The 144179-nt window shown below is 40.7% G+C and overlaps 2 protein-coding genes and 1 long non-coding RNA gene across 4 annotated transcripts; 2 read left to right on the top strand and 1 right to left on the bottom strand.

The window, feature by feature from the left end:
- Positions 1 to 1824: 1824 nt before the first annotated feature.
- Positions 1825 to 21039, bottom strand: LOC310964559. The gene is made up of 4 exons (XR_014593753.1): positions 20743 to 21039; positions 18540 to 18593; positions 13241 to 13373; positions 1825 to 2126 (listed from the first exon to the last, which is right to left on the bottom strand). It is a non-coding gene; the product is annotated as an uncharacterized lncRNA (long non-coding RNA).
- A 10292-nt stretch (positions 21040 to 31331) lies between these two features.
- arhgap1 (Rho GTPase activating protein 1) lies at positions 31332 to 92549 on the top strand. 2 transcript variants are annotated; one of them, XM_083937623.1, is made up of 13 exons: positions 31332 to 31424; positions 52850 to 53036; positions 54939 to 55031; positions 55177 to 55264; positions 61351 to 61482; positions 62942 to 63028; positions 66014 to 66112; positions 66225 to 66332; positions 68892 to 68968; positions 69062 to 69139; positions 78968 to 79096; positions 82844 to 82947; positions 83065 to 92549. In XM_083937623.1, the coding sequence occupies exons 2-13, from the start codon at positions 52913 to 52915 to the stop codon at positions 83230 to 83232; spliced, it is 1287 nt and encodes a 428-aa protein (XP_083793749.1). In that variant the 5' UTR covers positions 31332 to 31424; positions 52850 to 52912; the 3' UTR covers positions 83233 to 92549. The 2 variants fall into 2 exon arrangements, with proteins under 2 accessions (XP_083793749.1, XP_083793748.1); XM_083937622.1 differs by having other exon boundaries at positions 54933 to 55031.
- Positions 92550 to 108388: 15839 nt separating this feature from the next.
- Positions 108389 to 115788, top strand: LOC310964860 (uncharacterized protein). The gene is made up of 2 exons (XM_083938154.1): positions 108389 to 108462; positions 113462 to 115788. Exons 1-2 carry the CDS (start codon positions 108402 to 108404, stop codon positions 114997 to 114999), a joined length of 1599 nt encoding a protein of 532 aa, XP_083794280.1. The 5' UTR covers positions 108389 to 108401; the 3' UTR covers positions 115000 to 115788.
- Positions 115789 to 144179: the final 28391 nt, after the last annotated feature.

Raw genomic sequence — 144179 nt, 5'->3', positions numbered from 1 at the left:
GAATTTTATTCACCACTTCAAAGGACAAAACGTTTTTAGGAGATTTGTAGTCCTGCCGTTGGCTATTGGGCTGAGATCTGAAGAGAAACTTGAGGAGGAGTTTAATTTCCCAAGTCCAGTTAAAGCTCAGAAAAATCTCATCATTCATCTTGAGAATCCAGTTATCAGTTTTATTTACAGTGCCAAATCATAACCAAAGTGATCTCAAGACACTTTACATAAAGAGTAGGTGAAGACCACACGCAGCAACAAGTCGCACTAGCTTTAATAACAATAGTAATATTTATCAGTTATTATATACAGTCTTAATTAAGCAATCTTGTGCACACAATCTTACCAAGTTCTCTTTAGTTTTTTAGAAACTGGAACGCTAATTAAAGTGTAATTACGGCGCAAAATCAACCCATGGTTTTTTCTGCAATTACTTACATCAAATAATACATCAAGACAGTTTTTTCGTGTATAAACTATTAACGGAGAAATCCGGGAGAGTCGCTAACAGCTGTTCGTGGCTAACAGTGATTAGCTTGAGGCAGTACGGTGAAGGCATTCAAATGTCTTTTTTAACCACTAATACTGCTCAAAATAACAGCAAACCTCTGCAGTAGCATGAGAAGAGTCCCTACACAGAAAACAAAGCACCAACAACGTAGTTAGTGAACCCAGAGTTTTTTAAAAGAGTGTTTTAAAGACTTATCTACTGGCCCCTGTACCAGCTCCTCTCATAGTAAAGTCCATTCAAGTGGATAACCAAAGTCAATCCCAAAGGAAGGAGCTCATTGGTGCTTTGTTTTCTGTGTAGTCTGTTTTCACAAACTGAAAACATGGATTGAAGTGTCAGAGTCTGTGTTGCAAATTACTTCTTTACAATAATCTGGGTTTATTGTTGAGCGAAACTGTTTTGACCAGTCCACTATGCTGTATTTGCGTCATAACCTCACTACTTTATAAATCATGTGATCAATGCAAATTACACTACATACTGAATACATGTAAAATCTAATTTTGTTAGGATTGTTGTGTTTCACTAGCCTCGAGAGACCATCCTGATCTCGCAAGCTCCATTAAAGAATTTGTAAGTTTGCTTTGCACAAATTGCAAACATCCTTCCCCGCCTCTTTGCTCCATTGGTAAGTCATACGCTCGGGTGATGTGTGTGTGTGTGTGTGTGTCACAGGGCATTCTAAGTTCAAGTGGAAAAAACGACTCCAGATAACGTAATGCTTACATATACACAAAAGACATGCAACAAGTTCAAGATGAGAAGTTTAAAATACCAGATAAGTAAAGGATTGTGAGGAGTGTGAGTAGACCCTCAGACTTGTACCCACATAAGTGGTGTTTATTTTATTATGTCTTGCAATGGCATTCTGTGGGACGCAGGATTAAAGCAATACAGTGAGAAGCATCTTACTGTGAGGATGATTTGTATCCGACTGAATTCTCTTACAATGAATTATAAGCAAATGCTAACATTTTCATTGTTTATACATTTTCCACAATGACTGCAAGTTTTTGTAAAGTATTTTGCAAGTTGTTTTGAAAAGTGACCTTAAAGAAACATGACTTTCTTGCTATTGTAAGTTCAGTCTCAGTGGTGTGAGTGTATTCATCATTTTTTGGACTTTCATAGGCCTGCAGATAAACAGCTGAATAAAAACCAGAATAAGGAAGGAAGATAGCGACTGTTTTGCTTAATTTTTACAGCTAAATATTCATTAAATACAAAGATGATAAAGAAGATAGGAGAAGATATATAATAAATACAGACATTTCCAACTGTTCCGATGTCAAAATCTCTTTATTTCAACATAAAATGTTGCGTTTTAATGACAGAGATCTCCCAACACTGAATGTAGCTTATACACATTAGCCCAGTCTACCCAGTATTCAGCGTCACATGCTTGTGGGAGGACCATCAGTATGTGAGGCGAACATTTTTGTGATCCCGAACTCCCGTGCTTTATTTTTTATGTTGTTGATTTAGCATTTAAACGTAAACTTGAGCACTTCTACTGAGGTTGTGTTTGCATCAGGTGAGGCTCCAGATGACAGTGAGCAAGGCCATGATGCCGTTAAGGATAGCAACACCATAACCCATGTGGAAGCCATGGTCAGATACATCTCTAGGAGAAAACACACACACACACACACACACACACACACACACACACACACACACACACACACACACACACACACACACACACACACACACACACACACACACACACACACACACACACACACACACACACACACACACACACACACACACACACACACACACACACACACGCCGGTTTTTAACATGTTGAAGTCATAATCTGCCATCTGCTAGTGAGGTCAAAGGCTGTGCCATATTTACTATAAGGTAGACACTAGTCTGATATATTCATTGATCTATCCTGAGATGGGAAACTCTTGAGTTTTCAGTTCCAGAACAGCGGATCATAGCTAGTTCATTCAACTCTGAGTAGCATGAGCCTGACATAAAAAGTCATCATCAATGAAGCTCTGATACTATGATTCACCATAGCAACAGGTAATTGAAGGACAGAGCCTCCATTTTAAAGTTCAACTCCGGGGAACCTCTTTTTCAGCATGAATAAACATCAAATAAGCCGTTGAGACGAGTTTTTTGGGTGACCCACTAATAACGGAGAAATCCAGGACGGTCTGAGTAGCTTGGGTGAGAGCGCTAAATCATCCAAAACAGCTTTTTTTAAATCACTAATACTTCTCAAAATTACACCAAACATCTGCAGTAGCCAGTAAGAACGTTACTGTGAACGCGTCCATTCTGGTGTCTGGGAACAACACGCTCTCTCAGTTTACTCTCACTTTGTTCAGTAGGGCCCCAGATTTGTATAGAGCCTTCCAGGCGAAAACAAGGCTAAAGACACAACAACAGGCCTTAATACACCAATCTGGCAACACCAGCCACAAGTGTCAGGACGCCAATGTGTAGGGGACAAAACACACAAGGACGTGTCATACTCTATGTTAAGTTAGTTTTCTGACAAGGTCGTGAGGATGGGGTAAATCTTATTTTTCTTTGCAAACTTTGCTGGCTTTCAAAAAAAAAATCCACACTTCAGTCACATGCACAGCAAACCTGAAACTGCACGTTGAACTTAAGTACTCAGCATTTCAAGGTCTGTGCAAGCAAATAAAAAATCAAGAGACAGTCAAGACAGTTCCTCGACCCAGATCCCATTAACTGAGTACAGTAGCAGCTCTGCTGTTATCTCTCAGCCACAGCACGACGACCTGGTGGTGCAGTTTACTGACGGAGACCTGCAGCCTTTGAGTAAAGTGGAAAACCCAGCTTTCATAAACTTTATTTCAAGTTCAACCTTAATTTTCTACCTCAGCCTGGTTCCTGGTTCTACTTTTCATGTTACTTGTTTGTTGAACCAGGATTCCAGTTTTCCTTTTTAGTATGTACTGAAATGGAAAATTATTAAAATTAAAAAACATTTGCACTTTATCGATTACTGTTTCTTTTTATAATTACTCATTTCTATTGAGTCTTAACAACAGTTGTTGGAGTCACAGGAGGCCATTTGTGAACAGTTGTTCTCTGAGGTTAGATTATTGAATCTCCTGGGAAGGGATGAAAGGGAAGCCTTGTAAATTGGAGACACTGTCCAGGATAGACCGGAGCCTGGACAGCATTCTCCTCTCTGCCACGGTCTTCAGGGTGTCGAGCCTCTCCCCCACCACATCACTGGCCCTCCTGATCACTTTGTTCAGTCTGTTGGTGTCTGCGACCTTCAGCCCACTGCCCCAGCGTGTGACAGCGAAGAAGATCGCACTGGCCACAACAGACTCATAAAACTCCTCAGCATCGTCTGGCAGATGTTAAAGGACCTCAGCCTCCTCAGGAAGAGGAGTCGGCTTTGGCCTACTCTGTAGTCCTGAGGGCCACTGGGACGCAGCGTCTTTGGCAAAGGCACAAGGCAGGACATCTTCCACAGCACAGGGACTCTCTGGAGGTGCAGGCTCAGGCTGAAGACTTCACTCAGTACTCCACACAGCTGGGGGGCACAGGCTTTAAGCACCCTGGGAAATACACCATCGGGCCCTGCAGCTTTGCCAGAGTGGAGTCTTGTCAGCTGTCTACTCACCAGGTCATGCGTGAAGGACACTGTAGACGTGTCCGTTTGGGGAGGGCTGAGGTCATCAGGTTGTGGAGGACATGATGTAGAGCAGGAGGGAGGGGTGAAATAGATAGGTGTGAAGTGAGGTGTGAGGGGCAGACAAAGGGTCTGTAAGGAGGAGGAGTAGGGGAAGGTAAAGTGGAATTAGTTGAGGGGCCGCGACAGCAGAGTCATGTGGGGGATGGACCGCAGTATCAAACCTATTGAAATATAGGTTCAGTTCATTGGCCTGGTCCACATGGTCCTCCAGCCCTGTGCTACCAATCTTCTGAAACCCTTGATGGTTCTCATGCCACTCCACACATCACTCATGTTGTTCAGCTAGAGTTTGTTCTCCAGCTTTCTCCTTTAATTGTCTTTAGCTTCCCTGATTTGAAATTCTGAGAACCCCCTGCACTCTCCTCACCTCTTCATGGTTGCCATCTCTGAATCCTCTCTTCTTTTCTTTTTTTTTTAAATTGTATGTTTATTTGGAATGGACAGTAAAATACATCCACATGGTAACTACAGTAAAGCAGAAATAAATGCCACTCCAGTTTTTGTTTTATATACAGAACAATATAAAACCCATGGGGGGGGGGACCCCAGCCGTCAGTGTCATATAAATAATCTTCAGAAACAAGTCATAAATTAAACGAGCGAATAGTAGAGCAATGTTACCAATGAAATCAAATAAAGTCTGCTCTCATGGGGGCAATGAACGAAATCCAGTTGTTCCAGGTTTGGTCAAATTTGTCCTTTTGAAGTCTTATTTGGTATGTCAATTTTTCCATTCTATATATCTCCAGAATAATTCCAATCCAGTCATCTTGAGTAGGCGGGATCGGGCTCAACCATCTTCTTGTAACTGATTTCTTACTTGCCACCAAGAGAATTTGCAGCAGCTTTATCTCTCTCCTGCCTTGGAGAACAAGACCATGACCCAGGTACAGGACATCAAAGCTCAGGGGAATATGAGTGTTAAAGACTGCGCTTAAAGAAACCTGTATATCCCTCCAGAAGGCTTTTAACTTGGGGCAGTCCCAGAAGATATGGTAGTGGTTGGCAACAACCGAGCCACACTGCCTCCAGCACGGCATTGTTACACCTTTATACCTCTCCTGATACGGTGTTTTGAAAAATCTAATAATATTCTTCCAGCAGTGTTCTCTCCAGTCCATAGAGCTGGATGTTGTCCATTGAAAGGACCAGATATTATCCCAAGCCTCCTCAGAAATCTCAATCCCTGATTCTGCTTCCCATTTATTTTTAATGTATTGAGTGTTGTTATTGTTAGCATTGGAAAGCGTTGTGTATAGCTTTGAAATAGAATTGGAAGGGGTCTTGGTCATAGCATTTTTCAGAATGTGGAAAAATTCTAATTCAACTTTTGAGAAATTAGTTAATTTACATTCATGGTCAATGTAGGAGCGCAATTGAAGGTATCTATGAAATTCGATCCGTGCTAAGCCATGTTTGTCCCGCAAGGTATCAAAGCTGCACACAATGTTTTTTTGAGTAAGTGAAATAAATGTTGTAAGCCCATATATTGTCCATGATTTAAAGCTGGAATCGTGTCTGTTGGGAGTAAAATCCGAATCAAAAGCAAACCATCTGAATATTCTCAACATTCTCTGTATCCCACAGATACTAGTCACCTTCTGCCAGACTCGGAGGGTGTGGCTCAACCAGGGGTTCCCTAGCTTTTCCAAATGACATATTAAACCTTGGTCCGCAATTACAGCTTGGATGGGGAACTGGCTTGATAGGTTGGACTCCAGCTCCTTCCATTTAGCTTTGTATGTTTCAATGCACCAATATAGGAGGGGAGCTATCTGTGCGGCATTGTAATAATTCCTTAGGCAGGGGAGACCCAACCCTCCTCTTCCCTTAGCGAGTTGGAGAGTGGCATATTTAATCCTTGGCTTCCGGCCCTGCCAGATAAATCTGGAGATCCACTTGTCCCACTCCCTAAATTGATTTTCACCCACCTCTATAGGCAAATTCCTAAACAGGTAAAGTAAACGTGGTAACACATTCATTTTAATTGCACTAATCCTCGCACTAAGACTCAGGAAGGGGACCAGGTTCCATCTATGTAGGTCTGCTTTTATACTTGCAGATATTGGCTCATAGTCTGCTCTGAAAAGCCCGGCGAGGTCTTTAGTCAGATGTATTCCTAGGTATTTAATATTTTCATTTTCCCAATTTAGCTTGAATTTCTTACGTAGAGTCACAGGAGCTAAAAAATTAAGAGTCATCACCTGGGTTTTTGAAATGTTGACTTTGTAGCCAGATAGCTTGCCAAAATCATTCAAAGTAGCCATCAATTCACTAAATGACCTCTCTGGTTCCCCCAGGCAGACCAGCACGTCATCAGCGAACATTGCTACCTTATGTTCAACACCTGATAATATAATACCCTTAATATTTTGATTTTGTCTAATTAATTGGCCTAATATTTCTATAAATAGGTTGAAAAGGAGGGGCGAGATTGCACAGCCCTGCCTACACCCTCGTTTTAGAGTAAAGGCCTCTGATAGATTACCGTTGACCTTGATGCGGGCTGAAGGTCTGTCATACAGCGCCTGGATTACTTTGATAAACCTATCCTGGAATCCAAATTTCCCCAGTACCTTGTATAGAAATGCCCATCTGACGGAATCAAAAGCTTTCTCAGCGTCTAAACTCCCTATAATTACTTGAGATTTGTCATTTTGTATCTGTCCAAGGATGTGTAGTACTCTTCTTATGTTATCAGTTGTTTGTCTGTGGTGTATAAAACCGGTCTGGTCTAAGTTAATGAGTTCAGGTAGCAGGTGTTCCAATCTGCGGGCAAGAATAGAAGTAAATAGTTTATAATCTAAGTTGAGGACACTAATTGGTCGATAATTCCCACATTCTCGTTTATCTTTCCCCTCTTTTGGGATAACTGAGATAGAGGCCTCCCTCCAGGAAGGGGGGATTTCTCCCTTCTGCAGGACGTAGTTAAACGTCTTTGCCAATAGTGGAACTAGTTCTGACCTAAGGATGCGATACCACTGAGAGTTGTACCCGTCCGGCCCCACTGCCTTGCCTGGTTTTAGTCTGGTGATAGCAGCATTAATTTCCTCTGTCGAAATCGGTTTTAATAAATTGTCATTTTCAGAGTCTGAAAGTGAAGGTAAGTTCAAGTGGCTGAGAAAGCCTTCAAAACAATCTTCCCCAGGGGCGTCAGGTTGAGTGTAAAGATCTCTATAAAAGGACTCAAAACATTCCTGAATCCTTTCCAATTTGGTTTCTAGTATATGAGTTTTAGGGTTCTTAATTTTATAAATAGTGCTTTCCTCCTGTTGCTTCCGTAGTTTGTATGCTAAGTATTTTGCTGATTTCCCTCCTATCTCATAATACTTCTGTTTCAGGAAAATTAAATTCCTCTGGACCTCCTGTGTATAAACATCGTTGATTTCTGCCTGTAGTTTCCTAATTTCCTGCTTTACAGTAAGGTTTGGGTTGTTAGAGTCTTCCTGTTGTTTCCGTTTTAGCCTTGTCTGAAGATCTACTAGTTTCTGCCCTTTGGTTCTTTTTAGGTGAGAGGTAATAGAAATTAATTTGCCTCTCAGTACCGCTTTAAGTGTGTCCCAAATAATAATTGTTGATACCTCGCCTGTGTCATTGATTTCTAAAAATCCTTTTATTTCTTCCTTTATTTCGGAAACTATGGCAGGGTCATTGAATATATTTGAGTTGAGTTTCCATAAGGAGTTTCGTTTTTTCCTAGCCACTTGCAAAGACATACAGATAGGACTGTGATCCGATAAATCCCTTGTTAATATATCACAATCTTTAATCTTAAAACTATCCACCTTGAACATAAAGAAGTAATCCAGCCTAGCGTATACTTTAAATGAGCCAGAATAATGAGTATAATCTCTGGTGGACGGGCACAGCTCTCGCCACACGTCTATAATCCCCATTTCTACCAGATAGGAGTTGATTTTCCTTATGAGTGGGTTAGTTTGGCTCGTCGGGTTGGATGAGTCTAGTTTAGGATTAAGTCTAAAATTAAAGTCCCCCCCGCAGACAACCGTGCCCTGAGAGTCCACCATTAAATCAAAAATATTCCTATAGAATACCCAATCACTCCCAGGTGGAGCGTATACATTTAGTATTGTAATTTCAGATCCCTCTATCCTACCTGTTACCCTGACAAATCTGCCTTCCTCATCACCGATTTCTGAGACATGTTCATAGTTAAGTCCACCAGAGATAAGTATTGCCACTCCCCTCTTATGTTTGGATTTGACAGCTGATGAAAATACATATTTAAAACCCTTTCTCTTTAACCTCAAATGATCTGTTTGGTTCATGTGTGTCTCCTGGAGTAATGCAATCTGGGCTCTTTCTTTCTTTAATTTAGATAGAATCTTGTTCATCTTGATCGTATTCAAAACCCCATTTACGTTAAATGAAATAATTTTCACTGGTTCAGATTGCATGTTTTTGTATTAACTGACAGCAAAATATTCCCCAACTGCGGCTGGCACCCCCCCCCCCCCCAAAAAAAACAAAAGAAAGAAATACAAACAAAAAACACAACAACAACGAGCGAACAAACGTAGAACGAACAGAAGTGGTGTGTAACTGAAGCAAAAAAGCTCCTAACCGAACTTCCAGCAGTGACGCTCTTCCACTGCTGCCCTTGGTTTTTGAAGGAATACCCCTACTTACTCCCTGAGATAGGGGGCCTTCCATTGTGATGACGTCCTCAAAAAAGAGAGTCCCCACCCACATTGGCTCGACATTAATTAAGTTCTTACCATGACGTCCAAATCACAATCATGTCTTAACATTAACTCTCATCTCGCCTAAATACTTGCAGTCTCTCCTTGTATTCTGCAGCTCCTCGGTTCTGCCGCGGGCGCCGGTCCCCCGCCCCCCGCCACGAAGCCCATCTCTGTAGTTTCTCTCTGGGGGTCGTCGGTGGCTTAATCACTCTCACCGGAAGCCCCCGGCTCGCCAGGTCCGCCGTCGCCTCCTCCACCGAGTTGTAGATTTTCACTCCTTCCTCGAAGAACACTTTAAGGCGGGCTGGGTAGAGGGTCCGGAACCGCAGGTTCTTCTCCTTCAGGATCCTCCGCGTCTCCGTGTATTCCTTCCTCATGGCCATGATCTCCGGGGGGTAGTCGTGATCGAGGTTTATCTTGTTGTTGTTCCATGTGAAGCCTTTCTTCTCCCAGGCCAGCCTGAGCACTTCTTCTTTAACAGTGAAGCACAGAAACTTTACCAGGATCGATCTGGGCTGGGAGCCGCTTGGTGGGAGGGGAGCTAACGCTCTGTGCGCCCTCTGGATCTGTAGTGCTGTTAGCGGGGGGATGTTTAAATTCTCTCGGAGTAGCTTCTCCACGAACTGGCTCATAGATTGTGACCCCGACTCCGCTCCCTCCGGGACTCCGTACAGTCTGAGTGTCTCCCTTCTCGAGTAGGCCTCCATCGCTGTCAGCTTCATCTGAAGTTTTTCCTGTGATGTTATCATCTCAGCCAGTATCTCGTCTGTGTTTTGGAGCTTATCTTCATGCCCGGCGACCCTATCTTCCACCTCGTTTAGCCTCGCGTTTGTTTTGTCCAGCTCACCTCTGATGTCTTGTAGTTGTATTTTTGTGTCCTTTTGAAATTCTTTCACCTCATTCCCAACGCCTCTTAGCACTTTCAGGATCGTCACCAGGTTAACCGGTTCCTCCTCTTCCTCCGTATCAGCGCCATCATAGCTGGGAGCAGGTGAAGCCCCGCGGCTAGCCCCGGGGGAGCTAACGTTAGCGTCCTCTGTTAGCTGCTCCTCGTGGTCTGCAAGTTGTTCGATAGGTGTTTTTTTCCCCTTCTTGTACTTTTTAGACGTCATCTGTGCCCCTTTACCCTTCTTTTCGTGCAGTTCACTAAATAAATTAATCACTTTGGGGCAGTTTTATTATCTCTAGTCGAGAGCTCTCTAACTAAGCGGCCATCCCCTCTGAACCGGAACCGGAAGCCTCCTCTCTTCTTTTCATTCAGGATGGCCTTAATGTCCTTGGTGATCCAGGGTTTGTTATTTACGTAGCAGGTTACAGTCCGAGCGGGACATTGCAGTTCACGCAAAAAGTAATGTAATCTGTGATGCACTCAGTGAGCCCCTCGATGTCCTCCCCGTGCAGCTCACGTACTGTTCGGCAGAACTCTATCCAAGGTGACGTGGTTAAAGTCTCCCGACATGATGATGAGGGCACTGGGGTGTTGAGTCTGGAGTCTGGAGATGGTGGTGTGTTTGATGCTGCAGGCAGATGTCAGGTTTGCAGGGGGAGGAATGAACAGAACAACAGTGATGATATGCGGGATCTCTCTAAGCAGACGGTATGGATGGAGTCCAACAGCCAGCACCGAATGGTGTGGAAGCCATCCACTGAAACGTTCTGGTTCTCCGTAATGTCCCTGTGCATTCATTTCTCCGGAGCAGCTGTACTTCGGAGTAATCAAAGGCAGCGTGTCACTGTGGAAGTAGCATTGATAAAAACATAAGAAAAATAAACCATAAAACAATTGAAAGTTACCTCATTGTAGAGGGCAGAACTTCACAGAAGTTAATTTTAGAAAGTTTGAAAAAGCGAACTCAAAGACCGGAGCAGTAACAGGCAGCGTGCAACTTTCGTGCATGCGCACTATGTATAGATTATAAATACATACCGTACGTGCGGGGACTCTTATCATGCTACTGCAGAGGTTTGATGCTATTTTAAGAAACATTAGTGGTTAAAAAAAAAGTAGTTTTGGATGGTTCAGCACTCTGCCTCAAGCTACTCAGTGTTAGCCACGTCTGACTGCTATAGACTGTCGGGATTTCTCTGTTAATAAGCGATGACCCAAAAAACTTGTCTCGATGGCTGATTTGATGTATATTCATGCTGAAAAAGACCACAGGGTCCATTTTCGCCGGAGTTACACTTTAATCCTGTGGATGTAGAGATATTAATGCATGCATGCAGACTGTACATCTTTAAAGAAAAGAGCCCAAGTCAGAGTAGGGAAAAGTGTAAATAAGTTAACACAAAAAAGGATTATTCTCTGGTCTCTATTAAATCCTCATTTAAAAATAAAGTTAGAGATTGAAAAAATATATATAAAGATCAAGATATAGAGCTATGATTGTAAGATCACAATCTGATCAAGTAATAACAATGGTTGTGTTTTTTGAGGTTAAAATACAATATCTTTGAATTTATTTGAATTCATTTTAATCTTGGCTTAACATTTTATCCCAGTAAGTTTTTTTTCAGCTTCTTCAACAATGTACTTAATTAAAACACAGTCAGTGAAATGCAGCTAAAACTGTCATGATCTGGTTCTGTCAGTACCCTCCTCTCTTCCTGTATGTGTGAGTTTGTCTCCCCCTGTCTGTGTTTCCCTGCATGTTCTCTCCCTCGTCTCTGTGTAGGTCCGGTAGGCGTTCCCCCAAGCTGCAGCCTGTTTTGCTGATTACCTCAACACCTAAATACCTGAAGCTGACAGGCATGCAGCGCCGGACCGTCGTCGACCCAGTATTGGTAAAACTATTCCCCCCGGGCTGGCATCCCCGTTCTCGTTGTGGTTTTCACGCTTCCCATAGTAAGTTTATTAATCGTGTTTGTTTTCTGTTTTCTCCGTAGTTTCCTGTGTTCCCGTTTCCGGCCCGTCTCCGTCTTTGTGTTTGTATATCTGTAGTGTTTTGCGTTTGTCCGTTTATTATATTAAACGTTTATTTTGTAACTTTCGTGTCTGCATTGGGTCCACCTTTTTGTGTTATACCTGAACCGTTCATGACAAAAACAGTTCAGACTGTATGAAGACTATTTAGAATACTCAATTTAAAACTACATTCTGCAGCTGCACCACGATCTTTCTCACTCAGAAATAAGAACATGTAGCTACTCTCTAATATCCTAGAAATTAAGTTTCATCGTTGCGACTGATCACATCCCGAGTGATAGAGACCATTAACCATTGATCCTAGTATCTAAACAAACAACAAACTGAGTAATTTGAATTCAATTCAATTCAAATAAGTCATGGAGTTTGGTCTATACCTACTCTGTAAAGTGACATAACTTTTGTTACGATTTGGCACTGTGAATAAAACTGAATTGAATGGAATTAAAGCTTCAGACCAATTTTTACAACTTAAAGTTGCAGTCTGCAATATTTCTTTGATTATATTCACGGAAACTGACAATATGCTCCAATAGAACAACATAAATCATCTGTTTTTTGAAAAAAAAAACGCGCCTCTATGTGCACCTAGAGCCTGTTGTTTGTTTTGCAAAACTCGTCTGCGCCGTATCATCCTGTCCACTCAGCGCAAGGCTATCTATGAGTAAGTTAGCCAACCTACCTCCATGTAGTGTGTACTCCATACTGTTTATTGATGAGAGAAGACACGGGCGCGTTCACAGGTATCTGGGGAACGTGCACTGACGAGCACTCGAAGGGAGGGAGCTGAGGAGCTCGGTGGTAGAGGGGGAGGAGTGTGAGAGTTGTAAACATTCGAAATTTGAGTCAACTCGATCCGCAAGACTTTCCAGATTATTACACAATGAGCCATAATTATTTAAGAGGAACTGCTCGACCAAACCGACAACTTTCCATACAAAGTCACGGTGTTAATATTAAAAAAACAAAAACCGACATAGATGAAGGTTTTACAAAAAACTCAGAGTTTCTCTTTGTCTCATTCTCCTAAAAAGAGCCAGACACGCTCTTTAATGTCCCCATTCATACAGTCCGGATCAAAGAGCTTACAAAGCGGAGATTACTGAATGTTAGAAATCAAATCCTGGTCGGATTAGTTTGTTGCTAAGGAGGAAAGTTATCACTTTTATACGCTGTCAGTCATTTCTTTGAACAGCATTTTTTGTACTCACATTCAATTATTCACTATAACTGAATATAGACAATATAACCTCGAGCCATGTCCTTTTTTAGAACACTGTAACTCAGCTGTTCTGGAACCGACAAATTCCCGTTTCACAACTCAGGATAAGTCAACTCAGAGTTCAGGATTAAGCTTAGGGTTTGTTGAGTCTGCTTTCTGAAACAGGGCCCTGGTGTGTTACCTGAAGCGGGCCAGTGTCAGTGGTATCCCCAACAACATGCCAGGCTGGTAGGAGTCAAGGTAGGTGAGGGTCCATGAGAAGACAAAGCAGATACATCCTACTAATCCTGACAGCACCAGGATACTCCAGAAACCTACACACACACACACACACACACACACACACACACACACACACACACACACACACACACACACACACACACACACACACACACACACACACACACACACACACACACACACACACACACACACACACACACACACACACACACACACACACACACACACACACACACACACACACATTCACCAACTTTTGACCTAAAGCTTAGTGTCGTTCCGGTGTATTTGCATTCCATGGTCTATTTCAGCATGAATGAATGAATACACATTAAATAAGTCTTTGAGATAGTCTTTTTCGTTGATCACCTGTTAACATAGAAATCCTGGACAGTCGCTAAAAGCCCCAAAGGGCTAAAACTGAGTAGCTCGGGGTCGGAGAGCTAACCCATCCAAAATGGCTTTTTTAAACCACTAATACTTCTCAAAATGGCACCAAACCTCTGCAGTAGCATGAGAAGAGTCCCTACACATAAATTAAGCACCAACAACGTAGTTACTAAACCTGAAGTTTATTAAAAAAAGATATTTTACAATGCTACAAGCTTTAGCAGCCGGCTGAGAGGCATTTAGAGTCGATTACCGAATACACTGTAGTTCAGTTCAAAACTTTCCTCCTTGAACTGAACTCCAGTGCATTGGGTATGGACGACCTGTTAATATGGCCCTACTGGTAAAATACTTTTTTCCCCAATATTTTAAAAGAGAATCATGCAGACAAGTACACAAGAAGGAGTAGAACAGCTGTTCAGTGTGTCTGCTTTAAGGTGAAAAAAAAAGACTAAATCAGAAAATCCCAACATGAATCCCACTATCCCTCCCAACAACCCACGTCAGACACGGTCACAATAACCAACCAAGTAACCGAATTACATGTAACATAAGTGGATAGGTAAAGTCAATAAATGAAAAAAAACTAATAGCAAAAATAAATAAAGTAATTCATGATCCCAGGTTTGGTGGAATGCTGTCAGAGATCCCCTCTGTGAAAACCTTAACCTCTCTAACCTTAGACATTGTAAAATTTCACGTATCCAACTAATGAGTCAGTGGAGAAACATGTTTCCATTTAAGAAGAATATTACGTCTGGTGAGTAGGGTGGTAAAGGACATGACACGTTGAGTAGTAAGGGGCAGGTTTTTAGACGGAGGGAGCCCAAAAAGAGCAGTCAGGGGATTGGGTTCCAAATTTGTGTTGAGCCTGTTTGAGGGTTTGGAATATATTGGACCAAACTTCAGAATCCATAACATGTGTGTATGGTCGGCTGGGGACTGCTTACAGCGGTTACAAGCTTCACTGTGACTAGGGTATATCTTAGCCAGGTTAGCATTGGTGAATGGGCTCTATGAAGCACCTCTACTGTAACAGGCCGTGTCTGGCACAAATCAAGGATGAGTGGACCAGTTTAAGAATGTCCCTCCACTGGACCTCAGTAATGTCTACCCCTAAATCCTATTCCCATGCATTTTTAGGTGAGGCGGTGGGGACTGGGCTCAGAAGAGCAATCTTATTTTAAATGACAGATATCAGTCGTTTGTGTTGTATATCGAGAGCAGTGGCGGCTGCTGGTCTTTCAAGAAGGGGAAGCTAATTTTTCCGGCCTACATCATAAATGTGTTTGTTTATTTATATGTAAATTGTACCCTTTGTTCCTTTTCAAGAAAATGATCTGTGACCTTGTCGTACCAACAAGGAGCTGCTGCGCCAGGCTACTGTGAAGTGTGACCGCCTGTGAGTATGAGGGATCGTGACAGGGGGAGGAGCTCCGCAGCTGCTGCTGCTCGTTGGGGGAAGAAACCGCAGATTGACAAAACAAAGTCGCCAAACACAACGCTGGTCGTTTTTAACAAAGACAAAGTCACTGGGGATCGGTAAAGTCTCCGGATCAGAAGCTGAGTGTCCGACTGTGTAAAGCGCTGTGGAGCTGTGGGGATGAATGAGAAGGAAGCTGCAACGGTTACCTGTGATAAGAAGCGAACAAAAGATGAAGGCTTCCTAGTGCGTATTAAGTCAATGAAATGTACACACAGCAGTACATGTCTCACCACTTTTTTTTTTTGGTGACATTTTAGGGGAAGCTTAGCTTGCAGTCTCAGAGAAATCGCCACCGGTTGCGACACAGGAATCGGTCTGTCTCAGCTTCAGGGGGGCGGTTCGGAAAATGTGGGAATTGCTTTTGGATAAAATGTCTCATTTGAAGGTACCGAAAGTAGGTGGCTACTAGGCCGGCTGTATTTGTCCGACATTAATGCAAAATACGCAAAAACCCCTTTGTCATACAGGTCATTAAGCGTTTTGAGGCCCTTATCTGACCATATGCGGAATGAAGCGTGCAGGAAAGGAAAAACACAAAGTTATTCAAAACTGGGGCAAGGATCGAAGCCCTTAGCGAGCCGTACTGCTTCCTGAACTGGATCTAAATTTGAATTGCATTAATGACAACCGGATTGGGTGAGACCTTGTAGGCTGTTATGGGGAGCTGTTAGCAAACCGTAGAGTGTAAAGAGCAGGAAGAAGATGTTATCTCAGTATGAGCCCAGGGCGGGCAGGCGTCTGCAACTTCACTGCAGAGCCAATATAAAAGTTTATTTATGTTGCAGGCACAAAAGTAGTGGCAGAAATTAGTGAGCTCTAGTCCACCTTCAGGTGTAGGGACTTAAAGAATATTTTTTTTTCTGCCAAACAAGGGGCATTAAGTTGTTGATCTAGATTAGTAAAAATCGATTTTGTTCAGACACATTGGAAGATGTTGAAAAACATAAAGAAACTTTGTATAGCCGTCTTAATAAGACTAACCCGGCCTGCAAGGGACAGGGGGAGTCTGACTTGCATTTATCCAACAGCGGCTGGAAGTTCTGAACCCATGGACTTGTAAAACAGTCTCACTCTGGGCTCAATAATGTTGTTGGTGCTTTGTTCTCTGTGTAGGGACTCTTCTCGTGCTGCTGCTGAGGTTTGCTGTTATTTTGAACAGTATTAGTGGTTAAGAAAGATGTTTTGGGTGGTTCAGCGCACTGCCCCGTGCTAATCAGTGTTAGCCATGTCTGGCTGCAAGTGACTGTCCGGGATTTCTCTGTTAATAGGTGATCAACGGAAAAAACTCCCCCGATGACTTAGTTGATGTATATTCATGCCAAATAAGACCATGGAATACAAGAACGCCTGAATTACACTTGGAAACCCAGTTATATTCGGATTCAGATTGAAGCAGATGCAACTTATACTAGTGTTCTCTGAAATAAACCACGCAAAAGCAAAAGCGCTGTAGTTTTGTTGGCAAAAAAAGCACAATTATTAACAATCATTAACAATTCCAGAATCTATCAACATGCAAATGTCCCATTCTCAATGTCCTGTATGTGCACTGACGACTTCAAGTTTCTGCATCCCATTTACATACAGTTGAAACCAGAAGTTTACATACACTATGCAAAACTCCACACAACACATTTTTTCTCACCATCTGAAGTTAAATCAGACTAAACCTTTCCCTGTTTCAGTTCATTTAGAATTACCAAAACTATTTCCTTTTGGTAAATGCCGCAATAATGAGTGTGAGATTTTCCAAGAGATTTGTATGTTACTTTCTTTGGGGTCAAAAGTTTACATACACAAAAAGTACTGTCTTTAAACAACATGGGGAAGCCCAGATGATGATGTCATGGCTTTGGAAGCTTCTGATAGGTTAACTGACAACATGTGAGTTATTTGAAGGCACACCTGGGGATGTATTTTAAGGCCACACCTCAAACACTCTGATTTCATGGGCAAATCAACAGAAATCAGGGAGAGAATTGTGGAACTCCACAAGTCTGGTTCATCCTTGGGTGCAATTTCCAGATGCTTGAAGGTGCCACGTTCATCTGTTCAAACAGTTATGCACAAGTATAAACATGTCCAGCCATCACACCGCTCAGGAAGGAGATGGACTTTGTGTCCCAGAGATGAACGTGTTTTGGAATCAACCCCAGAACAAAAGCTAAAGAGCTTGTGAAGATGCTGGCTGAAGCTGGTAAGAAAGTGTCATTATCCACAGTGAAACAAGTCCTGTACTGACATGGGCTGAAAGGCTACTCAGCAAGAAAGAAGCCGTTACTCCTGAAGAAACCTAAAAAACCTAGATTACAGTTTGCAAAAAGACACCAAGGCAAAGATCTCAACTTCTTGAGACATGTCCTATGGTCTGATGAAACTAAAGTGGAGATGTTTGGCCATAATGACCACCATTACATTTGGAGGACAAAGGGGGAAGCTTGTCGGCCTGAGAACACCATACCAACTGTGAAGCATGGAGGTGGTAGCATCATGTTGTGGGGCTGTTTTGCTGCAGCAGGAACTGGAGCTCTTCATAAAATAGATGGCATCATGAAGAGAGAACATTATGTGGAAATATTAAGGCAACATCCCAAAACATCAGCCAGGAAGTTAAAACTTGGGCGCAATGGGTCTTCCAAATGGACAATGACACTAAGCACACTGCCAAAATAGTTCAAAAGTGGCTTGAGGACAACAAAATCAATGTCTTGGAGTGGCCATCACAAAGCCCTGATCTGAATCCCATCGAAAAAATTGTGGGCAGATTTGAAGAGGCGAGTGCGAGCAAGGAAACCGACAAACCTGGTTCAGTTAGACCAGTTCTGTCAGGAGGAATGGGCCAGAACTCCAGCAGATTACTGTCAGAAGCTTGTGGAAGGTTTGACAAGGTCTGACCTAAAACGTTTGACCCAAGTTATGCAGTTTAAGGGCAATGCTACTAAATACTAAGGAAATGTATGTCAACTTTTGACCTTGAAGAAAGTAATAAAAATTATCTGAAATATACTCTCTCTCATTATTGTGGCATTTAGCAAAATTAAATAATTTTGTATATCCTAACTGACCTGAAACAGGAGAGGTTTAGTCTGGCTTAACTTCAGACAGTGAGGAAAAAAAGCGTTAAGTGTCTTTTTGCACAGTGTATGTAAACTTCTGGTTTCAACTGTAAATTGACAATTGCACCTGGATTGACATAAAAAATATTTGTCTCATCTCATCTCATCTCCAACAGCTTATCCAGGGTCAGGTATTTGCGATGTAACAAAAAACCTGCTCTTAGGTCAGATTTCTAACAAGCACATAGAGAAACTTTGTGCATTCGGCAGATCGTTGTGAAAGTAGCCCTCTTGATACTCACCAAGCATCCTTTCTTCACTCCCATCCTCTCCTCTCACTCTCTCTGCACGCAGCTCTGAAACAGTCACTATGAATCAGTATAACTACTGACACAGAATAAAGGCATCATTTCAGCATTTGTCAAACCATCAGTTAAGGTGGATTTTACTATCATATCTGTTTGTTGGTGGTGTTATTGAGATTGTATTGTTTTATTTTTCCCCAACGGTATAAAGAACATAATCCTAACTCAGTGTACACTTATCTATTTATTAATCTCATCTCAAGTTCTTCAAAAACATGTCAAAAAACATGTTAAATTTAATACCGATATTGACTTTGAAATGTATTATCAGATATCGGCTTATACGACATTATAATAAACCAATAAATAAACAGCCTGCTGCTTCCTTGATTACATCGGATGAAATTCCCGACAGCAGTTACATAAAACACAAGTTTAAGTGCTTTTCATATAATGAACAAGGAATGATTTCTTTTGTATTATGTCTGCATTTGCCAGTGGGCCAACATAAGAGTTTGCATAATAATATGTTAATTCAACTAAAGAAAAGACTTGATGATCCCTGCAATAAGGCGTGGGAAAAAAAGAGCATATATCGGTTTTGGTTATCCATCCAATGAAATGTAAAATATCGGCAAAAAATCTAATATCGCGCATCCCTAGTTCAACTGGTGCAGTATATGGAGCTTGAATGGATTTTTTGTAAAACTAGTCTTTCCGAGGTCAAAATGAAGGTTCATTCTTGTGTTACAGTTCAGATCCAAGAAATGAACCCTTGGAATTGTGAATTTCCTGTCTGTTTCGTTTGTTATTACAGCGCTATAGCCGTCACAAAAATGTGTCAAAGTTAGGCTCAATTCTCAGACAAGCAGGTGGGCTGAAGTGATCCTATCTGCATAATGATGACATATATGATTAAAACAACCAAATTGTCACAAGAAGATAATAGCTTTTTACTGATTGATTTTGCCATCTTGTATGCTGAGTGAAGACTTTCTGAGTGTATAATCCGTGCTGCACTGATTAAAGACTCCCCGAAATGTCAACATGCATGCGTCATTTTTAGATATCAGCCAAGTTTAAGATAACAAGTAACTGGTGGTGGTAAAAGTCAAATGAGTAATACAGCACTGTAGAAATATCCTACTCTGTTACAAGTAAAAATCCTGCTTTCAAATGTGTAGAATGAACAGCGCCATCTAGTGTCTGAAGATAAAAAAATGAATAATATAATATTCTGCATAACAAATAACGGAGTCTGCTTGAGCCTGTTTGAACCCATCCCCTCCAGTTAAATCACACCATAAAAACAAGGATTAGAGGAGTTTGACTAACAGTTACAGTTTGCCTTTAGCGTGAGCTGTTAGTGTTAGCCGTTCCAGCTAAGTAAAGATGAAAGTGATGTTAGCATCAAGGAGAAGCAGAGCCATTTGGGCGTGCGTTTTAATGGCGTTTCTCTCCTTTCTCTCAGTCCATGGAGTGAATGCTTGGCCTATATTGACTCTGGTTTGGAAAACTCCAATTCACCCAGTGCCAGCCTACAGTAGCTGCACCCAACAACAGACAACCCTGGCAACCAGCAACGCCCAACGCTATTTGCTGCTACCATGGAAACAGAACGGGACAGAAAGTCATTGTCAAACCCGTCAAAAAAAATGTAACATATTAATTCAGACTTAAGATATACGTTTATGGAAAAGCAATACTTTCTTTCTGTACCCCTCAAAACGCCCCGTGGCTGTATTTGTTTTTTTAAATAAATAACTTTAAATGAAGATTCTACGTATACAACCTTAAAGTAAAAGTACACAAGTATTAGCATCAAAATGTACTCGTTATGCAGAATATTATATTATTCATAGATTCATGAAAATATCCCTTTAATGTTGCAGCTGATAAAGGGCATTTTCATTTACTTTATATACTGCTGTTTACATCCTAAACAGCAAAAGTTGTTTCATTTGTTGATTATATTTTGTATTAATAATCCAAAACTTTGAAAGTAACTAGTAGCTGAATATACCAAATAAATGCAGGGGAGTAAAAAGCACATTATCTCCTAGTAGCATCAAATTGAATCACTCGTGTAAAGTACAGTGCTTGAGTACAGTAAATGCTACTTAGTTACTTCCCACCGATGCAAATAACGAAGCCCCCCTGAACACAGCATCGGGAGCGCGAGACACGGCGACACGCTTACCTTTGAGTATCGGGTAAATGAACGCGCAGACGCAGCCAACCGCGGCCACAACAACGGCTGAGCCAAGTACTGCCAGCGCGACGACCGGCCACGGTTTGGTGCCGTTCCCGGTGGTGAGCTGCCGCCCCCCGCTTCCACCGGGTCTCACAGAATGGGACGTACGTTCCATATCCTCCGACGACTCAGAGCGACCGAAACGTTCTGTCGAAAGGTTTCGCACTCCTCGGAAAGTTTTAACAACAACAGACGTCTTTTAAAGAGTGAGAAACGCGGAATACTGCACCAGGAACTGCTGGAGCCTTCTCGTTTTAGCTGTTTCGAGTCGCACTTCCGCACACAAATTTGTCCCTCGGGCGCTTCCGTCAGTGTAGTTTTAAGGGACAGGGAAAGGTGACAGTACACTACACCAATGCTTCGATTTAGAAACCACAAAATACATGTAAATGACAAACATAAAGCGCCATTTTCTGAACAGTACACACACAACCAGGCTAGTGCTTTGTTAAAATTCCTTGTTAAGATGTGAAAGATGGGGGGAGGAAGAGAACACTCTGGAGCCCAGACAGTTATACTATAATGCATAAATGTATGATGCTTGTTGCACATGTTAATGCATATTCGTGACCCCTGTAACATTAAACATGTTCAGAGGTTAATGTGGAACACAGTAATCCACGAAGTATCATGTGCTGAGCAGTCATTTACTAATGAGTTTTTCATTTGGAACATGTGAAAGGAATAGCAACAGAAGCAGAAATCAGAATTACATTTTTTTTTTTTCCAATAATAAAACAACACAAAATAACCGACACATTATTTAAACAGTTTAAAATGTCTTGAGAGGAGTAGTAAGAAGAAAAAACTTCTCCACTTTCAAACTTTATCCACTTTAAATCTGTTTCATAATGTAAAGTTTAGACATCTTGCCTTTTTTGTTAGTACATCTTTATTGTTTGTTTTTGTTGAGCGTACACGGTGGTGTAGTGGTTAGCACTGTCGCCTCACAGAAGGTTACAGGTTCGCATCCCGGCCTGGGCCTTTCAGTGTGGACTTTGCATGTTCTCCCCGTGCCTGCGTGGGTCCTCCGGTTTCCTCCCACAGTCCAAAGACATGCAGGTGTTAGGTTAATTGATGACTCTAAAAATTGCCCGTAGGTGTGAATGGTTGTCCGTCTCTGTTCGTCTCTATGTGCCCTGTGATAGACTGGCGTCCTGTCCAGGGTGTACCCCGCCTCACGCCCGATGTCAGCTGGGATCGGCTCCAGCACCCCTGCGACCCCGGGATAAGCGGTTGAAGATGAATGAATGAATGTATTAAAAAAACATACAAAAACAAAACAAACAGGATACACAGGACATGAGAAAACCTTCAGTTCTTGGTACTAAGTGGAGAAGGGGCAGGATTTGTAATCTAATGATTCCTCCTACTCCTTTTCAAACATACAAAGGGGTTTTAAGTGTAATATATTTTTCACATCTTTGAAATAAATCATTCATTCATGATCTGTGATTATGGCTTTCTTCTTCCTCTTTGCACTTTATGGTAATTCCTTCTTTATACCTCTTTTTGAATGAGTTGTTGATGATAAGTTCAATATTTACTTAAGGTTTAGGTGACTCACAGTCACAACATACTTGTAATATGTTAACACAGCACTTATTAATAATTTACAAACATGTATAATTTTTTTTATTAGGTCATTATTATCTAAACACTTATCAAAGCACTTAATAATCAGCAGAGGTTTGGTGTTATTTTGAGCAGTATTAGTGGTTAAATGCCTTCAGCGTACTGCCCTGAGCTAATCCCTGTTAGCGACTCTCACGGATTCCTCCGTTAGTAATTGTTACACGAAAAAAATAGTCTTGATGGCTTATGTGATGTGCTGAAAAAGACCATTATTGATTATTTTGCGGAATTACACTTTAACATCAACATAAACCGGCAGAGTAGCTGAAATTAGCCACATAGCTTTGTCTCCCAACTTCCTTTTGTGACCTGACGCCATTGTGTAGTGGAGCCGTTTTCCCCATTGTATTCCGTCATGTTCAGTGGTGGCTTTGAAGAAGAAGAAGAAGAAGCATTCCTTTATTTGTCCCGCGAATGGGGAAATTCAATTTTCACTCTATTATTTTTCGTTTTACACACACACACACACAGGCCCGTAATATATACACATGCACAGACAGGACCTATATACATGCAACCAATGGAGAGATGTTAGAGTGAGGGGGCTGCCAGTGACCAGCGCCCCGAGCAGTTGGGGGTTCGTTGCCTTGCTCATCAGCACCTCGGTAGTGCCCAGGAGATGAACTGACACCTCTCCAGCCACCAGTCCACACTCCACTCGAACCAGCAACCTTCCGGTTTCCAGCCCAGTCACCTATGGACTGAGCTACTACCTTCTACTACTTCTCCTGGGGTCCGTTTCACAAAGCAGGTTCAAAAAACTCTGAGTCTTACCCTGAACTCTGAGTTGATCTACTCTGAGATAAGAAACTCTGAGTTTTCGGTTCCAGAACAGCAGATTTGCGTTAGGTTGATCAACTCAGAGTAGTTTGACCTGGGGCCTGTTTCACAAAGCAGGTTTAGTGAAAACTCTGAGTATGTTAACCCTGAAATGAGGGAAACTCTGAGTTTTCCGTTTCACAAAGGGAGGTAACTCAAACCAGAGACAGAGGGGTAACTCTAGCCTGTTTCACAAAGGGAGGTAACTTAAACTCTCGGTCAGTTACCATGGTAACATGCTCTCTGAAACTAACCTGGTCGGGACCAGGTTTTTCTCAGAAAACCTTGAGTTTCTCTCTGTCTCCGCCCTCTTTCAGCCACACACGGTGTTTCATTTCCTCATTCATTCAGTCAGCGGGCGAGTTTTGGCGAAGTATAGTTCTGCTATAGTTCCGTCTGTTTTTTCAGAAAATCACTGAAAACATCAGTCATTAGAAGTTATATTAGGTGGCGACTATTTCACTACCATGGCGTGTCCTTTTGATAACAATCCCGTGGATGAAGCTGCAGCATTACTGCACAGATAATTATATATTCGTCGGGAGATGATTATCAAACTATTGATTATAGATGTTCTTGCATTTCCAGGCAATTCTCTGTTTGAGCGGTACCGTTTCATATCACAGCAGATATTCTGTGTTGCGCTGCGTTTTTTTGCAAACGGGAGTTTTTGTATACAACGTATAAAAGTCATTCAGTAGGCCTACATTAGAAGTTATATTAGGTGGTGAATATTTACACTACCATGGCATGTCCTTTTGATAACGATCCCGTGGATGAAGCTGACGCATTACTGCGCAGAGAATTAAATATTCGTCGGGAGATGATTATCAGACCGCGCATAGACTTCCTTAATATACTGCAGCCATAATTACAAAATGAATGAAATGGATCTTTTGAGCAAGTTGAATGTATTTGACTTAGCGTTTCCTAAATATAATCCCAGCTTTTCTTGCAATTCATAGGTTCAAACGTGTGTGCTTTTAGTTGGGTTACCGGTATATAAACTACTCCTATATAGCCTTCTGATCCAGAATATCAACTATAATGCGAGGGGGCTGAATACGCACAACACCCTTTCATGTCACAGTCCATCTCATCCCTCCTTACATTTCCAACATTAACAACCAGTAATGCTCTTATATCACAGCAGATATTGTGTGTTGCGCTGCGTTTTTTTGCTTACGGTAATATTTACTTTACCATGTAAAGCATGCTCAAAATGAGGCGTCACCATGAGATTGTGCCGATGTTTTACCTGTTTGAATACCTGTATGTTTTTATGTTTCATCTTAAGTTGCTGCAAAGTGCGCTTCTCCCCCGCGGGGTTGCACTTAAATTAAATAAATTAATAGGCTCCCACTCAAGCAGTTTCCCTGTGATGTTACTGTGATTGCAACAGGACTACATTTAAACTTACGCACTGACCCGAGCAGCAATGTTCTCCCGCACGTCTCCCTCTCTTTTGCTGCCGCAGCGGTGTAAACCTGCTCAAACTCACCGTATGAGCGCATTAATATTTCCATTTCCATTTCCAGTTGTAGCGTAGCCCTTCGCTTCCCCGTTGCCATGGTGACTCGTCGAATCAGGGCTCCATTGATGCTGTCTTTTTTTACTTGTAGTGCACGCGCTTAACTCCAGGTCAAACTACTCTGAGTTGATCAACCTAACGCAAATCTGCTGTACTGGAACTGAAAACTCAGAGTTTCCAATCTCAGAGTAGATCAACTCAGAGTTCAGGGTTAGACTCAGAGTTTTTTGAACCTGCTTTGTGAAACGGACCCCTGGAGTTAAGCGCGTGCACCACAAGTAAAAAAAGACAGCATCAATGGAGCCCTGATTCGACGAGTCACCATGGCAACGGGGAAGCGAAGGGCTACACTACCACTGGAATTGGAAATATTAATGCGCTCATACGGAGAGTTTGAGCAGGTTTACACCGCTGCTGCAGCAAAAGAGAGGGAGACGGTGCTGGAGAACATTGCTGCTCGGGTCAGTGCATAAGTTTAAATGTAGTCCTTTGCAATCACAGTAATATCACAGGGGAAACTGCTTGAGTGGGAGCCTATTCATTTATTTAATTTAAGTGCAACCCCGCGGGGGAGAAGCGCACTTAGCAGCAGCTTAAGATGAAACATAAAAACATTGTTCAAACAGGTAAAACATCGGCACAATCTCATGGTGACGCCTCATTTTGAGCATGTTTTACATGGTAAAGTAAATATTACCCTAAGTGGCTGTTTTTTATTCAACATATAAATGTTATATAAAAAACTCCCATTTGCAAGAAAACGCAGCGCAACACACAACATCTGCTGCGATATGAGAGCATGACTGGTTGTTAATGTTGGAAATGTAAGGAGGGATGAGATGGACTGTGACATGAAACGGTGTTGTGCCGTATTCAGCCCCCTCACATTATAGGTGATATTCTGGATCAGAAGGCTATATAGGAGTAGTTTATATACCGGTAACCCGATTAAAAGCACAAACTTTTGAACCTATGAATTGCAAGAAAAGCTGGGATTTTATTTAGGAAACGCTGAGTCAAATACATTCAACTTGCTTAAAAGATCCATTTCATTCATTTTGTAATTATGGCTGCATTATATTAAGGGCGTCTATGCGCGGTCTGATAATCATCTCCCGACGAATATTTAATTCTCTGCGCAGTAATGCGTCACTTTCATCCACGGGATCATTATCAAAAAGACACGCCATGGTAGTGTAAATATTCACCAACTAATATAACTTCTAATGTAGGCCTACTGAATGATTTTTATACGTTGTATACAAAAACTCCCGTTTGCAAAAAAACGCAGCGCAACACAGAATATCTGCTGTGATATGAAACGGTACCGCTCAAAAAGAGAATTGCCTGGAAATGCAAGAACATCTATAATCAATAGTTTGATAATCATCTCCCGACGAATATTTAATTCTCTGTGCACTAATTCTGCACCTTCATCCACAGGATCGTTATCAAAAGGACATGCCATGGTAGTGAAATAGTCGCCACCTAATATAACTCATAATATCTGATTTTTGCAATGATTTTCTGAAAAACTGACGGAACTATGCTACGCCAAAACTCGCCCGCTGACTGAATGAATGAGGAAATCAAACACTGTGTGTGGCTGAAAGAGGGCGGAGACAGAGAGAAACTCAAGGTTTTCTGAGAAAAAACCAGGTCCCGACCAGGTTAGTTTCAGAGAGCATGTTACCATGGTAACTGACCAAGAGGTTAAGTTACCTCTCTTTGTGAAACAGGCTAGGGTTACCCCTCTGTCTCTGGTTTGAGTTACCTCCCTTTGTGAAACGGAAAACTCAGAGTTTCCCTCATTTCAGGGTTAACAGACTCAGAGTTTTCACTAAACCTGCTTTGTGAAACAGGCCCCTGGAAGCTTGTGATTACAGACAAAACCGAGACCTTATTCTATTCTCTGATTGGCACATTATAGAGTACTGCATCGAGGCTACATTACATTAATTTTATTTTTCTTGTGATAACTGGATCGTTTTGATCCGTTTTCTTGTGATAACCAGATAGTTTTGATCCGTTTTCTTGTGATAACCAGATCGTTTTCATCCGTTTTCTTGTGATAACCAGATCGTTTTCATCCGTTTTCTTGTGATAACCAGGGGCCTGTTTCACAAAGCAGGTTAAAAAAACTCTGAGTCTAACCCGGAACTCTGAGTTGATCTACTCTGAGATAGGAAACTCTGAGGTTTCGGTTCCAGAACAGCTGATTTGCGTTAGGTTGATCAACTCAGAGTAGTTTGACCTGGAGTTAAGCGCGTGCACCACAAGTAAAAAAAGACAGCATCAATGGAGCCCTGATTCGAAGAGTCACCATAGCAACGGGGAAGCGAAGCGCTACGCTACAACTGGAAATGGAAATATTAATGCGCTCATACGGTGAGTTTGAGCAGGTTTACACCGAGACGGTGCTGGAGGACATTGCTGCTCGGGTCAGTGCATAAGTTTAAATGTAGTCCTGTTGCAATCACAGTAATATCACAGGGGAAACTGCTTGAGTGGGAGCCTATTAATTTATTTCATTTAGGTGCAACCCCGCGGGGGAGAAGCGCACTAGGCAGCAGCTTAAGATGAAACATAAAAACATTTTTCAAACAGGTAAAACCTCAGCACAGTCTCATGGTGACGCCTCATTTTGAGCATGTTTTACATGGTAAAGTAAATATTACCGTAAGTGGCTGTTTTTTATTCAACATATAAATGTTGTATAAAAAACTCCCATTTGCAAAAAAAAAGCAGCGCAACACACAATATCTGCTGTGATATGAGAGCATGACTGGTTGTTAATGTTGGAAATGTAAGGAGGGATGAGATGGACTATGACATGAAACGGTGTTGTGCCGTATTCAGCCCCCTCACATTATAGGTGATATTCTGGATCAGAAGGCTATATAGGAGTAGGTTATATACCGGTAACCCGATTAAAAGCACACACTTTTGAACCTATGAATTGCAAGAAAAGCTGGGATTATATTTAGAAACACTAAGTCACATACATTCAACTTGCTCAAAAGATCCATTTCACTAAACCTGCTTTGTGAAACAGGCCCCAGATCGTTTTCATCCGTTTTCTTGTGATAACCAGATCGTTTTGATCCGTTTTCTTGTAATAACCAGATCGTTTTGATCCGTTTTCTTGTGAAAACCAGGGGCCTGTTTCACAAAGCAGGTTTAGTGAAAACTCTGAGTCTGTTAACCCTGAAATGAGGGAAACTCCGAGTTTTCCATTTCACAAAGGGAGGTAACTCAAACCAGAGACAGAGGGGTAACTCTAGCCTGTTTCACAAAGGGAGGTAACTTAACCTCTTGGTCAGTTACCATGGTAACATGCTCTCTGAAACTAACCTGGGGCCTGTTTCACAAAGCAGGTTTAGTGAAAACTCTGAGTATGTTAACCCTGAAATGAGGGAAACTCAGAGTTTTCCGTTTCACAAAGGGAGGTAACTCAAACCAGAGACAGAGGGGTAACTCTAGCCTGTTTCACAAAGAGAGGTAACTTAACCTCTCGGTCAGTTACCATGGTAACATGCTCTCTGAAACTAACCTGGTCGGGACCAGGTTTTTCTCAGAAAACCTTGAGTTTCTCTCTGTCTCCGCCCTCTTTCAGCCACACACGGTGTTTGATTTCCTCATTCATTCAGTCAGCAGGCGAGTTTTGGCGTAGTATAGTTCCGTCAGATTTTCAGAAAATCACTGCAAAAATCAGACATTAGAAGTTATATTAGGTGGCGACTATTTCACTACCATGGCGTGTCCTTTTGATAACGATCCCGTGGATGAAGGTGCAGCATTACTGCGCAGAGAATTAAATATTCGTCGGGAGATGATTATCAGACCGCGCATAGACTTCCTTAATATACTGCAGCCTTAATTACAAAATGAATGAAATGGATCTTTTGAGCAAGTTGAATGTATTTGACTTAGCGTTTCCTAAATATAATCCCAGCTTTTCTTGCAATTCATAGGTTCAAAAGTGTGTGCTTTTAATTGGGTTACCGGTATATAAACTACTCCTATACAGCCTTCTGATCCAGAATATCATCTGTAATGCGAGGGGGTGCATTTCACGGCAGGGAAACGCCGTTTCACGTCACAGTCCATCTCATCCCTCCTTACATTTCCAACATTAACAACCAGTCATGCTCTCATATCACAGCAGATATTGTGTGTTGCGCTGCGTTTTTTTTGCAAATGGGAGTTTTTTTTTGCAACATATAAAACAGCCACTTACGGTAATATTTACTTTACCATGTAAAACATCCTGAAAATGAGGCGTCACCATGAGATTGTGCCGATGTTTTACCTGTTTGAACAAAGTTTTTATTTTTCATCTTAAGCTGCTGCCAAGTGCGATTCTCCCCCGTGGGAATGCACTTAAATGAAATAAACTAATAGGCTCCAAGCAGTTTCCCCTGTGATATTACTGTGATTGCAACAGGACTACATTTAAACTTGTGCACTGACCCGAGCAGCGATGTTCTCCCGCACCGTCTCCCTCTCTTTTGCTGCAGCAGCGGTGTAAACCTGCTCAAACTCTCCGTATGAGCGCATTAATATTTCCAATTCCAGTTGTAGCATAGCCCTTCGCTTCCCCGTTGCCATGGTGACTCGTCGAATCAGGGCTCCATTGATGCTGTCTTTTTTTACTTGTGGTGCACGCGCTTAACTCCAGGTCAAACTACTCTGAGTTGATCAACCTAACGCAAATCTGCTGTTCTGGAACCGAAAACTCAGAGTTTCCTATCTCAGAGTAGATCAACTCAGAGTTCAGGGTAAGACTCAGAGTTTTTTGAACCTGCTTTGTGAAACGGACCCCAGATCGTTTTCATCTGTTTTCTTGTGATAACTAGATCGTTTTCATCCGTTTTCTTGTGATAACCAGATCGTTTCCCTCTGTTTTCTTGTGATAACCAGATCATTTTCATCCGTTCTCTTGTGATAACCAGATCGTTTTCATCTGTTTTCTTGTGATCACAAGATCGTTTTGATCCGTTTTCTTATGATAACCAGATCGTTTCCATCTGTTTTCTTGTTAAAACCAGATCGTTTTGATCCGTTTCTTGTGATAACCAGATCGTTTTCATCCGTTTTCTTGTGATAACCGGATCGTTTTCATCCGTTTTCTTGTGATAACCAGATCGTTTTCATCCATTTTCTTGTGATAACCATATCGTTTTGTCCGTTTTCTTGTGATAACCAGATCGTTTTGTCCGTTTTCTTGTGATAACCAGATCGTTTTGTCTGTTTTCTTGTGATAACCAGATCATTTTGATTCCTTTTCTTGTGATAACCAGATGGTTTTGATCGTTTTCTTGTGATAACCAGATCGTTTTCATCCGTTTTCTTGTGATAACCAGATAACCACACCTTCTCATACCTTGAAAAACTACAGACAACACTGATAGACGGTTTCAGTTGGTCGTTTACTGTTATGAAATTAAACTGTAATCTGTATACTTACGTGCACATTGTAAAACTCCTCCCTGTGCTTGTGTTTATGTTGTAGTAAAATAATGTTGACAATAAATTTGTTTAAAGAGATACATATGATGCTGATCCATATTCTCCAGCTCCTGACACTGCTACGCTGACTCTACAGATCTCAAATGAATCATCTCGTTATCACGGGAAATAAAAAATGTAATGTATGACTGTTTAGGGCGATGCAGACATATATTTATTGCTGACTGTGGACTGTGGCAAATCATTTCTATGATTTTTTCCCCTCATATTTATTGAAAATACTCAACATATATTACTTTTCTTATATGTTCCAGAGTTTTACGCAATGTCAAAAGTGTATCTCTAAATGTAGCAATAATAATAACATGAATCATTGTTCTCGTTCTATGATAGTGCGTAAGAGCCTCTCTGCAATTGTAGAACAGCCTTTTAGTGCCCATAATAGCCGTAAACGTACACTGGTCTTTGTTTCCCCAGCCATCTTCTACTAGTAGCCTGCTATGTGCTACGTTTTACTGTCTTTGTACATTTTAATTGATGTCGTTATCATTTTTACATTAGAAATACTACTTTTTTTAATGCAATGATTTGTGCCTTTTTTCGCATCTTCAGCCATTCATCATCAATTATTTTCCTTATAATTATTAATAATATTAATTATGCACATATTAAAACAACCCACGTTTATTTTTTTATTGATATATATATATATATATATATATATATATATACAGTATATATATATTTTTTTTTTTTTAAAGGAATCATGTATACAGTAACTCGAAAACAAATCTGAGAATGAGACCGTGACCAAAAAAATAAATAAAAAATTAAAATACATACAAACATAATCCCCCTGAAATCTACGTTTATGAACCTTAAATCCATCACTGCAACAGGTTCACATAATCCCGACCTGCGAGAGGCAGCAATGGCCGCAAGGCATCTCTGCCGGAAATCACGAGCAACAGCAGCAGAAGAAGAAGAAGAAGAAGAAGAAGAAGAAGAACAACAACAACAACGACAACAACAATTCATACATTTATTTTGAAAATAATAAACCGGAAGAGGCGTTGCCGCAGATTGTTGCTGTCAACAGACCGAGTCTACTACAGCGACTTGAGACGCCACGAAGCCCACCGAGTGATTCTAAAGCGACGTCATAAATACGGTAACGTCAAATACATATTCCTTTGGTTCTGTTTCATCAAACTCGGCGCAATAAACGCGTGAGGCATTCGCGGTCGCGGTTTGAGAGTCGCACGGTGGTGTTGCGTTAAGCTATCGCGGGTCTAGCGCTCATTTGTCGGCGGTAACATTGATTTGTTATGCTGCGGTGGAGCGTTTTTAGCTGAATGTGCTCAACGCGTAGATGGGGTTAGCACGGCTGTCTGTGTGTCCTTTTCAGACTGCTGCGGAATGAACCGTGACTTTAACGTTAGCCGTTTGCTAAGGGAGTTTGCTGTTTGTAGCCCTTTTTTTGTATTTGCTAGCTAAGGTTGCTGGCTGTTAGCCTGTTTAGCTTTACTAATGAAACAGTCGAGGTTAACGTCACTTAACTGTTCTTTTATTTGGCTGACAATGTGGGTAACAGTAAAGGAGCTCAGTTAACGTTAGCTGGCTGCTTTCTTGTTGGTTTGATCGGCAGACACAATAGCTAACGTCGCATCGTTAGCTCCGACGATTCGTCCCTAGATTACGCATACTGTTGCCGTTTAGAGAGGAGCTGTTTATGCTCATTTGCAGGTTAATGCTTCTATGTTGGGTGTCTACGAGGACATGTTTACGTGCATTAAATTCATGCATTATTTTTCACTTCATCTTCTGTCTTAGCGTAGCTGTAAACCTGTATCCACCATATCAGGACACGGATGGGGGCGGTACTGTAGAAATCAGTATGGGTAAAGTAGCAGTTTTCCTCAGGATTTTGGGCAGGACTGTGGTTGTTGGACCATATATGTAGAATGGATGATGCGTCTCCACCTTCTCCCCCTCTACAAAAGTAAAGCCAAAATCAAGGCCTTTGAAAGGAGGCCGAGTCAACAAAAGAAAAACAAAACAATAAACTCTGGAGATGCAGGGTATGACACATAAGAAAAGGATTGCCGCTCCGCAGTCTGGCATTTCCACAATCTTTAATTCATCAAAAAGAACGAATGATGCTAAGCTACCAAAAATAAGTTTGTCGCTGAAATTCCAGTCCCTCACCTTTGGTCATGAAATGGGGCCGAAATGGGTTTTCTCAGGAGGGTGGCCGGAGTCTCCCTTAGGGTGAGAAGTTCAGCATCCGTGAGGAACTCGGAGTAGAGCCGCTGCTCCTTAGCGTTGAAAGTAGCCAGTTGAGGTGGTTCAGGATCATCTAGTAAGGATGCCTTCTGGGCGCCTCCCTAGGGAGGTATTCCAGGCACGTCCAGCTGGGAGGAGGCCTCGGGGAAGACCCAGGACCAGGTGGAGAGATTAGATCTCCACACTGGCCTGGGAACACCTCGGGATCCCCTAGTTAGAGCTGGTTAATGTGGCCCGGGAAAGGGAAGTTTGGGGTCCCCTGCTAGAGCTGCTGCCCCCACGACCCGACTCCGGATAAGAGGTTGAAGATGAGTTGAGATATCTATACGTACAGTTTTGTGCATAACTAGTTACTTCAGAAAGTAATAATATTTTGCCCGCAGGTGGTGGCACTGTTTAACACGTGACCGTGCTACACCAATTAAATAGCTGCTTTTTGTCAACAGAATGGAAAGACAGTGGCTCCCGTGGTTAGATTCCACGTTAGCGATAAGGAAGAAAACACTAGAAAATTCTCACTTTTTATGTGCAGTCATCTGGATCAACAAAAGACTGTAATTGTACCTATACTACTGACTGTTCGTTTGTTCGTTCATTGATTCATTCACAAACGAAAACAACATTGATCAACCATAACAACTATCTTTATTAAAAGAACGAAATGTAAAACTGTAAAGAAATATAATCAGGGATAACAGAACAGCCCGAAGCTGAATATGAAATAAAAAAACTGCACAAATATGGAATTAGGGAAATGACACCAGAATCCTTTTGGTGTCAGTGTCAGCTCTCATGGATCTATTAGAGAACAAAGGTGACTGCTTGGTTGACAAAGTTCCAGTGGATGGGGCCATTCTTTTTGATGTTATGTTATGTCATACAAGCCCTGCGATCCAGACCAGGTACATTTGGAGACCACGATGCAGAAAATACTCTGTTTTGCAGCACAAGTGCACACACTGACTTTGTCACTGACCATTATTCACTCATCAGTATCGAAAAAACCTAGAACAGTCACGTGGAGCTGATGCAGGGTCACTGCGCATGCAAATCTTTGGCCCGGATCAGAGGACCCCACTACAATGGAAGGAGTTGAACTTCTGGAATTCCTGTATGTTGCATGCAAAATGCAGAACTTCCAGTACAACAGAGGGTGTTTTTACATGCATAACATGCTGCCACGAGTGTAAAGCTGTCATTATCAAGAGCTCTGACACTGACGTGGCAGTCATTGCTGGAAGTCTGCAGACAGATTTACCTTGCAGCTTACATGTTTTCACAGGGACTGGCAACAGGACACGAATCACTGACATCACCGAGCAGTCATCAGCTGTCAGAACCAGCGTGTATTCAGCCTTGATTGGAGTTCACACATTCTCTGGGTGTGACTCCACAAGGGCCTTTTATGGCAAAGGAAAAAGAAAGACATTTTCTGTTGCATGCAGGAAAGATGAGTACCTTAAGGCTTTCAAAAGTTTAGGGACCAACCTTAACTTGGAGCAGTGAACACTTGCACTTCTTTGGCTGTATGTATGCCACCTATATGATCAACCAGGTGCCAGAAATGTAAATGAGGCTAGGTACCAGGCTTTCTGTATGGCATCATCGGCCTTGCCAGAATTATGCATTCCCCCTACTACTAATGCACTGCTAAAAGGGCAAACTACCAGGCTGCAATAATGAGGTCATGTCTCCATCATCTGCTGGATATGGTCGGCAAATAGAGGATGGGGACATACATGTGACCCGGATGACACGAAAACCGAGAAGGCTCCAGCTGCAGGCACGGGCCGTTCTGTCATGACAAAGGAACGCCCACTAGGCCTTCCTGGTAGCCTTTGATCAACCATTCATAAAGAGTTTGGCCAGGTATAGTGGGTATGCTTCCCTTGAACGCTGTTAGCTGACGATAGCCAACAGCAACAGCTAACTGTCACATCACAACATTCTAGTCGTGGCATCAGGGATTAAATAAAATAGTATTGGTGGTAATTGCACAGGCAGGCTGTAATACTTACCAGTAATGTAATGTAATGCCAGATACGACTGATAACTTCACATCTGGCTTTACATTTTATAACTCTTCACTGCGTTTATGTGCTGTAATTAACAGGAGCAGAGCGAGCACGGACTGAAAGAGAAATCATTTATTACTCTACTTACTTCTTTCAGTTTTCACATTTTCTGGACCAAGTTGATCTAAAGTTAACGCTGATGCTGAGTGTACAGGAGCTTTTCAAAGCCACAATCATCTGTCTTTTCTTTGAACGGTTGACTACTTGACCTATTTCAACTAGCAAATACTACAGCTAAATAGATAATCAAAAAATTGCATCATATATATGTATATATATATATATTACATCATCACTACCTGCATCTACTTTGAAATGTTTCTATCATTATTAACTGTAGATATTGAGTAACCAGGCACTATCATGACACAGCTAAGATGCAGGTCGTCTGCTCGGCCTGCAGCAGCCACATTACAAAGCCCTACACCTCACGTGTGTCCATCATCAGGAGGAATTTAGATTATCAATGGTCTCATTACTTACTGTATAAAAACAGTTTATGCACTCAAGATCAGATACTGAAGTCACAAAACTACCAACATTCCAAAATATACAAACTATTCATGTATTCTTTTATTCAGGAACTGCCGTTAAAACAATAAGAAACATTCTGCAACACAAATGTAAACCAAGAGTTAACTCAAAACTTGAGACTGGATCTTTTTAAAATGTGAATGTACCAAATGGTCAAAAGTTAAAAAGATGGATCCATTTAGAACTAGAAAGCATTCACTAAAACTAAATTAGCCATTTTATTATTGGAAACAGGTTTTAATTGACTTGCAGTTTTAGATCAAAATGCACACATAGGCAGTCATGAGATAGGTGCAACAATTTCCCTCAACTTAGGAAAATATGCAAACGTTAAGAGTGAAAAAGGCAAAAACCAAACAATTAGCAATGTTAAGAAAACATTTAAAATGCTAAGTAACTAGAAAGTAAAGTGAGATGATGCGATGTTGTCCTCTCTCAGCTGCCATCGGGGTGGAAATGCATGAGTGCCGAGAGAAGCCTGGAGAAAAGAGGAACCTGTTCACATCATCCAAAGTCCTAATCGTATTGTCTTCCCTGACAGCCTTTTGATCACTGAAAATCTGTGCTCTAACATTTGTTCTTCACTATCTGTGCATCTGTGGTTGGTGGTGATAGTTATTCAAAGCAACATGCTGTCAGCCAGCATAACATCAGTGTGTGTGTGTGTGTGTGTGTGTGTGTGTGTGTGTGTGTGTGTGTGTGTGTGTGTGTGTGTGTGTGTGTGTGTGTGTGTGTGTGTGTGTGTGTGTGTGTGTGTGTGTGTGTGTGTGTGTGTGTGTGTGTGTGTGTGTGTGTGTGTGTGTGTGTGTGTGTGTGTGTGTGTGTGTGTGTGTGTGTGTGTGTGTGTGTGTGTGTGTGTGTGTGTGTGTGTGTGTGTGTGTGTGTGTGTGTGTGTGTGTGTGTGTGTGTGTGTGTGTGTGTGCGCGCATACGCTGGAACCGGAGGCAGTGTTCCAGTCGGCAAGTTCACCAAAGACTGCATAATAAATAGACGTAGCCTCTCCTGCGAGGTGCGTTCTATCTTGATCCAATCGTCCTCGCCTACGGGAGTCGCCATCTTGACTTTCACTCCGCCTCATTTACTCTTCCCTAAAAAGGGCATGTATGAGTGTATGTGTGACGTTGGGGGGAGGGACATACGTCCATCTGGCTGATGTATACCTCCAAACAGAAGTTAGGGCCAGAGGCTAGCAGCGTCCCTAATTATTCATAAACTTTAACCTCCAATAAAATAAAAACTACCCTGGTCCAAAAAAATTCATCCCCCTCAGTGTTGTCATGGAGATATGACCTAAACAAACAGACTAGAATGTTTTTTAGTCCCAGGTCTTAAATAGATTTAATGATGCTTTGAAAACGGCCTGTTTAACATAGGGGTCAATGAGAAACTGCTCTACTATCAAACCTGCCCCTAGTGGACACTCAGCGAACTGCACCTTTTGGCACTTTCTGATTGGATCAACCAGGAAGTCGCTGTGGTCGGGGCTTGGTGTTTCTATGCACATTAGTAACCCAAAAATGGTCTTTCCCTTGTTAAGGGAATAATCAGATTATGGACATTTACACAACATCCCATCAGGCATGTTCATGAGTTCATTTTAACTTTTTAGATTATACTTTAATATTTCTAGTTACTGTCATAGTCTAAAGACACTCACTTTTCATATTCAGACCTATTTATTGCTGCATATAGAGGCCCAGATCCATTGACTCATCGTATTTGACATGCATCAATTAATGCTCCTACTGCTGAAAGAAAGCTAAATTTTATTATTTTCAAAATTTCATCAGAAAACTAAAAGGATTCCATGTCTTTTTGTTTAGTGCTCTTTTAAACATTACACTACAGCTACCTGTGATTTGTGCAATATCGCGTTAGTTAATATCTGCTGATACAAAAGGTACAGCCAAGGCCATTATAATTTAAAAAAATGCATTAAATAACTGGACAACTTCAGCTTTTGTGGAAGCATGAGCTAGCTAAACAGCCGGCCACTAAATGAGTACAATGTATCCACTAAGTGTTTCATCCACAGCACATGAAAGCACATCACTATGTATGAGTGACAACTTTGTTAGGCACATTTTCTGTAAAGTTAACCAGTGTGAAATGAAAGCAGTGTAGATTTATCAAGGCAGCTAACTGCTAGTTGCTGGAAAATGAGCTAAACAGTGGGCTGGAGATCAGCGGGGAGGCTAAGGGCGCACTCACACTGTCCGTCCGTCCCGTGCCCCGTGCTTTAGGGTCCTTGTCCCCACCTCCAGGCTCGTTTGTACTCACACTACCTGGGCCTCGGTGAATGCTTCTTGCTGCCTGTACGTCATCACGCCGTAACACGCATTGAAGGTCATCACAATACGCCGCTTTGTTTACAAATCTTTCCATAGACCTCAGAGTTTTTGTGCGTCTTGTCGACTGTTTTTGAATATTTTCATCGACCAAATCTGCAGTAAACACTCCACCAACGCGAACCTTTCGCCGCCATTGTTTGAAATGTCCGGGCATGGTCCGTCCTTCTTTTTTCCATGTCCCAACAGGCGCACATAAAATGACGTCAGAACCGCCATAGGCCTCGTGCTCGTACACGTGCGCACGCTCGTGCTTGTACACGTGCAAACGTGCTTTACAAAAGCCCACCTCCGCCAAACGGGCCGTGGGCGGCAACTCACACTGGTCAAACGAACTAAGCTTTAGCTGTGAAATGTGCTTGGGCACGATAAGGATGGACAGTGTTAGTACGCCCTAGGTCTACGGTAGGGGTGGGAATCTTTGGATGTCTCATGATTCGATTCCGATTCTTGGTGTCCGAATTCGATCGGAATCTTCCTTCGATTGAAACCGATTCCCGATTCAAAACTATCCTCTTTTTAAAATCTGTTTTTGAATTAGTACATGATTCAGGATCTGCTGCAGTCCTCTGTGAGCTAATAAAGGCAGTGTCTGATCCTCCTGTTGAATGAATGAAGCGTATACCTGTCCATGTGAGTGAAGGCACCAGGCTCGAACTGAACATTTAGCCTTGTTAAAAAAAGGTAACAAATGAACACAGATATAAATGTACTTCATATTATTAATTAACAAATAAAGTGTACATCAGCAGCAACAAGAAAGAAATAACACTTCCATGTAAAGTGCACTGCATGTAATATAAAAGCCTAACCGCCGTTGCAAACAGAATTGAAGTGACTAGATCGCTGTAACTGTATTACTGTGTATAATATTAATAAAAAAGAAACTACTGGATCAGAATGCTGAAGCTAATTAGTCAATATCAGAGCGGATCGCTGCATCTCTGTCTATGACCAAATGTCATTTAGTCATACCTAAGTTCAACATTTTTTTTTAAAGAATATCTCAGTTCACAGTGACCTCAAAAATAAGTCTTAGTATCATAGCTACAATTATACAAGCAGGCTACTAGCTGCCTTCATTTTCATAATCCTGGCCATTTCCAAATTAACATTGTACAAAAGTAATACTGTATAACTGGTATTTTGATGTAATATTTTAGTATATAATCCAGTCATTTTAAGTATTTTTACCCTGACCCCTATTTTCAAAATGGGGGTCAGGGTTGAACAAATTGCAACAGAAGCGAACTCAACTGATTTTGAATCCTCAATATGTCCTGAGTGAAGGAAAAAAGAACCTTTAAGTTTAAGCTTTAAGTTTGATACTGAAGTTATCAAGTCAGTCTGCTTTAGCTTGATTCTGAAGTTATCAAGTCACTCTGCTTGAGCTTGATTTTGAAGTTATCAAGTCACTCTGCTTTAAGTTTGACTTGAAGTTACACCAGTCAGTCTGCTTTAAGTTTAATTCTGAAGTTATCAAGTCAGTCTGCTTTGAATTTGATTCTGAAGTTATCAAGTCAGTCTGCTTTAAATTTGATTCTGAAGTTATCAAGTCAGTCTGCTTTAAGTTTTATTCTGAAGTTATCAGGTCAGTCTTCTTTAAGTTTGATTCTGAAGTAATCAAGTCAGTCTTCTTTGATTTTGATTCTGAAGTAATCAAGTCAGTCTGCTTTAAGTTTGATTCTGAAGTTATCAAGTCAGTCTATTTTAAGTTTGATTCTGAAGTTATCAAGTCAGTCTGCTTTAAGTTTGACTTGAAGTTACACAAGTCAGTCTGCTTTAAGTTTGATTCTGAAGTTATCAAGTCAGTCTGCTTTAAGTTTGATTTGAAGCTATCATGTCAGTCTGCTTTAGCTTGATTCTGAAGTTATCAAGTCAGTCTGCTTTAAGTTTGATTTTGAAGTTATCAAGTCAGTCTGCTTTAAGTTTGATTTGAAGTTATCAAGTCAGTCTGCTTTAGCTTGATTCTGAAGTTATCAAGTCAGTCTGCTTTAAGTTTGATTCTGAAGTTATCAAGTCAGTCTGCTTTAAGTTTGATTCTGAAGTTATCAAGTCAGTCTGCTTTAGCTTGATTCTGAAGTTATCAAGTCAGTCTGCTTTAAGTTTGATTCTGAAGTTATCAAGTCAGTCTGCTTTAAGTTTGATTTGAAGTTATCATGTCAGTCTGCTTTAGCTTGATTCTGAAGTTATCAAGTCAGTCTGCTTTAAGTTTTATTCTGAAGTTATCAAGTCAGTCTGCTTTGAATTTGATTCTGAAGTTATCAAGTCAGTCTGCTTTAAATTTGATTCTGAAGTTATCAAGTCAGTCTGCTTTAAGTTTTATTCTGAAGTTATCAGGTCAGTCTTCTTTAAGTTTGATTCTGAAGTAATCAAGTCAGTCTTCTTTGATTTTGATTCTGAAGTAATCAAGTCAGTCTGCTTTAAGTTTGATTCTGAAGTTATCAAGTCAGTCTATTTTAAGTTTGATTCTGAAGTTATCAAGTCAGTCTGCTTTAAGTTTGACTTGAAGTTACACAAGTCAGTCTGCTTTAAGTTTGATTCTGAAGTTATCAAGTCAGTCTGCTTTAAGTTTGATTTGAAGCTATCATGTCAGTCTGCTTTAGCTTGATTCTGAAGTTATCAAGTCAGTCTGCTTTAAGTTTGATTTTGAAGTTATCAAGTCAGTCTGCTTTAAGTTTGATTTGAAGTTATCAAGTCAGTCTGCTTTAGCTTGATTCTGAAGTTATCAAGTCAGTCTGCTTTAAGTTTGATTCTGAAGTTATCAAGTCAGTCTGCTTTAAGTTTGATTCTGAAGTTATCAAGTCAGTCTGCTTTAGCTTGATTCTGAAGTTATCAAGTCAGTCTGCTTTAAGTTTGATTCTGAAGTTATCAAGTCAGTCTGCTTTAAGTTTGATTTGAAGTTATCATGTCAGTCTGCTTTAGCTTGATTCTGAAGTTATCAAGTCAGTCTGCTTTAAGTTTTATTCTGAAGTTATCAAGTCGGTCTGCTTTAAGTTTGAATCTGAAGTTATCAAGTCATTCTGATTTAAGTTTGATTCTGAAGTTATCAAGTCAGTCTGCTTTAGCTTGATTCTGAAGTTATCAAGTCAGTCTGCTTTAAGTTATATTCTGAAGTTATCAAGTCAGTCTGCTTTAAGTTTGATTCTGAAGTTATCAAGTCAGTCTGCTTTAAGTTTGATTCTAAAGTTATCAAGTAAGTCTGCTTTAGCTTGAATCTGAAGTTATCAAGTCACTCTGCTTTAGCTTGATTTTGAAGTTATCAAGTCACTCTGCTTTAAGTTTGACTTGAAGTTACACAAGTCAGTCTGCTTTGAGTTTGATTCTGAAGTTATTAAGTCAGTCTGCTTTGAATTTGATTCAGAAGTTATTAAGTCAGTCTTCTTTGAATTTGATTCTGAATTTATCAAGTCAGTCTGCTTTAAGTTTTATTCTGAGGTTATCAAGTCAGTCTGCTTTAAGTTTGATTCTGAAGTTATCAAGTCAGTCTGCTTTAAGTTTGATTTGAAGTTATCAAGTCAGTCTGCTTTAAGTTTGATTTGAAGTTATCAAGTCAGTCTGCTTTAAGTTTGATTTGAAGTTATCAAGTCAGTCTGCTTTAAGTTTGATTTAAAGTAACACAAGTCAGTCTGCTTTTAGTTTGATTCTGAAGTTATCAAGTCAGTCTGCTTTAAGTTTGATTCTGAAGTTATCAAGTCAGTCTGCTTTAAGTTTGATTCTGAAGTTTTTTAAGTCAGTCCGCTTTAAGTTTGATTCTTAACTTATCAAGTCAGTCTGCTATAAGTTTGATTTGAAGTTATCAAGTCAGTCTGCTTTAGCTTGATTCTGAAGTTATCAAGTCAGTCTGCTTTAAGTTTTATTCTGAAGTTATCAAGTCGGTCTGCTTTAAGTTTGAATCTGAAGTTATCAAGTCATTCTGATTTAAGTTTGATTCTGAAGTTATCAAGTCAGTCTGCTTTAGCTTGATTCTGAAGTTATCAAGTCAGTCTGCTTTAAGTTATATTCTGAAGTTATCAAGTCAGTCTGCTTTAAGTTTGATTCTGAAGTTATCAAGTCAGTCTGCTTTAAGTTTGATTCTAAAGTTATCAAGTAAGTCTGCTTTAGCTTGAATCTGAAGTTATCAAGTCACTCTGCTTTAGCTTGATTTTGAAGTTATCAAGTCACTCTGCTTTAAGTTTGACTTGAAGTTACACAAGTCAGTCTGCTTTGAGTTTGATTCTGAAGTTATTAAGTCAGTCTGCTTTGAATTTGATTCAGAAGTTATTAAGTCAGTCTTCTTTGAATTTGATTCTGAATTTATCAAGTCAGTCTGCTTTAAGTTTTATTCTGAGGTTATCAAGTCAGTCTGCTTTAAGTTTGATTTGAAGTTATCAAGTCAGTCTGCTTTAAGTTTGATTTGAAGTTATCAAGTCAGTCTACTTTGAATTTGATTCTGAATTTATCAAGTCAGTCTGCTTTAAGTTTGATTCTGAAGTTTTTTAAGTCAGTCCGCTTTAAGTTTGATTCTTAACTTATCAAGTCAGTCTGCTATAAGTTTGATTTGAAGTTATCAAGTCAGTCTGCTTTAGCTTGATTCTGAAGTTATCAAGTCAGTCTGCTTTAAGTTTGATTCTGAAGTTATCTAGTCAGTCTGCTTTAAGTTTGATTTGAAGTTATCAAGTCAGTCTGCTTTAGCTTGATTCTGAAGTTATCAAGTCAGTCTGCTTTAAGTTTGATTTGAAGTTATCAAGTCTATCTGCTTTAAGTTTGATTTGAAGTCATCAAGTCAGTCTGCTTTAAGTTTGATTTGAAGTTATCAAGTCAGTCTGCTTAAGTTTGATTTGAAGTAACACAAGTCAGTCTGCCTTAAGTTTGATTCTGAAGTTATCAAGTCAGTCTGCTTTAAGTTTGATTCTGAAGTTATCAAGTCAGTCTGCTTTAAGTTTGATTCTGAAGTTTTTTAAGTCAGTCCGCTTTAAATTTGATTCTTAAGTTATCAAGTCAGTCTGCTTTAAGTTTGATTTGAAGTTATCAAGTCAGTCTGCTTTAGCTTGATTCTGAAGTTATCAAGTAAGTCTGCTTTAAGTTTGATTCTAAAGTTATCAAGTAAGTCTGCTTTAGCTTGATTCTGAAGTTATCAAGTCAGTCTGCTTTAAGTTTGATTTTGAAGTTATCAAGTCAGTCTGCTTTAAGTTTGATTTGAAGTTATCAAGTCAGTCTGCTTTAGCTTGATTCTGAAGTTATCAAGTCAGTCTGCTTTAAGTTTGATTCTGAAGTTATCAAGTCAGTCTGCTTTGAATTTGATTCAGAAGTTATCAAGTCAGTCTGCTTTGAATTTGATTCTGAAGTTATCAAGTCAGTCTGCTTTAAGTTTGATTCCGAAGTTATCAGGTCAGTCTTCTTTAAGTTTGATTCTGAAGTTATCAAGTCAGTCTGATTTGATTTTGATTCTGAAGTAATCAAGTCAGTCTGCTTTAAGTTTTATTCTGAAGTTATCAAGTCAGTCTGCTTTAAGTTTGATTCTGAAGTTATCAAGTCAGTCTGCTTTAAGTTTGACTTGAAGTTACACAAGTCAGTCTGCTTTAAGTTTGATTCTGAAGTTATCAAGTCAGTCTGCTTTAAGTTTGATTTGAAGTTATCATGTCAGTCTGCTTTAGCTTGATTCTGAAGTTATCAAGTCAGTCTGCTTTAAGTTTTATTCTGAAGTTATCAAGTCGGTCTGCTTTAAGTTTGAATCTGAAGTTATCAAGTCAGTCTGATTTAAGTTTGATTCTAAAGTTATCAAGTCAGTCTGCTTTAGCTTGATTCTGAAGTTATCAAGTCAGTCTGCTCTAAGTTATATTCTGAAGTTATCAAGTCAGTCTGCTTTAAGTTTGATTCTGAAGTTATCAAGTCAGTCTGCTTTAAGTTTGATTCTAAAGTTATCAAGTAAGTCTGCTTTAGCTTGATTCTGAAGTTATCAAGTCACTCTGCTTTAGCTTGATTTTGAAGTTATCAAGTCACTCTGCTTTAAGTTTGACTTGAAGTTACACAAGTCAGTCTGCTTTGAGTTTAATTCTAAAGTTATCAAGTCAGTCTGCTTTGAATTTGATTCAGAAGTTATCAAGTCAGTCTTCTTTGAATTTGATTCTGAAGTTATCAAGTCAGTCTGCTTTGAATTTTATTCCGAGGTTATCAAGTCAGTCTGCTTTAAGTTTGATTCTGCAGTTATCAAGTCAGTCTGCTTTAAGTTTGATTTGAAGTTATCAAGTCAGTCTGCTTTAAGTTTGATTTGAAGTTATCAAGTCAGTCTGCTTTAAGTTTGATTCGAAGTAACACAAGTCAGTCTGCTTTTAGTTTGATTCTGAAGTTATCAAGTCAGTCTGCTTTAAGTTTGATTCTGAAGTTATCAAGTCAGTCTGCTTTAAGTTTGATTCTGACGTTTTTTAAGTCAGTCCACTTTAAATTTGATTCTTAACTTATCAAGTCAGTCTGCTCTAAGTTTGATTTGAAGTTATCAAGTCAGTCTGCTTTAGCTTGATTCTGAAGTTATCAAGTCAGTCTGCTTTAAGTTTGATTCTGAAGTTATCAAGTCAGTCTGCTTTAAGTTTGATTTGAAGTTATCAAGTCAGTCTGCTTTAGCTTGATTCTGAAGTTATCAAGTCAGTCTGCTTTAAGTTTGATTTGAAGTTATCAAGTCTATCTGCTTTAAGTTTGATTTGAAGTCATCAAGTCAGTCTGCTTTAAGTTTGATTTGAAGTTATCAAGTCAGTCTGCTTTAAGTTTGATTTGAAGTAACACAAGTCAGTCTGCCTTAAGTTTGATTCTGAAGTTATCAAGTCAGTCTGCTTTAAGTTTGATTCTGAAGTTATCAAGTCAGTCTGCTTTAAGTTTGATTCTGAAGTTTTTTAAGTCAGTCCGCTTTAAATTTGATTCTTAAGTTATCAAGTCAGTCTGCTTTAAGTTTGATTTGAAGTTATCAAGTCAGTCTGCTTTAGCTTGATTCTGAAGTTATCAAGTAAGTCTGCTTTAAGTTTGATTCTAAAGTTATCAAGTAAGTCTGCTTTAGCTTGATTCTGAAGTTATCAAGTCAGTCTGCTTTAAGTTTGATTTTGAAGTTATCAAGTCAGTCTGCTTTAAGTTTGATTTGAAGTTATCAAGTCAGTCTGCTTTAGCTTGATTCTGAAGTTATCAAGTCAGTCTGCTTTAAGTTTGATTCTGAAGTTATCAAGTCAGTCTGCTTTGAATTTGATTCAGAAGTTATCAAGTCAGTCTGCTTTGAATTTGATTCTGAAGTTATCAAGTCAGTCTGCTTTAAGTTTGATTCCGAAGTTATCAGGTCAGTCTTCTTTAAGTTTGATTCTGAAGTTATCAAGTCAGTCTGATTTGATTTTGATTCTGAAGTTATCAAGTCAGTCTGCTTTAAGTTTTATTCTGAAGTTATCAAGTCAGTCTGCTTTAAGTTTGATTCTGAAGTTATCAAGTCAGTCTGCCCTAAGTTTGACTTGAAGTTACACAAGTCAGTCTGCTTTAAGTTTGATTCTGAAGTTATCAAGTCAGTCTGCTTTAAGTTTGATTTGAAGTTATCATGTCAGTCTGCTTTAGCTTGATTCTGAAGTTATCAAGTCAGTCTGCTTTAAGTTTTATTCTGAAGTTATCAAGTCGGTCTGCTTTAAGTTTGAATCTGAAGTTATCAAGTCAGTCTGATTTAAGTTTGATTCTAAAGTTATCAAGTCAGTCTGCTTTAGCTTGATTCTGAAGTTATCAAGTCAGTCTGCTCTAAGTTATATTCTGAAGTTATCAAGTCAGTCTGCTTTAAGTTTGATTCTGAAGTTATCAAGTCAGTCTGCTTTAAGTTTGATTCTAAAGTTATCAAGTAAGTCTGCTTTAGCTTGATTCTGAAGTTATCAAGTCACTCTGCTTTAGCTTGATTTTGAAGTTATCAAGTCACTCTGCTTTAAGTTTGACTTGAAGTTACACAAGTCAGTCTGCTTTGAGTTTAATTCTAAAGTTATCAAGTCAGTCTGCTTTGAATTTGATTCAGAAGTTATCAAGTCAGTCTTCTTTGAATTTGATTCTGAAGTTATCAAGTCAGTCTGCTTTGAATTTTATTCCGAGGTTATCAAGTCAGTCTGCTTTAAGTTTGATTCTGCAGTTATCAAGTCAGTCTGCTTTAAGTTTGATTTGAAGTTATCAAGTCAGTCTGCTTTAAGTTTGATTTGAAGTTATCAAGTCAGTCTGCTTTAAGTTTGATTCGAAGTAACACAAGTCAGTCTGCTTTTAGTTTGATTCTGAAGTTATCAAGTCAGTCTGCTTTAAGTTTGATTCTGAAGTTATCAAGTCAGTCTGCTTTAAGTTTGATTCTGACGTTTTTTAAGTCAGTCCACTTTAAATTTGATTCTTAACTTATCAAAACAGTCTGCTCTAAGTTTGATTTGAAGTTATCAAGTCAGTCTGCTTTAGCTTGATTCTGAAGTTATCAAGTCAGTCTGCTTTAAGTTTGATTCTGAAGTTATCAAGTCAGTCTGCTTTAAGTTTGATTTGAAGTTATCAAGTCAGTCTGCTTTAGCTTGATTCTGAAGTTATCAAGTCAGTCTGCTTTAAGTTTGATTCTGAACTAATCAAGTCAGTCTGCTTTAAGTTTGATTTGAAGTTATCAAGTCAGTCTGCTTTAGCTTGATTCTGAAGTTATCAAGTTAGTCTTCTTTAAGTTTGATTCTGAAGTTATCAAGTCAGTCTGCTTTAGCTTGATTCTGAAGTTGTCAAGTCAGTCTGCTTTAAGTTATATTCTGAAGTTATCAAGTCAGTCTGCTTTAAGTTTGATTCTGAAGTTATCAAGTCAGTCTGCTTTAAGTTTGATTCTGAAGTTATCAAGTCAGTCTGCTTTAGCTTGATTCTGAAGTTATCAAGTCAGTCTGCTTTAGCTTGATTCTGAAGTTATCAAGTCAGTCTGCTTTAAGTTTGATTCTGAAGTTATCAAGTCAGTCTGCTTTAGCTTGATTCTGAAGTTATCAAGTCAGTCTGCTTTAAGTTTGATTCTGAAGTTATCAAGTAAGTCTGTTTTAGCTTGATTCTGAAGTAATCAAGTCACTCTGCTTTAGCTTGATTCTGAAGTTATCAAGTCACTCTGCTTTAAGTTTGAGTTGAAGTTACACAAGTCACTCTGCTTTAAGTTTAATTCTGAAGTTATCAAGTCAGTCTGCTTTGAATTTGATTCAGAAGTTATCAAGTCAGTCTGCTTTGAATTTGATTCTGAAATTATCAAGTCAGTCTGCTTTAAGTTTGATTCTGAAGTTATCAAGTCAGTCTGCTTTAAGTTTGATTCTGAAGTTATCAAGTCAGTCTGCTTTAAGTTTGATTTGAAGTTATCAAGTCAGTCTGCTTTAAGTTCGATTTGAAGTTATCAAGTCAGTCTGCTTTAAGTTTGATTCTGAAGTTTTTTAAGTCAGTCCGCTTTAAGTTTGATTCTTAAGTTATCAAGTCAGTCTGCTTTAAGTTTGATTTGAAGTTATCAAGTCAGTCTACTTTAGCTTGATTCTGAAGTTATCAAGTCAGTCTGCTCTAAGTTTGAGTCTGAAGTTATCAAGTCAGTCTGCTTTAAGTTTGATTTGAAGTTATCAAGTCAGTCTGCTTTAGCTTGATTCTGAAGTTATCAAGTCAGTCTGCTTTAAGTTTGATTCTGACGTTATCAAGTCAGTTTGTTTTAAGTTTTATTCTGAAGTTATCAAGTCGGTCTGCTTTAAGTTTGAATCTGAAGTTATCAAGTCAGTCTGCTTTAAGTTTGATTCTGAAGTTATCAAGTCAGTCTGCTTTAGCTTGATTCTGAAGTTATCAAGTCAGTCTGCTTTAAGTTATATTCTGAAGTTATCAAGTCAATCTGCTTTAAGTTTAATTCTGAAGTTATCAAGTCAGTCTGCTTTAAGTTTGATTCTGAAGTTATCAAGTCGTTCTGCTTTAAATTTGATTCTTAAGTTATCAAGTCAGTCTGCTTTAGCTTGATTCTGAAGTTATCAAGTCAGTCTGCTTTAAGTTATCTACTCAGTCTGTTTTGACTTTGATTCTGAAGTTATCAAGTCAGTCTGCTTTAAGTTTGATTGTGACGTTATCAAGTCAGTCTGCTTTAAGTTTGATTCTGAAGTTATCAAGTCAGTCTGCTTTAAGTTTGATTTAAAGTTATCAAGTCAGTCTGCTTTAAGTTTGATTTGAAGTTATCAAGTCAGTCTGCTTTAAGTTTGATTTGAAGTAACAATGGTCAGTCTGCTTTAAGTTTGATTCTGACATTATCAAGTCAGTCTGCTTTAAGTTTGATTTGAAGTTATCAAGTCAGTTTGCTTTAAGTTTGATTTGAAGTTATCAAGTCAGTCTGTTTTAAGTTTGATTCTGAAGTTATCAAGTCAGTCTGCTTTAAGTTTGACTTGAAGTTACACTAGTCAGTCTGCTTTAAGTTTAATTCTGAAGTTATCAAGTCAGTCTGCTTTGAATTTGATTCAGAAGTTATCAAGTCAGTCTGCTTTGAATTTGATTCTGAAGTTATCAAGTCAGTCTGCTTTAAGTTTTATTCTGAAGTTATCAGGTCAGTCTTCTTTAAGTTTGATTCTGAAGTAATCAAGTCAGTCTTCTTTGATTTTGATTCTGAAGTAATCAAGTCAGTCTGCTTTAAGTTTGATTCTGAAGTTATCAAGTCAGTCTGCTTTAAGTTTGATTCTGAAGTTATCAAGTCAGTCTGCTTTAAGTTTGACTTGAAGTTACACAAGTCAGTCTGCTTTAAGTTTGATTCTGAAGTTATCAAGTCAGTCTGCTTTAAGTTTGATTTGAAGTTATCATGTCAGTCTGCTTTAGCTTGATTCTGAAGTTATCAAGTCAGTCTGCTTTAAGTTTGATTTTGAAGTTATCAAGTCAGTCTGCTTTAAGTTTGATTTGAAGTTATCAAGTCAGTCTGCTTTAGCTTGATTCTGAAGTTATCAAGTCAGTCTGCTTTAAGTTTGATTCTGAAGTTATCAAGTCAGTCTGCTTTGATTTTGATTCTGAAGTTATCAAGTCAGTCTGCTTTAAGTTTGATTCTAAAGTTATCAAGTAAGTCTTTTTTAGCTTGATTCTGAAGTTATCAAGTCAGTCTGCTTTAAGTTTGATTCTAAAGTTATCAACTAAGTCTTCTTTAGCTTGATTCTGAAGTTATCAAGTCAGTCTGCTTTAAGTTTGATTCTGAAGTTATCAAGTCAGTCTGCTTTAAGTTTGATTCTGAAGTTATCAAGTCAGTCTGCTTTAGCTTGATTCTGAAGTTATCAAGTCAGTCTGCTTTAAGTTTGATTCTGAAGTTATCAAGTCAGTCTGCTTTAGCTTGATTCTGAAGTTATCAAGTCAGTCTGCTTTAAGTTTGATTCTGAAGTTATCAAGTAAGTCTGTTTTAGCTTGATTCTGAAGTAATCAAGTCACTCTGCTTTAGCTTGATTCTGAAGTTATCAAGTCACTCTGCTTTAAGTTTGAGTTGAAGTTACACAAGTCACTCTGCTTTAAGTTTAATTCTGAAGTTATCAAGTCAGTCTGCTTTGAATTTGATTCAGAAGTTATCAAGTCAGTCTGCTTTGAATTTGATTCTGAAATTATCAAGTCAGTCTGCTTTAAGTTTGATTCTGAAGTTATCAAGTCAGTCTGCTTTAAGTTTGATTCTGAAGTTATCAAGTCAGTCTGCTTTAAGTTTGATTTGAAGTTATCAAGTCAGTCTGCTTTAAGTTCGATTTGAAGTTATCAAGTCAGTCTGCTTTAAGTTTGATTCTGAAGTTTTTTAAGTCAGTCCGCTTTAAGTTTGATTCTTAAGTTATCAAGTCAGTCTGCTTTAAGCTTGATTTGAAGTTATCAAGTCAGTCTACTTTAGCTTGATTCTGAAGTTATCAAGTCAGTCTGCTCTAAGTTTGAGTCTGAAGTTATCAAGTCAGTCTGCTTTAAGTTTGATTTGAAGTTATCAAGTCAGTCTGCTTTAGCTTGATTCTGAAGTTATCAAGTCAGTCTGCTTTAAGTTTGATTCTGACGTTATCAAGTCAGTTTGTTTTAAGTTTTATTCTGAAGTTATCAAGTCGGTCTGCTTTAAGTTTGAATCTGAAGTTATCAAGTCAGTCTGCTTTAAGTTTGATTCTGAAGTTATCAAGTCAGTCTGCTTTAGCTTGATTCTGAAGTTATCAAGTCAGTCTGCTTTAAGTTATATTCTGAAGTTATCAAGTCAATCTGCTTTAAGTTTAATTCTGAAGTTATCAAGTCAGTCTGCTTTAAGTTTGATTCTGAAGTTATCAAGTCGTTCTGCTTTAAATTTGATTCTTAAGTTATCAAGTCAGTCTGCTTTAGCTTGATTCTGAAGTTATCAAGTCAGTCTGCTTTAAGTTATCTACTCAGTCTGTTTTGACTTTGATTCTGAAGTTATCAAGTCAGTCTGCTTTAAGTTTGATTGTGACGTTATCAAGTCAGTCTGCTTTAAGTTTGATTCTGAAGTTATCAAGTCAGTCTGCTTTAAGTTTGATTTAAAGTTATCAAGTCAGTCTGCTTTAAGTTTGATTTGAAGTTATCAAGTCAGTCTGCTTTAAGTTTGATTTGAAGTAACACAAGTCAGTCTGCTTTAAGTTTGATTCTGAAGTTATCAAGTCAGTCTGCTTTAAGTTTGATTTGAAGTTATCAAGTCAGTCTGCTTTGAATTTGATTCTGAAGTTATCAAGTCAGTCTGCTTTAAGTTTTATTCTGAAGTTATCAGGTCAGTCTTCTTTAAGTTTGATTCTGAAGTAATCAAGTCAGTCTTCTTTGATTTTGATTCTGAAGTAATCAAGTCAGTCTGCTTTAAGTTTGATTCTGAAGTTATCAAGTCAGTCTGCTTTAAGTTTGATTCTGAAGTTATCAAGTCAGTCTGCTTTAAGTTTGACTTGAAGTTACACAAGTCAGTCTGCTTTAAGTTTGATTCTGAAGTTATCAAGTCAGTCTGCTTTAAGTTTGATTTGAAGTTATCATGTCAGTCTGCTTTAGCTTGATTCTGAAGTTATCAAGTCAGTCTGCTTTAAGTTTGATTTTGAAGTTATCAAGTCAGTCTGCTTTAAGTTTGATTTGAAGTTATCAAGTCAGTCTGCTTTAGCTTGATTCTGAAGTTATCAAGTCAGTCTGCTTTAAGTTTGATTCTGAAGTTATCAAGTCAGTCTGCTTTGATTTTGATTCTGAAGTTATCAAGTCAGTCTGCTTTAAGTTTGATTCTAAAGTTATCAAGTAAGTCTTTTTTAGCTTGATTCTGAAGTTATCAAGTCAGTCTGCTTTAAGTTTGATTCTAAAGTTATCAACTAAGTCTTCTTCAGCTTGATTCTGAAGTTATCAAGTCAGTCTGCTTTAAGTTTGATTCTGAAGTTATCAAGTCAGTATGCTTTAAGTTTGATTCTGAAGTTATCAAGTCAGTCTGCTTTAGCTTGATTCTGAAGTTATCAAGTCAGTCTGCTTTAAGTTTGATTCTGAAGTTATCAAGTCAGTCTGCTTTACGTTTGATTCTGAAGTTATCAAGTCAGTCTGCTTTAAGTTTGAATCTGAAGTTATCAAGTCAGTCTGATTTAAGTTTGATTCTGAAGTTATCAAGTCAGTCTGCTTTAGCTTGATTCTGAAGTTATCAAGTCAGTTGCTTTAAGTTATATTCTGAAGTTATCAAGTCAGTCTGCTTTAAGTTTGATTCTAAAGTTATCTAGTAAGTCTGCTTTAGCTTGATTCTGAAGTTATCAAGTCACTCTGCTTTAGCTTGATTTTGAAGTTATCAAGTCACTCTGCTTTAAGTTTGACTTGAAGTTACACAAGTCAGTCTGCTTTAAGTTTAATTCTGAAGTTATCAAGTCAGTCTGCTTTAAGTTTGATTCTGAAGTAATCAAGTCAGTCTGCTTTAAGTTTGATTCTGAAGTTTTTTTAGTCAGTTTGCTTTAAGTTTGATTCTGAAGTTATCAAGTCAGTGTGCTTTAAGTTTGATATGGAGTTACTCAATTCAGTCTGCTTTAAGTTTGATTCCGAAGTTATCAGGTCAGTCTTCTTTAGGTTTGATTCTGAAGCTATCAAGTCAGTCTGCTTTGTTTTTGATTCTGAATTAATCAAGATAGTCTGCTTTAAGTTTGATTCTGAAGTTATCAAGTCAGTCTGCTTTAAGTTTGATTCTAAAGTTATCAAGTAAGTCTGCTTTAGCATGATTCTGAAGTTATCAAGTCAGTCTGCTTTAAGTTTGATTCTAAAGTTATCAACTTAGTCTGCTTTAGCTTGATTCTGAAGTTATCAAGTCAGTCTGCTTTAAGTTTGATTCTGAAGTTATCAAGTCAGTCTGCTTTAGCTTGATTCTGAAGTTATCAAGTCAGTCTGATTTAAGTTTGATTCTGAAGTTATCAAGTCAGTCTGCTTTAGCTTGATTCTGAAGTTATCAAGTCAGTCTGCTTTAAGTTATATTCTGAAGTTATCAAGTCAGTCTGCTTTAAGTTTGATTCTGAAGTTATCAAGTCAGTCTGATATAAGTTTGATTCTGAAGTTATCAAGTCAGTCTGCTTTAAGTTTAATTCTGAAGTTATCAAGTCAGTCTGCTTTGAATTTGATTCTGAAGTAATCAAGTCAGTCTGCTTTAAGTTTGATTCTGAAGTTTTTTTAGTCAGTCTGCTTCAAGTTTGATCTGAAGTTATCAAGTCAGTCTGCTTTAAGTTTGATATGGAGTTACTCAATTCAGTCTGCTTTACATTGATTCTGAAGTTATCAAGTCAGTCTGCTTTAAGTTTATTCTGAAGTTATCAAATCAGTCTGCTTTAAGTTTGATTCTGAAGTTTTCAACTCAGTCCCCTCTAAGTTTGATTCTAAAGTTATCAAGTCAGCCTGCTTTAAGTTTGATTCTTTTATTTAAAAAATCTTAATGTAGAAATAAAGGAAAGTGTTTTTCAGTCACTCAGTTGGTGTCAAAAAGAGAAAGGCAGTGTGTGTTATTTCAGTGACATAAACATAACATCCTCCACAGCTTTGTCGTACTTTACATGTGGTACTTTTTCTGGTGCTGTGGCCCAGCTTCAGCTAAATGAAAAGAAAACCTACTTGCACATTCACCCCAGTGGTATTTTACAGTACAGACAGTAGTGTTTGGAAGGAACCGTCCCTTTAAATAATACAATTTGTTACAAAAAACAGATCAACGTTAAATAATTATACAGTTATTCATGAGAATCCAAACCACAATGATCAGCTTACTATAGAATAACATATTATTGCAGTATATAGGTAAATGTCAGGTTTGGGTGAAAGTGGCACAAAATGCTTTTGACCACATGATCAACATTATGACAATTCTCTCTGTTTATAAAATATTGCTTTTTTAATCCCTTTAAGACACAAACCCAGCTGATCTGAGGTGTCTCGGTCTCTTGCAGGACTCTGGCTGCTGCTCCGTGGACGTTGAAGCTTATAGTGTGTCGTCAAGACATCGTTGAGTGATGTCTTCAGAGCTACTGATAGATTTGGGTGAAGACCCTGCAACTGCACAGTTGGGACAGCTGAAGTTGACCACGATAGATGACCAGCAATGGCCCGCTGATGAGTCTACTCTCAGCAAGTCAGGTGAGAGGCATATATAAGCACACACTTGCACAGAGGAGAGTGGTAAGACGCCCCCCACCCCTTACTCTTATCTTATCTTATTGACAAAAAAACATTCCTTACGGCTAGGGTTACAAAATTCCAGGAATCTTCAAATTGGGAAACTTTCCATGGGAATTATAAAGGAATTTATGGGTATACATGGGAATAAATCTGAATTGACAAAATTAAAGGTTGGCCCCTTAAAGTGTAATTGTGGTCCCCAAACCACCCTAGGCATTCTTCATTTTTTTTTAAAAGGGAGACTTGGTGTCAGGGTTAAGGCTAGACATGAAGTTGCAACAGTTACAGTTAGCCATAAGCAGGGTTGCAAAGGGGGCGGATGATTTCCAGAAACATTTCATGGGTAGCAAAGGTCGGGAATCTTCATCTTTAGGAATTCCAAATTAACATTAACATTAGTACCATGAAATCTGGTCGTTAAAGTCAAGGTTATGCTTTAATATATTTTCCCCATTTCAATTTAAAATATCTGTTAAAGTTTTATTTTGGCACAAAATCATCCCATGGTCTTTTTCGGCATTTACACTGCAAGTTTTTTTTGAGAGTTTTTTTGTTTAACAACTATTAACAGAGAAATCCGTGAGAGTCGCTAACAGCCGTACGTGGCTAACACTGATAAACTCGGGGCAGTACGGTGAAGGCATTAAAACATCTTTTTTAACCACTAATACTGCTCAAAATAACAGCAAACCTCTGCAATATGAGAAGTAACCCTGCACATAAAAAGAAGCAAAACAATGTTGTTAGTGAACCCAGAGTTAATTAGAAGAGTGTTTTAAAGACTCACCTACTGGCCCCTTTACCACCCAACTCTAAGATGGCCGTGCTTTGGGTGTACGACACATGCGCAGTGGAACTGGAGCTGCGCTGCTTCTGATAGAGCAGACCCGATTTTACTGTGCATGTGTCATACCCCAAAAGCTACCTCCATCTTTGATTGGTGACTTAGCCTCTTTCTACTAGTTTTCAGAATGTTCAGAGCGCACACAGGGCTCCAGACTGAGACCAGACGTCTCTCCATATCAATATGTAAGAGGCTAAACAGCAACAGAGTGACAGATAAGACAGGAACAATGTGTAAGCAGTGTAAGAAGATAGTGCTTTCAGCAATGTAACACAAACACCTAACATCTGAACTTTTTTCTTGTGTATTTATAATTTTTGCTACTTTTTAATTTAGTAAATCTGCATTTTTTTCATCGATTTGCGACTTTTTAATCTCACAATTGCAATTTTTTCATAGATTTGCTATTTTTTAAGTTGGTAAATCTGCAACCTTTTTTAATCGATTTGCTACTTTTTAGCCTTGTAAATCTTCGACTTTTTTCATATATTTGCTACTTTTTAATCTCATAAATCTGTGACTTTTTTTCATAGATTTGCTACTTTTTAATCTCATAAATCTGCAACATTTTTCATAGATTTGCTACCTTTTAATCTCATAAATCTGCAACTTTTTTCATAGATTTGCTACTTTTTAATTGTATAAATCTGCAACTTTTTTCATAGATTTGCTACTTTTTTCATCTCATAACTCTGCAACTTTTTTCATAGATTTGCTACTTTTTAATCTAATAACTCTGCGACTTTTTTCATAGATTTGCTACTTTTTAATCTCATAACTCTGCGACTTTTTTCATAGATTTGCTACGTTTTAATTTCATAAACCTGCAACTTTTTGTCATAGACTTGCTATATTTTTCTAGAAATATTTCCTCTCTCCCGGGTCCGTAGTTCTTTATTTTTCATACTTGGCCCTAATATGCCTTTGTAGATGAGTGATTTAAGTCTTCCCTTACTTAGTTGTTTATGTTATTCAATTTAAAAATTTGTTTGTGCACGCTTGTTTTTCAGAGACAGATATTTCCCAGCGCTTTGATGCCGGCTCTCCACACCTGCCCTGGGACCATCCCTTCTATGACATTGCCAGGCATCAGATCATTGAAGTTGCAGGTCAGTCCCCCAATCTCAAATTTCTGTTTCTTTCCTGTTTTCATTCATATTCCCACTATGACAATAACGACAACAATCAAAAGTAGCAGCTTTATACATTAAAAGTAATGTTGAATCCCTGTCTGTCTTTCTGTGATCTCTGTAGGGGATGATAACTTTGGAAGGAAGGTGATCGTGTTTAATGCATGTAGGATGCCTCCACATCACGAACTGGACCATCACAAGCTGCTCATGTAAGACGTTATGTCAATCTCAATTCAGAATGTTTTTTTACGGCTTCTAACGTGTAGAAGAAACAGAAGCCCTGATAAGCGAGGCGAAAAAAGGTTATGAGATACTATTTCGGATGTACGAGACAGTAAAAACTCCTCCTTGTACCTTGCCTTTCAGGGCTTCAGTAGCTCTACCCTCGATTGGTTTGTTAATCTTTGTAAAAGTCACAACAAATATCGGTTGAAGACATAGATTCTTATCTAACTATGGGAAAAGATTGGACACAAAGATTGTTTTGGCTTTTCTCTGTGATTTTATTCTCAAAGCATGTTCTGCAGAAAAGGACTGTGCTCTTAACGCGCACACAAACACAGGCTGCTAGAGAGACACACACACAGAGCTAAGGGCAGTTCTTATTTTATACAAAACATGAATACATGATCAGTGTTTAGATAGGTGACATACAAGGCACAGCAGTGTCATTAGTAACATTCATATCATATACAGTACGAACAGGCAATTACCTTCGTCATACTTGTATCACAAGATAGGAAGTATATCACAACATACACGGAACTGAACATTGTATACTCAGATAAAGAACTTCTGCATCTTGAGGGCATACAGAATGTGTCTTTTCCTGTGTTTTAAAACCCGAAACATGCAAATTGTAAGTTCCATCACCTTAATAAATGTTTTTAATCTTTGTAAAAGTCAAAACAAATACCGGTTGAATACAATTAATTATAACCTAACTATGAAGCAGGGAATTCTGTCTGTCTCCTCTGCATAACTCGAGAACCTTGAATTCAATGCCTACTCGGCTGGTGTATTGCTTGGGACCCAAGGGCATTCATTGTCAAAGTTGGTGCAATATGGACAGATGACAAGTTCAATATAAAATTTGTGAATTTCTTCTGACTTTTCAAGGTTTTTTTCGTAGACGAATATCATTTTAACCAAAAATATAAAGGAGGACGAACTAGCTAGAGACTTAGAGACTAGCTACAACTGCATTTCTAATTTTGATGCAATGGCAAAAAAAATACCGTTTTATTTCCCTGATGCACTGCTTTGCTCTCAATTTTGGCACTCACTCATCAGTCATTTGGGGTCGGGTCACGGGGGCAGCAGCTCTAGCAGGGGACCCCAAACTTCCCTTTCCCGGGCCACATTTACCAGCCCTAATTGGGGGATCCCGAGGCGTTCCCAGACCAGTGTGGTGATATAATCTCTCTACCTAGTCCTGGGTCTTCCCCAAGGCCTTCTCCCAGCTGGACGTGTCTCAACTGGCTCCTGTCAACGCAAAGGAGCAGCGGCTCTACTCCGAGTTCCTCACGGATGGCTGAACTTCTCACCCTATCTCTAAGGGAGACTCCAGCCACCGCTTGTACCCGCGACCTCATTCTTTCGGTCATGACCCAGCTTTCATGACCATTGGTGAGGGTAGGAACGAAGATTGATTGAGAGCTTTGCCTTCTGGCTCAGCTCTCTTTTTCTTCACAACGGTGCAGTAGAATACAATTTTTTCAATCAAATTCTTTCGATTCTTTCAATTCAATCAATTTTGGCAATCCCTCCTTTATAATGAAACTCGCTCTACCCTCCAAAACTGCCATTTCGACCAGCTGACAGTTTGTAAGTGACTTGACCAACAGACTTTGCTACAAGTTAATTGGCTGTTAGAGGTAACATGCCCTACTTTCTAAAACCAGCTGCTGGCGACTTGACAAGCCTAGTCGCAGCAAGATCAGCCGGTTTGAGTCGAGACGAGACGGGCCAGTTGACGCCGTTGCAATGTTTACCTGCAACGTTCTGAAACGGTTTCCTCTCATTGCAGATCTTGTGTATACACAGTGAAGATCAAAATTAGAGAAAAACCCACTTAAATACCTGATTCATTCTGAAATACAGTTTTTTTTATTATCCAGAATTTGATAGAATATCAACTGTGGCTATACCACTGTTGTCATAGCATGTCTTTTTTTTTTTTTTTTTTAAATGAGTTAGCAAAATTAGAGAACCCTTTCAGAACCCTCCCAGTTATTGGTGTTAATCTGCACCTGGTGACAATTGACTTTATTGTTGGACACACCCTATTTATCTGCAGCTCTCCTGGTTACTTTTTAAGATACCAAGCTGCTCTAAGGAGACTGAAACCCTGAGACAGCAGGTTGTCCAGATGAAGGCCCAAGGGATGACCCTCTCAGCCATCAGAGAGAGGTTGGGCGTTCACAGTCTGATTTCAAGAATATTGAAACTTTACAATGACACAGATTAATTTAAGTCCCTCAAAAAGGCCGGCCGTCCACGTGAAACAAGTGCACGGGAGGACAGGATTATGAGAAGACTCTCAGTGGGGAATCAGTTCAACACTGTTTGGAGTTGGTCTCCAGTTCAGTGCTGAACAGGACAAGGATCAGAAGTTCAGCCATCCGTGAGGATCTGTCTCTACACACAGTGTCTCATCGTTTAAGAGTGAAAGCCCACTCTGCAGAGACCAAACCTCTCATCATCAGAAAGAATAAAAAGAAAAGACTTGCCTTTGCTGAGGAAATTGTTGTGTGGACAGAGGAGAACAGGTCCAGAGTGACTTCAGTGATGAGAGGATGTCCACTTTGTTTGGGTCTGATGGAAACATTCTGTTGGGCGTAGGACTGAGGAAAGACTGAACCCGAAGTGTGTTAAGAAGTCAGTAACATTTGGAGGAGGAATTGTCCTGGTTTGGGGATGTTTTCTGCAGCAGGAGTTGGGCCTCTTGTACATGGCAGGGTGAATGCAAATGTGTTATGTGAACCTCTTTCAGGCTATATGCAACACCTTCACTGCAACTGTCTCTAATCAGCTGTGATTCTCATGCAAGACAATGTCCCCTGTCACACTGTAAAACAGGTTAAGCAGTTCCTTGAAGTTAAGAATATCTAAAAGATGAAATGGCAAGCCCAGAGGTGCGCACACAACTGCGATAAATTTAGCTTCTACTTTACCACTTTAAAACTCTGTACACCGATAATGCTTATTATTCAATGAGAGCTAAACAATGTCACATTGGAAACACTGGAATGACCTTTCAATTACATGCTATTAGGGGTGGAATGGTTTACCGAAAAAATCTGTCCCCTTCGGTATGCATGTCACGGTTCGATACACATGTGTACCGTTCGGTTTATGAGGTGCAACGTAGCGTAAGCCTTCATGACTGCTGTCCTTTCTCATATCCATCTCAGCGCTACCGTCTCAGCGCTACGTCTCAGTGCTACGTCTCAGTGCTACATCTCAGCGATACCGTCTCAGCGATACCGTCTCAGCGATACCGTCTCAGCGTGTCAAATCCCTGTGCGCTGGGAGACTTTCTCCATGCGCGCCCTGTAGGCACACGGCCACAACGCTATGCCAGCCGCGCTACGCAGGCTCACGCTACACAGACTCCCGCTACTGTTGTTGTTCTCAATCGTTTCTGTCCGGTTAAATCTGTGGTTAAATCACCACATCTATGTCTCTTTCTACTCTTTCTGTCACTGTGAAGCCTGAGTTTACTCTGCAGCCATATCTGGAGTAAAGTGGAGAAGTTGATAAAAATCATGTTACTCTGCATTTATGTTTAGTTCATTTTTGTCAATCCAGTTTCTGATAAATAAACTCACGTTTCATATGTGCTTGTCAGCCTGGTAAAGTAACTAGTTACTGAAGTAATCAGATAAATGTAGTGCAGTAAAAGTAGAGTATTTCCACTGATTTGTAGTGGAGTAGAAGAATAAAGTAGCATGTAAATAAAATACTCAAGTAAAGGAGAAGACCCTCAAACTTTACTTTAGTCCAATAGTCCCTTTTTGAGGTCCCTGCTTGAAAAAGACATGCTCAGAATAAAATGGGTATATCTCTGTAATTACAAGCTTTATGTGCATTATTAAAAGGTAACACTTGTGAGATTCCATCAGAAGTGTAAGCAGCACTATTAATGCAACTGTGCCAGAGTAAATGCAGATGGAACACAGCATAAATGGAAGAATTTCTTCCCTCGCCTAAATTTTTTTTAAATTTTATATAAATATCCCTTTGGAAATAATGCCACAGTAGCCAAAAAATTCAATAAAGCAATGGAACAACATCTGGACATCATTTGTGAGAAGTTTGATGCTGCTGACATAAAGCAGAGAAAAAATTATAGAGGTTTTAGTAAAGAAATATATAGGCGTCCTCAAGTTTGGCACAATTTGGCACTTGAGTGCCATTTGAGATTTCTTAGGTACCAAGTTGTAAAATTCATTTCATTTCATTTAAATGTCATTTTGGGTCTAAGAGAAAACAGTTTTGGAAGAAAAATTTGTCTCCAACAGGAGCCGATTACTTTATTCACTATAATACAACAATAACTGTAATAATATAATAGTGAGGCATAGTAATAAAAATAGTAAAAAAAAAATGATGGAAATCCGCAATACCAACAACAACAAAGTGCCACAACAAAGTGCAATAGCAACAGCAAAGTGCACAAAATTTTTTTTTGCGAAACTACTATTTACAGGACACAAATTTTTGGCTTGCACAGCCACAGGAAGATAAAATACACAAAAGCAGCAGAACAGCTAGTGTCAGTCTCAGCGAAAAGCTAGCCTCCAGTGTGTCAATGTGCGTCACAACCTTTTAGCACGACAGAGCCCCTTTGTCCTTACGCTCGGCAATATCTTCCGTCCCCATTGGTCAATCTTGAAGCATAACACCACGTTGGAATTGTAAGAACCAATAGAATCAAGTTCTGTGCATTGTTTTCAGTTAAACCACACGACTAGCGAATGACAAAGCGATAAGGATAAGCGACACTACGTGAAGGACAGGCGCTTTGACCCAATCAAAGCCTTTGAAAAGCGGGCTAAGCAGGTCAAAGAAGCCAGAAAGACCTCCAAAGTATGCTGGGAGATGTAGTCCTTCATTTTCAGCAGTTTTTATTTCTGTGCATTAAATTTTACGCTGTGATATTACAAAGGTAAGACAGCATTTCTGGTTTTGTTTTTCAAATGCGCTTGTTGTTTTCTGTGCTGCTGTATCAGTGAAACTTGGTTTTAGAGGGATAAAAATAGTATTTTTGGAACGTGTGGAGACTCTGCTATGGATTGGATGCAGTGAAATCTTGCTGACATCAGAGCAGCCACTGCACCAGCTTTATTGGTCCGGCGAGGCTATCCGGAGGGGGCTATCCGGAGGGGGCTATCAGGCTACTGTTTCAAAATCTCTCTTCACTTTCATTTAAGAATGTTACAGTAATCCCTAAACAAGCTGCCTCATTATTTCAGTTTTTGCACGATTGCATGACATGTCCTTAAGAATATCTTATTAAAAAAATAATCTTATTATTAGGCTACAGATCTGATACATGGTATTTTTAGAATCTCAAAGAAATTGGAAAAAAAAAACGAACCGAAAAACTGTGACCCCAAAACCGTGACATGAACCGAACAGTGGATTTTGTGAACCGTTCCATCCCTACATGCTATTACACTTTACTCTGCACTACGTTTTATCTATTATGTGCTGTATACAGTATATATTCCTGATTGTGTATTGATGATTCTGATATAAAGGAATGAAAGATTCATTGTTTTTTCAACTGTACAACCAGTTTGGAATCAAAGAGATAGGTGAAAATGTTAGCCATTTGCAAACCACAAGTACTATTCGCAGGAGCGCTAGAGAACTTCAACTTGAAAGATATCAGATGGGTTTACTGAAACATGTGTTTGAATCTGTCTTTTGTGGTGGTTCCTATTTTTATCTAACTTTATTCAACCTTGTGTCAACTCTAATATGATTTGTTTTTTTTTCTGATTGCTCCTCTTTTTTCTGGCAATTTTGTTTTTCTACAACGGACATTTTGCATTTATTAGCCATTTGACTATAGAAAGTGAAAGTTCCAACCAAGAACAAGAGGTTCTTGGTTGGAATAAAAAAAAAATCATGGATTGTTGTCTAGCCCTTCTGTTTATAGATTATGAGAATTAAGATTATGCAAATGGAGTTTTTTGTAAAACTGGACCAGAATATGGAGTCCATGATATATATATACACTTATCTATTTAAATGACAATTATTTCTTCTTTTTTTTTTGTAGGTATCTTAAAGGAACACTGGATCAGTATGTTGAAAGTGACTACACTCTGATCTATTTCCATCATGGGCTGACCAGTGAAAACAAACCCTCTCTCAGCTGGCTACGAGACGCATACAGGGAGTTTGACAGAAAGTAAGCTTAATAATATCACTGGACATGTCTGCAGACTGCACTCTGAAATCCCTTGTTTCACTATACTCTGTATAATTTAGCCTCACAGCTAGCGTACATTCTCTGCTCAGAACACTGCAGTGAATTTCAGCCTGAAAGCAAATTTTTTTAAGCCTGACCTTGGAATTCCACCAGATGCATGTTTGTTACGTAATAGCGAGTCTGCCCTGTGCTCCATTATCGTTTGTGATGCGCAGCGGTGCAGCTCCTCCGGACAGCTGGAGTCACGAAGACTCATGAGATCTTGCGTATTCATGTATGAACGCGCAATATAACAGGATGTAGTTTCCATGAACAGAACCACAAATCCGACAACCAAGATGCAACCCCCGTGAGCAAGGTGTGTTTTATTCTGAAAATTAACCGGATGTTTTAGTTTGTTTCTGTGCATAACTTCCTGTCCCGCACAATCTAGCAGTTACATTGTTGAAACAGAGGAGCTAATATAGCTAACAAGTCATTGCTCATGCAGCTCCCTGCTGCGTACCCAGCCCATGTGTGAGGAGACCAGAAAAAGAGGGAGAGGCTAGAAAAGTGACGATCCAAAAATACAGAGAGGCTGAACAATACTCAATACTCTTTAAATATAGAGTAAGTAAAGACCACAGTCTGTGACTTGTTTATGATTTACAGAGACCCGACAATTCCACCATGAGCAGCGACAAGTCTCACCATGTTTAATAAAATTAGTAATAATTATTATAGTTATTATATACAGGCTAAATCTAGCAATTTTGTGCACACAGTGGCAACGAAAACCTTCCCTTTAACAGACAGGAACATCGAACAGACCCAGCTCTATGGAGGACGGCAGCTTTTATTTACTGAATGCCGATTAGAAGGTGCATTCTGGTTTGATCGACAAATATAATTGGGTATCATCAGCATTACAATGAACATTTGTGGAGTGATAATATTTCCTAAGGGTCCAAGGACAGAACCCTGTGGAACTGCGTGACTGACTTAAGTGTGCATGGAGGATTTGTCATTAACATGTACAAACTGAGATTGATCTGATAAATAAGACTTAAACCAGCTTAATGCGGTTCCCTTAATGCCAATTAGATGCTCCAGTCTCTATAGCAGGATGTGATGGTCAATTGTGTCGAATGCAGCACTAAGATCTAGTAAAACAAGTACAGAGACAAGTCCTTTGTCTGAAGCTATTAGAAGGTCGTTAGTAATTTTTACCAGTGCTGTCTCAGTGCTATGATTCATTCTAAATCCTGACTGGAAGTCCTCAAATAACTCATTATTATGTAAAAAGTCACACAGCTGATTGGTGACTTTTTTCTTGAGGATCTTAAAGAGCTCAGGAAGGTTAGGTTATAGGTAAAGGTAAAAAACTCTTCTCCAGTGATCTTATTCTTATCATCTATAGCATACATTCTGTCACAAAAACATCTGTATGTGTTTTCAGGTATAAGAAGAACATCAAGGCTCTGTATATCGTCCACCCCACCATGTTCATCAAGACTTTGCTGATCCTCTTCAAACCACTCATCAGGTTACTTTTCTTTATTAGGTTTTCTCGATTATTGTTAAATCATTTTCATGTTCTCAGAACACAATGACTATTTAGTACATAATTGCAGGTTGATATGTTAATAGGATCAGTGCAAACAGAAAATTGATTCTTCTAACAATTACATCCTGTACACATGGAATCTCTTTTTAGTGCTGCATTACCTTCTGTGCTGCTGTTGAGAGCATGCATATGCAGCTATCACTTCATTAGTATCATTTTTTTTATTTACCAATGCAGACTTGCCTGTGATTAAGTAATAAACAGAGAATAGTATTCCCATACTACATAAGCTGCTTAATAATGATAAAGTATCCCCTTAAATTAAATATTTTTTAAATACATTTCACACTGGGCTTTTAGGTTTGCCCTTAAACACTGATGCATGATATCTGCTAACAAAGTTGAGAAACATCCACATTTAAAAAAAGAGAGTTACCTCCTCTCCACAGCACAGACTGACTAAGTAGAGAGGGTGTCACACTGCTCAAGCCAGCTTTGAAAGCTAAAGTAGCATGCACATAGAAACTTTGATTCCAGTTTAACCTGACAAACAACAAGCAAGACAAGGCTCATTTTACGTTTGTAAAATCTGGTGTGTATCAAGTACAAGCCGTATACTCACCTATTCAACTAATAGTACTGAATCCACTTATATCCACTTATATTAGTAATGATTTATTACAATTCAGTTTCAGTATAGTTTTGTTTATAGTATAACAAAAAATTATCTCAAGACACTTAACATATAGAGTAGCTCTAGAGTCTAGACCATACTCTATGACTTATTAATGATTTACAGAGACTCATCAATTCCTCCATAAGCAAGAGCAAGTAGCAATATTATATATTTATCCAGCAATCTTGCGCACAGTGTCAACAAAAACCTTTCCTTTAACTGGCAGGAATGTAGAACAGACCCAGCTCTTTGGAGAACGGTGGTTTTAATTTCCTTAATTCACACGTTTCGCTAACTGGTCAGTTTCTTCTGGTTTGATATAATTGGGACAATTTCTGGAGTGCTTCCTTATAATATTTCCTAAGGGAAGCATATGAAAGGTGAAAGAGAGAAACAGAAAGACAGACACTAAGACAGACGGACGGACGTAAGAAAGACAGATACTGTCAAGAATAACCTTAAAGGTACTACATGCTCAAAAAATATGCTGAAAGGGCATATTGACCTGAATGTAACATTATTGTGTCCAACTTAACACTTGTACAGGTTAACCAAACGTCCCGTTTTTTAAGCAGCTCAACACTTAACCATAGACCTCATGCATCACAACAGACACAGGGGAGGGGGTGGGGTAGAGGCTCACAAAAACATCCTCTTCTTCTGTAAATGGGATCAAAACAGGGTGATACAAAAAAATGAATTTAAACAATAAATAAAGTGGGTGGTCTGACCATAGACGCTATAAAAAAATGGACGTAGCATTCCTGTCGAGGGCCATCCTCTCAACTTGATCCAATCGTCCTCGCCTACGGTAGTGTCTGTCTTGTCAGACTTTGTCTTCGCCTCATTTCCTCTTACCAAAAAAAGGGCATGTATGTGATGTTGACGGGAGGAAGATACGTCCATCTGACTGACGTTTACTTACGAGGAAAAGTGAGGGCAGGCGGCTAACTGTCACTCAAGAGGCAGCGCCCCTAATTAGTCATACACTTTAACCTACTAAATTCATCCCCCTCAGTGTTGTGTCATGGAGATATGACCTAAACATATACAGTCTAGAATATTTTTTTGTACCAGGCCTTAAATAGGTTTAATTATGTTGTGAAAACGGCCTGTTTAACATGGGGGTCAATGAGAAACTGCTCTATTAAGAAACCTGCCCCTAGTGGACACTCAAGAAACTCCAATTTGTGGCACTTCTGTGTTGGATCAACCAGGAAGTCGCTGTGGTTGGGCCTTGGGTCTGATGCGGAGGTGGAGTGTTGAATGTGAGTGCAAGTGGACCTGGGCCGTGGGAGAGGAGGTGGGGGGGGACAATCCAGCTAAAGCACGAGCATGGCACGCATCATTTAAGCCAAGTGTGAGTGCGCCCTAAGACTCAGCCTATATACTGCAATTAGGTTATAGCTTATACTTCAATTTCTTTTGATAAAACAGATAGGCTATACTCTCTATTATATATACATTTACCTTTGGCAAGGGAGAGTGTACTCAGCTGTATGCTTGGCCAGGATGTGGTGGTACTTCGGTGGTAACTCAAGTAACTCAACAGTAAATCCAAATAACTAGTCTTGACAAGAGATCCATCGGGCACAATTCACAAGATTTTACTTCTCCTCCTCACTCTGGTCGTGATGCCACCCACCGTAGGTCTGAACATGCCACCCCATACACGCCCATTATAAAATCTAAAAAATGGAATGAAACGTAAAGTGCGATTTCATGGCCATTTAACCCAATAAAGGGTCAAGTCTCATGACCCGTTTAAACTTTAAATCCTTTTTCTAAGTTAAAGTATGGGGAATCAATTTTGAGCTCAAATTCCAAGTGTTGAGTACGTGGAAAGTTTTTTGCAGTTTTCATGAAAACAGCCTGGCGAATCTCACACAGAATAAACTACTTCAGTTTATGGTCCTGCCTGTGTATGCTGACTTACAGTTCCACTGTGATGTTTTACTGAGACAACTGCATAAATTAAAATGTTATCAATTTTCTTGAGGAGGAAAACAAGTCATGAAGCCTTGGACATATTTCCAATATAAAGACTTGCAAGTAAGTATTTTAGGTCCATTAAAGCAACAGCAAATTATCCTAATAAATCCTTATTTATTCTTTTGATGTAGGTTCAGGCGGTCTAATAAACTGAGACATCCACAATTATAAGCTAACATTGTCATCTGTGTGTCATTTTCTGCTTCCCATTTCTTTATTATCTTCATTATCACTACTATGATATCAAAGAGAAATGATATGCAATCTTTTTTCTCTCCCTTCCTCTCTCTTTGTAGTTTTAAGTTTGGAAGGAAGATCAACTATGTGAGCTATCTGAGTGAGCTGGAAGATGTGGTCAAGTGTGAGCAGCTACTCATTCCTGCTCGTGTCAAAGAGTAAGAGCTGATGTTTGAAAGTATCCATGCTATTTCCTTTTGACCCCATAATTTATAATCCTGACGTTATCTTTTTAAATCCACACCACCTGATAATCTTTGTCTCTGTTAGATACGACAACAAGTTGAGAGCGTCCCTGAAACCCACCGCCCAGCCTCCCGCGTCTCCTCCTGACAGCCCTCACCTCCTCAACCAAGTGTTTCGGGTACCACTTAAAGTGTAAGTCACCAAAACTCTGTTGGTTTGTCTGTAAGGTTTACATATACTAAAATGCATCTCTTAATATGGCACATTAACATATCACACATGCTCACACCACATCCATGCAGCGACCAATGCAGGAAAACAGCATTAATAATAAAGAAACATCAAATAATAATGTTATAAAATTAAGTTTTGTACTTTGTGCAAAATGCCATTTACATCATAGAATACTGTATAGTCCAGTTTTACTCAGATGGAGTGTTGTGATGATGTTGGGGGAATATTGTTTATGTTTTGTTGAGATCCGTGATGACTCTGGTCTAATGCTATGTACAGTAGAGATCAAAATTAGAGTATTAATTCCTCATTAATTCTGAAATAATGTTTACTTTTTTATTGTGCAGAATTCAATAGAATATCTATTGTGGCTATACCACTGCTGTACTAGCATACTTTTAAATAACCAAGGCACTACAACAAAAAACTTTTTTTTTTTTTTTTTAAAACAGTAAGAAACATTAGAATTAAATTTTACCATGGAGGTTCAGCTCACACTTACCGTCAGATAGTAGGTTTAGAGAATTTGTTGCAACTCAAATCCGCTCTTACATAGAGTTTAATGACACCACTGATGTCAGCAGTGGCACTCTGTGGGAAGCACTTAAAGATGCTGTTCGAGGACAAGTGATATCCTATGTTTCTCAATGGAAAAGGGCTGAACGGGCTAGGCTGGTGGAAATTGCAGAGGAACTGGTAAAGCTCGATGAAACTTACTCCACCTCTCCACCTAAGAAAGACAGGGTCCTACTTCATGTGGCAGCTACAGACCGGTCTCATTTTTAAATGTAGATTGTAAGTTTCTTGCTAAAGTCCTCAGCCTCTGCCTCCAAAGTGTGATGTGATCAATAATTTCACAAGACCAGACAAGCGTCATATTAGGGAGACATCCATTCTTCAACACCAGAAGGCTGCTCAACATCATATTATCACATGGATCGGACACTCCTGAGGTCGTTGTGGTGCTGAATGCAGAGAAAATCCTTCGACCGGGTAGAGTGGGGCTTCCTATTTTATATTTTGGAGAAATTTGGCTTTGATTCTAATTTATTTCTTGAGTTAAGCTTCTGTATGTAACCCCCTCTCCATCTGTAACTTCATAAAACAATTTTGAAAAGAACAAAACATGCTTGGGTCACAGCAGTGGTATAGATAGCCACAGCGGATATTTTATCAAATTCTGTACAATAAAAAATAACAATTTTTCAGAATAAATTAAGTATTTATAATTTGTTCTCTGATTTTGACCCCCAGTGTATATTAAGGGCATATATTATTTGTCACATAGCTATTTTTTTTTAGACTTAGATTGAAAATAGCACAACGTACACATGAAACTGTAGGGCTTATGGAAACTGCTGCTTTCACAAAATTAGAATAGCTCCTTGTACTCTATATAATGTTATCTGTTAATCCCTCCTCATTTCATTCAATAAATACTTTCATGTTAGTGGAAAGGGAGGTGTACAGCTGGCCGTGAGCGAACATAGGTCTGGTAAGTCCATCCCCTGTAATACGGCTTCCGATAGACCCTATGGGATCTCAGCTCCCGGAAAAAAATTACATTGGTGTCTATTGAAATGGAACAATTATTTTCTGGTCCCAGTCATTATCGACATGAAATGTAGTCATTCTCATTAAGTGTTTTCCAGAGCCTTTCACTGATCAATCATTCAATAAACTGCCTAACTCCTAACATGACAATTTATTGTTTAATTCTGCAAACATCATATGTATAATCCAGGAAAGATAATGCCGGGGATGAGAGGATAATTGTTCCATTTCAATAGACACCAATGTAAACCCTATGGGGTCTCAAAATTCCAGGAATATTCAAAGGTGAAAACCTTTCATGGGAAATAACGGGAATTTAATGGAATAAACCTGGAATTTACAAAATTGAAGGATGGCCCTCAATAGGGATTTTAAATCAAATAAATATATGTTAGCATAATCTCAACTAAAACATCCATATTTCATACAAGTACACTTGAGAATATCTAGGACAGATTGACAAAAATTTGCTAGCATGTGCAGATCTCTTCCATTTAACGGCACTACTTACTAACAGTGATGGTATGATGCAAACATTAAAACATAGAGGTTCAAACGTTTCCTTTTTTCTCCTTTGCCGCCTTTTTCACCTTCTTCTGATATGCTTGTGTGAAGTGTAGGTAGATGGGATGGGGGCGGTTGGTGGCTGAGTGGTTAGAGCAGTCGCCCTATGTAAAGGTCCCTCAGCTCTCTTGGTATTTACATGCTTGCTCAGCCTCAGCTGTTTCTGCTTGTTTGCTGCGGATGGCTTCAAAACTGCATAAAAAGGGTTAAGCTCACTTGCTCTCTCTCTCTCTCTCTCTCTCTCTCTCTCTCTCTCTCTCTCTCTCTCTCTCTCTCTCTCTCTCTCTCTCTCTCTCTCTCTCTCTCTCTCTCTCTCTCTCTCTCTCTCTCTCTCTCTCTCTCTCTCTCTCTCTCTCTCTCTCTCTCTCCCTCTGTGTGTGTGTGTTCGCACGTGCACAGGCTCAAGCAGAGGGATCCAGACGCAAATCCAGTTCCCGTGGTGATGAGAGACACCATTAGTTTCCTTTCCGAGCAAGGTAACTCTTTTCTTGTGGTGGTAGAAACAAACCAATCAATGAATGTTTCTCTCAACAAGAGCTGTCTTTTCTGTGTCTGTGTGTGTGTGTCAGGTTTGGAAATTGAAGGGATCTTCAGAAGGTCTGCCAACGTCACTCTTGTGAAGGAGGTCCAGCTCAGATACAACTCAGGTAGGATCAAAAATCCTGTTTAACCACTTCTAAGGAAAACTGGGATTCCACAAATTATGTGTTAATTATATGTAATTTACTCAGGGATTTTTTGGTACACACAACATTTCTGGTCATCTTCTGCTTTTCTGCTGACTTGGCACCTGACTATCGTTGCTAATTTAATAGAGATGGTATAGCAGGCAGCACACTGTTTATGTCTTGTTGTTGTTTGACTTTGAGACAATTGTGTCATCAGGACTGATGAAGTTAGCTGCTTAGCTCTGCGGTTAGCATAACTGTTTATTATTAGCCGCTAGTCACTAGCTTAATGATAACAGCTACAGACGTAAATGTTTAATACTTCAATGTTATCGGAACGGTAACTTTACTGAAAGGACCCAAGCACTAGGAAGTCAACGGTTCGATAAATTTGCTTTTGGATAAAATGTTTCATTTAAAGGTATCGTTAGTGTTTACAGATGCAGAGGGTGTTACATAAGAAGCTTAACCCAAGAAATAAAATTAGAATCAAAGCCAAATTTATCCCAAGTGAAAAATAGAAAGCCCAGCTCTACCCACTACGACTTCAGGAGTGTCCGATCCATGTGAGAATATAATGTTGAGTAGCCTTCTGGTGTCAGGGAGAATGGATGTCTCCCTAATGGGAAGCTTGTCTTGTATTCAAAAATTATTGAAGACATCACACTTTGGAGGCGGAGGGTGAGAACCTTAGCAAGGATCTTACAATCTATGTTTAAAAATGTGGGACTGGTCTGTAGCTCCCACATGAAGTAGGATCCCTGTCGTTCTTCAGGAGCAATGAAATAGATGCCTCATGAAAGGTCGCTGGCAGGCTGCCTTCAGGAAAGGAGTCATGGAACGTTCTTACAAGGATGGGAGCTAATAGCATAGAGTACGCCTTAAAGCACTCGACTGTAAAACCATGGGGACCAGGAGATTTCCTCTTCTGCATCGACTTGATCGCTTCATGCACCTCCAGCAGAGAGATGTGTCTACCGAGGGTACGTTGAACAGTCTAAGTGATTAGGGGTCGCTGCAGTGATTGGGCTGCATTCAGAGGTGTATAGTGCGGTGTAGAAATCCTAAAAAGATAATCACTGGATCAGAAGTGTGGCTACTCTCTGGTAGTTGAATTTTAGAGATCACTCTAGAAGCACTAGCTGCGCAGGCCCGCTGCGCCAGGAGTCTCCCTGCCTTATCTCACTGCTCAAAAAAGTTTTGTTTGGATTGTCGTAGCTGTCTCTCCACCACACGTGCCATTAAGGGGCTGTGTTCTGAATGTAGTAGTAGCCGTTTCTTACATAAAGGGGGGCATGGAGAGTTTTACCAAGTTTTAACAATTCCTCTGCATTTTCCACCAGCCTAGCCCGTTTGGCCTTTTTCATTTGAGAGACATAGGATATCACCTGTCCCCGAATAGTAGCTTTAAGCGCTTCCCACAGAGTTCCACTGCTGACATCAAGGGCAGTGTTTCCCATTCATAGACCAATGTGTGGTGCTGTGCCACAGAATCAACACCGACCGCCGCAAATTAATTCCGGATTATATTCTCAGAGAGAGAGAGAGACCCAATGCGCGCACCTCACCGCAGCCTGCTTGTGTGCCGACGGTCTGCAGTGTGTGCGCATAGTTTCGCTCTAACTTCTGGTTGGTTTGAAAATCTAAGCTAGGGATGTAAGGATGCATCAGTTAAAATCGATTAAAATGTGTGACGATTCAAATTGGTTCTAACTCAGTTTTTGTCTTTGGGAAATTAAGAAGTGGTGCATCTTCATCCACTGCTTCCCTATGCGCAGGGCACTGTTAGTGACACAGGCTGGCAGCTGTGCGGAGCAAGTTATTACATAGATCTTTTCAGGAATTCCTCAGTACACTCTACGGAGGCTAGTCCGTTTGTGTGCAGGTGAAGAGTGACGGAGGATGGACTCATAGCAGACAGCTGTAGCTACTGATAGTCAGAGCAGAGAAGAAATAAGCAGATAAGTGTTGAAGTTTTAGTAAATGTTTCATATTTGTTCAAACTGGTTTGTTTCTGTAAACAGCCCCTCTGCTAACAGAATGGTGTTCGTGTGTACAGAAATATGAATAACCTGAGTTCTCTGTGCTCATGTAAACACTATATCCTGAATAAGATCGTAAGCCTCATAAACTGGATATTCATGTCCATGTAAACGCACTCATTAATGTAAATGCGCAGAGATCTCAGCTTCTGAAAATACAGATATGCTGATATTCCTTAAAAAACATGTCAATAAACTACAAAAAAAATTAGAATTACACTGTAAGGGTAAATATGTTGATGACTGGAACTTCCATGGGTGCAGCATAAAACAGATGATGGTGTTTTGTTGTACAACGTGTGCAGTACATGTTGGTTTGATGTGGTCAGGATGTGACTAGTAAGGAGTGTTTACATGTAAGAGACATCGCTTGCTAAAAATGTTTAGTTAAATTGTACTCATTGTTAAACAGACTTTTGTTTTTATTCGGCCACGTGAACATGACATCTGGGCAAGTAGACTGTGACCTGTACTTGCTCTACGGGCATGTGCTTTTGAAACCTTAGTGTCAACCCCTGCTTTAAAGAATTAAGCTTGAGCTCAATCATTTCAAACGCCTCCTGTAGATTAAAAAAGAAATGTGAGTGACAACCGCTGTATTACTCTGTCCTGTTTTCTCACTTTTATTCCAAACTCTGACCAACACCAGACTCCCTTCCCTGCACAACTGTGAGTTTCAGGATGATTTGGCTGAATGTCATCGCGCTATCGATCACCGTTTGTCAGTCTGTACAGGGGAGAGGTCAGAGCCCCTTCCCCTGAAAAGGTCTCCATACGGCCCTCCACCACACATTGCTACCTGGTCTTTGGGAAATACTGAGAGGTGTCATTAAACGCGGATGTAAGTCACAACAAAATCTTTAAACTTACTATCCAACAGTAAGTGTGACCTTAACCTCCATGGTGAACGTGGAATTGTATCCCATGGAAAACTAATGTCAACCTAAAAGGATCTGAAATTCCCAACTGTGATGTGTTTGTTTTCACTCTGTGTGCTGATTTGGATAGTGTAATCTGTGTAGGAGAAGATCTATCGAGAGTCACATCCTGCACCAGATTAAAGTCTCCACCCATGATAATGCTGTTACACGGATAAGCTTGGGGCGGCGAGTTGGACTCATTAAAACGTCTTTTTTAACCACTAATACTTATGCAAATAACACCAAACCTCTGCAGTAGCATGAGAAGAGTTCCGACACATTAACCAAAGCACCAACAACATAGTATGTGAACAGATAGTTTATTTAAAGAGTGTTTTGAAAGACTTGCTTACTGGCCCCGGTACCTGCTGCTCCATTCAAGTCGATTACCAAATACAATCCAAAAGTTAGAGCCCATTGATGATTTATTTCAGCAAAACATGTAAACGTTGTAGAGACAGTGTTGAATGGTGCTCTCAATTGTTGATTGTTTATTTTATTTCCATTAATGAAGATTTAATTTGTGACACCTGTTAAGTGGGTGTGGTTAATAAAAGGCCTGCATGCAGCTGAGTCTGGTTGCAGTGAGTGCCATGAGAAGCAGCAGAATGTGTCTTGTTTCTTGTTTTCTCTCCAAGTGCTGTGAAAACTAGGTTTGCACTTTTAGATCGTGTTCCCACCGGTGTACTGGTGATGTTTAGCATGCTGTTGGCACCATGAGCGGACGGGCTGCAGATACAAGCCGCTGGTCGCGGCTTCTGTTTGATGGCGATGAAAAGCGTTATGAATTGTGGGAGACAGATGAGCTGCTAGAAAGTGCAAGGAAAAATGCCAAAGTCTATGCTGAACTCATTCAGCTCATGACGATAAAAGTTTGTCGCTGGTGATGCCTGAGGCAGCCGATGACGGATAGGTAGCTCTACAGATTTTAAGAGACTATTATCAAGGTAAAGAAAAGCCACGCATCATAAGCCTGTATACAGAACTGACTTCACTTCAGAAATCAGACAGTGAAAGTGTGACGGAGTACGTGATCCGTCCAGAGACCGCCATCACAGCGCTAAGAAATGCCGGTGAGACATTAAGTGACGGACTATTGGTAGCAATGGTTTTGAAAGGTTTGTCCTTCAAACCATTCACGATCCATGTCACACAACGCGATGAGACGATCTCTTTTGCTGAATTTAAAACAAAGTTACGCAGCTACGAGGACACGGAGAAGATGCGCGCCACAGCAACAGATGACAACGTAATGAAGGTGCGGCAGCAGAGAGTGACACCAGTCGGTACAGGTGACCGGGGAGCTGAGAGGGCCGCAGCGGACGTGGTGTGCTTCCAATGCGGTCTGAAGGGACACCTAACCAGAGCCTGCCAGCGTAAACTATGGTGCAGTCACCGCAAGAGGACAACACACCGGGACACGACCTGCCGACGGAAACAGCGCCGGAATCGAGACGACGCAAGAAAGGTTTCTGGGGAGACAGATGACCAGGACATGGAGTATGCCTTCAGAGTGAGTGAGAGAGCAGCAGGAGTCGACGTAAGGGGCCTGATGGTCGTCTGTGGGGCAACCTTGCACATTGTGACAGACCTCACCATGTTTTAGAGGTTTGATGACAGGTTCCAGGCCAAGACACACTGCGTGGAGCTGGAAGACGGCACGCGGTTCAAGGGCGTGGCAGAGCGCCGAGGTGATGCAGAAGTCCGTCTGATCGACAGCAGAGGAAGACACCTGAACGTAAGGCTGAGGCAGGCGCTGTATATCCCATCCTTTTCACAAGACATTTTATCTGTGAAAGCAGCTACTGCCAACGGAGCGACTTTGCTCTTCAAGAAAGGGAAGGACGTTCTGATCCACAAAGACGGTACCAAATTCCATATTCATGTACATGATAGACTATATTATTTGCACACAGTAAATAATGATGACAACAATGAATGTGGTGATCAATGCTAGGTATGTCATGATTTGCAAACATGGCATGAGATACTGGGGCACTGTAACTATAATGACATTCAGTGGTTACACAATGTTGTGGACGGTATGAAAATTAAAGGTTCAACAAACAAACCTCTACATTGTGAAGTGTGCACTCAGGGAAAATTTTATCAGACGAGAAATAGAGACCCTGATGTGAGGGCTAAAACCCCTCTAGATCTAGTACACACAGACTTGGCAGGACCAATCCACCCAGAGTCTAGAGATGGGTACAGATATGCACTCTCATTTACTGATGATTTTTCCAGTACAGTTTTTGTGGATTTTTTAAAGAACAAAAGTGATACAGTCCTAGCTACAGAGAAGTTTCTAGCTGATACAGCACCATACGGCAAGGTGAAATGCTTCAGATCTGATAATGTTACTGAATTCACAGGAAAAGCGTACCAGACTTTACTTCTTAAAAACGGTATCAGACATCAAACATCAGCACCTTACTCTCCTCACCAAAATGGGACTGCTGGGCGCAATTGGCGTACACTTTTTGACATGGCAAGATGCAGGCTAATAGAAAGTGGTTTTCCAAAACAACTGTGGACTTATGCAGTCCAGACTGCTGCTGTGGTTAGAAATAGGTGTTTTAATAAATGCACAGAGCAGACACCAATCCAGATGCTGACAGGAAGACACCCCAACTTGTCTAGAATGCAAAAGTTTGGATCAGAGTGTTTTGCTTGTAAACAAGACAAGAGAAAACTTGATCTAAGGTGTGAAAAGTGTGTTTTTATGGGGTACGACAAAGACAGTCCTGCATACATTGCCTACTTTCCTGACAGTAAGAAAGTGCAGAAGCACAGACTGGTAAAGTTTTTTTGCTAAATCAGGTGTAGAACAACAGACACAGACTGATTTTACACCTGAGGATGATGACTTCACACAGCACAGGTCCAGATGTCCAGATCATCGTGTTAAAGTAGAACAAAAACCTGAAGTGGGCCACCACCAACCACAGACAGTTGAGGTAAAGTGTGAGCCTGAGTCTATTAGATACCCTTCCAGAGAGAGGAGGAGGCCAGACAGATACACAGATTGCCAAGTGTCTAAATATGTGTCTGAGGAGGAGACTGATCAAGTCCAGAGTAACATAGATTACTGTTATCGAGTGATGTGTAACATACCTGTTTCATTTACAGAAGCTGTAACCTCAGTAGTGGGGGAAAGCAGTGGGGGGTAGATGGGTGTATGCAATTAAAACCAATGTTGATGGGTCTGAGAAGTGCAAAGCCCGATATGTTGCAAAGGGGTGTGAATTATGAGGAGACATTTTCTCCTACAGCTAACATGACTAGTGTCAGAGTTTTGAAGCAGAAAGCAGCACAGGAAAATTTGACTTTACACCAAATGGAAGTGAAGACTGCCTATTTAAATGCACCCATAGACTGTGAGATTTACATGGAACAGCCAGAAGGGTACAAGTTGAAATCTCACACAGACGGAGAGTTGGTGTGCAAGCTTGAGAGGTCATTATATGGGCTAAAACAATCAGGCAGAAATTGTAACAAATTGTTAGATGAGTATCTGACACAAAACGAGTTTCTACAAAACCAGGCCGACCATTGTGTTTACACGAAGCAAGGAGAACATGAGAAGGTGATCATAGTAATTTGGGTTGCTGATTTAATAATTGCAGCAAGTGATGCAAATGCTCTGAGAGTTACGAAAGACATGCTTACAGCAAGGTTTAAAATGAAGGACTTAGGGAAACTCAAACATTTTCTTGGCATTGATTTTAACCAGAGTGATGACTGTGTGACAATGTCACAAGCAAAATATGTTGGGAAAATCCTGGAAAGGTTCAACATGCAAGATTGTAAACCTAGGTCAACACCACAACTACACTGATGATGCTGTATTGATGAGTGATGTTTCAAGATACAGAGAGGCAGTGGGTGGTCTGATTTATTTGACTGTCTGTACAAGACCAGATTTGTCACAGTATTTTACTGAACCTACTGAACAGCATTTTGGTACAGTTAAACATATGTTGAGATATCTAAAAGGCACAAGGGATAAAAATCTGTGTTACAGGAAATGTGATGAGAACCTGGGTATACAAGCTTACAGTGATGCGAATTGGGCTGGTGATGTTAGTGATAGAAGAAGTACAAGTGGGTTCTGTGTAAGTCTAACAAAGAGCGGACCTTTAGTGTCATGGAAGTCCAAAAAGCAACCCACTGTAGCTGGCCACTTGTGAAGCAGAGTATATTGCTCTGGCTGCAACTATCCAAGACTGTCTGTACCTCACACAACTTTTAGATGGCATTGATAAAGATCTATAGGCACTACCTAGGCTGTATGAGGACAACCAAGGCACAAATGCTTTAGCCAAGAATCCTGTCAGCAGACAAACATGGTGTAAACGTGGATATAAAATACCACTTAATTCGGTACATTGTGAATGATGGGAAGGTTTTATTGGAGTATTGTCCATTTGACCAGATGGTAGCAGATTTTAAGACCAAACCTGCAACAAAATTTAAGTTAGCAAAATTTGCTAAGTTTATGTTCGGAGATAATTAAACAAAAAAAAACTGGAATTGTGATATTTGACTGAATGTAAATGTAATGTTTCATGTTTGTAATAATTTGAGAGCAAGTGGGGGTGTTGAATGGTGCTCTTAATTATTGATTGTTTATTTTGTTTCCATTAATGATGATTTAATTTGTGACACCTGTTAAGTGGGTGTGGTTAATAAAAGGCCTGCACGCAGCTGAGTCTGGTTGCAGTGAGTGCCATGAGAAGCAGCAGAATGTGTCTTGTTCGGTCGGTGCTGTGAAAAATGGGTTTGTAACGAGTAGCCGTTGTAAGGTGCTGCTCTGCCAACAGACAGATAAGCCGTTGGAGGTTACACACAGCACTCCCGTCTATTCATCTGGCAAATGCTCGCTCCCTGGCAAACAAAATGGACAAACTGCTGCTCTTTATCTCCAAAAACTCTGTCTTTCGTATCTCCACTGCCCTGTGCTTCACTGAACCCTGGTTCAGTGAACACATGGAGAAAAAACATCTAGACTCCCTAATCATCATTCTTGGGGATTTTAACATAGCAAACCTCAGCCAAGATTTTCCAAAATACAGACAACAGAAGTGTCCCACCAGGGATGCTAAAACACTGGCCTGTGTTACACTGTTTTAAAGGACGCTTATGGCTCCGTTTCCCGTGCTGCTTTGGGACTCTCTGACCACTGCATGATCTATATTATACCAACCTACAGGCAGAAGTTTAAGTCAGCAAAACCTGTAGTGAGGAGAGTTAAGAGATGGACGACTGAGTCAAAGCTGGAGTTACAGGCCTGCTTTGACTGCACAGATTGGAGTGTCTTAGTGGCTGCACACGAACTGACCGACACTGGGACATCCTACATCAGTTTTTGTGAGGACTTGTGTGTGCAGACCAAAACCTCCTATACATACAACAACAATAAACCATGGTTCACCTCCAAACACAGAAAGCTGCGCCAGGCCAAGGAGGAGGCTCATAGAAGTGAGGACAGGGCCCTGTACATACAGGTCAGGAACACACTGACGAGGGAGATCAGAGTGGCTAAGAGGTGCAACTCTGAGAAGCTGAAATATAAGTTTACAGCCAACAACCCTGCTTAAGTGTGGAAAGGCCTGAGAGATGTAGAGGGTGAGAGAGTACTGGCAGAGGAGCTGAAGAGCTTTTACTGTCCACAACACTCAACCTCTGTGACATTCCCTCTCCTGGCGCAGGCTTGGCGTATGATTTTCTCCTTCACCTGGTATCTGTCCAGCCTGATAATGACTGGCCATGGTCTCTGCCCTGGGTTTGGCCTCTGGGCTAGCATGCGGTGGGCCCTGTCACATTCTGGCGGAGATTCCAGGAAGCCTTTGCCGAAAACTTAAAAAAAAGAGCAGCTCTTCAAAGACTGCTGTCGCCTGTGGCCCCTCCACTGTCTCACGTATGCCAGCAACTCAGCGTTGTCTCTGTTAGCGTTGCACAGGAGGCCTCGAGTGTTAGCAGACGCTCGCCTTGTAGATTTGAATTTACCTCGGGGGGCCCATCTTCTGAGTGTGGTCGGACACTGTGGTGTGGACATGGTCCAGCTTTGCTGGTTATATTTTAAGTAATTTAAATAATTTCCCCCTGGGATTATTAAAGTATTTCTGATTCTGATTCTGATTACGGTCGCCAACTTAACGTTTCTCAGGATAGAGTAGTTGGTTTCTTAGCGGCAGTGTCGCTGAGTGGGGAGAACTTATTGGAAATATGAACAGGTTGGTGGTTAACCCTGGGCTTTGTTAATTCAGAGCTATACTTCCCTTGGACAACATTCACCGCAGGTCCTGGTGGCTCGGGGTTTGCTGGGGTTCGGCTAGCAGAAGTTACACTATGTCAGATACATGTTATCTACAGTAGCGAACAAGTGACTTTAGGTGGTACATTTACCGTTATCACTAAACGAGGCAGGGTAATTGATTAACATTTGACACTTGAGCAAGAGAGAGTGGGAGAGGGAAAAGCCATTACAAGCTGTGAGGCTAACTGCTAAGTTAAAGTGACTTACAGAGCTTATAGCGTGTAAACAACTGTAGGATTAGCAAAACAGTCGCTGATAGGAGGGAGCGAGTCACTACGAGTGACGAACACAAGCACCGTTAATGAGAAAATACGTCTGACCCCTGCTCACCTGTGCATATGCATATTTGATCAATTTCATTTTTCCTGTAAAGATGAAACATTTTCTTTGTAGCAAATAATTTGAAAAGAAATCTGGCGAAATATGTTTGGTGGCTTTGGAGTTATGATGGATTGAGAAAAAATAAAATGACTTCTTTGGATTGAGTTTCTTTTCTTATTACAAGTGTTTGTGTCTTTTGTAGGTGCAACAGTGAATTTCCGAGAGATGGAAGACGTACACTTGGCTGCTGTAATTCTGAAGACATTTCTGAGGGAACTACCTGAGCCTCTGCTGACCTACGAGCTCTACAACGACATTGTCAACTTCACATGTATGTTCAAACCAATTATACTATGTTTACAGTTCCTATAGAAAGTCATGATACCTTTTTGATAGTCACTTTTTTTTGTTTTACAGCCTGAAATGATAATACATGAAATTAAAAAGAAATCCAGTGTGATTTACACATTTTGCCTGACAACATTCAAGTGTTTTTTTTTTTTTTTTAAATTTCTGAAAATTAATAAAAAATGAAATACTAGAATAGCAGTGTTGGAAAAGTTATGAGTCCTTCGTGGAGGCACCTTTTGCTTTGATTACAGCCATCAGTTTGTTTGGATTTGTCTCTACCAGCTGTGTGCACCTAGATTGGGAAATATTTCCCCATTCTTCCTGCAGAACTGTGAGTTCAGTCCAATTCTGTGGTGAGCGGTGATGGACGGCACTCTTCAAGTCCATCCACAGATGTTCTGTAGGATTCAGGTCAGGGCTCTGACATGGCCACTCTAGGACATTCACCTTCCTGTCCTTTAGACACTGTGTTGTTTTGATGGAGGTGTGTTTTGGGTCGTTGTCATGCTGTAAGGTGAACCACTTGCCGATTTTCAAGAGGGACAAGGGTTTTCCTTGAGAATTTGGGTGGACTTGGCAGCCTCCATTTTCCCTTCAATCCTGACCAACTGTCCAGTCCCTGCTGAAGAGAAACAAGCCCACAACATAAAGCTGCGGCCACCATGCTTCACTGTAGGGATGGGCTATCTTGGGTGGTGTGCTGTATTTGGTTTCTGCCAAACATAGAGCTTAGAGTTCAGCCCGAAAAGTTCAGTTTTGGTCTCACCTGACCATAAAACCTTTTGCCACATGGCATCAGAATCTTCAGTATGGTTTTATTTATGAGACTCAGTGTGACATATTTTCAGAAGAGGCTTCTTTCTCTTCACCCTGCCACATGTAGAACTTGTGAAATTGTTGTCACATGCACAGATGGACAGACCTCTGCCATTTAGACTTGCAACTCTTTCAAGGTCACCATGGGCCTCTTGGGAGCTTCCCTGATCAATCTTTTCCTGGCTCGGTCATCCAGTTGGAGGGGCGGCCTGATCTAGGCCAGGTCTGGGTGGAGCCATATGCCTCCACTTCTGGATAGTTCAATTAAATTGTATTTACAGTGCCATCTCATAACAAAAGTTATCTCAAGACAGTTTACAGAGTAGGTACAGACCACACTCTATGACTTATTTATGATTTACATAGACCCAACAATTCCCCCGTTACACAGTGGCATCGAAAACCTTCCCTTTAACAGACAGGAAACGTCAGACAGACCCAGCTCTATGGAGGACGGACATCTGTCTGCACCGGTTGGGGAGGAAGAAAGGGAGAGAGAAAGAAAAGAGAGAAAGGACAGACAGATGGACAGAAAGAAGTACAGAAACAAGTCCTTTGTCTGAAGCTATTAGAAGGTCATTAGTAATTTTTACCAGTGCTGTCTCGGTGCCATGATTCATTCTAAATCCTGACTGGAAGTCCTTAAATAACTCATTATTATGTTAAAAGTCACACAGCTAATTGGTGACTAATTACTCTGAACAGTGCTTCAAAGTTAAAGCCTTTGAAGTCTTTTATATCCTTCTCCTAACTTGTGCCTATCCACAACTTTATCCTGAGATCTTTCTAAAGCATCTTTCCAACCATGGTAAAGTCTTTGTGTTACCGTGCACGACTAGGAGTGGAATCCTCGAAGAACAGCTGATTTTATTCTGAAGTCAAATCAAAAACACCACAGTTGATGTCAGGTGGAGGCCAATTAACTCGATGTGGGATCTAGAGGGTGATTGGTTATACCTGAGAATGTTTATAATAGCTACTGTGTAAATGTGTAAATCACGCTGGAATATAAATTTTTTTGATGCATTATCATTTCAGGCAGTAAAACAAAAAAGTGACTATTTCAAAAGGGAATCATGCCGTTCTATAGGCACTGTAGTTGAAGTAATACTGATTTTGCATCAGGGTAGTATAGCACCAGGGTTATTATCAGTGCGTTATCTGTTAGGGCAGATGAGCAATATTCTATTAAAGGATAGTTCAACTGGGCTGTAGCTAGATTCTCTGACAACTGTCTAGTGTCATGATTTCTTATTTCAATAATTAGTATTTATTTAATTCATTTGAATGGGAATTTTCTATACTATTTTTTTTCACTGTGAGAATTCCAATACATCTCTTTCTTCTCAAGAACAGAATTTGATGGAAACTACTACTACTCAGGCCACAAAATCAACTTAAAAAATGAACAAACAGGCTTTGGATTGGTGTTATTCCTCTGATTTGGTTACTTTGGATTCTCAATTCTGCCACAATATCGCAAATGCCATTTTAATCTTTTTGTCAGCACATTTAATAGAAGTAAGGCTTCCAGCCTCCTGTAATATGTGCACCTCAGTACCTGGGTTAAAGTAGGCCTTTTGTAGTAGTTTGACACTTTAAAGTCTCTTTAAACATTTATTAGTTATTTTTCATAATTGATATGAGCCACTCTTCACATCAGCATGAATGAAATCCACCGCACAACACTTATTTAAAAAGAAAATATGTCATAATGGGTCTGCACCGGCGACCATAATTTCAGATTGCTTGTCCATCCATCCCCACATCGAGCCTCGTGTGATCCATCCTGATCTTGCGTGCTCCATTGTATTTTATTTGTAGATCAATCCGGTTCCGTGTGCCGGAGAAAATTTAAAGTTGTGTGCCCAGCAACGTCCAATCAGCGTTGGTTTTGGGGCAGGTTTAAAGTGAAAATCCGTAAAAAATCATCCCAGGGTCTTTTTTGGCAAATGCACTCATAAAATAAGCCATGGGACAGTTTTCTGTGTAACAGCTCTTAACAGAGAAATCCAGAAGAGTCGTTAACAGCCATGTGCAGCTAACGCTGATTAGCACGGGGCAGCACGATGAAAGCATTAACTTACTTAAGTGTGACGCAACAAGAAGCGACTGTTCAGTGTAAACAACTTGGCGGTTTCTACAGATGAGATGAGCGCAGCTATTGAACAAGTTTTATCAGAATTAGAGAGTATTCCTTCTCTGAAAGAAGAGCAAAAAACAGCACTGGAGGCTTTTTTACTAAGGAAAAGATGCAAATATCTTTCACCGACATGTTTCTGAGCTTTGCCTCTACGCTCTGTTAGTATGTCATAGGCTTTGATGATCTGATTGGCCCGTCTATCACCAACATAGGTGGTGATAATCAAACAATCAGGGTGGTTTATCCAATCAGCAACCAGTATTTTCGCCACTTCCCAAAAGATCTCCGAACGAGAGTTACCAGATTGATATGGAGAGCAAATGCAAAATGTGAACAAATCCATCTAGTGGCCCATTCTTAATATCTTAGGAACCCCCGGATGTATTTTCTTCACATTTAGCACAAATGTCCACTTGGACTGAAGGATTAGCTTATCAGAAATTGGAGATCAAGGACACTGTTACCTCACAAAAAGCATTTTCGACAATAGCTTAAGAATCCCTACGCTGTTTATGACAACATATCGCACAAAGAGGGGAGAGGGAGAGGGGAGAGGAGGGAGGGAGGGAGAGAGAGAGAGAGAGAGAGGGAGGGAAACAGGGAGAGAGGGAGAGAGAGAGAGATTTTGTGAAATTTGATTACTGTGACTAAACCTGGGTTTTTGTGCACATGACATTTAAACATAACGTAAAGATTTTCTACTAATAAATGTACATCATCTACATCCTGAATGAACCCTAATTTACAATGGTGTTTGGTGTGTTCCAGCTGTATCCAGTGACAGCCAGGTGGTGTCTTTGAAGGCACTGATAGAGTCGCTGCCGGAAGAAAATTATGCATCGCTGAGATACCTCATCACATTCCTGGGACAGGTACAGTTGATAAACTACACTCAACAGTTACCGGGCTGTGTGTGTTTAGGTATTAGTCGACAGTTGCATGAATGAGATAACCAACAGTAACTTTACTCTTTGTACGTGTTTGTTTAGGTATCAGCCAAAAGTGAAGTGAATAAGATGACCAATAGTAACCTGGCTGTGGTGTTTGGTCCTAACCTGCTCTGGGGGCGGGACAACGCCATGTCCCTTAGCGCCATTGGGCCAATCAACAACTTCACCCGAAGCCTGCTGGACCAGCAGCATCTGGTCTTTACCTAAATCTCATCCCCTTCACCCTTCAGTCTCCCTCCCAGTTAGAAACACCCTTTTCCATTAAAACATCACACACTTTAAAAAGATCCTGTGGACCAATTGCATTTCATTTTCTTTCACACCAGTCCTTACATTCTGACTGGCCCATAAACAGTGTGTTGTTGCTGTTATGTAGGCTGTGTGGGCTTCTGCTAGCTTCTGACCTACATTTCCATTTCCATGTGATGGACTGTAGCCATATGTCCCCCCCATAACCAATTTAGCACCACATTCCTTCACATTGGTTCATTTAAGTCTGGCAAGTCATGGACTATTGGTGCTTGTCTCATAATGTAGCAGCAATTATAAAGAAATTGTTACTAAATTCTATAATTTCATCCCACATACTAAATGTTTCAAAACTTTAAAGATTTGCCACAATAATTGTAATTAGTGTGAATGGAAGTTTAAAAAATGGCAGTTCAATCTCATAATAACGCTAATGCACTATGAAGTGTCTGTTACATAGTAAGTTTCTGACACTTTCACCACAAAAAAATTCCAATCCTTATTGCATGTGTTATATCTCTATTTAAAGATATAATCTGTACGATTTGCATCTAGTTAATTGTCTTTAAAATTGCTATCTATCAAAGAGTGGGTTAAAACAATGCCGATTGATCATATGACCCAAATGAAAGCACTTGTTCTTGCCTCTTTTCCAAGTATTCCAATCGATGTGTCTGTGGCGACATTCCCTCCCTAAATGCAAATGTGCTACGTTGCCGTGCATTCACACCAGGAGCAATGGAGGCGATTAAATCGCCCGGAACACGGGTATCGCATTGCTTGCTCACATTTGTTAAATTTTTGATCACCGCTTCGATCGCAGGTAGCAGCCGCCGCGTTCAGCTAACTGCAGCTAGCCCCCTGCTCAGCCTACTCTGCTGTTAAATGGTGCGTATTGCTAGTGCTATCTAGTAGGGCTGCCCCTGACCAAGGATTTTCTCGGTTGACCAGTGGTCGTCATTTAGAGCGATTAGTCGACTAATCGATGTATATATTGATTAAACCTCTGAAGCTGGACAGGTGCTGCCTGTTCTCCAGTAGATCAGACCGGGATAAGCTTCACTCTGCAATGATGCTTTCTTCTTCTTCTTCTTCTTCTTCTTCTTCTGGATTTCTGGCAGACTAGATTCCTGAAGGCACATTTCTGCCATCCACAGTTCAAAGTTATATGCATTATAATATATCCATAGGAACAGTGTGGTGTCCCCCAAGGACTGCAACAATGGTAGCTTTGGCTAGCCCCTGGATCTATCACAGAGAACTTTGATGATGCTTACCGCAATCTCAACGCTGATTTGCTGTCGCGGCACACACGCTGAGGCGCTGGACACAATCAGCCATAGCTCTTAACGCCCAAATTGTGTCGTCAAGAGCAACATTGCCTGTCACCGCGTCATTTACATTGAATTCGAATGGAAGCTTGACGCTTTCATCGCCTTGGTTGGTCTACCCAGCTGGAACTCGTCACTGTAGGTTATATTGCGCACACTTGTACTAGGGAATCGAGAATTTCCAACTTCTGACAGGTAAACGTACAATGAAAGGGAACCTTCAAGTCTGAATTCCGAGTCAGGTTGTAGTTACATCTTACCGCCAAAGCGGCTGCTAGAAACAGCCATCTCAATTCTTACAGATTACAACTTTAAGTCTCTCAGGCCCTACCTGAGCACAGTATGGCTATCATCTTTTATCTCTATAGGGGGGTTAATAGCAGATGGAGATAGATGTATACCTGTGCTGTGCTGTCATCATGTAGTCATGGCTGTTTTCTATGTATTGCCAAACAAAAAACCCTGGCCCCCAGCAGTCACAGAGGGAGAGCAGGGTGATAACACACAATCAACGATAACTACAGATAGAAACGTCCCCTCTAGGATTATGATCTTAGGATCCAAACTTTAAAATAGAGACGTAGAGAATTGAGGTGTGAGTTTCTGTATCCATGAAAGTCTAACTTACGTACTTAAAGTGAAATTGGTACCAAACATTGTGGACAATCTTTGAAATGCTATAAATATTGTACCAAGTAGTAAAGGGATGTGTGATTCTACCAGCAGATAATTAAGTGTTTAGAACCCAAACACAGCTGTGTTTGTAGATGAATAGATGAGTGCTGCACCTGGACTCATTGCTGTAATATCCTGATATTTACTGATATTTCTGATTTTAAATGGCTCTCTCCTTACTATATTTGACTTGAAGGGCCCGTCCATACAAGGACCTGTTCTCCTGTGACCGCACATTTTTAGTATCAGTTAGGCCGACCATCCACTCGCAGTCTGCTTTATCTGAGGCTGAAAACGGTCTTTTTTTGTAACCCGGTCCCAGAGTGGGAATATTTGAGAACGCCCCCATGGCGTTGTCGTATGGACGGCAAAACTGGATACTTTGGCATCATCTCTCCTCCTCGGACCTCTAACCCCCGCGGCCTCAAATAACAACAACAGCGCTGCAGCGTGGAGAGAGACAGACTGAACTGGTCTCTGAGCGGCTACATGGGAATGAATTAGGCTGACCACATATTTCTCCTTTTCCCTGATGCTCTGAATAAGTCGCTAAATTGGTCAGTTTTTCTAAATCAAGTTCTAAGAAGGTGTGAAAAGTCTCTAAATCTAGCGAGAAAGTGGCGCCTTTGAGTGCTTTGGGACAGGGAAGGGGCTCCCAGCAGCACCCTCTGATCATTGAGGACACTAACTGCAGAGTGAGCGGGGCATCCGAGTCCAAAACAGCACAAAAGTCTCCACTAACACCAGAAAAAAGGGACACATTTCTCTCTAGGATGGAGGAGGATTTGGGAAGTCTCCAGATTTGGAGAGAAACTCTCCAGTGTCTGAAAACTTTTTAAGAACGAGAAAAAGGTTGTTTTCGATCGTGTGGGCGTACCCTAATATTGCATTAATAATAATTTTCAAATTTCCCCACTTTTCCCCCTCCCAACGATATAGTTATCTTAACACTATTGTCATGCTAGTAATTTCTCGTCTTCGCTCATCAGAGAAGCTTTTTAATTGTATGGGATACACAGTTAACAAAACTCCATATGGTGAAGGAGTAAAACATACCGATCATTTCATGCAAATACACAAACAATTCGGCATGCGATTAAACTAAATAGTGCACAGGGCTTTTATTTACCTCAATGGTAGAAATTAGTATGATATTCCTTTCAGATGTAAACGCTCTGTATGGGTTTAGTGACATTTTAATATTAATATAGCTGAAAGCAGAAATGGTGCGTTAAAACCCATTCATGGTCAACAAAATGTAGCAGAAAATTAAAACAGCAGCTGAGCATAGTCACTTAAGCTAATTTAATTATGTTTAAAGATGGAGTGAGACCAAGCCCCCACCACAGCGACTCCCTGATTGATCCAATAAGGAAGTGCCAAAAATTGCAGTTCGCCACGTGTCCACTAGGGGCAGGTTTCATAATGGAGCAGTGTCTTATTGACCCCCATGTAAAAAAGGCCGTTGACTCAGGGCAGAATGTGTGAGATCTGGCCGTCAGGCACAGTTTGTGCACACGTCACAGATCCTCGCCTTCCCGCTCACACATGTTACATTATCACATAAACACGCTTCAAGCTAGGCATACGCTAAATAAGCTTAGCAATTGCTATCCATGAGTAAGTTAGCCAGCCTACCTCCGTGTAGCGTGTACCTGTTGCTGTTTATCAATAAGGGAAGAGACGGGCACGTTCACAGGAATCTGGTTCACACACACTGACGAGCACTCTGTGGGAGCGGGGGAGGGGCGTGAGAGTTGCAAACATTCGAAATTCGAGTCACTTCGATCTGCCAGACTTGACGACTGCAGCTTTAATATGTGAAAATGACACAAATGACAGGTGTATATTTTTTGACCACTTATCCAGTCCTTTTCTCGACCCTTCTCATCCTGGCTTGGCGTACGTACAACTAATTAAGCCAGGGTTATCTGACCATACTAGGTCAAGTCTGGCTTTTTTATTTATCCCAGATTTCTGAATTCTACTTTTGTGCAATTGCCCCACGGTTGCTTGAACAGGAGATAGAGATGATTGTCAGTGCAGTGCAGCAAACAGACATAATAATGACTTGATTTAGACTTTAAACACAGTGTAAGACTTTCAGATTTCAGACTGCTTAGTGTTAGCATACCCATCTGGGAACTCTCATTTGGAGATCTTTAGGGAAGGAGCTTAAAATACTGGTTGCTGATCAGATAAACCAACATAGGAGGTGATTGACGGGCCAAATCAACCAATCAGATCAAGAAAGCGTAAAACATACCAGCAGAGCATCGAGGCATAGCTAACTTGCTCGATAGCCATGCTGTTTACACTGAACAGTCGCTTCTCATTGCATCACACTTAAACCCGCCTCAAAACCAACACTGGTTGTATGTTTTCTTGGCGAACGGCTCCAAATGTTCTCCATCGCATGTTACCAGACTGATCTGCAGGTAATATAAAATGGAGCTTGGTCTCACAAGGCTAATGGTTCCCAGATCTCTAGTTAGGACCCTGTAGAGGGTTGCAAGATGAGTCTGACAGGGAAAAAAAAGACAAACTATTACTACTACCCCAAACTGTGTTTATATTATCTTGCAAAACTTGTTATTCTGAGGGTCACTGGCAAAAAGGCTAGGAACTAGTGACCTAAAGTACAACTGTGATACAAAAGCTGTTCTTTAAAAAACCATGTCCGCCCAATTTAGCTACATCAGTCAATACTAACTACACCCCAGGGTTAAGATTTGACTAAAAGAGAAAAATATAATCTGTTTCAGAGGCTAGCAGTTTCCTGCACTTTACAACATGTTTGACTGTTATTTTTTTCTGTTTTATCATATACGGTTCAGGCATTTTCTTTCATGTATTAATCAGGTGTAATTCCCATGCCAAATAGTATTTCTGCATTTGTCACTGTTTATATTATGTGGTATGTCTTCAAATTTAATTAATTTCCAAAACTGTTTTCTCATTTTCTCCCTTCCCTTCAAATTAAAATAACTATTTTAAATTAAGTATCTCAGTGTAATTTTGACATATAGTTGTTAAGCGCTACAATGTTATACTGTATATGACTTTGGCTGTGACAGAAACAAAACAGGGTTAGCTGTTTGACCTTTGTGACCATGATCAGTTGTGTCTTCTTCTTGTACTTGTGTTGTATGTAATGACTCCTGGCCAAACTATGCTATTGAATCTTTTTTTTTTTTTTTTGTCTATGGCCAAAATACTAGCAGTGGGTAAATATTAGTGTTGTCATGTTGCTATAATGCTTAATATGATGTAACAGAAAACCACCAAAAGATATGAGATTTAGTTTGACTGAAACTGAAAGCAAGAAAAAAAACAACTAAAATGTTTACCTGTTGTAATTCACAGTCATGTCAATACCATGGTTATCGACATGTTATTAGTGTGTGTGTTTTGTGTGTGTGTGTGTGTGTGTGTGTGCGTGCGCGCGTGTGCCTGGTGTGTGTCTGTGTGTGTGCTCGTGCCTTAATTGTTTCCCCCAAGTGTTCGTGTGATTTGCCATCAAAGTGCCGGTGTGCCCGTTCTGCCATAGATTATAAGGACACGTAGTGAGTTCAACAAAGCTTTAGTTCTTAGACCGTGTTCAAAGCGGCATGTTAAAGTGTAATTCTGGCGCAAAATCACCCCATGGTCTATTTTAGTATTTATATACAATTTATTAAAGGAGAAATCCGAGAGTCGCTAACAGCCGTCCGTTGCTAACAGTGATAAGCTCGGGCAGTACAGTGAAGACATTAAAATGTCTTTTTTAATCACTAATACTGCTCAAAATAACACCGAACCTCTGCAGCAGCATGAGAAGAGTCCCTACACAGAAAAACTACCAACAACGTAGTTAGTGAACCCAGAGTTTATTAAAATAGTGTTTTAAAGACTTACCTACTGGCCCCTGTACCAGCTCCTCTCATAGTAAAGTCCATTCAAGTGGATGACCGAAGTCAATCCCATTGGTGATTTATTTAGGAATCGGTCGCCTCTTCCAATTTATTCTGGGGACATGGAAAAAAAGTGTCTAGTATGGTGCGGTTGATGAGGGATGGGACTCCTCCATAACAGTCACACAGCCTGTTGCAGTATTGCAAAATGTCACTCTGTTGGCAGCAGAAACATTCTTCTGCGGTGCTTGGGCTCACAGTACCCAGAGACACACCAAAAAATACCCACACACAGAGAAGAACTGCCACAAACCACAACGATTATGTGTTTTGCTTGAATAAATCACCAATAGGCTCCTTCCTTTTGGATTGCATTTGGTAGTTGACTTGAATGGACTTTACTATGAGAGGAGCTGGTACCTGGGCCAGTAGATAAGTCTTTAAAACACTCTTTAAATAAACTCTGGGTTCTCTAACTACGTTGTTTGTGCTTTGTTTTCTGTGTAGGGACTCTTCTCATGCTGCTGCAGAGGTATGGTGTTATTTGGAGCAGTATTAGTGGTTAAAAAAAACCTAATACCTTCACCGTGCTGTCCCGAGCTTGTTGTTAGGTTAGGTTCTTTATTGTCAGTTTTTTTTCCGAAAAAAGGCACAAGAGCACAGCACAGGGAGCGACTCTGATTTCTCAGTTAATAATTGTTACACGAAAAAAAAACTGGCTCGATGGCTTATTTGATGTATTTAAGTGGCGAAAAAAGACCCTGGGCTTATTTTGGCCTGAATGACACTTTAATAGGCTTAAGGTGCCTTGAATGGAAAACACAAAGAGGACAATGGAGCTCCTGTGCAAACTCCTAAAGCTTGTTGAACACAGCTCTAACTCTAATGGATGATCCGAGGCTTGAGAAATCGAACCTCATAATTGTAAAATGCATCGTACTGAAGAGGACTAATGTTTAATTGAATTTGAGTTTTATCATTTATCTTGATATTTTCATATTTAAGAAATGTAATTCTGAAAATTAAATACAAAATTGTATGATTCGCTTAGATTGTTTTATTTTATTTTAGTTTTATTTATTTTTTTATTAATCATGGCCCTAATCCTTCCTCAGTAGTACACTGTAATTTACTGTGATTTACTGATCGAAAAAAATAGAATATCGTGGAGAAAGTTCAATATTTTTGTCAGTCATTTCAGAAAAATGAAAATTATATATATTGTAGAACCATGATATGCAAACTAAAATTTTTCCAGCATTGTATTTTTGATTTTTATTTTGATTATTATGCCCTACAGCTAAAACATAAATAAATAGAAAAGATGTATCTGAAAATATTAGAATATTCCATTTCGAGTTTGAGTAAATCACTATTCATGCAACATCAAATACTCAGTCTGGTTAAGTACAGACAACCACAAACGTAGAGGAGACTGTTGACCTTAACCTGACTCTCGCCAGATGGATCTGCCTTGCTTCCGCCTAGCTCCACTCATCCATCTGGGATCGCTCCATAGGAGAGGAGTTTGGGGACCAGTGAAAAAAATGGCTTGCATCGAGTAAGTTGGCTGTGCACAAAGTTGCGTTTTATCCGTAAGTTTTCCTTGCACAGATGACATTGAACATTTACCGACATTGCACTGACTGCACTGCTGCTATATCCAAGATGTCGGCTGTTCTGTTTCGGTTTTCCCTGCGTCGCTTTTATCAGCGTCACAGGTTGGATTCCATGTGGGTGGTTGAAGTGCAAGGCCAAGTGATTTATCCAATCAAATGCAAGGATTTTGGATAAGGCCCAGCCCTCAAACACTTTTGCTATGGAGCGATCCCAGATGGATGAGTGGAGCAAGGAGGAAGCAAGGTGGATCATAATTCATTTGGCGAGTTGGATTATGTTGACTTGACAGTTGTCCGGATGACACTCTTTGACACCCAAAAGGAAGGCTAGCCACAGGGCGTTCATTGCAAGATTTTTGGGTGATAATTAATCCCTGACAGTCACTCGCAGCCAGACGTGGCTAACACTGAGTAGCTCGGGGCAGAATGCTGAACCATCCTAAACAGCTATTTTTAACCACTTACTTCCGCAGTACCATGATAAGAGTCCCTACGCATAAAACAAAGCACCAACAACGTAGTTAGAGAACCCGAAGATTATTAAAAAAGTCTGCCATAGCATTCCGCTACGTCCATATTGAGAGGCAGTCCATACAAGTCGATTACCGAATGCACTGGAGTTCAGTTCTATTGAGGTTCAATAGAACTTGGGCTGTCTTCTGCTGCCTTCTGCTAAGGCTAGTAGCATTGTAAAACAGTCTTTTTAAATAAACTCCGGGTTCTCTAACTACATTGTTAGTGCTTTGTTTTCTGTGTAAGGACTCTTCTCATGCTGCTGCAGAGATTTGCTGTTATTTTCAGCAGTATTAGTGGTTAAAAACACTTTTTGGATTGCTCACCTCCGCCCTACTCAGTATTAGCCGTGTTTGGCTGCTAGAGACTGTCCAGGATTTCCCTGTTAATAGGTGATCACCAAAAAAACTTGACATAAATTAACATATTTTTGAGAGGTTCAAGATTTCAGTAATATAAATCCTTATTTGATTGATCTTCTGAAATATTCTAATATTTTGAGATATTTTTTATTCTCTTGAGCTGTAAACCTTAATCTTTAGAATTAAAAAAAAAATATGCTTGGAATATTTCACTTTATTTATAATGAATCTAGAAAATTTGAACGTCTCACTTTTTGAATTAAATTACAGTAAAACAAAGCTAACCTTTCGACTATATTACATTTTTTTTTAGCGGCACTTGTATTTTTGTAGTTCTGTAGTTTTTTTCCGGAATATCCAGTCAACCAAATAACAATTTATAATTCACTAACATTTTTAAATGATTACACCATATTACAACTAGCATCAGCTGTTGTTTTAAATGTATAATGTTGCACAACCACATTCTCTCTCCACTTTATAATCTGATTAGATATTACAATAATTAGCCATTATTTTTACAATACCTTTACTTTGTTGTGTAATATCAACCAAGTACAAGTTCTCTTCAATTAAAAACATTTTTGCCTCTGCTCTGCTGATCTATTGCACCCGTTTCCCATCGATGGATCTTTGTACTATAACTGTTGTCATGGTGACAGTGAACAATATTTCTTTGTTTGAGACATTATCTGGTTTCCAGGCTAATTTATTGATACTTGGTGATTTTTATTTTCTGAACTCTTGTTTTTCATGTATTACTTTTGATATTTTGTGCATCTTAGTCTTATATGTGTATGATTTTAATGTTGATATACTGTATTATCAATGTGTGCAAACAACAAAACAAATGGTGAATAAAAGCCTAGGTTGGGATGATCACTGAACGTCTCTGACATTTATCTAGCATGACTTTCACACAGCTTTTGACCAAAACCCCCTCATCAGGCCGTATATAAGTACACAAGGGATAGGCAGTTCATAATTGCAGTTTACAAGGTCTAAGTACATATGAAACTCCTCAGATGTAGAACAGATAACATAAACTGAGGATTAATCAATACAGGAAGTAATAAGGAACATAAATCAATAAAAATATACCGCCTCCAAAGTGTGATGTCATCAATAATCTCACTGGACCAGACAGGCTTCATGTTAGGGAGACATCCATTCTCCAACACCAGAAGGCTGCTCAACATCATATTTTCACCTGGGTCGGACACTCCTGACGTCGTAGTTGCACTAGATGCAGAGAAAGCCTTAAACCGGGTGGAATAGGGTTTTCTATTTTTCATTTTGGAGAAATTTGGCTTTGATTCTAATTTTATTTCTTCAGTTAAGCTTCTGTATGTAACCCCGCATCTGTAAACACTAACAGCGTCCGTTCAGCATATTTCCCTCTCAAAACGTGGGACCCAGCAGGGCTGTCCGCTCTCACCATTGTTGTTCAACATAGCCATCGACCCATTAGCCATTATCTGGCTTAAAAACCACAATGAGTTTGAAAGCATCACTCATTTTGGCCTGGTCCACAAACTCTGCTTATATGCTGATGACCTCCTCTTATTTATTTCAAACCCCACAACCTCCCTCCCCCCAGTTTTATCAATCCTAGATCCGTTTGGACACCTATTGGGGTATAAGTTGAATATTAGAAGAGTGAGTTGTTTTTTGTCAACAACTTGACGAGATCACTCCCACAATCCATGTTTCCCTTTAAAACAGCAGACGAGGAGTTGAAGTATTTGGGGGTGTTTATTACCAGCTCTTTCAGGGACCTTTTTCAAAAGAACTTCCAGCCACTATTGGATAAATGCAAGTCAGACTTGGGAGGGCCTCACCCTGTCCCTTGCAGGCCGGGTTAATCTTATTTAGACAGTTATTTTATGTTTCTGTACCTGTCATGAACGGTACAGAAATAACCTACAAAAATGGTGGCCCCAATGCAGACACGGACACGAAGTAAAAGTACAAACAAACGTTTAATGGTAACTAACACAAAAACACTACAGGGTAAACAGTTAACACAAATGACGAGACGGTCGAGGGAAAAACAGGAACGAGGAGACGACGGAAGAATCAGGGAGACAGACGGGCAACTACGGAGAAACAGAGACAAACACGATTAGAAAATACTCAATGACGGGGAGCATGATAACCACAACGAGAAAGGGGATGCCAATCCGGGGGGAATAATTTTACCAGTTACGGGTCTACAACGGTCCGACGCTGCATGCCTGTCAGCTCAAGGTATTTATGGTGGTACAGGTGATCAGCGTAACAGGCTGCAGCTTGGGGGAAACGCCTACCGGACCTAAGTGACAGAGACAAGGGAAAAGAACACATGCAGGGAAACACAGACAGAGGGAGACAAACTCTTACAAAAAGGAAGAGAGGAGGATACTGTCAGAACGAGTCTTGACAGTACCTTTTTCAACATCTACCAATTCGTCTTCATAAATTGTTCTTTACTAAACTAGATTAACAGCTTAATGCTTTCATTTGGCAAAATAAACCAGCCTGTATCAAAAAATGTATTCTTCAACTCCGCCCATTGTCATGCGCTTCCACAGTTATCTAGAGCGGGATGGAGTGCTGAACGTGGTGAGGGAGAGATACCGGGAGAAAAGAGATATTCAGTGGTAAGGCGACATCATTTCCTTCTTCCCTGACATGACAAGAGAGGTGGTTGAAAAGAGACGAAAGTTTTCTGACGTCAGGAAGAAGCTTCATGAGATGGATGTGCGCTTCACACTGGCCTACCCAGCAGTGTTTCGCTTCTCATGGAAAGGGTGCAAAGTGAGCTTCAAGGACCATCGCAAAGCCATGAAGCTCATCACAAAAGAAGCAGAGCCAGAGTGATCTAACCCTGGAAATGTAAAAGGTGGGTCAAATCATTGTTTCCAAATACAATACAGCGATTGACGTAATGGACACTTGGTAACGTAATCCAGGCAGTGGACTTTTGTTTTAACTATGGACTTTTGCAGGACACAGTTGCATGGGGGCTAATGACTATCTATAGAATGATAGCTTTTTATTAGACCTTGTTATTCCTTTTTTATTTATTTTGAAAAAAACTGGATATAACAGCATGGGCAGGCTTCCATAGTATTTCTGACAGTCTGACATTTTATTTTATTTATTTTTCCTTTCATTTTATTTTATTTATTGGCCTACTTATTTTTTGGCCTAATTGTTATCATTTTATTTTTTCTTGAGTTGTGAACTGCAGCATTTTGTCCAACTGCCTGCCTGCCTTCAAGATCAAAGCTGGATTAACACAGTGTTGCAAACCAAAACATGTAGTTTGAATTTTGGATATTGACTCAGGGGGGTTGGGGAGGTATTTGGGGGCATATCTTTGAAAACCCAAACGGACCAGTCCTAGGGAGGGTTCTTCTCAATGAATAAAGAGAATTGGGGAGTGACATGGGGAGGGTTTTTTCTATCGTTCATATTTTATTACTGTTCCAGAGTTAGTTTATTTTGTTGTGATTATCAGTTAAGAATGGGTTCAAGAACCTAGGCAGGAAAGATAGTTATTATTGGTCTAAGTTCAGAAGCACAGAAACACTTTGATGATTCTTGTAGACTTGCTTATCTCCCTCTTGTTAGGACCCCTATAGGTAAAACACAAAACATGGCTAATGGCTAAATATGTAAGGATACTTTCCTGGAATATCAACGGAATAAAAGACCCATTAAAGAGGAGGAAGTGTTTAAGCTATCTAAAATCTCAACAGACTGATGTGGCATTTGTCCAGGTGACCCTCCTGGTTGACTCAGAGGGGGTTAAACTTAAAGGAGATTGGGTAGGGCAGATATTCTATAGCTCATTCAATAGTAAGAAGCGTGGGGATGCAATTTTGGTGCATAAGAAACTGAATTTTGTATTATTGAAACAACATAAAGATGAGGATGGACGACTCATCTGTTTGGAGGCCATGGTTAACGGAATAAAGTTAAATCTATGCAATATATGCCCCAAATGTGGAGAATGCAATTTTTTTCACAAAGTGAATAAATAAATAGAGGGCATTGTCGATGGACACACAGTAGTGGGAGGAGACTTCAACCAAATCCTGGATAATGTCCTAGATACAACAACCTATAGTACAATTATACCGAGGGACAGACAGGCAATACATTTATTTATGAAATAATTAGGATTAGTTGACATATGGAGATTAATTAACCAGAGAGAAAAGGAGTACGCTTTTTGCTAATAATAATACTTTTTATTTATAACATTGCAACACAAATAATAATAAAAGTCGGAGGCGGTTGATGTTGCGTAGGGGAAAATAAGCAGACCAGGTGATGTTATTGATATGGGAGTGAAAAGATAGAGTACTGAGGATGACACCCGGACTCTTAACCTGTGGGGAGGGGGAGAGGGTGGAGTTGTCGATGGCTATTGAGAAACTGTCGGTTTTGGATAGTGTTGATCTGGAACCAATGAGTAACACCTAGGTTTAGTCACTTTTTAGTTTGATAAAATTGTAGGAAAACCAGGATTTTATGGCATCTAGGCACTCAGCAAGGGATGAGGGTGGGAGGGTGGAGGTGGGTATACTGAGGAGGTAGAGCTGGGTGTCATCTGCATAACAGTGCAAACTCATGTTGTACTTACGGAAGATATTGCCGAGGGGAAGAAGGTAAATGATGCCCTGGGGCACACCTGAAGTGACGGGGGAATGCTGGGATTTGAAGGATTGGAGTTGGATGAACTGAGTGCGACCTGAGAGTTAGGATCAGAACCAGTTTAGTTGAGTGTGGGTGATGCCGATGGAACGTAATCTATTGAGAAGGGTAGGGTGGCTGATGGTATCAAGGGGCGCACTCAGTCGAGGAGGATGAGGATAGTGAGTAGACCAGAATCAGCTGCCATGAGGTCATTGGTGAAGTGCGGTTTCGGTACTGTGGAGGGGACGGAAACCAGACTGGAACTGTTCATACAGGTTGTTAAGTGATAAGTGAGAGTGGAGTTGAGTAGAGACCATTTTCTCAAGGATTTTGGAAATGCAGGGTAGATTTGAAATAGGACGGATATGATTGTAGTTGGTAGGATCTGCACCAAGTTTTTTCAGGATTGGGGTTATTGCAGAGATTTTGAATGATGTAGGAACAGTTCCAGTAGTGAGAGAGGAGTGGATGATGGCAGAAATGAGGAGGACCAGAGAGGGGAGGCTGGATTTAACCAGAATTGTTGGGAGGGGGTCCAGCTGACATGTGGTGGGCTTGGATTTATGGATGAGGTCGGAGATCTCTGAGAGGGTGGGGAGCTTGAAAGAGGAGAAGGGTTGGGCCTGTGGATGGAGGTCGGAAGTGACTCTGATGGATTGTCTGGATTTTTGTATTGAAGAAAGACATAAGAGAGGTACAAGGCACTTGAGTACAAGTGGGGTGGTATAGAAACTTGGGATCGGGTGGTATTGTTGAACAGTGAAAAGAGTGGTGTTTCTTACATTTTTAACAGATTATGCTGGAGTAATAGTTTGATTTGGATGTAGTAATATAGTCCTGGTACTGCTGAAAATTATTTTTGTACATTTCTTTGTGAACAGTCAATCCAGTTTTACAGTGAAGCCGTTCAAGCTGTCTGCCTTTGGCTTTCATAAGCCGGAGTTCAGGCGTAAACCGGAGAGCAGAGGGGGAAAAAGAGACAGATCTTGTTTTTAGTGGAGCGAGGAAGTTGAGGATATCATGAAGTCCGGTGTTATATTATAAAATCAGCTATTCAGGGGTCGATTAGTCTTCAATGTCAATGAAATTGTCAATATTGGAGGAGAAAGAGTCCGTGTTTATGTCCTTAATATTAAGTAAGGAGATGAGACGAGGGGACTTAGTGATGGAGAGAGTGATGGAGAGAGTGAGGTCGACGTTGAATGAGGAGGAAGTGGTCGGTGATGGGGAGTTCAGCTGCTGCACAGTCAACAGGGGTAACACCAGAGCAGCAAATCAAGGATGTGTCCTTTGGAGTGTGTGCGAATATGGGTGTGCTGCTGAAATCCAGAGCTCTCAAGGCAGGATGCAAAGTCTCTGGTAAGAGGATGGTTTATGTTGTCATTGTGTATGTTAAAATCTCCCAACAATATTGTGTTCTGTGAGAGAGTGGAAAGGTGTGCGAGAAAAGCAGCAAAGTCATTTAAAAACTGGCCATTTGGTTTTCGGGGTAAATAAACAATTGCAATAGTTGTAGGAGTAGGCGGAGGCTCAAGCAAGTGGAAGCGCAGTCCCAGGAGCTCCACAGCTAAGTACTGGAGCAGTCCCATCACGAGCTGGCGAGCAAGCGACAGGAGAGTCCAGGCAAGCATGGACCAGGTGTATATCCTTTCAGACCACATTGTTGGCATGGACTCGGGTAGCTTAGGCGACAAAGTGAACAGTAAACATTCAAATAAGTTTAAAAGTGCTGGTGAGCAGCGGCAGGCAGCGGCAGGCAGCGGCAGGCAGCTGCGCCAGCGTTCACTCGTCTAGCTCTGATCGACCTGCTACGAGCATGATAAGAGTCCTCATAATCATAAAGCCCACTCAAGATTAGATTATTTTTTATTTCTAAAAGTATGATTGTGGATAAAACGGGAGTACGTACGGTTAATGTTCGCACCACAGGGAATGAGAAGTCATCCTTCACTGTAGTTCTCGCCTGCCAGGCTAATGGTCAGAAACTTCCACCCATGGTTATTTTCAAGAGGAAGACCTTGCCAAAAGAAAACTTTCCAGCTGGCGTCGTCATCAAAGCTAACTCGAAGGGATGGATGGATGAAGAAAAGATGAGTGAGTGGTTAAGAGCAATTTATGTGAAGAGACCGGGTGGCTTTTTTCACACAGCTCCTTCCCTATTGATCTACGACTCCATGCGCGCCCATATCACAGATGGCGTCAAAAAACAAGTGAAGAACACTAATTCAACACTCGCCGCCATTCCGGTTGGATTGACAAAAGAACTCCAGCCGCTAGATATTGGTGTCAACAGGGCATTCAAAGCTAGACTGTGAACTGCGTGGGAGCAGTGGATGACAGAAGGCAAACACCAAGACGGGGAGACAGCGCCGGATGACATACGCCACTATCTGCCAGTGGATCGTCAATGCCTGGGCTGACATATCTGTCTCAACTGTGGTCCAAGCATTCAGGAAGGCAGGAATCATCACTGAACTGCCAGACAACAGCAGCGACACTGACTCCATTAACGACGACGTTGACGAGACGGAGCCGGGCATGTTGGATGCCGTACTCGCCCAACTGTTTAATTCGGACACTGAAGAAGAAGAATTTGAGGGATTCGTGGATGAGGAATAAATAAATAAAGTGAGCTTTACGTGTTTATTTTGTGTGTTGTGAATATGGACATTAACGTTTGAACAACGTTGTTATTGTTATATTGTTACTGCTTTGCACTATTTCGAGTGTTACTATATTGTGATTGCACTAACGTTTGATTTACCGTAACAGTATCAGACTTTTTTTACGGACGTTTTTTACGTGTTTACTGAATCGAGGAAAAGTTCCCCTCGTCTATGTGATATAAATGTTGCACTACATGTTATACCGTGCTGTTGTTAAAAGTTAAACTGTCACGAAAATACTACGTTGCTGACTTTACCTCGGGGAAAATAATAAAACAGCTGTTCATTTTGGGAGTGAACGGAGTTGTCAGAATGCTGGTTTGTACTGGTAATCTATTACGGTAATAAAGTTTGACTGACCTGTCTGACTGTTTTGTTGACATTCCCTTTAGCGCAGCTTCATCTAATGGATGCATAACGTAACCCCAGCCTCTATTGTAGCATCTATTCTATAATGCAGTGCGCCTTATATATGAAAAAAGTTTTAAAATAGGCCATTCATTGAAGGTGCGCCTTATAATGTGGTGCGCCTTATAGTGCGGAAAATACGGTAGGTGGAGACTCTATACATTTTTAAACCATGATCCAGTATTTGATAAGTTGCTGTCTCAGGACCTGAAAGGCTTCTTTGAAATTAATGTTGGATCCACAGAGAACATAGGCACAGTCTGGGAAGCATCAAAAGCTTTTATATGGGGTAAGATTATAGCATACTCTCTAAAAAGAAAGCATTGAAAAGTTAAAGAATCTGGAATCTCGACTAAAAGAGAAAGAAAGGCAGTTAGCAAAAACTTAGTGAGTCATTACTGAAACAGGTGTGACATTTGATTTAAATTAGATAACAAAAAAGGCTGAATATGCTCTGTTCAGATTGAAAACAAATTTTTATGAGAATGGGGGAAAAAAAAATCAGGCAAGCTATTGGCCAGACAACTTAAGCAAAGAGAAGCTAGACATGCTCTTTTTGGGCTTCCTCCGTCCAAAAATCAGCCCGTCATCTCAGGGTTTAAGTACTCCTTCAGGTGATTAGTGAAACAGGCTGCAGCTGGGGGGGAACACGCCTACCGGACCTAGACGACAAAACACAACAGGGAGACACATGCAGGGAAAGACAGACAGAGGGAGACAGAACCAACTCTTGACAATTACCTCTGTTATTTTTGCTATTAGCTATGGATTTCACACTATTTGCTTTCATTGTACCTTATTTATCTACTTATATTAAGTCATTAAATTAATTAGTTGTGACCATGTCTGACATGGGTTGTTGGGAGTGATAGTGGGATTTATGATGGGGTTTTTTGTTGTTGTTCCCGTTTCTCCTGTGGAACCAACTCCAAGGTTTGGTTCAAGAGGCAGACACCGTCTCCGCATTGGCCACACTGGCTCAGGTTTGTCTTGGACCAGCCTATAGTAATGCTGCTATAGGCCTAGTCTGCCCTGAGAGTTCATTTCTGTTCTCTTAGAAGCATTCAGCTCCCAGGTTAGTGTGGCAGCTGGTGCGATACCAGTGGAACTACGAGTGGCAGATCTAGAGAATCAATACACCGACAACGCCACCTTAGGACTTGCACCTAAAGAGTATACTCCTTTAACTTTAATTTCTCTGAGGGTTTCCCAAAAACCACCCATACACAGGTCCCTACACAAATGAATACAGGCACGATGTAAAATAATGTTACAACCTTTATTAGAAACAATAAAACAATTTAATTCATCAAGTTCTGTCTAAAACATTTATATCATTATTTAATTGATGATGTTCTACCTACACCAATACAGTCAGCCAGTCAGGAAGTGAAAGGCAGTTCACCACAGCTAGCTCTGGCAGAGGTCCCTGCACTCAAATAATTCAAAAAAAAGGAGAAACAAAACAATATATTAATAAACATATCACTGCAACTCAAAAACGGAAAGGGGAAAACCATACAAGAAAAGGTATAAACGTGGCAGGTCCTCAACTATAGCTGCTGCAGTAACCACTCCCACCCCCACTGACGTCTCGTTATGGGATTGGGGCGAAGCACAAGTGACTCACCTACACTTAGAGAGAGGGATTAAGAGTGTCAATACGAGGACGGAACAACTGGTTACTAACTAGCAAGGCAAGTTAGAGGCAAGGCAGGGCAAACAGCAGCCCAGCGCCAGACAAACTTCAAAAGAAAACAAAGTAAACTGTTAGTGACAACATCTAACCAAACTAGCAGACAATAGCATTTAGCTGAAAGAACTGGTTACCTGGATCCTGCACACATCAGTGCTTGTAGCGCGCACGCGCACACACACACACACACACACACACACACACACACACACACACACACACACACACACACACACACACACACACACACACACTCACTTAACCTACAACAGAGGACCGTCACACACACCACCGTGGCCCGATGCGTCAACCCGCAGGACGCACAGCGCATACACCCTCGGACGCTATGGCGTGGCGGAGCTGCGAGCTGGCCGCGCTTGCTTCGGCAGAGGAAAAAGAAAGACTAAACGACCGGGGGGGTTATATAGGACACAGCTGCACTACAGGTGGCACACCTGCCGCGATAGCCATGCCGGCTGTAAAACAAACAGACTGAGAGACACCAGATAACTGAAATGCAAACAGAATATAAACCATCCGGTTACATTAGCACTAGCATAACTTCTCATTTAGCACACCAGCAGTGTAGGGTATAGCTGCAATACCGGAGACCACAATTTCATGATCCTAGTTGTTTTGTAACAGTGCCACCCATTGACGGGAAAACCAGCAGCTAGCCATCACCTCATCCTCCCTAAAAGCAGCTGATAGCTAGCTGCCTCGTCTGCTTTTCCAGCGCTGCGATTGCAGCGTTGATCTGAATATGATCACGCAATCATTGGCCATTGTGTCCAGTCTGAACACATCTTAAGTGTGTAATCCAGAGCAACGCTCAGTCCACAGTAAACATAGTGGACACCTGCGTTACATTAAAGTTCTCACGCCCAGCTGCTTCCAACTTCACTGAGAACAGCAGGGGTAAACCAGCATCACCAATCTATTTTAACAAAAATAATTAGTGTGGCGTTCACTTCTGAGGCGGTTTGTAACATGTCGGCTACAACAATGTTGTCTTCATGTCAGGATCCCTCAGGAGCGTTCTCCTCTGCCCGAAGCTGGCCATCTGCCCAGCGCCAAGGCAGTCTGTTATAGGGATGAGCAAGTACAGCATTATCTGTATCTGTCTCCGTTTTCCATATAAATGATCCGTACTTGGGTGGGCGGGGCCTAATCCGGAAGTGAGGCTTTAACCAATATGTTATTTTAAGCGTGCAAATTGATATAGTTGATCAGAAATAGTTCTATTTATTGCTGATTAGAAAACTTTTTCCAGGACAGCATCAGCATTGAGCTTCAGATCAATGGTTTTGATCACGACAGCAAACAAACTATTTAAACAACTTTACAACAATGAAGACAACACATGAATGTAATAAACAAGAGTTTAAATACTCAACATAAGCCTGTGAATGTTCTCATTTGTCCAGGTCATCGTTATCCTCAAAGCAATTTCAGTCAAAAGCAACTGGACTTGGTTATTTGTCTATTTCCTAGACTATATATATATATATATATATATATATATATATATATATATATACATATATACATATATATACATACATACATATATATATATGTACCCAGGATAAAAGGTTCAAAAAATCACAACCTAAAATGAAAGCAATCTCCGAGAATAAATGCAACATGCATTGTTTTTAAAATATAAATAAATATAAATAAAAACAGGTGGGTGTACTATACATCACTTTTATTATTTCATATTCACATAGGCAGCAGTTAATTATTGTTATTTAAAATGTATAAATACGAAGTTAAAATAAAGAATTAATAATTAAAATGTATATAAAGAAGAGTTTGTGTGATAAAAAGGCCCTCAGATGTCTGTGGTGATAGATAAGGTTTGAAATCATTTGTTTGTGTTTGTTTGGAGGGCCCTCTCTGCTGGTAGAAATAAATAAATGAGAATAAATAGAATAAATTGAAATGCAACACTCTGAATCCTCTGGCAATAAAACATGCTGCGTGCTGTACATGGAATAAAAACACACCGAATTTAAAAAACACAGGTAAGGCATAAATACAAATAAAATTGATGATAAAACCATCAAACATCATTTCAAATCCTTTCGTCTCTGCTGCCCATCACTGAGCAGTGGTCCAGTCTCCGTTACTCTCAAGGACCATGCTTTTTGAGTTCCATGGAGATTAAAATGCGCATATAAAACTGTTGTGCCTGTTTTTTTTATTCTAATGTACAATCATTTCTGATCTCCCCCACGTGGAGTTTGCGGCCTTGTACCTGATTGCATAGACTGCGTTAATGGTTGTGGCCTGGGGGTTAAAAATCTGGGGGACACCGATAAAACCAATTGCCGCTATTTGAAGCGCCTCCCAAGGGTGTTTGCCTTGATTTCATTTAGTGTGGACCAGATGTCTTTAAGGTTCTTGTTCCTCCTGTAGGCAGAGATCAGAGATCAGACGGCATCTCCTCAAAGCGTCACAGTCCTCCCCCACCCCCTGGAAATTATTTGACAGGAGTGGTTTCAAACCCTCTCAGTTTGTTATGACCAGGGGGCCGAGGGTGGAGTCAAACGGCCTGGTGGTGAGGATCTTGTTTCGGTATTGGTTGATGCTGCTGTTGACTTCCGCCTTGATACTTCTAAGCAAGCGCTTCGAGTAACCCCTGGGTCTCAAAGCACTAAAAAAGTTTCTGGTGGCCTCCTCCACATGCTCCGGAAAGGTGCAAATTCTGGGGAAGCGTATCAGTTGGGAATTTTTCAGGCCCCTGTACGTATGTTTGGGGCGATAACTGGTTTCGTGTAGGTGTGCATGAAGGTCAGTGTCTTTAAAGTCTCCTTCGGGGCCAGTAACTTAGACTGGTCGCTGAAGTTGCGAAAAAAGCCCTCCACTGTAGAGGGTTGTAAGTTATGTTTACGTTTTATTTTGGGGATGGTGGGGGTTCAGGATGTTGACGAAGGTGTGGAAGTCCTGTTCAGTTTTGTTCTAGAGGCTGAAGACGTCGTCCAGGTACCAGAAGTAAAGATGGTGTTGTGCCGAGGGCTGTCTCCTCCAAATGGGCCAGGTAAATGTCCGTTTAGGAGGGTCTCCAGCTGTGTGGGTGTGCAATGGGCGCCCATTGCACACCCACACAGCTGGAGATAGTTTTTGCTGTTGAATTGAAAGTTGTTCCGGGTGATTGTGAGGTAGAGCACTCAGATGATGTTGTCAGGTCTGGATGTTTATTGAAAATATGTTTAACTGCATTCACTCCCAGGGGTGTTTCTATGTTAGTGTATAGTGATTCTATGTCTACTGAGAATGATTTGGTGTGTTCGGGTACCTGAGGGTTTTTTATTTTGTTTACATAATCATATGTGTCCTTGTTCTATCAAATGCTTCATGATGGAGCTCCGGTGAATTCAGAAACTTATAAAAAAAGTGTGGGCAGATGAGGTGACTATGGAAATAACTAATGAGATTTGGGAAGAATGTGTATGAAATGTACAAACGTGTTCAGTTAACATCAGACACAACCTAATGCAGTTTTAAGTGCGCCATAGACTCCATTACCCGCAAGAAAAGCGACATTAATTTGACCCCCATGTCCCACCAACATGTAACGATGTAAATCCTTGATAGGTATTCCAGCACATTCGTTCTGGGCATGTAGAAAACATTTTGGAAATGTATTTTTCAGTGCTTTTATAGGGCTTTTGGTATAAAATCTGGCCTACAACTCTCTGGTTGAAATTCAAAAGTGTCCTTTCTTCTATGTAATAGTTCAATTTGGGATGGTGATAGCTAAAAAGCTGATTTTTCTGATTCTTGTACTCACCACTTTTCCCGTGCATTTACTGATCAGTCCACATTTATTTGTATTCATTTTCAGTTTGCTATAGTTTTACCATTGCTTTTGTGTAACATTTCAACACTCACTATCCCGGGGTTGTTTGTGTTCAAACTGTTACCAATTTTACATCAAGTACTGGTTTAATTTAAAATAATCCCACAACCATAGTTTAGTTCCATTTCATTCTATTAAGTTGCAGGTTTAAATAGTAAATTGTTTTTTTCATTCATATTCACCATTTCTTTGTTCCTTTGTCTGGTCCACCATGTGGGAATGTTTTGGGGAGAAGCCGTCGATCATTTCTGGGGGTTTTATGGCGCTGATGATGTCATCGCTGACATCACTGGACAAATCCAATTGGGGTTTATTTTGTTATTTGAAGAAGAAGAAGAAGAAGAAGAAGAAGAAGAGCTGCTGGGAACAAGAAATGCATCCGCCATCTTGGACCAGTCATACCCGTCAACTTCTACAGAAGAAACAAGATACCAGTTTGTTGCAGCATATTCCTGTTGTATTTTGTGAATAGAATATTACCAAAGAGAGCTAGGATCTTTGATTTTACTGTACTGAAATCGTTGTCAGCTAGCTAGGCTATGCTTAGCGCTGTGTATGAACTGAGACTTGATAAGTCGTTTTAATAACACTGACTTACAAATTCCATCTGTCTTCAGCTTCCCGGTTCACCTCCAAAGAGTAGCTGTATCATCATAAGGCTGTTAGCATTTGTAAAACGTAAATATCGATAATCAATCACATGACACCGTGAGATACGTATTCCTGTGTGTGTATATATTGTATACTATTGTAACATGCTTCTTCATTTTAGTTGGAAAAGGGCAGGGCTACGTCTACCTCCAGATGAGCTGAAGGAAGCCTGTCCGCTGCCTCTCAGGATTCCCCAGAAACGACAACCCCCCACCCACAACCTCAGCCCAATGAGGTGAGTATTTCTTCTGTTAACATCATATCATAATGGTCATGGACATATTCAAGTAACACACACACACACACACACACACACACACACACACACACACAGACACACACACACACACACACACACACACACACACACACACACACACACACACACACACACACACACACACACACACACACACACCAGTGGCTTTGACAGGTGTTGACTATGTGAGCTATAAACTAGTGGTGTCAAAGTGATGTTTGTGAAGTGAAACATGTGCAATATAATCCACATACTGAGTCAATGTCTGGTTTTGTAGACATGGGTGATGGAAACAGTAAGACTGATGTCGCTTGATTCACATCAAGTGTTTAGAGGAACGTTTGCACACCTGCGAACTGCTCACCTTTTGGTTACAGTCACCTTTTTATGTCGACCAGGGCAGAAGAAGGGAATGAAGAGGGATTTAGTTTTCTCTGTTGTCACCTTTTTCACTGCTCCAGAGTTTGTAGGTCTAGGCTCGTCGTTTTGTTCAATGAGTTGCAATGTCTGCTTTCATATTCTACAACTTATTTTTTGTCCAATGTGAGAAAGGAATGCTTGAGCCGATCCCAGCTGACATCAGCAGGGAGGCGGGGTACACCCTGGACAGGACGCCAGTCTATCACAGGGCACATAGAAACAACCATTCACACTCACATTCACACCTACGGACAATTTAGAGTCATCAATTAACTGAACACCTGCAAGTCTTTGGACTGTGGGAGGAAGAACCCGGAGAACCCACCACAATACCGTGCCGCCCATTTGTTCAGTCTATTGAACAAAATAATTTGACGTGTATTAATAAGAGTGAAATATGTAATTTTAACTATCATCAGATTGTGTTTACCATGAAAAGGATCTCCTTAAAACAAGATTTTAATTTTGTCATTGTGCCAGCAAAAGGTTGCTGAGCCAACACATAAACTTTGTACATTTGAACCACTCTTCATCCAACTTTCTGCTCCCCAGCTCATATTGGTCCTCCAGGTTGATCATAAATTTGTATTTTATATATATATATATATATATATATATATATATATATATATATATATATATATATATATATATATATGTATATACACTCACTGGCCACTCCATTAGGTGCACCTGTCCAACTGCTCGTTAACGCACATTTCTAATCAGCCAATCACACGGCAGAAACTCTATGCATTCAGGCATGTAGACATGGAGAAGGGGATGTGCTGCAGTTTGAAGCAGCATCAGAACAGGGAAGAAAGGTGATTGAAGTGACTTTGAACGTGGCGTAGTTGTTGGTGCCAGACGGGCTGCTCTGAGGATTTCACAAACTGCAGATCTACTGGGATTTTCACACACAACCATCTCTAGGGGTTTACAGAGAACGGTCCCAAAAAGAGGAAAGATCCAGTGAGCAGCAGTTCTGCCAGTGGTCAGAGGAGAATGGACAGATTGGTTGGAGCTGATAGGAAGGCAACAGTAACTCAAATATTCACTGGTTCCAACAGAGGAATGCAGGAGCGCATCCGTGACCATACACCACCACCTACTTTCTAGCAGATAGGGAACAGCAGCAGAAGACCACACTGATACTTTATTAAGCACCGTGTGTGTGTGTGTGTGTGTGTCTCTCTCTCTCTCTCTCTTAATCATATATTGTTTCTGCAAATTATTAAAACTGCTGACTATACTGCCCCTATGTTTCTGCTTCTCGATCATATTGATGTGTGATTTGCAAAATACCTATCACCTATCATAGCCACATCCCATATCACAGGGCGACCAGACCCCTGTTTTTCTAAATACAGAAATAAAAATACCTGTCCCCATTTTGGGGCAGTAGTAGCTCAGTCCGGGCTAGGAACCGGAGGGCTGCTGGCTCAAGTCCCTGTGTGGACCATGAGAGGTGCCAGTTCATCTCCCGGGCACCTCCGAGGTGCTGTTGAGCAAGCCACCAAACCCCCAACTGCTCCCTCCATTTGTTGCATGTATATAGGTCCTGTGTGTGTATTTCGGGCCTGTGTGTGTGTAAAATGAAAAATAATAGAGTGAAAATTGAATTCTCTATTCGCTGTACTAATAAAGGAATTCTTCTTCTTCTTGTTTTTTAAGACGGTCGTGTGTCCTGTATCATAGCCACATGCATGAGCTTTACAGCAAAAAAAACCCCGCGTGAAAACCAGTTTGGTGAGGTATGTTTAATTAAATGCGCTGACAGTTCATTTCACCTGCCAGACAGATTACACTGACCGGGCCAAGATGGCGGCCCGACCGCTCGTCAGCGCCAGCAGGCAGTAGAGGCCGATGCGGGGTCCACTCTTATTATGTCTATGAGAAGAAGAAGAAGATGACGACGACGACGACGAGGACGAGTCCCGACTCCCGACTCCCGGAAGTGACGGTTGTTGTTTCCCCGACCTAAACACCGGAAGCAGTTAGCGGTGAGAAGCCGTTAGTTGAATCCAAGTAACGGCAGAAAAACAGAAAAAAAGATGATTTAGTTTGTTCATCGGAGATGGACCGATACCGGAAACAGCTGGAGGTGGTTATAAAACCGGAAACGAAACTGCGAGGAGGTTTGTTTTCTTTCTACTGCTCCGCTAATGATGCTAAGCTAGGGTTAGCTATAACCTGTTAGCCTGAAGTTATGATGCATTCCTAAGCACTGCACCATGGGACTTATTATCCTCCCTGGAGTTTACGAGCTCCGGCTTCAAAGCGCTCCACACAATTGAAGTCGAACGTAACCAGGAAACATTGACGACCGCCATTAAATACATTAATAAACATATTGTCCAGTGGATAACATTGGTTGACATTAGAGGGGTATTCAGCTAAAACATCTTCATCAACTGATCTGGAGCCGTAGCCTTTATGTAAAAGCTCTGCACATGGATATGAAATGGAACTGGGTACAATATTACAATGGGCCTTCAATTCTGCAGCACAGCACAGCACTGCTGGGCCACTGGAGATTTAGATTTTATTTCATCAAAATGAAACAATGTAGTATAGAAAAATATACTATAATATATATGTTAATACTATAATATATATGTTAATAGTAAATTATATATAACAATAGTAAATTATAGAATTCTGAGTATTAATGTAGAAGAAGAAGAATTCCTTTATTATTCAATTATTTCACTGTTATTATTATTCAGCTTAATACAGGCCCGAAATACACACACATGCACAAACAGGACCTATATACATATAATTAATGGAGAGATGTCAGAGCCAGGGAGCTGTCGATGGATCGGCGCCCCGAGCAGTTGGGGGTTGGGGGTCTTGCTCAGCAGCACCTCGACAGTGCCCAGGAGATGAACTGGCACCTCTCGAGCCACCAGTCCACGACATTTATGGTCACAGAGACTCGAACCGGCGACCCTGCGGTTCCCAGCCGAGTGGACTGAGCAACAGTATGTGTGTGTGTGTATATGTATACATACTTTTTACAGTATATATACAACAGACGAAACGTAGTATGTAGATGATAATCATGAGCTACAATGTAATCAACTAAATAGGTTAGGATAAAATATAATTTAACGTAAAGCAGGGTTATTCAAGTAAAATTTAAAAAGGTCCAGTTAGACAAAATTAACTCAAGCCGAGGTCCGGCTTGTTATTTTTGGGACTATAATAATTTTAGTGACTTAAATAATAAGTCGGCTCCTATAAACACGTTATATTTCTTTTTTCAAGAAGGCTAAATTAAGGGCTGCATTTAGAAATAAAATGCATCCGGAGTGTGAATCTTTGGGTGCCTTTCGATTCAAAGCAATTCTCAAGTAAAATTCTTCTCGATCGATCGATTTTGAATCAGCACGAGCTTCAGGATCTCCAGTCCTAATTATGGCATGAAAACAATAGATTCTACTTTATTTTTTGAGAAAGGTATCAACTGATTGCTTTAATGTACACACACAAAGGCAAATCCATGACCAAATGTAGTTAAGTCTACTTCCACAACCTTTTTATACATCCCGATTCTCCGTGACTTCAAAAATAAAACATAGATACAATTATACACGTAGGCTAATAGCTGCCATATTTCTCAGAATTTTGGCCATTTCCCAAATAAAAATGTACAAAAGTAATCCTGCAAAACAATTGTAGTTCATATGATATTTTAATGTGAAGTATATTTTGAAAGACCTTTTATTCTGAAATTCCACAGTGAAAAGTTCTGTGAATATTATGCAGTTAATCTAAAATTTCCCTAATTATGTGTTATTTGGGCCTGGTTGTGTAACGTTTTATTCTGAAAACTGAAAAACGGACGTGGACACAACAAAGACTTTTGAAGACTTGTATTTCATGTTGTGTTCTCGTGTAAGTTAATACTTCATCTCCTCTGCAGGTCAGAGTTTTATACTGCCAAGTGTTTCCCTACATGTCAGAGTTTTATACTGCAGAGTGAGACAGAATGACAGTAAACCCTGGACAGGACGCCAGTCTATCGCATGGCACATAGAGGCAGACAACCATTCACACCTACTGGCAATTCAGAGTGCTCAATTAAGACGTGCATGTCTTTGGACTGTGGGAGGAACCCGGAGACAACCCACGCAGACACGTTATGTGTGGGTCATTGGGACATTGCGTTTGGCCTTTAGCTGGTCAGGGTCAGTATGGTTGTTTGGATTGATGTTATGTCACAACAGGGTGTTTATTCATCAGACTCCATCCACTGTACCCATGGAGACCAGTAGAGAGCGGAGCCTGTGTGACACAAAGGTTATAGTATTGTAACCCTAGTTCTATTAGCACAGGCAGAGCACTCTACATTGGGGCCCTGACGCTAGTATGCTGCTTGCTTGAAGAGGGAGTAGGATAACAGACAGTGGTGTACTTCCTTATTAAACGACAGGTATTCAGGTTGACACGTCCTGATTTCTACGTTAATGAATGTTTATGAACTCATATAGAGTTTTCACAATTAAAATGTACATTCATTAATATGCCATGTTTAACTGTAATGTCCTGACAAGTGTTGAAGTTATGTTTCCTTTTCAGGGTGACATCTAATGTGAAGCCAAAGACTAGCTACATCATCTCTCATGAACATTTAATCAGAATGAAGATGTTATGTGTTTACACTATTAGTGGTTAATGAAACAAGAAATATGAATATGCAGTTATACAACTGCAACTCACTTATGTTGCTCTAACTTCTGTTTAGTCCTCAAACTTTTCATATTCCGTTGGAAACATGAGAAGTATTAGTTTCAGTCCTTCTGAACTATTTTAACCCATGTGCACACTCGGGTAATGCCTCCATTTTTTAATTGTTTATCCTAATTTATTTAGTGCATTACATTTAAGTTCATGATTATCAGCAATATACAACCCCTCGTCTGTGGTCATCTTTTCCTGGGCTATAACTAAGGTTTATGACCTAAAAAAAAATTTAAATTGTGGTTGGAGCAATTGATTGTACTCATGTGCGTCTGAAGGCACCATCAATGAATGATTACGCATTCATCAATCGCCAAAACTACCACTCGATAAATGTACGGGTGATTTGTGATGCCAAGCTATCGCTTCTAAACGTGGTGGCCAGGTGGCCAGGGGGAAAACACGATTCTTTTAAATTTCTAAACAGCTCGGCTCCAGCCCCCCGCAACCCCAACAGGGACAAATGGTTGAAGATGAATGAATGCATGAATGTGTTGGCGCGCGGCTGCAGCAAGGCGCACTGCAGAGCCAAAGTCATCTCCTCGGTTAGTGGCTACCCTCGATAATTTACATTAAATCAAACAAGGTATCAGATGATTAACATCTTGGTATGGTTCTTCTAGGTGACAAAGGTTATCCCCTAACAGAATACCTAAGGTTCACCGCAGGTTCAGCAGTGCGCACACACGCACGAGTTGACTGCCTCCGTTATTCTTTTACATACAGCATTTTGATGGGCCCCTTTTATTTCACTCTTAAGACTGCCAAAAAGCACATCTTTATTTTGCTCCATCTCGGATGTCAGGATGCCGATCTCTGTGTCGGAAAAGTGTCTTTTCTTCCCAGCGTTTCCCCTTTTCTATGTTTGACCTCAGTGGGCGAGGCCTCCGAACCAGGAATATTTAAAGGCGTAACATGTTAATGACGATCGAATTCAGCCGCCGCATTTATCAAGGCCCGCACATTCGTACGCTGTGATTGGTCAGATACGAATGTTTCATAAATCACACGTGGGTCCTTTCCCACGACCAATTCTGCGCTCAGATCTGAGCACGTTTTCACGCAAGATTGATAAATGAGGGCCAGTGTCTCATCATTTAAGACTCTTTGGAGTGAAAGCCCACTCTGCAGTGACCGAACCTCTCATCAGCAGAAAGAATAAAAACGCTAGACTTGCCTTTGCTGAGGAGCATGTTGTGTGGACAGAGAAGAAGTGGTCCAGAGTGACTTCAGTGATGAGAGGATGTTCAGTTTATTTTGGTCTGATGGGAAACTTTTTGCAACATGCAATACTTTTACTGCAACTGTCTCCCAATCAGCTGCAATTTTCATACAACAAAATGCCCCCTCTCACACTGCAAAACAAGTTCAGCAGTTCCTTGATGGTCAGAATATTGAAACAATCAGCCCTAAGAAAACAGTTCAATTCAATTTAATTTTATTGACATTCTAGTACAGCAGTGGTATAGCCAAGGATGATAGTCTATCAAATTCTGAACATTAAAAAAACAACAGTATTTTCGAATAAATCAAGTGTTTATAATTTATTCTCTAATTTTGATCTCCATATTTGGACAGATTCTGGTATCCAAGGCAGGTATGGTGGCAGAAGTGTTTGCTGTAGACTTAACATGCATTCACACCAAAAGTGATGAAAGCGCCAAGCTGCCATTCAAAAGCAATTTTAAAGGACGCAATGTCTCTTCAGGCAACGTGATCTCGCGTCCATCACCTCATGGCGTGTGTCTTTTCAAGCGACATCGTGTGAAGCTGTGCCGCGACAGCCAATCAGCGTTGAGGTTGTGGTAAGCGCCATCGAGGTTCTCCGCGAAACATCCAAGGGCTCACCGGGCTCACCAGAGCCGCGGTTGTTTCAGTCCTTGTGGGAAACCAGACTGTTCCTATGGATATAACTATAAACTGGCAGTGAGGTTCCTTTTAACATCTAATTATTAGTCTGCCAGAAATCCAGAAGAAGAAGAAAGCAGGGCAGAGTGAAGCTGATCTGATCTACCAGAGCCTGGGCAGCACCCTGTACAGCTACGGAGGTTAAATGTTCCGGGGATTTGATCACCTCCATCACTGTTTGTGTGAATGCACGGTCAGGCGTAGCTTACATGGAATCGGGCAGGATCTTATCCTGAGCAAAGTCATCCTACCTTCCAGCTATTTGGCACAGTTTTTACAGCCGGTTGGGGAGCAGAGTGAAAGTGCGCTAGCTGTTGCCTTAAAATTCAGCAGCGAGTCAAATTGTGCTCAGTATTCTATTAACGAGTTTGGGGACTGAGCTAAATCAGATTCTGTAATATAAACCTGCAGCCTTATCATAGTGAATTTAGCTCATTATCACATCAATGCTCACATTAATGCATGTTTGTCTGTTTTCAGCTTTACCTTCAGATGTCCAGGAAGTGATTGTTGGCGAAGAACATCAGCAGGAGTGGAGCTCCAGTCTGGACCAGGAGGACCCAGAGCCCCCAAATATTAAAGAGGAACAGGAGGAACTCTGGACCAGTCAGGAGGGAGAGCAGCTTCAGGGAATGGAGGAGGCTGATATCAAGTTCTCATTCACTCCAGTCTCTGTGAAGAGTGAATATGATGAAGAGAAACCTCAGTCCTCACAGCTTCATCAAAGACAAACTGAACATATGGAAGCAGAAGCTGATGAAGAGGACTGTGGAGGACCAGAACCAGCCAGGAACTCAGATTCAGATACATATTTAAGATCAGATACTGAAGACAAGACTGGAGACTCTTCTGAACCTGAGACTGATGACAATGATGATTGGAAGGAGACCAGAGAACCTCAGTCAGGTTCAAACTCTGTAAATATTGATGAGTTTCCTATTAGTGATTCGGGATGTAGTGCTGGTGAGAAACCATTTAGCTGCTATGAATGTGGGAAAAGATTTGGCCGCAAAGGAAATCTGAAGTTACACATGAGAACTCATACAGGAGAAAGACCTTTCAGCTGCTCCATCTGTAAGACTTCTTTTACAGAGAACGGGCGTTTACAGAGACACATGAGCATCCACACAGGAGAGAAACCATTTAGCTGCTCTGAGTGTGGGAAAAGATTTGGCCGTAAGTCAGATTTGAAGAGACACACAATAACTCATACAGGAGAGAAACCTTTCAGCTGCTCTGTGTGTAGGAAATCTTTTACAGAGAGTGGAAGTTTACAGAGACACATGAGTATCCACACAGGTGAGAAACCATTTAGCTGCTCGGAGTGTGGGAAAAGATTTGCCCGCAAGACAGATCTGAAGAGACACACAATAACTCATACAGGAGAGAAACCTTTCAGCTGCTCAGTTTGTAGGAAATCTTTTACAGAGAGTGGAAGTTTACAGAGACACATGATCATCCACACAGGAGAAAAACCATTTAGCTGCTCTGAGTGTGGCAAAATATTTGGCTCTAGTGGATATCTGAAAAGACATGTGGTAATCCACGCAGGGGAAAAACCTCTCAGCTGCACAGTGTGTGGCAAAGGTTTCATTGAAATTAGAGATCTGAAGAGGCACATGAGAACTCACACGGGTGAGAAACCTTTCAGTTGCTCAGTGTGCGGTAAAGCTTTCATTGACAGCAGACAAATGAAGATACACATGGGAACCCATACAGGAGAGAAAAGATTCAGCTGCAGTGTCTGCAACCAAAAATTCACTTGGTATTATCAGCTCAAAAACCATAAATGTGTTGCCCGTCAATGCTCACAGCTTCATCAAACTCCCAGTGAGGAAAACAGAGAGACAGAACCTCCAGCCAGCAGCTCAATGGAAACAGAGGCTGATGGAGAGGACTGTGGAGGACCAGAACCAGACATAAACTCAGATCCAGATAGACATTTACAACCTGTTACTGATGACAAGACTGAAGACTTGTTTGTAGCTGAGATTGGATTCAGTTGTGATGATCAGTAGTAGACTGTTAATAATAAACATACAAGTTTTATGACATGTATTCATCATCGTCGCAGTTTCTATACAAAAATATGTTAAATAGGCCGTTTTCACAGCATAATTAAACTGGCACAAAAACATTCTCGTCTGTATGTTTAGGGCATACCTTCATGACAACACTAAGGGGGGTCAATTTTTTTGTAACAGGCTAGTTTTTATTTCATTGGAAGTTAGAGTTTATGAATAATTAGGGGAGTGGCCTCTTGAGTGACAGCTACCCTCTAGGCCTCACTTCTCCACAGAGGTAAACGTGAACTCCCTCCCCTCAACGTCACATACATGCCCTTTTTTGGTAAGAGGTAATGAGGCGGAGTCAAAGTCTGACAAGATGGCGACTCCGGTTGGCGAGGACGTTTGGATCAAGTTGAAAGAAAGGACCCTGGCGGCGAGGCTATGTCAATTTTTTTTTACAGTCTATGACCAGAGTCAGCAAGGATCTTAGATACAGAAACACATTCACAAGCGGTCTGATGAAAATAGGGATTTTATGGAAAGCAAGTTTCAATTACCTTGACTATGTTGTCAATCAATTCATCAATCAATATGGATTGATCTGATGTATTGGATTTATTTAATTAAGAAGCTAGAGTGGCAGCCGAAAGAAAATTAGATGTTCAAATTGTTTTACTGAGTCTCTGTTTAAAGTACTGATTTAAAGTGCTGTGTGAATAAACATTATAATTATTGTTATTTTTATTATTACAAACTAAGTGTTAAGTAAAAAAATATAAAAACCTGCAAAGTATTTTGGTTGATCCGAAATATGAATGATATTGTGTAGTTTACTGTCACTGTGGACACGTCCATATTACTTAATTGTTTAAGTTAATTCATTTTAAGTGGTCTGTTAGTGTGGCCTGTACTCTATTCTGATGTTTGTAAATGCCCATTTTATACTTGTAAAAAAATAAATACAAGTCATTTTTGTTATGAGCTGTTTCTATAAACAACTGAATAAAGACTAAGCTTCAAGAACAGTAAGACTGAATGATGATGATATTTATTGATCAGTACACTGGAGATCAAATTTAGAGAACAAATTATAAATACTTAATATCCGAAGGTCTTCACAGCATGTGTGGTCGTCCATGCCCAGGTGAAAATAGGGGCACAGTGGCATGGTGAGGCCCATAAGCTTGCAGAACTGGAAAGCCAGGAAAACCTCTCCATGGACCTGGCAGACACCATCTTCGTTCAGTCCGAAGATGCAGTACAGCACGAGAAGACAGTGACTGATCGAGGAGGATCTCAAGGAGAACCAGGGTGGGTAAGCTGAAGTTCAAGTGAAGTCACCTACCCCTAACCAGCCAGGCACTAATAGAAGAGCATCAGAGAGATCCATCACTGTGCTACCTGTGTTTGGGAAACCAGGGATGTGCCGACAGGCATGCCGCACGGCGAGCAAATGAGCACTGGACCCTGTACCAGCAGGAGGTTCTGCACTTGAGCTACCGTCAGGACTTGATGCAACTGTCCCATGATTTACCACCATACCCCTGTGACGCCCCTACGCCAAACAACACAAGAAAAATGTTTTTAAACAAGTTTTCTATTCATTTTATTTTTTATACTATATCGTCTTTAATTCTGGGTTTCTTCTGCATAATCTGCTTTTCTCCAGGCTTCTCTTGGCACACTTACAGTTCCACCACGATGGCAGCTGAGAGAGGACAACATCACATCCCATCATCTCATCAAAGACTACCAGAGAGCTGTGCAGTCTTTTCCTGCACCTGCCTCCGTTTCCACACCTGCCAAAAGATCACCGGGCACAGCACACAGTTTACCACAGGACATCAGTGTGAAAGTTTATGGTTAAGATTATTATTTGTCAAGACAAAGTCAGATTAAAGTCTACAACTCATTCATAGGCATAAAAAATATTACAAACTTTGTCATATTTGTTTATTGTGAGATATAGTTGGATGAAACCTAGTAAAGAAGCAGGCCATGAGCCTTAGAACAAGTGACTACTTTCTAGTTACTTAGCATTTTAATTTTTTTCTTAACACTGCTAATTGTTTGGTTTTTGCCTTTTTCACTCTTAACGTTTGCATATTTTCCTAAGTTGAGGGAACTTGTTGCATCTATCTCATGACTGCCTATGTGTGCATTTTGATCTAAAACTGGAAGTCAATTAAAACCTGTTTCCAATAATAAAATGGCTAATCTAGTTTTAGTGAATGCTTTCTAGTTTTAAATGGATCCATCTTTTTAACTTTTGACCATTTGGTACATTCACATTTAAATAGATCCAGTCTCAAGTTTTGAGTTAACTCTTGGTTTACATTTGTGTTGCAGAATGTTTCTTATTGTTTTAACGGCAGTTCCTGAATAAAAGAATACATGAATAGTTTGTATATTTGGAATGTTGGTAGTTTTGTGACTTCAGTATCTGATCTTGAGTGCATAAACTGTTTTTATACAGTAAGTAATGAGACCATTGATAATCTAAATTCCTCCTGATGATGGACACACGTGAGGTGTAGGGCTTTGTAATGTGGCTGCTGCATGCCGAGCAGACGACCTGCAGCTTAGCTGTGTCATGATAGTGCCTGGTTACTCAATATCTACAGTTAATAATGATAGAAACATTTCAAAGTAGATGCAGGTAGTGATGATGTAATATATATATATATATATATATATATATATATATATATATATATATATATATATACATTTATATGATGCAATTTTTTGATTATCTATTTAGCTGTAGTATTTGCTAGTTGAAATAGGTCAAGTAGTCAACCGTTCATAGAAAAGACAGATGATTGTGGCTTTGAAAAGCTCCTGCACACTCAGCATCAGCGTTAACTTTAGATCAACTTGGTCCAGAAAATATGAAAACTGAAAGAAGTAAGTAGAGTAATAAATTATTTCTTTTTCAGTCTGTGCTCGCTCTGCTCCTGTTCCTTACAGCACATAAACGCAGTGAAGGGTTATATAATGTCAATCCAGAACAATGTAATGTTTCTCCTGTAGCTTTAAATAGGCTTTGATGAAAAGTTAAAATTTTATGATAAACAAGGAAAATTGTGTGCTTTTAAAATTTTTTTATGAGTCCATGGCTGCTCATTAAGAGGATGATTGAGGATGGGTGTACCTCGACGAAAGAGAACTGCCAGGTTTCCCCTTTTGAGCGATTACGTTTTTGTTTGTATTTGTATTGTCCGTGTGTTGCATGTATAAAAATGAACTGTCAATGGAGTCCGAACATTAACCAGTGTCGGACCGCCGGGGGCAAGCTGACCAGGTGAAGGGCATGGAGACTAGTGATGCAACAGGTGAGCGCACACACAGCCTAACAATTTCTCCATCAAAAGTCCTATTTAGATGGGACTAGTTTAATGTGGGGACCAAGCCCCCCACCACAGCGACTTCCTGCAGTTCTCTGAGTGTCCACTAGGGGCAGGTTTCATAATAGAGCAGTTTCTTATTGACCCCCATGTTAAACAGGCCGTTTTCACAGCATCATTAAACCTGTTTAAGGCCTGGGACTAAGAAACATTCTAGTCTGTTTGTTTAGGTCATATCTCCATTACAACACTGAGGGGATCAGTAATCAGAAGAAGAACTTTACCTGCAGAGCCGGTGAAATGAGAGAGTGTCGTGTGAGTCTCTACCCTCCAAAAAATCCTGTTCCTGTTACAAAATAAAAGAATTGCTACTGTTCCCTCCAGGCCCAAGTTCAATTTAAGAATTCTAATGCTTACAGAACATGTCCTTTATTACATTTAATCTGTTCTGACCATATTTATTCAACAACACAATTAATATAAAACATATTAGGTAAATATCATTGTGACATACATCATATATATATGTCACATCAAGTTTTTAACTTTAAAATAGTCACGGGAAAAATATATCTGCTCAGTTAATTTAACTGATTCAATTATACTAAATAAATCTATTGTATATTGTTAAACCCAAAACATATTGAACGAAATGTAAACAAAAAAATCACGTTAAATTAATTGATAATAGATCATTTTTACAGTAAACACCCAATTCTGTAACATACATGTAACCTTTCAGATCTCTGACAGATATTTCCCAAAGAATCTCAGAAATGTATTCTATGTGGTCTATCGGGTCTGTGTTATGCCCCCCATGATTTTCCTTTAAGGTCCGGGTTCTTGGGCACATATAAAGAACACTAACTAAACATACGATCATATACAAGGGAGGCCAAAAGCCTAAAGGACTTTGACGTTAATGAAGATATCCAAATAAAACAAAGTTAACTGATTTTGAATACAAAATCAGTTTCAAAGCATGAATGAATTATACTGCAACATGTTTCACAGAGAACAAAAGTAACTAAATAATCATTAAAGAATAAACATAATAACCTTTAAAGCTTATCCACCTTAAAGCAATTTAACACCTTGCACGTGTGTCAATAACATTAATCATAATTTGAGACAGAAGCAGACTAATATAATCAGAAAATAATATAATAGCAAACGATATTTCAGTGTCCGAAGCAAGCCTCTTATTTCTACAATGCCACGGTGCTAAAGACAGAGAATGAAGAGAGAATTGTAATTTTACCAGTTTCCTGTCAATGAAAAGATGTCTCACTGATCATAAAAGGTTCACCGGTCCAGCCATTGTTATTTGTTTTCTTCGACAGTGTGTTTGGACCTGGAAAAAGTATTTTTTGGCCTTTCATGCCTTTTATTTGACAGTGCAGCTGGAGATCGACAGGAAATGGGAAAGAGAGAGAGAGAGGGCGATATGCAGTAAAGTGCTGCAGGTCCGAGTCAAACCTGGGCCGCTGCAGCGAGCCCCTGTATACAGGGCGCCTGCTCTAATCTACAAATAGTAACAAGTAGTATTTCGAAAGGGTCTACCATCAGACTTAAAGAGTGGATTTCTAAACTCACGTAACCATTGAAGGACTGGAACTTGAAAGCCATAGAAACTTAAAGCTATGGTCTACCATTTGGAATATTGGTAATTATTGTTAACACCGTTTATATGTTGCTTATGGTCCTGTAGTCCGATCTACACAATATGAAGAGAAAAAGAACCCAAAAAATCCATTCAGTCTCTCAGGCTGCATAGAAACTGACCAATGGGAGCCGTCAATCACGGAAGGCTCCCATTGGCTCGTACCCTCCATCCAATCCCCTCGTCTCCCCTGCTCCTCGTCTCCTCCCACTCCCCCTCCCTCTTTGTAAACTCTGAGCGGCTAGTGATTAGCATAGAAGCTCAGCTACGGGAGCTTCTGTTACCATGGAGACGAAAAAGACGGTTTGGAAAAAACGAAAGTGGACCGAGGCAAAGGCAGAAATGTAATCTACATAGCAACAAAAGAGGAGTCAAAATGGAGGATTCCTCTGAGCAGTGAAGAAGGCTACGCCAGGATTAGGGAAAACAGATGCTGAGTCAGCAGACTTTTTGTTAAACAGGTCATTTTTGCCTTTTATTGTAGTAGATGTTCCATAAATAGCCTCCATTAGTCTGTTCCAATACTGACATATGACTGTGACAACCCAGCTCTGATAAACAGCTATGTCAACACATGTTAGCATACGTTAGCCATGTGTTTTAACCGGCCAGTGTCTTGCTCTGCCAGAGGGGGGGCGTGTCGTTAGAAGCAATGGACAATGTTAATAGTTGATCAACGAAAAAAACTGTCTCGATGGCCAAAAAAGACCACGAGAGGATTTAGAGCCGGAATTACACTTTAATAAGGTAAAAAAATTTAAACGAATTTAAATGAGTTCAGCTAATTAACAGAGTGTAAAATTTAAGGGGGTACTTTCCTTACCCTCTGTATAATGTTGTTTTCATCTGTTCTGTTCAGTTCAGCTGCTGACTGGAGGCTCTGCCTCTGTTCTCCAGACTTTGAGTTTGATGAGGCAGTGAGGACTTACAACCAACGCATTTAAGTGTTTTAACTGGTCGATGACATACAAATGTTTTGTAAACACTGCAACTATGTGTCTAAGTGTAGTGGCTATTTGTCAAAAATATTTTCTTTCAAAAAATTAATTTGACACAAAAGGCCACTGAAGCACCATTTTAGTTGGGTTGTACTAATAAGAATTCCATTGTCCGGGCAAAATGAAATAAATTATTGTACCATACATGCAACAAGTGTATGGTCTAGTGTAAGTGGCCCTAATAGTCCCAAAAATAAATGAAATAACAAATAATAAAACTAGAACTGCAAGCAGGTATCAACGGGGTCCAAGGCGACCCGCAGAATATTTTTGGCATGGTTTGTGTATTTTTTAATTTTGTGTTACAGCGCCAACTAATGTCGGATTTACCTCAAATTTGCACAAAGCCTTAAGTTTCCATGGAGAACTATCAGTCTGATGTTAATCGGACAAAATATTGCTGATATATACAACACTTCTTGTTTTGAATACAACATACAGGAAGTTCATGTTTTGGACTTGTACAATTCTTTTTCATCAAGTTGATTGAAGGATATTTCCTGCAAAGTTTCGTGATGATCAGATTCTCAGCCTAGGAAGAGTTTGAAAAAAATAGTCTTTTCATTATTCGTGATTTTTTGCAAAAATACTCAAGTGTGCTGTGGTCTATATCCCAAGAGTCAGTGCTTTTCGGAAAACGTGGATGTAAGAAATCTAAATTTGTGATATACGATGTGGAAGTTAGAGGCCAAAGAGCCTTTTCCTTTGATTACAGCGCCACCTTGTGGTGGACATGTCATTTTTGGTGTCTGCCATACACACAGGGGTCTGAACCAAAGTTCAAAGTTTCACTTGCATAGCGTGTATAGTGTGGGCTGCAGTATGAGTTCTACCAATGGAAAAATAAATAAAAATAAAGATATTAATAAAAATAAAAATCCTTGCTGGTACTGGGAGCCCTGCAGCTGCTTGCATCGCGTGACCCCCAGCTCCCTTGGGTTTGGACCCATAATAATCCAACTAATGAAATAACTCCTACAACGTGTAAAAGACTTATTACAGACTGATCAGCAAAAATATTTCTGTTCTGTTTGACATATGTGCATCTTAATTTTTCTGCTCTCAATGACTGCTTTGCCACACACTCACTAACTGAAAGGCTTCTCTCATGTGTGAGTTCTCATGTGTATCTTCATTTGCCTGCAGTTAATGAAAGCTTTACCGCACAAGGAGCAACTGAAAGGTTTGTCTACAGTATGAGTCCTCAAGTGTCTCTTCAGATGTAATCTTTCAATGAAACCACTCCACTCTGTGTAAAACTATTCTTACCAACTGAGCAGCTGAAAAGTTTTTCTCCGGTATGGGTTATCATGTGTCTCCTCAGATTTCCCTTGCGGTCAAATCGTTTCCCACACTCGGAGCAGCTTAATGGTTTCTTTCCTGTGTGGATGCTCATGTGTTTCTGTAAATGTGTTCTCTGTGTAAAAGATTTCAGACAGTGTGAGCAGCTGAAAGAATTCTCTCCTGTGTGAGTTACCATGTGTCTCCTGAGACCTGTTTTGCGAAAAAACATTTTCCCACACTCAGGGCAGCTAAAAGGTTTCTCACAAATTCTATATGGCAAATCAGTAACAGATACTTCCTCATTACTAGCAGGGTTTAACCTTGATTGAGGTTCACTGGTCTCCTTCCAATCATCACTGCATTTAGTCTCAGGTTCAGAACAGTCTCCAGTCTTGTCGTAAGTATCAGGTTGTAAATGTGAATCTGGATAGGAGTACATGGCGGGTCCTGTTCCTCCACAGTCCTCTCCATCAGCCTCTGTTTTCATCTGTTCAGTTGAGCTGCTGGCCGGAGGCTCTGCCTCTCCGTTCTCCTCCGTGTGAGTTTGATGAAGCTGTGAGGATTGACAGCCAACACATTTATGGTTTGTGAGCTGATTATACCAAGTGAATGTTTGGTGACAAACACTGCAGCTGAGTCTTTCCTCACCTGGATGAGGTCTCATATGTATTTTCATTTTTCTGCTGTCAGTGGAAGATTTACCATACCCTGAGCAACTGAAAGGTTTCTCTCCTGTTTGAGTTTTTGAGTGTCTCTTCAGATGTAATCTTTCGATGAAACCTTTAGCAGACACTGAGCAGCCAAATGGTTTCTCTCCTGAGTGGATGTTCATGTGTTTCTGTAAACTCCCACTCTGTGTAAAAGTGTTCTTACAGACCGAGCAGCTAAAAGGTTTTCCTCCCGTATGAGTAATAATGTGTCTTGTCAGATTTCCCCTACGGCCAAATCTTTTGCCACACTCAGAGCAGCTGAATGGTCTCTCTCCATTGTGCATGCTCATGTGTTTCTGTAAATGTGTACTCTGTGTAAAAGATTTCAGACAGTGTGAGCAACTAATAGGTTTCTCTCCTGTGTGCATGACCTTGTGTTTATGTAAATGTGTACTCTGTGTAAAATATTTCTTACAGAGGGAGCAACTAAAAGGTTTCTATCCTGTGTGGGTTCTCACATGTCTCTTCAGATTACTCTTGTGGCCAAATATTTTCCCACACTCAGAGCAGATAAATGATTTCAGCACTACATCTCAAATCCCAGACAAGAACTTCATTGTTTTTAAGAGACTTTGAACCTGACTGAGGTTCTGTGGTCTCCAGCCAATCATCACTGTCATCAGTGCCAGGTTCAGAAGAGTCTCCAGTCTTATCTGAGTTCCTGGCTGGTTCTGGTCCTCCACAGTCCTCTTCTTCTGTTTTTATCTGTTCAGTTCGTCTTTGATGAAGCTGTGAGGACTGAGGTTTCTCTTCATCAACTTCTTCACTCTTCACAGAGACTGGAGTGAATGGGAACTTGATATCAGCTCTCCCTCCTGACTGATCCAGAGTTCCTCCTGTTCCTCTTTAATGTGTGAGAGCTCTGGTTCCTCCTGGTCCAGACTGGAGCTCCACTCCTGCAGATGTTCTTCACCAACAATCACTTTCTGGACATCTAAAGGTAAAGCTGAAAACAGAAAGCCATGTGAATCTTAGCAATACAACAAATTAGCTTATTTTGTTCTGATGCAGTATTATACTTACATTATCTGCTCTATCAAAGGCCAAAGTCCATCATAAATCATACAATACTGAGCACAACACCCTTCACTGCTAAGGTTTTAGGAGTTTTTTAAGAGTGGGTACACTTTAACTCGGAAAACTCATGTCTCTAACGTATAACTTTGCTGTGGCAGATCAGAGAGGATGAGGCTCTGCTCGGTATAGTTAGTAAGTATGATTATTTTTTATGAATGGGTCTTTGTATGCTGTAGGTTTAGAGTTTAAAACATTCTGTGCTGCAGTGTTGTGAGTGTGTGATTATTAGTGTTACAAATTGTTTGTGTTTTGCCATGTTAAAGACCGAATCACGATGTTCAATTTAATTCAATTTTATTTACAGTGCCAAATCATAACTAAAGTTATCTCAGGACACTTTACAGAGTATAGACCACACTCTATGACTTATTTATGATTTACATAGACCCAACAAATACCCCGTAGAGTAAATGGCAACAAAAACCTTCCCTATAACAGGCAGGAACGTCGGACAGACCTGTTGTTGACAATCAATTCTGGGTTGAAAACTTTGCTTCCCGTACATACTGTTTAACAGCAAACGAGAATGAGGAACAACTAACTAACGTATACTCTCATGTCATTCATCTAAAGTACATGCTTGATGCATTTGTTGCGGCTCTTCCTGTTGAAGAGTTACAGTAATTGCTTGAGCTACGCACCAGTAGGATTGAATATGAAAACTTCAAATCATACAGGAAACTGAAACCGTACACTGCCAAGCACTAATCCGGACCCAGACATGGGGCACAGCCAGAGCTTGAGAGTTGCTTCATCGTGTCCCACATCGACTATGGCCAACAGAGAAAAGCGAAGTGGCAGACACTCTGACCGCCACCCAAATTTTCTGAAGCAGTATTTATATGGAGAACAGGGGCCGTATTCATAAAACACATTAAGGCTAAGAGTTACTTGTTGATGTAGGAGTACAGTGCCTATAGAAAGTCACTTTTTTTGTTTTACAGACTGAAATGATAAAACACAATATATATATATATATATATATATATATATATATATGTTTTTTCCAGTTAGATTTACATGTCTTACCTTAAAACCATTTCAAGAATTATATTATCCATGTAAATCCCGTAAAGATAATACTTAAATGTGTACACAAGAATGTCAGAAATAATAATTAATTCAGTGCACAATTTATATGACTATAGAGGAAAAGCCTTTGTCATGCACGGTACAGGTATAACACGAAAGGTGGACCCAATGCAGACACAGACAAAAAGTAAAGTTACAAAATAAACGTAAATAAAGAACTGGGATTCACGATGGCCTCGACCTCGAATGGACCAATGAACCGAGGGGCAAGTTTCTTTGAGGTGATACTCGAGAGTTCAACCATACTCTTTGTCCAGGTCTGTACTTGGGTGCAGGGATGCAATGACAATCCGCCATCCTCCGGTTCTGCTCCGCCGTTCGGAGTTACGCCCCACGGGTCTCCCTCCAAATCCGACGCACTCTTCGGAGATGGTGCTGGACGGATGGCACGGCTATCTCCGCTTCCTGGGTTGGAGGATGCAAGTAACCCAAAGACGCCTCGAAGGGGGACATACCTGTAGCGGTGCTGGTTAGGGAGTAGTGGGAGTACTCGACCCAGCCCTCGTGGCTGCGAAGACCACGAAGAAGGGTTGCGAGCACAGATGCAACAGAGGCAGTTTCCAAATCTTGATTGGCCCTCCGGGAACCGGGAGAGGATGAAGAAGACTCGCTGGAGGTCGATGATATGCCTTCCCTCGAGCGCAGACGGTGCAAGCCAGGACAAATTGCTTAGTATCCGGCACCATAGATTTCCACCAGAAGTGGTGACGAAGAAGGTTGAGGGTTCTGGTGATTCCAGGATGTCAGGAGAGTCGAGACGAGTGTCCCCACTGGAGTACCTGAGACGCTGGAAGGAACAAACAGGCATCCCGGTGGTCCACCACCAGGGTCGGGATGTGAAGGCTGCGCCTGCCTGACAGTGGCCTCGATCTCCCAGGTTAATGCTGCCATAACACAAGATGAAGGGACGATGCTCTCCAGGTCCAAACTGCCGCGAGAGTGCGTCAGGCTTGATGTTCTTGTTCCCTGGAATGTAGGTCAAGGTGAGTTAAATCGCCCAAAGAACAAGGCCCAACTGGCTTGACGGGAATTGAGCCTCTTGGCCGTCTGAATGTAGGCCAAATTCTTATGGTCCGTCCACACCACAAATGGAACCTCTGCCCCCTCCAGCCACTGTCGCCACTCCTCCAGTGCTAGCTTCACGGCTAGCAACTCACGGTTTCCGTCATCGTAGTTTCTCTCTGCCGGGGACAGTTTCTTAGAAAAGAACGCACAAGGGTGAATCTTCTTGTCGGAAACCGTTGTCTGGGACAAGACCGCCCCAACTCCTAGATCTGAAGCGTCCACCTCGAAGATGAGTTGGAGACCAGTGTCCGGTTGCACAAGAACAGGTGTGGAAGAAAAACGCTTCTTTAGAGTCAAGAACGCGCTGTTGGCGGCAGGGGACCAGACAAATGGAGTAGAGGGAGAGGTTAATCTGGTCATGGGGGGAAACTACCTGGCTGTAGTTACAAATAAACCGGCGGTAGAAATTAGCGAAACCCAAAAACCGTTGTTTACGAGAGGTAGGTGTGGGCTATTCGGTCACAGCCGTGACTTTCGCAGGGTCAGCCCTAACCTGTCCGCTCTCGACAATATACCCCAAAAAGGCTACCGACGACACATGAAATTCACACTTCTCGGCTTTAACGAACAAACAATTCTCCTGAAGACGCTGAAGAACCTGACGAACGTGCACCACATGCTCATTCAAGTCCTTCGAGAAAATCAGGATGTCGTCTAAATACACAAACACGGAGCGGTTGAGCATGTCCCGAAGAACGTCATTCACCAGAGCCTGAAATACAGCCGGGGCATTAGTTAAACCAAAAGGCATGACCAGGTACTCAAAGTGTCCCAGTGGCGTATTGAAAGCTGTTTTCCACTCGTCCCCCTCCCCTCACCCTCACAAGGTGATATGCATTGCGGAGGTCGAGCTTAGAGAAAACGGTTGCGCCGTGCAATGGCTTGAAGGCGGAGTTGATCAATTGTAGGGGGTCTTTATGGTGATGTTATTAAGTCCCCTGTAATCTATGCAGGGACGCAGGGATCTATCTTTCTTTGCCACAAAAAAAAAAAACCCTGCTGCCAGTGGAGAAGATGAAGGACTAATAATCCCTGATTTGAGTGAGTCGTTCATATAGGTTTCCATAGACTCCCGTTCGGGACCAGACAGATTATAAAGGCGACTATTGGGAAAAGTTGATCCGGGCAACAGCTCAATGGGGCAGTCGTAAGGACGGTGAGGAGGTAAAAATAGCGCCTTAGTCTTACTGAAGACCTCGGCAAAATCGTGATACACAGGAGGTACGGAAGACAAATCAGGCAGATCAGGTACGGTGGGACTGAGAACACAAGGACCACTAGGAGGAGCTGAGCGTAGACAGGAAGAATGACAAAAGCTACTTCAACTCACAAACCGACCCGTTAACCAGTCGATGACTGGGTTGTGAGTGATAAGCCAGGGAAGTCCAAGAACTACTGGAGCATTGGTGGAAGGCATAACATGAAACGATCAGAAATCGATTCAGAGTTATTACCAGCCAGAGACATAGTTAAGGGTAAGGTTTCAGCGGAGATCTGAGCGAGTTCGCTCCCACTGAGACTGTTAACACTTAAGGGGGTCTCCAGCTTGCTCACGGGAATGGCGTTTACGGCAACAAAATCACAATCTATGATATTCGTGTCGGCACCTGAGTCAATGAGTGCCTGAAGGGAATATTTCCTGCCCTCACAAGACAACACCACATCCAGATTTATGCACTGACGGGGATTATTTGGGACCACTGAACGACTCACCAGGACCCCGCCTGTGACTGGTGAGTCTGACAGTTTAACCGCTTTGACAATTAGAGATCTGGTGATTCGGATCCCCACAATAAATGCATAACCTGTTACAGAAACGCTGCTCACGTTCCGCGGGGGTTAGATGGCTACGTCCTAGCTGCATGGGTTCCTCCTGGTCAGGGGTGGAGGATAAAGGAACCCAGCTACTCATGGGTACCACAGGGATCTGTTCGGGAAAACTAATAGGGGGAACAGGAGTCACGAGAAACCCTGACCGTCTCTCGCGGCGTCTCTCTCACGCAGACGGTTGTCAATCTTTATGGCGAGGCTAATGAGCTCCTGAAGGTAAGCAGTCTCAGATCTACCCACTAAACTGTCCTTAACCTCCTCTCTAAGCCCCTTCACGAAAATGCTCTGAAGAGCCCGATCATCCCATCCTAATTCTGCCGCTAAAGTGCGAAACTCAATGGAGCAATCTGCCGCACTGGCGGAACCCTGGCGTAAATCTAGCAACGGGTTGCTGGAATCGCTATTAGAGACAGGATGATCGAATACCGACATGATTTTACTGGTGAACTGTTGGAACGTTGCCTGCCGAGTCAGGGGGTTGTTCCAAAACGCAGCTCCCCAGGCTCGAGCCCTACCAGACAACAAGCCTAGCACATACGCTATCTTGGTGCTATCGTTAGCGTATGTGCGGGGCTGTTGACTGAACACCAGAGAGCACTGAAAAAGAAAAATTCCGCATTCACCCAACGCTCCACAATAATGCTCTGGTGCCGGAACATAGGGCTGACGAGGGAGGAGAGTACTCACGGTAGTAGCGGGTGACTCAACATTCACAGGAGCGGCAAGGAGAGGTCCCACCTGTCTTGATTCCAGAGGAACAACGCAGGCAGTCAACTGACTGAGACTCGTCAGGATTCCTTCCAGCGTCTGTGAGTGTTTACCAAGGAGTACTCTCTGAGAAGAAACTGCAAACGCACGGAAAAACCCGGGGATTTGGTTTCGATGTCCGCGGGGTCCATGTTACGGCTGGACTGCTCTGTCATGAACTGTACAGGTAAAACACGAAAGGTTGACCCAATGCAGACACAGACAAAAAGTCTCGTGGATAAATGTTTAATATATTAAATGGACAAACGCAAAAACACTACAGAGATTACAAAAACAAGACTAACTAAACAAACACGGGAATAACAGGAAAAGGAAGACGACGGAAGATCAGGGAGACGGACGGGAAACGGGAACACGGGAAACTACGGAGAAAACAGAAAACAAATACGATTAATCAACTTACTACAGGGAGCGTGAAAACCACAACAAGAAAGGGGATGCAAATCCGCGGGGAATAGTGTTACCAATAAAGGGTCGACGACGGTCTGGCGCTGCATGCCTGTCAGCTTCAGGTATTTAAGGTGTTGGGGTAATCAGCATAACAGGCTGCAGCTTGGGGGAATGCCTACCGGACCTACACAGAGACGAGAGAGAGAGCATGCAGGGAAACACAGACAGGGGGAGACAAACTCACACAGAACGAAAGAGAGGAGGGTACTGACAGAACCAGATCTTGACAATTCTCTTGTTAAATTATTCTCCATCCCGACAAATAAGGATGCATATAATTTGAAATGGAATAAAACAGTGAAGTATCTTGGTGGAACTCAAAAAAGATTTTGAAAGGTGGTCTACCCTCCCATTAGACTTCAGTGCTAGAATAATGGACAGTCAAAATTAACATTTTACCTAAATTAATATATTTATTTCATGCTCTTCCAATTAACATCCCCCAAAACACATTTTTAGCCTTGGACAAGATGATTTCTTGATTCTTTTGGAATAGTAAACAATCTAGAATAAAATTTACGACACATCAACTACCTAAAAGCAAGGGGGGGGATAAACATTTGATAGGTGCTTTGAGACATGCTATGAACCCAATAGTAGCAATTTACACTTTAAATATGAAGCGTTGTTGTAAGAAAATACTAGAGGCTCAATAAAACTTAACTGAAAAATAAATATAAATAAATAAAATACAATTAAATTAAATTAAAAAATCTATGGCACACAGACGAAACAATTATTCCTTCAAAGAAAAAAAAAACATCTTGTAGAAACAACTGTAAAAATGTAACTGAAAGCTCTGTGATCAACTGTGATGCTCACTTGTCTGAGGCTGAGCCTGATACTTGGTGGTGTCCCATCTTTTGTTCGGGGTCAGGCTCTGAGCTGAGGAAATCCTCAGGATTGAGTCATGGTGTTTATCACTAAGACGGCTCCTGTGTGATGTTTTGTTTCGCTTCATCAAAGAGAACATCTGTTCACACAGGTATGTGCTGCCAAACATGGAGAGCATCTGTGTAGCTTGGATGCGCAGCTGAGGCAATGTGTCAGGGATGAAACGTGCAAACTCAGCAGCACCCACTCTCTCGTATTTTTCCCTCAGTGTGTCATTCCACTGGAGCTCAATCAACTCCATTTGGAGGTTTGGCGGTGCACTTTTTACGTCAACTCCAAAAGGATTAGCGAGCAGTTGAAACCTGCTTTTTTGAGCTTCAAAATCAGCAAATCGGCGTCGAAGTCGACGGCAAGTAGGTTGAGTTTATCAGCAAACTGTGCACTCGGGAACGCAACGGTAGAGAGCTTGTCTTTTATGGTCTGGCAGCTGGGAAAGTGGCTCAAGTTTTCTTTCCGCATCTGCGTCTCCCACAGGATCAGCTTAGTTAAGAAGGCCTTTACTGTACTGTACAGATCAGAGATGACACGCCCCTGTCCCTGCAGCTGCAGGTTCATCACATTCAGATGGCTGGTGATGTCGCACAGAAACGCCATTTCACACATAAATGTTTCATCTCGGAGCTCTGTTGTGTCTTTCCCTTTGCTTTCAAGGAACAGACAAATCCCTCACGCAGCTCGAAACATCTTTGCAGCACCTTTCCCTTGCTTAGCCATCGCACAGCTGTGTGATAGGGCAAGTCACCATACTCTGTGCCTAACTCGCCCAGAAATGCCTTGAACTGGCGGTGATTTAAACCTTTGGCCCTAATGAAGTTAACTGCACGTGTTATGATGGTTATTACATGTTCCATTTTTAATGCTTTGCCACATAACGACTCCTGGTGTATTACGCAGTGATGCGCTGTCAGCTCACCTGTGGCGTTTTCGTCCCGCATCCTCTCACGTATTCTTGCCACCAATCCACTCCTGTGTCCACACATCGCGGGTGCTCCGTCTGTTGTCAATCCCACGAGTTTTCCCCAAGGCAGCCCTATCTCATTGACACATAGGGATACCTCTTCATACAGATCTTGTCCTGTAGTTGTGCCATGCATAGGACGTAATCCCAAAAACTCTTCTGTTATGCCCAGGCTGGAGTCCACTCCACAAATGAAAATTGACAGCTGGGCAATGTCAGTTGTGTCGGTGCTCTCATCCACAGCAAGGGAATATGCGATGACATTTTTTCCCTTTTCCAGAAGCTGCTCTTTTAGATTGGTGGAAAGCTGGTCTACACGTTTAGCAATGGTGTTTCTGCTCAGGCACACGTTTGAAAATAAAATAGCTGCTTTTTGCTTTTTGCTTAAGGGTCCAGTTAAAGCAGGACAGAACAGGACAGTTGGCTCCTTCTGAAAGGCCTTGTACCATTCCGAAGGGTACCCGTCACTACCTGGTGATTTAGTAGTCTTTAACCTACTGATTGCAGCTTCTAGCTCCTTAATTGTGAGTTGTGACGTAATAGTGTCATTCTGTGTCTCACCAATAGATGGCAGGTCAAGTGTGTAAAGAAAACTTCTTATTGTTTTTTCATTAGCTGACAGTGGTTTAGAATAGAGCTTCTTATAATATTCTTCAAATATTCTTCCTATTTTTTCTGGTTTGTGTGATAGTTGGTTGTCTGAGGGTCCCTTATATTATGAATTGTGTCAATGGCCTGCTGTTTCCGCCGTCGTCTAGCTAAGAGTCTTGTTGCTTTGGGCCTGATTCATCGAATGTCTGCTTTATAAATCTTGCCCTCTTTTCTATATCTTTATTTATCTATCTTCTTTATTTATCTCTTCCCTTGCCTTCTTTATTTGTTGTAATATGGGCTGATTTTTGCTATTCTTATGTTTCTTTTTAAATTCTTGCAGTTTTTCTACTTTGTGCTAATATATAGCTAGTCAAGCCCTGAATGACTGCCTTCATACCATCCCATACAATTGCAGGGTTTACTTCCCCGTTATCTTTCTCTTCTATATACCTTTTTTTCCCCTCTCTTATCTGCTTCACATTTTCCTGGGGCCCTTTCACAAAGCAGGTTTAGTGAAAACTCTGAGTCTGTTAACCCTGAAATGAGGGAAACTCTGAGTTTTCCGATTCACAAAGGGAGGTAACTCAAACTAGAGGGAGAGGGGTAACTCTAGCCTGTTTCACAAAGAGAGGCAACTTAACCTCTCGGTCAGTTACCATGGTAACATGCTCTCTGAGCCTAACCTGGTCGGGATCAGGTTTTTCTCAGAAAACCTTGAGTTTCTCTCTGTCTCCGCCCTCTTTCAGCCACACAAGGTGTTTGATTTCCTCCTTCATTCAGTCAGCGGGCGAGTTTTGGCGTAGCATAGTCCTGTCGTCAGTTTTTTCAGAAAATCATTGCAAAAATCAGACATTAGAAGTCATATTAGGTGGCGACTATTTCACTACCATGGCATGTCCTTTTGATAATGATCCCGTGGATGAAGGTGCAGAATTACTGCACAGATAATTAAATATTCGTTGGGAGAGGATTATCAAACTATTGATTATAGATGTTCTTGCATTTCCAGGCAATTCTCTTTTTGAGCGGTACCGTTTCATATCACAGCAGATATTCTGTGTTGCGCTGCGTTTTTTTTTGCAAAAGGGAGTTTTTTTTATACAACGTATAAAAATCATTCAGTAGGCCTATATAGAAGTTATATTAGGTGGTGAATATTTCCACAACCATGGAATGTCCTTTTGATAACGATCCGTGGATGAAGGTGCAGCATTACTGCACAGAAAATCAAATATTCGTCGGGAGATGATTTTCAGACCGCGCATAGACGCCCTTAATATACTGCAGCCTTAATCACAAAATGAACGAAATGGATCTTTTAAGCAAGTTGAATGTATTTGAATTAGCGTTTCCTAAATATAATCCCAGCTTTTCTTGCAATTCATAGGTTCAAAAGTGTGTTCTTTTAATGTGGTTACCTGTATATAAACTACTCCTATAGGTGGAAACAACAGCCTTCTGATCCTAAATATCACCTATAATGCGAGGGGGTGCATTTCACGGCAGGGGTGCTGAATGCGCACAACACCGTTTCATGTCACAGTCCATTATTTACATACACAACCTCATCGTCCTTACATTTCCAACATTAACAACCAAAGTCATGCTCTCAGATCCCAGCAGATATTATGTGTTGCGCTGCGTTTTTTTGCAAATGGGAGTTTTTTATACAACATATAAAACAGCCACTTACGGTAATATTTACTTTACAATGTAAAACCTGCTCAAAATGAGGCTTCACCATGAGATCGTGCCGATGTTTTACCTGTTTGAAAAATGTTTTTATGTTTCATCTTAAGCTGCTGCCAAGTGCGCTTCTCCCCCGTGGGAATGCACCTAAATTAAATAAATCAATAGACTCCCACTCAAGCAGTTCCCCATGTGATATTACTGTGATTGCAAAGGACTACATTTAAACTTACGGACTGACCGTCTCCCTCTCTTTAGCTGCTGCAGTGGTGTTACACTTTCGGCGAAAAAAATGCTCAAACTCCCGTATGAGCGCATTAATATTTACAGTTCCAGTTGTAGCATAGCCCCCCCCCGCCTTGTCAAATCAGGGCTTCATTGATGCTGTCTTTTTATACTTGTGGTGCACGCGCTTAACTCCAGGTAAACTACTCTGAGTTGATCAACCTAACGCAAATCTGCTGTTCTGGAACCGAAAACTCAGAGTTTCCTATCTCAGAGTAGATTAACTCAGTGTTCAGGGTTAGACTCAGAGTTTGTTGAACCTGTGAATATGAGTGTGTAAGGTTGTCTATCTCTATGTGCCACGCCCGATGTCAGCTGGGATCGGCTCCATACCCTCCCCCGCCCCCTGCGTCCCCGATTGGAACAACCATTTGAAGATGAATGCATGTGTATATACTAGCCATTACGTTAATAGCGTCTTAGAATTGGTTTCAAAATAAAAGCATTCATTGTGGTGGCTGTGGCTCAGTGGCAGAGTGGGTCGTCCTCCATTTGAGAGATCAGGGCTTTGATCCCCAGCTCCCCCGGTCCACATGTCGCAGTGTCCTCGGGCAAGACCGTGCTGCGCATGGGTGTGTAAATGTGGTGTGAATGGTTAGATTAGATGGTATGAAGATGTCCACCGCCATCAGTGTGAATGTCAGTGTGAATGGGTGAATGTGTCAAGTAGTGTGAAAGCGCCTTGGGTAGTAAGAAGACTAAAAAGGTGCTATATAAGTACAAGTTCATTTACCATTTACATCCCGAAAGACGGCCAATAAAAGAAAGTACTGTCAAAGGAAATAAACAGACGTTGTGATATGTACTTTCAAAATAAAAGCCCAACTAATTGACACATGTAGGCTAATTCCAATGTATTTTAGTGGAATTTTGAACAATGGTCCGTTTTCTGACACTATATCAAAATCAGGGTTGTATAACACAACCCCATAGAGTCACCCAGGAAGTTCCAAGACATTATGATGTGTAATATCCACATAATTATTTAATTATATAATTATTATTATTACATATGATTTTGGATTCAATTTTAGAGAACTATGAACTATAAGCCTGCAGTGGAATTAGTAAGTGATTCTGGGCGTTCCCTTTAAAATGGAATATATGTAATATGTCTCATATTGGAAACTTTGTTGGGCTTTTACTTTGAAACTACACATCAGAATGTCGTGAAACTTCCTGGGTGACCCTAGCGGTTCATGAACTATAACCCTGCAGTGGGTGGAATTAGTGTGTCATAACAGGGCGTTTCCTTTAAAATTGAATCCAAAATCAGATATATTTCTCATAATTTAAGAATTTGATGGGCTTTTAATTTGAAACTACACATCATGATGTCTTGACACTTCCTGTATGACCCTAGGGGGTCATAAACTATAACCATGCAGGGGAATTAGTGAGTGATAACAGAGTGTTTCTTTTAAAATTGAATCCAAAATCATATGTTATATCTCATAATTGAACATTTGTTAAACTTTTACTTTGAAACTACACATAATACTGTTTTGAAACTTAATCTGTGACTCTATGGGGTTGTGTTATATAATCCTGATTTCGAATTAGTGTCTTAAAACAGAGCATTGTTCAAAATTCCACTAAAATCTATTGACATTAGCTTACATGTGTCAATTAGTTGGGCTTTTATTTCAAAAGTACGTATCACAATCTCAGTACATTTCCTTCGGCAGTATTTTATTTCTTTGACCGTCGTTCGGTATGTACCTGAGAAATGCTTTTATTTTGAAACCAGTCCTAAAACGAAGTGTCGGCTGGCTTGACCGCAGTTTTGACTGGCACTAAAAAACGTCAACCAAAGCACCCCTGTTCTGGCTTCCAATCCACTTTAAGATTGATTTTACTTAGATACTACAAATAGAGCTAGAGATACAGCTCGGCATCTCTGCAACTGCACTTTCACAGTAGTCGCTGGTTCCCCAGAAGTGTAACTTAGATAATACAGATAAGGCATCTCTGCCGTCGCACCTCCTCCAGTGCACTTTGAGGTCAGCTACGGGGTCGTCAGCTGGTGCCACCATTCACTGATGTTTCGCCCCCAAAGCCAGGACACCTCGTCGCGGGGGGGCAGTGGCACTGTGGGGACGTCTCCCCATGCCACACCCTGCAACTGATCTCAGTGGGGTGTTGAGCCCCAAGTACTGTCCCTCCTCCGTAACCACATCCAGAAACTTGCTTTCTCTGCCTCCACTGCCAACTCCTTTATGGCTTTTTTCAGGCTGCATCCGGTCATTCCCGCAGCACGGACCGGATCGCAGACCCCCCCACGAAGCCCCTGCATCCGACCTCCACGCAGACCAGCCCTCACCTCTGCACTCCTCCGCCAGGTTGCTGTACTTCGCACGCTTGAACTCATGTGCTACTGGTATTTCCTCCTCCCAGGGCAAAGTCAGTTCGATGATTAGGACTTTCTTGGCAGTTGCGGACCACATCACAACGTCTGGCCTTAGGGTTGTCTGTGTGATCTCGGTTGGAAAGACCAGCTGCTTGTCCAGGTCGACGTGCATGTCCCAGCTCTTCCCAGGGGTAAGCAGACGTGCCGACCTCCCCGCCTCTGTCTTCTGCGCTGCCTCCCCTGGTTTGAGGAAGGCGATGTTTTTCCGACGGGGATCCGAGGACTTGTTCGCCCCAACTCTGCATTTCTCCAGCTGCTCTGCCAACTTCCTCAGCACCTGATTGTGCCGCCACCGGATCCACCCCTGCGACAGCGCGATGTTTCACCCTGATAGTATGTGTTGGAGACCTGCATTGTCTTTGCTGCACAGGAAGCACTTGCCCTCGCTTCCGAACCATTGGGCGAGGTTTCGAGGGCATGGGAGGGTGTCATACGCTGCCCTTACGAGGAAGCTGAGCCGTGACTGTGGGGTTCGCCAGATGTCGGCGCAGGTTATGACTCTGTTGATGGTAACCTTACCAGCGAATCCATGCTCCCTGTTTGCCCTGGGACACGGCCTTGATGAGGTAGTGGTCCTTCGCCACTTGTGAGACCTCTTCCACCACCATGGTCTTCCTCTGCTCCCTTGTGGCTTTGGACCAGAACTTGACAGGTTGTCCCCAGCCCAGCCCTGCCCGGATTAAAGTTTTATTAATTGTTTTAAGATTTAAACTGGTCTGGCTCCTCTATATCTGGCGGAACTCATGCAAGTCTATAATCCAGCCAGAGATCTACAGTCACCCAGTGAGTTGTTGGTTGTACCTAGATCAAAATTGAAGATGAAGGGCGATGGTGCCTTCTCTGTGGCTGCTCCAAAACTCTTGAACAACTTGCCATTATATGTTAGACATGTGGGTCCAACGAGAGGTTTAAGTGTGCTTTAAATACACAGACATCTAATCCAGCCTAGTTTTGTTCAAAATGTCTCTGTGAATTTTTTACATAATCTTGCCCTGTTGTTTATGACTACTGTAACCGTATACGTATGTGTATGTCTGCGCATATGTTTGATTATGTGCATGTGCTACATGCATTTGTTTGTGAGTATGTGGGATGATGTTTTCTTGTTTCTTTTACATGCATTATTATTTTGTTTTTGTCTCTGCTGAAGCAAAGTGAACTTGAACTTGAGTCAACCCAATCATAAACAGGATATTCATGTTTATGTACTCAAGGCAAGTTTATTTGTATAGCACCTTTCAACAACAAGTTAAATCAGAGGGATTTACATAAAACATTTAAAACATTGGAAAGACACATATTCAAAATTCATATAAAATCATTACAAAATTAAAATCAAGCACATACATTATTTAAAAAACGAATAAAATAAACCCAAGTCTATGAAAGGAAAAGAAGTTACAGTTCAGTATAAACAGTTCATGAATTGTTTTGTTGACTGAAAGACAGCAGCAAACAGAAAAGTATTCAGTCTTGATTTCAAAGAACTGGGAGTTGCAGCAGACCTGCAGTTTTCTAGAAGTTTGTTTCACAAATGTGAACTGAATGCTGCTTCTCTATGTCTAGTTCTGACTCTGGGGACACAATGTGCAGTGACCTCAGCTTCTGCCTTAACATGGAGATATGCTGATATTAAAAACATGTAAATCTTAAACTATATTGAAAAAAACAGACAAACATGTCAGTCCCAAACCAGGAACAAAGGCCAAGACTTTCTGTTTTTTTTTTAATTCAGTTATTGCAAAAAAGAAGTTTAGTTTCACTTTTAGAAAGAAAATGAAATGTGCACTGTTTACACTGCACCTCAGGAATAACCATTCTTTAATTTGAAAATTAAAAGATTAGAGAAAATACATTCAGCAGATTTTGATAAAGGGATATTTTTCACTCATTTGTGTTCAATTTAAACAGTATTGTGAATCAAACTGTGACTTCAGTGTATTGTTACATCCCTAAAAACTCCATCATCCACAGTGCATTTATAATTTCTAGTCTTGATTTTCCTTATTATCAGGCTGCTCCAATAAGTTGGTTAAGAGTCTCCACTTGATCCAGAGCGTTGCAGCTCATGAACTGAGAAGACAAAGAGAAAAGAAAAGAGATCAGATTTCTCCTGGATTAGGTTCTCTGCACTGACTCCCTGTAAAATCCTTCTCCTCACCTACAAGGCTCTTAATGGTCAGACGATCATATCTTGAAGAGTTCATAGTACCTTTTTACCCCACTAGAACACTGCACTCTCAGAGTGCAGGGCTACTTGTGGTCAGGGGCGCCACCAGGGATTTTGGGCCCCATGAAAAGATGTCACACTGGGCCCCCCAACCAGCCACCAGCCACGCCAACCAAGTGCCATTTCTGTAAAAAGACGTCCAGAACCCACCGACTCATTTAAGCTTTAAATACCTTACTAAAGGTAGCAAATAGAAACTGCTAGCAACATAAGACATTTTCTGTTTTATAATAAAGCTTTATTTTTGAGATATCACAAAATGTATACAATGTTACGTACAGGATATTAAAAGGATATCAGAAAATCAGCAGCTCTGACAAAAAAAAATAGAAAACATAATTATTACAACAAGAAAACAAGTTTAGACCAGCAAAACATTTCCAGGTGTATGTTGTATGATTCAGGCTAAAGTTATAATATGCAGGGTTTCCCCCAGAAAAGTTGTTAGGCATGGGGGCAGGTATCTATTTTGACTTTTTCTAGAATAATTTGGACACATGAACTAGACTTGTAAAGAATAAAACATGGATTTTCCATATTTACATTCATTTTAAATAGAATATGTACTGTATATGTATGAATATACATAATTATTATGTTTCACCAAAATATTTGCGTTTGCTTCCTTGGTCTGTATCAATTTAAAGCATTGTTTACAAAAGGGCTTTGTGGGGTTTGTGGGCTTGACTCTGTTGACTACTTTGCTCTGTTTGTCTGCTTTTTCAACAAGCCTAGGCCGGTCAGCAGGAGCACTCATGCCACCTTCAGCCATGTCTGTCTCATAAAAATGGACGTAGCCTCTCCGTCGAGGTTTGTTCGCTCAACTTGAGCCATTCGTAATCACCTCTGGAAGCCGCCATGTTGTCAGAATTTGACTCCGCCTCATTTCCTTAGGACATGTATGTGACGTTTGGGGGAGGGAGATATGACCAACTGGCTGATGTGACAGAATTAGCCACATTAGCTTCACTGCCCAGTAGCTAGGCTAATAGCACACGCTACTAGATAAACGGGAGTGGGAGTCAATGTTGAGATTATTTTCCGGGACCGGGAGTCATTTTTTTATTATTTTATAACCAGAACAGGATATTTTAGAGGGTAGAGGCTGACACATGAGGTCAGTCATTATCAGGGTCAAGTGCAGGCAGCATTTATGATCTATAATTCAAACTGATATTCAACACTGTACCATACCCATAGACTGTAAAACACTGACCATCACGGCCTGAATCTTCCCGGTACTCCAGATTAGCATCTAGTGCCATCGATAGTAGGCTAACTTATATTGTAAGTCATGGTGCAAGTGCGGCTATTTAATTAGCATAACAGGGCTAACACGGTGTGTTCCTAAAACATCTGTTTGTACAGTTGAGCGAAGAGAAAACCATCTTGTCACTTATGGTAAATGGTGAATGGACTTGTACTTATATAGCGCCTTTCTAGTCTTCTGACTACTCAAGGCGCTTTTACAGTGTTTGTCACATTCACCCATTCACACAGACATTCACACTGATGGCAGTGGACATCTACAGACCATCTAATCTAATGTAACCATTCACACCACATTTACACACCCATGCGCAGCAAGGGGAGCAATTCGGGGTTCAGTGTCTTGCCCAAGGACACTTCGACATGTGGACCGGGGGAGGTGGTAATCGAGCAATCTCTCCAATGGAGGACGACCCACTCAGTCACTGAGCCAGTCGCCCTGGTAACACCACCATACGAATAACCGCAGTCCAGGTCAAGATGACGGAGTTAGCAAGCTAATCCTGACAACTAGCCTCCGAAGAGAACACGTCTCTAATTATTCATAAACTTTGACCTCCAATAAAATAAAAACTAGCCTGGTACAAAAAAAATTCACCCACCTCAGTGTTGTCATGGTGATATGACCTAAACATACAGACTAGAATGTTTTTTGTACCAGGCCCTAAACAGGTTTAATGATGCTGTGAAAACGGCCGGTTTAACATGGGGGTCAATGAGAAACTGCTCTACTGTCCTAGTGGAAAGACATAGAACTGACTTTTTTGGCACTTCCGTATTAGATCAACCAGGAAGTCACTTCAGTGGAGGCTTGGTCTCGCTCTGTGACTGTCACTAAGAAACCACACCCACTCTGGCGTCAGGTAGTGAGGCAGCAGAGAGAAGCTGCACACAGATACGCTTCCACGCTCAGTTCATACTAATAAAACATGATATAGTATTTTTTCTAAATATATTTTCATATATATATATATATGTAGCACACTGTGCACTGTATTTAAATACACTATGTATATACAGATTTGATTCTATTTATGTTATGTACAAAGTTTTTATTTTGCTGACGCACTACTGCTGTTACAAAATATTTTCCCAGTCTGGGATCATTAAGGTAATTCTATTCTATTCTAAATGTTTTTTTCCCCTGTATGAGTTCTTAGGTGTTTCTTCAGGGGTCCCATCCAGCAGAATCTTTTCCCACACTCAGTGCAGCAGAGTGGTTTCTCTCCTGTATGAATCATCACATGCCTTTTCAGGGATACCTTGTGAGCAAATCTTTTTCCACACTCTGAGCAAATAAATTGTTTCTCTCCTGAATGAGTTCTGAGGTGTTTCTTCGATTCTCCCTTTCCTATGAAACTTTTACCACACACTGAGCAACTAAAAGGTTTCTCTCCTGAATGAATCATCAGGTGTCTTTGCAAGGATACCTTGTGAACAAATTCTTTACCACACTCTCTACAGCTGAATGGTTTTTCTCCTGTATGAATTATAAGGTGTTTCTTCAAATCTCCCTTTTCAATAAAACTTTTACCACACACTGAGCAACTGAAAGGTTTCTCTCCTGAATGAATCATCACGTGTCTCCTCAGATGTCCCTTCTGGCCAAATCTTTTCCCACACACTGAGCAGATAAATGGTTTCTCATGAGCACTGCATCTTGAATGACTGACTTTATCTTTATTTAGAGAGTTTAAACCTGACTGAGGTTTTCTGGTGCCCTTCCAATCATCACTGTCATCAGTCTCAGGTTCAGAAGAGTCTCCAGTCTTTTTATCAGTAGATTGTAGTAAATGTATATCTGGATCGGAGTTTCTGGCTGGTTCTGGTACTCCACAGTCCTCTTCCTCCGCTTCTGTTTTGATCTGTTCAGTTTTTCTTTGATGAAGCTGTGAAGACTGAGGTTTCTCTTCATCATCTTCACTCTTCACAGGAACAGAAGTGAATGAGAACTTGATATCAGCCTCTTCCAATCCCTTAAGCTGCTCTCCCTCCTGACTGATCCAGAGTTCCTCCTGTTCCTCTTTGATGTGTGGGGGCTCTGGGTTCTCCTGGTCCAGACTGGAGCCCCACTCCTGCAGATGTTCTTCACCAACAATCACTTTATGCACATCTGAAGGTAAATCTGAAAACACAAACAAACAGCCATTAATATGAGCATTAATGTGATCTTAACAATTATGTGCTACATCACTGCATGGGCTCAGGATCACTTCCAAAAACAATTGTCTGTGGAAACAGTTTGTCTCTGCATCCACCAATGACAGTCGAAACTCTACAATTCAAAGAGGAATCTGTATGTAGTTATCCATATTATACTAATACACACACTGAAATAATTTCACCATGTTTTATGTTGAGTATCACAAATAAAACAAGCAGCACGTGTTGCATAAACAATAAAATGGCCTAAACTTTCTATAAATATACTGTATATAACATAAAATGTGCATCAACAATGGCACCATGTGGCCATGGGAGTAACTACACTGTGTGCACACTGTAAATAAAAAAGGGGCAACCACAAACTTGAAAACAACTAGGAGAGTTTTCTGTTGTTCAGCCCAACACAAACTTTGGCAAATCAACTGAGCATATAAAAACAACACCATTTTTAAACAAAGAGATGTGAAGTTATACATGTCAGAACGAGCCTGTACATGTTAGTTTGTAGAATTTAAAATAAGCAGACACAGCAAAAATAAAAAGGCCAAAGCATTGTTTATTGTGATGTATGAACAATGTTGCAGTGTGTGTTAAGAGGGACCTGACTTAGTAGTACTAGTAGTAGTAGTAGTAGTAGGCATGTTAAAGCCTATTGCCTGCATGTCCTGATTCAGCCTTAGACCCAGCCTAAATTATTTATTTTCTTTATAACTGTACGTGTGATGTTGTGAATACATTTTGGAAAAAATATGTATGTTCTGTTATGTCTGTATTGGTTAGCGCTGGTAGTAAACCCTTTAGTGTTTAATGAACCTACATTTGCTTAACAGACATTAACAAATATTGACACAAATGAATGACACAAATGAGAAAGAGGCTTAAAAGGAAGGAGCAAACAAGATCAAACTTCTTTAAAAACACCTTAAGTTTGCAAAAAGCCTTTTCACAAAGGACAAAAGTGGCAAACTCACAACATCATAGAAAGATCTCGTAGCTTACCTCAAACAGAACCACACTGACAGCCAGTGGTGCAGACAGACAACTCTTCCACCTGATATGCCACCAACACAGTCCCCAGAACATCAGCTGGACACCAGCCCCCCCAAGTGGAGCAACGTGGAGAGAATGTACGCTGGGCAAGGGCTGCTTCCTCCCCTGGGCTCGGTGGAGTCCCATATCGGCTTTATAAGAACACACCAGGAGTGTTACGCTTTATTTGGAGGTTGATGAAGGTGGTGTGGCAGAAACAAGTAGTTCCAACAGCATGGCGGAGGACAGGAGGCATCTTAATCCCCAAGGAAAAGGACTGCGTGGATATCAGCCAGTTTCCCCAAATCAGCCTCCTGAACGTTGGAAGGCAAAATCTTCTTCAGTATAGTGGCTCACAGGCTGGCAGTCTACTTGGAAAAGTCTACATTGATACCACAGTGCTGAAAGCTGGGACTCCAGGCTTCTCCGGTTGCATGGAGCACACAAACATGATATGGAATCAGATACAAACTGCCAAAAGGGATTGAACAGATCTCCAAGTTGTGTTCCTGGACCTCGCAAATGCCTTTGGGTCAGTTCCACACAATCTCCTCTGGATGACATTCAACTGCTTCAGCGCACCCACCTTGTGAGAACCTACTTCCAAAACCTTGCCATGCGTAACAACTGGCGAGTATACCACAGCATGGCTATGACTGGAAATAGGAATAATGGCAGGATGCACCATCTCGCCTCTAGCTTTCACGATGGTTATGGAGTCATAATCCTGGCCTCTCGATGGGTGGTAGGAGGTCAGAGGCTCAAATCTGGTCTTCGTCTCCCTCCCATCAGAGCCTGCTGAACAAGATGCAGGAGAACATCCAGTGGACCCAGATGGAAATAAAGCCGAGCAAGTCCAGGAGCATTTTGGTCATGTGGCCTTGAGAGTATCCACCAGACCATGCTCCCTGGCAGGCTGAAGCTGTGGCTCCTGCAGTTTGGGCTACTAATCAGGCAGATGTGGTCTCTTACCATCTATGAGGTCCCAATCTCAGAATCAGAAAACCTTTAATGTCCTGCAGACGGGGAAATTCTTTTGTCACAGCAGCAACAGAATATTACAAAATAGGGTGAAAAAAAAGCAAAAATAAGCAATAAAATTAAATTTAAAGAGGGAAGAAATAGAAATAGACGTTAGGTGAATTGATGACTCTAAAATTGCCTGTAGGTGTGAATGGTTGTCTGTCTCTGTTCGTCTCTATGTGCCCTGCGATAGACTGGCGTCCTGTCCAGGGTGTACCCCGCCTCACACCCGATGTCAGCTGGGATTGGCTCCAGCACCCCCTGCGACCCCGACCCCGGGATAAGCGGTTTAAGATGAATGAATGAATATATACATATTCACATGATATAGTGCAGGTGTTCTTGTTTTGTTTGT

Source organism: Echiichthys vipera, assembly GCF_963691815.1.
Source record: "Echiichthys vipera genome assembly, chromosome: 23".
NCBI lineage: Eukaryota > Metazoa > Chordata > Actinopteri > Perciformes > Trachinidae > Echiichthys > Echiichthys vipera.
Note: the sequence above shows the minus strand (reverse complement) of the source record. Positions and strands in the feature narration are given on the sequence as shown.

What these genes read in the sequence shown, in the direction of transcription:
- LOC310964860 (XM_083938154.1), top strand. Translation starts at nt 108,402, where the DNA reads ATGGACCGATACCGGAAACAGCTGGAGGTGGTTATAAAACCGGAAACG. An exon ending in GGAAACGAAACTGCGAGGAG is followed by an intron (nt 108,463 to 113,461) that starts GTTTGTTTTCTT and finishes GTCTGTTTTCAG; the next exon opens with CTTTACCTTCAGATGTCCAG.
- arhgap1 (XM_083937622.1), top strand. Translation starts at nt 52,913, where the DNA reads ATGTCTTCAGAGCTACTGATAGATTTGGGTGAAGACCCTGCAACTGCA. An exon ending in TCAGATCATTGAAGTTGCAG is followed by an intron (nt 55,032 to 55,176) that starts GTCAGTCCCCCA and finishes TGATCTCTGTAG; the next exon opens with GGGATGATAACTTTGGAAGG. An exon ending in TTTCGGGTACCACTTAAAGT is followed by an intron (nt 66,333 to 68,891) that starts GTAAGTCACCAA and finishes GCACGTGCACAG; the next exon opens with GCTCAAGCAGAGGGATCCAG.